The sequence below is a fragment of the Vipera berus genome (genome assembly GCF_964194415.1).
Source record: "Vipera berus genome assembly, chromosome: 1".
NCBI classification, from domain to species: Eukaryota; Metazoa; Chordata; class Lepidosauria; order Squamata; family Viperidae; genus Vipera; species Vipera berus.
In genome coordinates this window covers 217,585,613-217,701,083 of record NC_138202.1, presented here as the reverse complement: position 1 = coordinate 217,701,083, position 115,471 = coordinate 217,585,613, and the positions used below count along the sequence as shown (strand labels likewise).

Sequence of the window (115,471 nt, the reverse complement as noted above, 5' to 3'; positions counted from 1 at the left end):
GCTTTAACTGAAGAAATCTTAAGATTTAAGTTTATAGTTTCACATTAACTAATGTGGTGAAGCTTGCCAAGGTGGTTTGAATAGTTCATGTCTATGGATGAATTACATCATTGTGTCTGGTAGAACAAAGTAAAGTTTTAAAATGTCTATGGAAGAGTGCAACTTATGGTCAGTTTCAGAAGCAATGCGTACGTTGTGCAGACAGCAAAGAATAATCCTGTATCTTTATTTTTTATGTTTTATTGTAAGTTCTTTAATTATGATCTGCACGATCCTTGAGAATTGGGTGCCTTTTAAATTTAATAATAATTATATGAACACTTAAGACCTAGGCAGGTGTGAACACGAGCAAAATAGTGTTACAGTTTTCCTATTTTGGAATTGATGGAACACTTCTCTGACAGCAAAATTCATACAGAATTCTCTTCATAATAATAATAATAATAATAATAATAATAATAATAATAATAATAATAATAATAATAATAATAATAATAATAATAATAATAATAATAATAATAATAATAATAATTTTATTTGTATACCGCCCTTCTCCCGAAGGATTCATATCCTGATAAGCTTAAACTAATTATTTTGGATAAAAAAGTAAATCATGATCAGGCTTCTTTCTAAAAGCAAAGCTCTGATCTGCATTTAAAAGCCTGAAAGATACTAAATAAAATTACTTTTTAACTATAGATTTTCCCATAGCCAAGTAAGAGCCAACTGAATCTATACAATGCCAGTTTCAAGTACAGTGCAGTTATTCACGTTATTTTTTTTTAAAAAAATCAACTTGCTAATATTAATATCTTACTCAAATAGTTTATTTAAAAAAAATATATTTCTTCCAATTCAGAACATCCCACAAATAACAATTTATAATATAAAATATGTATGCCATTAGTGAATTGAAACAAGATTTATTGTTTACATTTTTAAACAGTAAATTTTGTATGCAAAATATGCATTTCTTAAAATAATTTGTTGTACACTCACTGTTCAGAGCAAGCACACACAAGACAATATTCTTTCACCATGTCATGAAGTTTAAAAATTAACCAAAATAGAAGTATATTTAAATGTGCAAGCTAGGATATGCACTAATTTATAGGTACATGATTTTCAGTTTGTGTCAGTGGAAACAGCCATGTTATAGGTCCAAGTGAATCTCTTGTGCGTGATCTACGGAAGTGAACTCCTAACAAGTGAGGCTTGAATTAGAGACGATCTCAAGTGTGTGTTGAGCTCAGACGTTAACTGCATATAACTGCACAAATAAATGGGAAATATATAGGAGTTCTACACCAATTCCAATTTTTATGAGGGTGGAAACCAAACAGTTCCTGGTCCTCTCGTTTTAAATACCTAATTTCTGTTACTGAAACAAAAACAAAATCTAGTGAAATGTATCAGTCCCTTTGTTCAAATAACAGATTCTACATTCCACTGTTATTAACATACAACTGTGCATACATATGCATATTTTTTAAAAAAAATCCCAAAGTAGAGTTTCCAATATTTCTTTTTTACTCTCATTGTGTTTAACATAGCATCCTGCAAATTTTATACAAAACATGCATTTGTGGGATAAATTATGGACAGGGCATGAATGAGTTTACAAATTATATTCTGTACAACATAAAAAAAAATAGATTAAGTGCCTCCATGGCCTTTTCCTTCCACAAAGTTCTCAAACACAAACAACTGAGATTATTTTCCTGTTGCTAAAGCTATGTGCTTAGAGAATAGGACTGAAAGGTTTTTAAAATACATCTACAGTATTTTTCAGTTATTGTAAAATTCCTTAAACATTGTGCGATGAAAATGTAAAAATAGTTATATTTTTCCAGAAATAAAACACACAGCTAGGATAGTATGCAAAAAAGTGAAAATCATAGCACTTAGTAATAATACAAAGTCAGTGTGACTAATACTGAGAATTGAACAAAGAACTGATTTCAAAATACCTATGCATGAAAGTTATATATTAGTTCTAATACTACCAGTTCATTGTTTCTGGAAGCAATGTTTATTAGTTGATTCCCCCCCTCCCCTCTCAAATCTATTAGGTACACATTCATATAGACTGACATTGATATAAACTATTACATGTAAACATAGTGCACTATTATTCTGCAACAAAGCAAAATTGCATTTAAGAGCTGGTAAACCTCTGCATTCTTTTCTCTCTTAAATATCAGGAATGAGGATAAACTTTAAGGGAACAAAATTAATTTAAGGCATTCACAACTGATAAAAGACTTGGGACTGCTTGTTAGGTAATAGGTACATACCTGTGACTTTTTGTTATATTTAACTGCTGAGTGCAGACATGCTGAATAAACAAGTATGAATGATATAACTGTCAACATTATGGCTTTATACAAGTGCATAGTTGCAAACTGTATTAATGGAATATGAATAAATGTATAAAAATAAAATGAAAAAATAAAATAAAAAACACTTTTGCAGCATTACAATACAATGTATTTATTTAAACACCAAAATACATACAACACACAGTATAATGGTCACTTTTTAAGATGCAGTCTTCGTCAATCTGACATGACCCTGCCACTCATTGCTTTCTTTTGGCAAAGTTGCTGGTGGCGTTTCTCTGCAAAAACTGAACAAGGATCGATTCTTCACGACTCCTCACCATTTTGATCCCTGTTGAGTCTTTGTGAAAAGAGCTTCAAGAGAATCTCTCCCCACCCCAAAGGTTTAAATATATTTTTATTTCAAGAGGTCTGCGAGTGAGACGTCCCTGCTTGGGAGACATTTTGTTGTTTTGGCTGCAGATGAGGATTGACGTTGACCAGAAGAAGCTGGATTTCACATACAAAGATGGTGATGGGGACATACTGGAGAAAAGAATAAGCCAGGACTTCTAGGTTTTTCATGGAAGCCAGATTTATATCTTTCTCTCATGAGAGAAGCCGACAAAAGGGACAGGTGAAGGTGGGGAGAGAAGGGAGGGGAGGAAACAGGTGAAGAAGAGACAGCAAACATCACAGTAGCTCAGGCACAATATAGCAACAAAAGAGAGTAGATAATAAAACCAAAGCTCTGATTTTTATTAAGCATAGTTGGAAACAAAGACCTGGCAGCTGCTCCTGTTTGGCCAGATGGAATATACTGACCTTGCCAGGCAAGGCCGCTGTCCAAAGCACCCTTGATGTCTTCCTCCTGGGCGTTCTTGAGGTTTTCTTTCTTACCATTCCAGGCCGTCAGGGCGGAAGCTGGCAGGGCACGGTGATCAGAGAAGGTCAAGGCCCATAGCTTGTGCGGAGGGCACTTGTTGAGGGCATTCCAACTGATGGAAGTCTCTTCCTTGCTTTGACCTCCAGAAGGAAGGGGATGCCAGGCACTGCTGGAGGCACAGGGAGGCGCGGCGCAGCACAGCGCGGTAACAGCCGTAAAAGGAATTTCTTCATTATTTGGTGATACAGGAGAATCTTTGTAAATGCAGGTAGTCATCGAGTTATGGCTGCAATTGGGAGGGGGATTGTGAGATGTGGTAAAGCACAACGCCACATGATTGCTCAGTGACAACAATCCAGGCAGTCCTGGTTGTCCTTAGTAGTAGATAACCCAAGACGCAGTCTTACAGGTCACTAAGTGGGAAGCAGAGGGAATCCCAGGTAAGGAGTGCAGAGGTGCTGGGTGGGGTGGGGCGGTGGGGTGGAAGGCCCTGGATAGCCCAGCGCAAGCCACATGTCAGTTGGGGGAAGGAGAGCTCAGTGTGGTACAAGTTCAGAAGGCCAGGGAATGAGGGTTACAAGTTGTATGCAATGACAGGGAAGGAAACAGGGCACAGGTAGCCTGTGTGTATGTATGTGCGGTGCACATGTACAAGCTCAGGGAGGCATGAGAAAATGGGTGCAGGGTGCAGCTTTTCTAGGCCTCCCTGTGATTGCGTGCAGCCTGTGCTTCTTCCAATCACATGTCCTCCACACCCGTTTGCTACCCAACTGACTTCTGTGCCGGGCCTCCCCCTTGCAGCATATCCCCATTCCTTTCCTGGGCCTCCTTCTGCTTCCCATGACTCCCGGGCTGCCTGATGCCAACTGCAGCCGTAACTCAAGGTATGAGGTTTCAGTCTTGTTTCAGTGGGATGAAGATCACCTTGAAAACTGCATTCCCAGAAGGTGGTTAGCTGAAGAAAAAAAAAAGGAAAACACCTCAGTCAGTTTAGATATAGTATAGTAAATTCAAATTCATAATCTGTGGATTCTAAGGAAATAAGAGGCAGGCAGCGAGGAAATGCTGGATCTCTCAGCCAGCCTGTTTCACATTAACAAAGCAAAAGATTTCTTTGTCTTTGTGTATTTATTTAGAACTCGCAATCATAGATACTCTTGGTCACAAAACAGCCCAAGTACTAGTATTACTAGTAGTGCTGCTGCTGCTGCTACTACTACTACTACTACTACTAATATAATAATAATAATAATAATAATAAATAATAATAATAATAATAATAATAATAATAATAATAATAATAATAATAATAATAAAAAAGCTGGAAGCGACCTTGGAGGTCATCTAGTCCAACCCCCTGCTCAGGCAGGAAACCCTATACCATTTCGGACAAATGGCTGTCCAGTCTCTTCTTAAAAACCTTGGAGCATTCACCGCTTCTGGAGGCAGGTTGTTCTGCTAATTAATTGTTCTAACTGTCATGAAATTTCTCCTTAATTCTAGGTTGCTTCTCTCCTCGAACAGTTTCCACAGAACCTGGTGCACCATAGAAAGCCAGAAAATCTCGAGGGTTGTAGTGAAAAAACTTTTTTCTTTCTTTCTTTCTTTTTCTTTTTCTTTTTCTTTCTTTCTTTCTTTCTTTCTTTCTTTTTTTCTTTCTTTCTTTCTTTCTCTTCTTTCCTTTCTTTCTTTCTCTCTTTCTTTCTGTAACATTTATATAGCTGACTATCTTTCTCCCAATGAAAAATGATTCAAAGGAAAGGTTATATTCCCCTCAAAGGTGATTTGGAAATTAGGAAATCCAGCCTAACTTTAAATAACTTGTTGGGGATGGAGACAAGAGGTTTCTATCATTCCTATGCTGATTATCTAGTGTAATATATTTGCAAAGCAAGTTATACCACACTTTAGTACGAAGAAGGCACACCAAAGCATGGAAAATCAAGTTTTTACCTTTTCACCTACATATAAGCTTGCAGCAACGTGACATAACAAAGAATAGATCTGAATGTTTAAAAATGGATTTCCACAAAGGCAGCCATACATGAAAAGTCTACTAGCATGTGTAAATATAAGGGACTTTCACATTATAATTTCAAGGCAATAAAAATCATGCATGGATCAAGTTATTATTATTAGATCTTAAGCCAGCACATATAGCTCTACTGGGAAAAACTGAAAATGCATGCTGTAATAAAACCAACGCATTCTCCTACAGATATTCATCCATTTACCTCTTTAGAATAAACACATTGTTATCATCATCGCTATCATCAAGATCGTCCTCAGCATCATCAATATTAAAATCAACATCAAAATCAATATCATCAAATGACCAATCCCAGTCTCTACATGCCATATCAATCAATCTGGAAAATGAGGTTTTATTATGAGCCAAGTTAAGAACAATTCTGAACATCAAAACTACTGAAACAGTCATTTCTTTTCTTCTGCATGTTATTACCATTTCTGACACTGATTAACATTTAAGAATCATACACACAAGTCTTGGGTGTATTCTTAAAATCGACTCCTGGATGTCAAAGTGTGGCTCGTAAAGTATGGAAATATACACAAGGTTGCTTCCCAGTACAAATGACCCAGGGTTTTCATTTATTGTCAGTGCTCACAAACTGGAATGATGTAGAATTGGCATTCATAAATCTTACAGTCACCTCACCTTATTTCTGAAAGCATTTTGCTAGTGCTTCAGAATTTTTCCAAGGAGAAAGAAATGAGAAAAAAAGCAGCAGTTTCCCTGGAATACAACTTCCTAGCCATAAAACATTAGAGCAGGGGTGTCAAACTCGCAACATCACGTGATGTGACATATCACAACTTTTTTGCCGGCAATGGGGTGGGTGCGGTTTTGCTATGATGCAGCTGTCCTGTGGGCCGGCAGTTTAACACCCCTGTATTAGACAGATATTATCACTTCAAGCAGGGGTAGGCAACCTTGGCTCTTTTATGACTCGTGGACTTCAACTCCCAGAATTCCTGAGCCAGCATGGCTCAGCTTGGAAACCTCTCCCTTTCTCCTCAGCATATCTGGCTCAGGAATTCTGGGAGTTGAAGTCCACGAGTCATAAAAGAGCCAAGGTTGCCTATTCCTGACTTAAAAGCAAAGGTTTGACAGAAAAATATGATTTAACGTGTGCTTTATTTCCATTATAGAATGTACACAAGTTATAAAGCGTATGCAAGTAAGTTTATGTACTTCATACTGAATTATCTTACCCTACAAATGTAGACTTGCTGCAATTTTATGTGTCAAAATACAAAACGAAATCAAGATGCGGAAACAAATGGATGACTTTGTGTGATTAAAGCAACCATGTGAATGTCATGTTAGGCTTGCATATCTGCATATCTCAGATGCAGTGCTAAGTGGTCTAGCTCTAAGTAAATGAATCTAAAGTTCAGTTAGTCCTGTGTGCCCTTCAAATTTTATTTTGACCGTATAAAATTCCTCATAGTGGTTCTTCCTACAGCACAGCTCAGTTGGGTATGTTATCTCTGCCCCTAGTCTCCATTGTGGCATCATGTGGTGACATCTCAATTCATTTGGGGCATCTGAGAGAAGCAGAACAAAATGAATGTCCATACTGCCTGTTTTAAAGCCGAATAAGACCGAAGAAACCTTTGATGAGATGTTGATGAAAAGTTCAACAAAGGGGAATTCAGGTGCACCTCGGTAAATCAGAAGAAGGATCAAGGGCTGTATAAATCTATCAATGAATTCTCCAACAGATATGTCATCCTCTTCAAAACTAAAGCCTACCCTTTTTCTATCTTTTGTAAGGGTATTTCTGGCTTTTGGTTTTGCTTTTTCAAATGCTGATTAGTTAACCAAAACTATTTGATTATGAATCAGAAGATTTTAAAATGTTGTAAATCAGTAGAGCTGTGCTGTCAAAACATATCAGCTGCCTTTGTAAGTTCTACTACTGCAACTATAAACTAAAATACATTTGGCAGTCAAAATGAAGGAACATCTCCATTATACACATATAAAATCAACCTTTTATCCACCTTTTTTTAATAAGTTACATTGCTGTTTATATTAATCTATGAAGGAACAAGCTAAACCCAAAGCCTATTTTCTTAATAAGAAACATATATTCCCCAAACTTTGATATTTAAATTGCAGTTGATATCATTTATATTATGCACACCATGTATCAATTGTGCAATACTACCTACAGTTGCAAGAAAAAGTATGTGAACCCTTTGGGATTATGTGGTTTTTTGCATGAATTGGCCATAAAATGCGCTCTAAATGTCATGTAAGTCACATCAATAGAAAAACACAGTCTGCTTAAAATAATACTACACAAACATTAGCTGCCAAAGGAGGGTCAACCAGTTATTAAGTCCAAAGGTTCACATACTTTTTCCACCCTGCAGTGTGAATGTTTCCATCTTATCTTCAATTAAAACATGACAACAGCTAATGTTTGTGTAGTATTATTTTAAGCAGACTGTGTTTTTCTATTGTTGTGACTTACATGACATTTAGAGCGCATTTTATGGCCAATTCATGCAAAAAACCACATAATCCCAAAGGGTTCACATACTTTTTCTTGCAACTGTACATAGTATTCTATAGTTATGCATATACACATTTGCACACATATTGGAGTGCTATTGCAAATAGGAAAGCCCACCAATTATCCTGTGACCAAGATATGAGCTAAGTTAGATCATCCTGTAAGGGTAGAGGGATAAACTGTGAACAGTGTGCCCTCTGATGCAAAATGTTAGGTGCAACCATTTAAGATGCTGTCAAATAACTGCTTCACTCATGGATTGTAGAATGATATGGTCCAGGAAAAGGTTCAGCATGACCCAGGAGGAAATGGAACTTTCCAGATTTCTCTGGAACTTTCTGTTCCTGGATTGATTTTACGCATCTCTACTTCCTGTCTGAAACTATAATTATGATTACTTGGAGAATACTGATTTTAGCACTAATAGTTTAAGTAAAACTAAAGGTTCGTATTTAAGAATTGTAGCACTTAAAGCCACTTCATAATTTCAAAGGGATTTAAAAGTATAGTTTTCTCTGGATTAAACTAGAACACTTACTGCATTACATTTATGTTTTTTTCCTGACATTAAATGGAATTATCTATGATTCTGCAGTTATAATTTATATGCAATAATTGAAAAAAAACAAGGCAAAGCATGAAATGCACACAAAATGCTTTTCACGCCATTAAACATACTCAAAACTGATTTGTTGTTAAATGACAATATTTTGGTTTTAGATTATAGCTCCTTAATGGACTATGCACCATTATAGATAATAGCAGTTGGGCAATGCAAATTTAATATATTTTAAACTCCTTACTATTTTATATAAACTATTGAGCTAGTTATTATACAAATACTATATATTTCAAAATATTGTCATTTACCCTTTATAGCCAAATTCTCACAGTTAGTTCTCACTTAACATGCATCCGTACTCCAACCATATTTCCCTATTACTTACTCTTGATATATTAATAAAAGAATATAGTACAGAAAAAACACAATTCAGTGAAGAATAATTTGCAGGGCCGGCTCAGTACTAAAAAATAAAATAAAACTGTGGTGAAGTAGAGGAACTCAAAACACATCATGTCTTGATACACTTTTAACAAGTGAAAATGGGCCAATATTTCCCATTGGGTTCAGATCTACAGGTAATTATTTATACCTTTATTAGATGGATGAAATTCCATTGACGACTTATTCTATACTATTACCCTGAATTGAAAAAATGAGCAGGACGGGGTGGCCCATCCAACAGGAATAAAACAAGCCAAAGAAAACTGTAAATCAGTTGGCTGGAGGGTACCTGGCGCATGATTTTAGAGAAAATGCAGCTGTTTTCATTTGTTGCAGGCAGGTGCTAATATTTGCACTCCCAGGCCATTTAGATATTGCACATGGACTGTGCAGCCCTATATCTGTATTCTGCAGGCTCCAAATAAGCAACCTAGTTCTTGCTAATAAAATTGATGCTTGTGTCAATCTTCCCTAGCATTATTATTAACCCAGCATTCCCTTGCTATGGATACATTTTAACACGTCTTCTTGACTGCATCACAAAACTCCCATTTCTATCACAAAAGTAAAAGAAGGCGCCATGTAAAAAATCCTAGATCCTATTTATTTTTATTTCGGAAACGACTAGCACGCATGTGCGGGGGAACCTTTACCTTTACTATTTTAGTACAAATGCTAGGTGAAATGTTAATATATACTGCTACTCCATGTATAATATGCCATATGCTAAATAAATAAAATGCAAATGCAGACTTGAAATATATTGTACACCACATATTTTCCTAAGATTTAAGTTTCCAAATCAAATAACCTTACTATAAAGGAGAGCTGTATAAACCAATAACTTTTCGTTCCCTCAGACACTGGATAAGAAAAGCAAAGGATCCATAGTTCCTAAGATCCTAATCCACAAGTCTTTAAGATTATGCTATAAGAGACTAACTAAAGAGCGGAAGTAGAAGACTTTCACAGGTGGATAGCACGACTCCCTCAAGCGCCCAGGGTAGTGTTCTAAAAAGTTATCACAATTTTGTACATATAACTTTTTACCTTGGGGGAAAGCCTTCTTTTTTATTTGGTGGAAGCTGTTTGCTTGGCCGCCTGAGAGACTGGCTTGGCTGGACCTTCATAGACGTTCTGGGTGAACATCGTGCAAAAGGATCTGGTGCTGGAGGCTTTTTGGGAATTTTTTTTCCTAGACGGCTCACCCATTTTTGCTGCTCTTCTGTAGAATTGGCTAATAGTAATAGATTCTTTGCAGTTGAAATATCATAATTCACTGAAATATATTAAAAACAAGTGGTTTAGAACAGAATCATATTAGTACAATACACTGTTTCAAGAGAAACCGTATCTTATTTTTTTAAAAAATACATGTATTTAATTTTTCTTTTAAAAAACCAACACATTAAATTACAGATTAAACAGTGTTTTTGTCCAGTCAAAACTAGCCAAGTTGAAAGAGGCAGTACTTTAAGCTAAAGTGCAACTTTCCAGCTGAAATTTGCAGGCAGAATTTTAGCAAGATTTTTCACAGCATTTGTTGTTGTTGTTAGTTGCGAAGTCGTGTCTGACCCATCGCAACCCCATGGGCAACGTTCCTCCAGGCCTTCCTGTCCTCTACCATCTTCTGGAGTCCATTTAAGCTCACGCCTACTGCTTCAGTGACTCCATCCAGCCACCTCATTCTCTGTCATCCCCTTCTTCTCTTGCCCTCAATCTTTCCCAGCATTAGTCTCTTCTCCAGTGAGTTCTTCCTTCTCATTAGGTGGCCAAAGTATTTGAGTTTTAGCTTCAGGATCTGGCCTTCTAAAGAGCAGTCAGGGTTGATCTCCTCTAGGACTGACCGGTTTGATCGCCTTGCAGTCCAAGGGACTCGCAGGAGTCTTCTCCAGCACCATAGTTCAAGGCCTCAATTCTTTGGTGCTCAGCCTTTCTTATGGTCCAACTTTCACAGCCATACATTGCAACTGGGAAGACCATAGCCTTGACTATATGCACTTTTGTTGGCAGGGTAATGTCTCTGCTTTTTAGTGTGCTTTCTAAATTTGCCATGGCTTTCCTCCCCAGGAGCAAGCGTATTTTAATTTCTTGGCTGCAGTCCCTGTCTGCGGTGATCTTGGAGCCCAGGAAAATAAAATCTGTCAATACCTCCATTTCTTCCCCATCTATTTGCCAGGAATTGAGAGGGCCGGATGCCATGATCTTGGTTTTCTCACAGCATTAGCCTTTGAATAATTCAGCCAAGTACAATAGCAATAGCAATTAGACTTATATACCGCTTCACAGCCCTCTCTAAGCAGTTTACAGAGTCAGCCTATTGCCTCCAACAATCTGGGTCCTCATTTTACCAATCTCGGAAGGATGGAAGTCTGAGTCAGCCTTGAGCTGGTGAGAATCCAATGCCGAACTGCTGGCAGCCAGCAATCGGCAGAAGTAGCCTGCAGTACTACATTCTACCCACTGCGCCTCCATAGCTAATCAAGATAAGCCATTTAAATTCTATTGCATTCTCTAATGCTGTGAGAAAGTGCATGTTGTCTAAAATCTCTTATTTCTTTCCTGAATGATACAGCCTAATTAAAGGACATCCTTGGCTCTTGTGCATATCTGGGGTAGACTGCTCTTCTGGGTCATTTCTGATTAATCTTAAGACATTTTTAATTTAGCTATGGACTCACAAGTTTTCCAAGGATCAACTTACAATCAACTTGCACTTTATTTATTTTAAACGTATGTTTAAAGGAGGATACAGTATGTGTAGCTCAGAGTTGAACACTCATGACCTTACCTAATTTGGGTAATGAAACATCTGCGAGAAAATCAACCAAGCTCAGAGAACACTAAGGACCCCGCAAGCTTACCTTTGCAAGGTGCTATTATTTCTTCTTTTTTATCCATGTGATCTTTATGGCATTTGATATGGCAACGGCGACATTCAAGAGCAGGAGGAGGTTTGAACATGTTCCACAAAGGCTTCATGCAAGCTTCACAGTTGGTTGGAAAATGATAAAGGGTGGGTATAAACTCATGTCCCTTGTGGCAAATATAATTTGATTTTTCCCCTGATGACTCTGCAGGAAACTCTTGTTCTTTTTTACTTTCTCCTTCATTATCGTAGAGGATCTAGAATTGGGGGGGGGGAGTCAGTAATACTGATAGAGAAAACCTATTTCTAATGATAAAAGATTAATTACGGAAAAGATTCAAATGCTCCTTAAATATTTGTCCTCACAATAATTCTTAGCAAGATTATTTTTCTCTTATTAATATGGGAAACCAATGATTTTCACCACTTAAATTGATAGCATGCATATGATAATTATTATAAAGTGATTATAAAATAACTTATTTCTGCCGAAGAAAAAGAATACTTCTCAATAAAAGATGTGGTGCCTCACAAAAACATCTGGAAAAATTGAGACAGAAAAGGCTTCTTCCACATTTTTCTTGCCAAGATTTTTTTTTGGAGAAAAAAATCTATAGAACAATTGCCTCTCAGTGTGTTTATTTCATGTTTGTCCAATAAACATGGCGCCTCATTTTTGTCTACATCGTATTTAGTTAAAAGTTTTTAAATATTGATACCTGGAAAATCCTGGGAATTTCTTTAGAATCTGCTCTGTACACATCCGTTTGTGTGACAGGTCGAACATGGAAGAGTTTGCTGCAGTAGTAGAAATGCAGATATGAAACAAAAATGTAAGTAAATTAAGCATGAATCACTTACAACATGAAGCCTTAATCTGGCAACATTTCTAGTTTTCCCATTTACTTCATAGATGCCATCTTGGACTTTAAATAAGATTTCAATTGTATTCTTAATCCAAACTTTGATTTTTATTTAATTTATTTATTTAATTTATTTATTTAATTTAATTTATATACTGCCCTTCTCCCGAAGGACTCAGGGCGGTGTACAGGGCAATAAATACCAAAACTACAAAATACAAAAATTAAAAACAAATTAAACAATTGTGCCCGAATACAATAAATTAATTAAAAACAGTAATTAAAACCCCAAACCCATCAGACCAGGCCGGCTTGTTCAAATAAATAAGTTTTTAGATCACGTCGGAAGGAGCAAAGGTCGGGAGCCATCCGGAGCTCAGCCGATAAATGGCTCCAAAGGTCTGGCGCGCCCACAGAGAACGCCCTCCCCCTGGGGGCCATCAGTCGGCATTCTCTGACCGGTGGCACCCTGAGGAGGCCCTCTCTGTGGGAGCGCACTGGGCGGAGGGAAGTTGATGCCGGCCACAGGTGCTCCCTTAGGTACTCCGGACCCATGCCATGTAGGGCTTTATAGGTCATCACCAGCACCTTGAATCTCACCCGGAGGGCAACTGGAAGCCAATGCAGCTCACAGAGCAGAGGTGTAACATGGGAGTATCGGGAGACCCCCAGCACAACTCGCGCGGCTGCATTCTGCACCAGTTGAAGCCTCCAAGTGGTCCTCAAGGGCAGCCCCATGTAGAGAGCATTGCAGTAGTCTAACCTAGAGGTCACGAGCGCATGAGTGACTGTACGCAAGGCATCCCGGTCCAGATAGGGCCGCAACTGGCGCACCAGGCGAACCTGGACGAAGGCCCCCCTAGTCACAATTACTATATGATCTTCTAAGGAAAGCTGTGAATCTAGGAGGACTCCCAAGTTGCAAGCCCTATCTATGGGGGGGGGGGTAATAGCTCACCCCCCCATAGTAAGAGATGGAATAATCTGAATTTCCCGAGATGCCGGCACGCACAGCCACTCTCAGTCTTGTCAGGGTTGAGCCGAAGCCTGTTCCTCCCCATCCAGACCCGGACCGCCTCCAGGCAACGGGACATCACGTCGAGGGCATCACTGGAGTGGTTTGGGGTCAAAATAAAAAGCTGGGTATCATCAGCATACTGATGATAACCAACTCCAAAGCCACGAATGATATCACCCAGAGGCTTCATATAGATGTTGAACAGGAGAGGCGAAAGGACCGACCCCTGAGGAACTCTGCAAACGAGAGGCCTCGAGGTCGACCTCTGCCCCCCTGCCAACACCGACTGCAAGCCTCCCAGGAGGTAGGAGGAGAACCACTGAAGGACCGTGCCTCCCACTCCCAATCTCCTGAGACGCCGCAGCAAGATACCATGGTCGATGGTATCAAAAGCCGCTGAGAGGTCTAATAGGACTAGGACAGAGGAACAACCCCTGTCCTGAGCCCTCCAGAGATCATTCACCAGAGTGACCAATGCCGTCTCCGTGCTGTGCCCGGGCCTGAAACCCGATTGGTACGGGTCCAGATAGTCAGCTTCCTCCAGGAACAAAGGGAGCTGATGCGCCACCACGCTCTCAACAACCTTCGCAAGAAAGCGAAGGTTGGATACCGGACGGAAGTTGTTTAATACAGCTGGGTCCAAGGCAGGCTTCTTGAGGAGAGGTCTCACCACCGCCTCCTTCAAGGCGGCGGGGAAACTACCCTCACTCAAGGAAGCAGTTATCACCGCCTGGAGCCAGCCTCGTGTCCCATCCCGAGCCGCATAAACCAGCCAGGAGGGGCACGGGTCCAATAAACACGTGGTGGAGTTCAGCTTCCCCATGATCCTGTCCACATCATCCAAAGTCACAGGATCGAACTCCTCCCAGATAACATCAACAAGACCGCCCATGTCCTGATCGTCAGACTCTGCCCAGTCGGAGTCCAAACCCTTTCCAGCTTCATGTAAGTCAACAATTCTTGATCGTAGGTCTTCTGAGAGCTCTTTTCTGCGAGGCATGGTTCACATCAGACAGTGCTTCTTGAGACCAGTAAACCCAAAACAGGTGTGTGTTTTTAAAGGGCAGGACAGCTGTCAGCAACACATCCAATATCATCACACTGATTGGAGTCAAGGTTGGCTTATTCCTGGCTCCAATTAGCTCTTGGAGAAGTCATTTTGCTAGGGTTTCACATACTTTTTCCACCCTGCACTGTGAATGTTTACATGTTATGTTCAATTAAAACATGACAACAGCTAATGTTTGTGTAGTATTATTTTAAGCAGACTGTGTTTTTCCATTGTTGTGACTTACATGACGTTTAGAGCGCATTTTATGGCCAATTCATGCAAAACTCCACCTAATCCCAAAGGGGTCACATACTTTTTCTTGCAACTGTAGACTATGTTAACAGTGTTCCAGAATCACAAAAATATCAACCATAGTCAGAATGAAAACAAAACGTATTAAAATACTTACTCTATGTCCAGTACCATATATGGGTTGGATTGTTCTTTATCTTGTTCATTATGATAGAATAGTATCTTCTTGCTACTGACTATTGTATACTGTTAAAGAATACAAATGTAAGTATAAGCTGCAAATTGATTTTATTTATACAATCAAATTTTGTAGTGCAAATTTTACAGAATGAAAGTATGTAAAATGTTATTTTAATAAGGCAATTTAAGGACCAGGTATCTTCCAGATGGACAGTCAAAATATGAGAGTAGCCTCTCTTCCTACAAAACATATTTCATCTTAACTTGAAACTTCAGCATTTTAGTCTCTAGTTATTTATTAAGCATATTTCTATACCACTGCAATAAAAACAACTATCAGCAGCTTACATTTAAAAAAAATGAAACAAAACGAGTACAGGCAGTCCTTGACTTGCAACGATAATTGAGCCCAAAATTTCTGTTGTTAAGTGAGACATTGGTTAACTGAGCTTTGCCCCATTTTATGACCTTTCTTGCCACAGTTGTTAGGTGGATCTCTGCGGTTGATAAGTTAGTAATCTGGCTATTAAGTGAATCTGGCTTCCCCATTGACTTTGCTTGTCAGAGGGTCACAAAAGGAGATCACATGATCTTAGGACATTGCAACTGTCATAAATAGGAACCAGTTGCCAAGCGTCTGAATTTTGATCACATGATCATGGGGATGCTGCTAAGGTTGTGACTATGAAAAATGGTCATGTCACTTTTTCAGTGCCGTTGTAACTTTGAACAGTCACTACATGAACTGTTGTAAGTTGAGAACTACCTGTACAAAAGATAAAAACAGAACAGCGTGTGACACAAAAATGAAAGGGGAAAAAATGGGAGGAGATAAGCAACTTGATACTTGCAGACATTTTGGTCAACAACTGACATATTACTTTACTGCTGATCTCTGATCTGTGACAAACTAAAACTGAACATCTGGATGGAGGGCTGTTGTGCACTCTTTTCTGCAGTACATCTTTTGAAAATTTTCTACACCTAGCACTCCCTGTGAAAAATTTAACCAAGCAGAAGAAAGCCAGCGAATATAGACAAGGAACAACTCTCTGTGACTGTATAAGCTTATCTCATAGCAAAATAGTATGGCATAATAGTTTCTTCACTAATAGCTTCTTATACTATTAGCGAAGCAGTCTTTTGACTGTAATACATAGCCAGGTCCATAATTTCTCAAAAGCAGCACAATAACAGAAACAATGATTTGCTTTGTTGGTTTTTGAATAGTGCCTAGTGATGCATATCATGTCAAAGTAATTTCCTAAAAATTGTATTATTTACCTTTTTTACCCAACCAAATTTCTTTGTGTTGTTTCTAGCAGGCAACGATAGCCATCCTTCAAGTCGTGACTCTGAAAGGGATTAAATTAATATTTTAAAACAATATAAACAGATATTCCATTGTTTTAATGTTATGTCTCATTAAGAAAAATGGCATTTATTATTCACTGTATTAATCTATCTTTTAAGCAATAAAACAGCTGAAATTTACAAGCAAAACAAGCAAAGTTCTCTTACAGTTATACCACATCATGTAACTATATCACATTCTTATTAGTAAATATATTACATCCCAAAGCAGAAATACACAAAGCATTATTATTGCTGCCTTCCACTCATTTTTGCAAAAAATCAAACAGAGCAGATTTTGTATTGGAACATACTCTGCAAGGGGTCTTAGTGCATCATCTGGCTGGCCTTCAGCTGGGGAATTAGAATAGGGCCACCTGATTATTAGTTCAATACAGAAAATTAAAAAAAAACTTTTATCTTTGGAACTGTGAAGTTATATTTCAGGATTGTGAGGAGCACCACAGTTAATATACAGAATGTAGTGTGCTTTCTCCCAAAACCAATTACACCAATTTTTGTTTTGAATTATTATTTAGGATGAAGTGCTTAAATTCAAATAAGCAAGCGTATCTTCTTTAAAGAATTGTTGTTTTTATAGATCTTTCTTAAAGTGCAGCATTGGAAATAAAGTTGGAATATAAAAATTATTGAACGTTAACTGGAGAGATATTAATATGCAAACTGGATAAGAAGTAGTTTGATTTTTACCAATGAAAAAACAGGACTTATGTTTTGCATAATTATGTAGTAATGACTATATGTGATTGCTAAGATGCATAAGTTAATGTTGCAAATAAATATAGAGGATGAATATGTCCAAGACTGTATGACCAAATGGACAAGATATTTTGGTAATAACATAATGCCTGATCAATTGGAGAATATGTGGAGTAAAGGATTGAAATTTGCATTGAATTATAACTTGAAAGAGAATTTTTATAGGATGATGTATCATAAAAATGTATAAGAAAGTGTCAAATATATGTTGGAAATACAATCAATATGAATGCAGTTTTTATCATCTTTGCTGAATATGTAAGAAAGCTAAGAAATATCTAGACCAGATATTTACTTTATATATATATTGATCAGATATGTACTTTAATTCAGAGAATTCTTAAATGTACAATTGAAACCAGAGGTTTTCCTTTTAAGCTTGATGGACAGATTAAAAAAAACCATGGAACTCTTATACATGACAACAGCAAGATTTCACTATATGCAGAGATGGAAAGACTCAAAATACACCTTATATATATATATATATATATATATATATATATATATATATATATATATATATATATATATATATATATATATATATATATATATATATATATATATATATATACATAATCTTGTTTTTTCTTCTGTCTTCCATGTGGTTAATATACTTATTCATTGGCTTAGCAACAGAATATTATTTTGTTTTACAATCAAATATTCATATTTATATAATTTTACTGCTTTCACCAGCATATTCAAAAATATTTTACAAATAAAATGTGGAACTCCACCTAAGTGCTTGTGTAAGAACACATCTACTAAGCAATTAATTTAGTACTGACGTTTTGTTATTTAGTATTCATCTGTACTGATAACAGCCAATGATTGAAACAGCTTCAAAGGTTTTAGAAATATTGCCTACATTTTCTCCTCATGCCAGAAAAGCAAATTAGCTCTCCAACACAGGGTGGGGTGTTTTGGTTTTTTCGGGGGGGGGGGGGCAACCTGTAAATGTTTGATAGTTCATTGCAGAAAATTCATTATAGATCTTTCATATCCTGGAAAAAATCCCATGATTGGCAGTCTAGAATAAATGTATCTATTATTTTTCTCTTTAACAAGTAAAGCATTATTAATTAATTTTATTTAGGTCCTGCCTTTATTATTTTTTATAAGCAACTCTAGGCAGTGACAGTACCTAATACTCCTTCCTCCTCCCATTTTCTCCACAACAGCAACTCTATGAGATGAGTTGGGCTAAGAGAGAATGATTTATGCAAGGGAAAGTCTATCATATATACCACAGAAACAGGAGGACACGGTCCTACTTTATACTCTAGTCTACAGAAAGTTGTCACTTGGACTGGAGAATATCCTCTTACCATGTTTATCTGTTTTTTAAAGATACAGAGACTGATTTCTGAGGAGATAGTGATTCTAGTTCAGGAGGGATTTTTTGTTGTTGTTCAATATATGAATAGCTCTTGCCACAGAACATAATGTGAAAAAAATCCATCACCACAACTCTAAATTTAAACTGACTCACTATTTGGTTTTTAAATAACTACACTGTTTTGTTTTTTTATATTAAATAAATAGCAAGAAAAAATAAATTATTAAAAAGCTTGCAGCCCTAATTTTCCCCCCCAGCAAACCATACGCATCGAGGATCTGCAGATAAAAGGGAAAACATGCATATCTCATGCACCTATATGAATGCAACATCCACATTATTTAAGATTACTATTAGTTGCTGCTCCTTTCTCATGCGGGACATTCCTCCTTGGTCTCTACTGCCCTCAGTGTTAGTAACGGAAAATAGGCAACAGCACTTCGTCACTACACATGTTCTGGAAGGTCACCTGGATCGTCAGGTTCTGAAGGGGCTTGTGCAGAGGACACTGCTTCTTCCTCAGAGTCAGAGTCAGAATTGAGAAACACACAAGAGCTGGAAGGTTTAGTAGCAATACTGACAGAGGTGGAAGAGCGTTGGTAGGTAAAAGACATAGATTCTGAAGTGTGGGACTGAGTGATACGAACTGAGCACCCAACAGAAAGAGGGGGGAGGGGAAAATGCAGAAAAGGATTAATGAAAAATAGATTTTAAAAAAACCCCACACAACTGCTTATTTTGAAATCAAACTGTGCAACAGATCTGGATTTGCACAAGAACCATAACCTACTTTTGACATTCAAAGGTAGCTTGATGCGAATGGATTAAAATTCTAGTGACAGAAGGATGAAGAGATGACATTTTCAATTGGAACTTCCCAAAATAGAGAGTCATCAATTGAAACGCGTCTCTTTCTCTCCCCAAAAGAGAAGGACAAATCTTACCAGGGAAACCATCATCCGTTTCTACTTCACCAGGGCCACATATGCTGCTGTTGTCTAGGCCAATATGTATTGATTGGAGCTGGCACCGAAGCTGTTCTATGTCGCTATCTTTGCTGTCCAGAGCCATTTGTAGTTCAATTCGTATCTGGCTCTCTTCTGCTATTTGCTGTAAAAGGAGATTGATGAAGCATAATCAGAATTAATCTTTAATGCATGATAAAGTCTTGCTTACAGAGATGGTTCTAACAGCAATCTCTTAACTCAAACCACTAAAAGGAAATTAAAGAAAATAAAAACAATAGATTGTACTATTTCAGTACAGTTGGGTGAGGTAGTGAAATTAGGAGATTAGAAAGAGATGAGACAAAGTCTCCTCAGAAGTGTTAACACTTAAATTGTCATCAACCCCTGCCTCGTGACCACCAGTGTCCTGTCACTGGAGGGATACTAAATTGTGGGACGTTCTCTAATGATTTTCAAGAATACAGGAAAAATTAAGCTAAAGAATCACAATGTCAAATAAATTTGTAAATACCTGAAACTTCACGAACATCTTTCAACAACTATGCAATAGTTTCTTACTATCATGTAAGATACTTACAGCTTGCATTTCATTGATTTCTTTCTGATATTTAATCATCATCTGAGTTAATTTTTCCCGTTCGGTTTTCAACTCCATATGCAGTTTCCTGTTCTCCTTTTCTTTTCTTCGGACATCTGTGTCAGCTCCTCGTTGGATGGGAATTTTTCGATTCATAACTTCTGCCAACTTATTCACAGCCTGGAGGAAGGGAGCATAAGAGAAGAATAAATGGGCAGCTACTTCATGTGATTAAAATTAAATACATTCCTTTCTCTCCTCCCTTATGTATAACACTGCAGTGATAACTGCAGTCGCTTTCCCATTACTTCATTTATACGTTACCTGTGTTTTCATTGTTCTCTCATAAGCCAGCTGTTTTTCAAACTGAGTCCTTAGCAATTCAAGATCATTTTCTTCTTCATTCAGATGGGCAAGCCCTGTCAATAAATAACCAAATAGGTAGCATTTGTGAAGCTAACATGAAATCAATCACTTTTACTTTTAAAATAATACTCACTTTCTTGAATTTCCTTCAGCTTGTTATTCAGCTCTTCCTTTTCATTTGCGAGGTTTGCCACATCACTAGTCAAAGTTCTGTTTGCTTCTTCCAGCTAAGACACAGAAATTATAAGAAGCGTAAGTCATAGAACAGAAAAAAGCCAACCAAGCATTTAAGTAGGAGTTGAGATTCCAAGTGAGGATGGGGGAGGAGGCAGAAGCTTCCAGCAAAGGGACTCATGGCAACTGTGTGGGAAGCAGACAAAAATAGAAGCTTAAAAACAGGATTGTAAGGGAAACATACCAAACAGTAGTAGGGTTTAAAGGTAAAACTAAGTAACAGGGTTGAAAAAAATTAGCACAGGTGGAATTTGGAAAGCAGAATCACTTGCATCAGAAACCGTCATCATATCTGTGCTAGAAAAAAATGTTCCAACTAGAATCCCTCTAAACTACTTACAAATAAATACATTGTACTCTCAAAACATTATTATACACTCTGATGAACATGTAACAGAAGTACTGAAATCTATTAAAGGTGCTACTGTAAATTCTGGGACAAAGAAATTAAATTTATGGTATGGAACGTTTCTGATGCCATAATATGTCTAGCCAAATTCAGAGCCAAAGCATTTAGTGACTGCAGTGTAACATTGTACTTGGCATATTTATGTGACACTGTCTAAATAAGTTTGGTCCCAGGAGGTTTTAAGTACTGTTGTCGGTTGCAATTTCTCATGCAGTTTTTTTAAAAAAACAAAACAAAAAAAACAAAAAAACCACCAAACAGGAATGCTTCATGTTCAAGGGACAAATTTGCACAGATCGACAAGGCTACGATCCGAGTCATATTGTCGAATCACTTGGCTGTTTCGAGTGAATCACTTACTGATCCTATCGTGGCATCTTTTTCAGCAAGCTCCTGTTTGTGCCTTGCCATCATTTCTTTGATCTCCAGTTCTTTCATGATCTTCTCTTTTTCCAGGTCAGAATACTGTTCCTCAGCAATGGAGCGAGCCAACTGTTCAGAGTCTGCCTTTGTTAACGTGATCTCCAGTTGTGCTGCCAAGGAATCCCTGCAATAAATTAGTGTAAATTAAAATTGGTATCCTAATAAATTAGCACTATGGCCGATGATGCTATATAGGAGTTCTGTTACTGGCTTCTATTATTTAAGCTACCACCTTCTCACCTCTCTTCTTGTAACTCTTGTATCTTTTGTTGTATTTCTTTACACAGTTTGGCTTTTTCTTCACATTCTTCTTTAAGTTCCCGAACTTGTGTTTTATACAGCGTCTGAAATGTTTTAGAAGAGAAAAGCAATATACACATTATAGCATTGGAGCAACCAGATGAAATGGAAAGGAATTGTGTTAGAAAAACTGCCCGCTTTAAGATAAGGAATCTTCGTAACATTTTCATCAGGTTTAAAATATATGTAAAACAAGGTGTTTTTTTTTCAATATTACTTACAATGACCAGATAATTATCACTTGTAGATATGATAGCTATCAAATATTCTACCTGACTAAATTAATACATATATTCATATTTATTATTATAAAAGTAAAGGTAAAAGTTTCCCTATCCCACAGGTCTGCAACCCGCGGCTCCGGAGCCGCATGCGGCTCTTTCAGCCGTCTCCTGCGGCTCCCAGTCCTCTGCCATGTGCAGTCCAAAAAAAAAAAGTGGGACTAAAAAAGTTCAACCAATCAATTCAAATATGCAGGGTAGGTGCATATCTCGCCTTGGCTCCACTCTTCAGTCAAACCCTGTTCTGCGCATGTACGCGCATGTGCACACATTTTTTGTGGCTCCCAGTTTTTCCTTTTGTGAGGGAACCGGTTCCGAGTGGCTCTTTCACTGTTTCAGGTTGCTGACCCCTGCCCTATCCAGTTGTTTCCACCTCTAGGGGGCGGTGCTCATCTCCATTTCTTAGCCAAGGAAACCAGTGTTGTATGAAGACACTTTCTGTGGTTATATGGCCACCAGGAGTATATGTACATTTATAATAAAATATATTAGGAATATGACAGCCAGTATGATATAGTGATTAATAATTCAGACTAGGAATGGGAAGAACTTCATCCTTCAGTGTATTGATTTGGGCTAAGATGGTAACAATAGGATTGTTACATCTTTCCTGTAAGCAATCATATTATAACCAATCATACCACTTAGCTGACTTTGATTTTCAAAAGTTAATCAGTGTTGGACCTGTCTAATATCTGGAGAGAATATTAGACTGATAAAAGGGCAATGTTTTATTATTGCCAAAGAAACAAACTGGACATTCACTGAATCTTGTGGACATGAACTAAGTCTTGTAACTTGAGGGACACCACAGTAAGCCCATGCTGTTGATGGTGCTTTATGCACTCATATAAAACAGTATGAGATATGCTACTAGGTCAAACTTTTAGAAAAATATAAAGCACAGTGACTAATAAATCCATAAAGCCCAGAATATTTGTAACTGTATGATAAATCCAGAAAATATATAAGGCTTAACACTTAAGAAATAATACTGAATATGTTAATATTCTACATACCGAAAAATATTGTTCTGCTTCAAGTTGGTCTTGAATTTCTTTCATCTGCCCATCTGCATCTTGACGATCTCTGACAGAGAATAAGATAAATGCAATTTTAAAATACTACTACTTCTATGACAAACATTGCTGGAATGCACCATTAGCTTTCTCCTTTATTTTTATCTGCCAATTGAGTGGATTAAGTCCATGAGTAGTATGCCAGCAATTTCTAAATAAAGACTGATATACTTTCAGAAACAATGTACTAGAAAAAAATGGTTAATTTATCTATATTTGGAAGAGAAAACATACTATTCATGGACTTAATCCACTCAATTGGCAGGACTATGAAAGTTAGATAGAGGTGAAATGGGGACATACTGGGAGGAGATATTCCTTCTGCCCTGATTGGAATGACTTTCAGAGTCTTGATTGCCAAGGCTTAGTTAAAAATCTTTTCAAAGTTTTGTCACGTCACATTTCATTCAATGAGGAATTGGAATTCAAAGGAAGACAATGAGACTGTGGACGCTTGTGGAGGGGAAGAGAATATTAGTCATGTCCTTTCCGATTCCTTGCTATATGATACTGGTCAAGATCTGTGGTTGCAGGACTGTTTGACCCAAGCGCACAAATTCTTTCTTTAAGACATAAAGGAAATAAAAAAACCCTGCTTTAATCTTCTCGATATTTTTGCACATTCTAGCTTTTCTTATTTATCTGGACCCACTGAACGTACCGTTTCCTTTAGCAGAAAGGCTAGACAGGGCCTATTATGCTGTTGCTTCACCATTATCCTCAGGGGGGGAAAAACCCTAGAAGTTAGCTCTGGAAAGAAGGTTTTCCCTTTTAACCAGAACTGACTAAAGGTAGTCCTTGCTTTATAACCAGAATTGAGTCTGGAATTCTGATCGTAAAATCATTCTGGTTGTTAATCAGGTCACCATAAGACTGGATCTAATTTTATGACCTCTTTAGCAGCAGTTATTGAGTAAATGCCATGGCTGCTAAGCAAATATTGTAGTTATTAAGGAACGGCTAAAATTTCTGACAAAGTGCATCATAAATTGCAGTCAAGGGAACTGCAAATAGTGTGATGTAGACAATTTGCCAAGTACCAAAAATGTGACCATCTGACTGGGGGGGGGAGGATCAGACAGTCGAAACCAAGTCATAAGTAAGCACTGGGGAGATATGTCATAACTTCAAAGTTTGAACAGGTTGCTAAGTGGCCAATCATAAGTCGAGGACTATTTGTATTTGACCCCAGACTATTCCTTGTTCCTTTTCTTGTACCTCTCTTGCTGTTTTGGCTGAATAGTAGATCTTGAGTCTCCACTTCTCTTCCTACCTAATCCTTATTGGGCTTGAAAGACAAATCCTATCTGTCTACCAAGCACAGTAATTCCTTAGTTTTTCCTGAACAGGATCAAGTGATTTTCTGTCTGTTGCAGCATGAAGAAAAGTGCTCTTTATGAGATGGGGTAAAACAAACAAACAAACACACACACACACACACACACACACACACACACACACACTTTTCCTGTTTCGTTATACTTGGATGGATGTTCCCCAAGCAAGAGCAGACAGGGAGACACGCCTTCTACCTGTTCCCACATAGGGAAACAAATGACCTCAGAAATGTCCTATGCTCTCCACCTCTGACTGTATCTGGCTTACAAGGCTGATGGGGGGAACAAACCCAGATTCTTTTTATTCCCTAAGCAGATGCGCAGCCACAGAACTGCCTGTGTCGATGAGGTTTTAAAGTGTAATTTTTCTGTAGCAATTTATGATACCGGTACATGCAAAAGAGGCATTCAGTTATGTTTTTTGACTTACGGCTGTGAACAAAAGCAAAAGTCAAGAGCTCCCCAGTTTAGGTGAAGAATGTCCCATTGTCCCTGTGAAACACCCTGTCATCAGAGGTGAGAATTGCTCTCACCCTTCTGGTCTTCCAGAAGGGTATTAAAACTTGGTTTTACCAATTGGATTGGGGCCCCGAGGGTGCACCTACCGTTGGCAGTGGCTGATGTGGTAAGAAGACATTACCACCTCTTGGTCCTAGTTTTTTTTAATAGTTTTGTTTTTAATGTGCATAGTTTAAATGTTTTAATTACTTTTATATTTATGTTTTTTATGATCTGTAAGCACCCATTTGCCTGATAGGGGAGATGGACGGCATATAAATTTAAGAAAGAATGATAATAGTGCCAACACTGCTGAAGAATTGATTGAAACCCTACGTGTTGATACACCATAATTTAGCATTGCCCAGCTCAGTTTTGAGTCACAATCAATTGTAATGGAACGGAACATTTATTCCTTAAAGGACTTACTTGCGGAGCTCATTATTTTGCTTTTCTAGGCTTAGTTTAATGTCAATAAGATGGTTATTTTCTTGTTTTAGCTGCTTCTCTGACACCTTCAATGCATTCAGTTGCTGGATTTGCATTTTGAAATCATTCTGGATGAGGCAGCGCTTTTGCGTTTCTTGTTCAATTTTCAGAGTCAGGTTTTCAACCTGCAAAACAGATTGATACTTTGTAGACAGATTTTTACGACCACGTGCATGGGAAATAATGTGTTTCACGCTCATGTAATTTAATTACATGATGTTAATCATGGGCAATCTTTCTCCTCAGATCACAGCTGCTTTGAAATAGAACTTAATGGTCCTATGTAAAGAGTAGTTTTAGTCAAGGAATTTTTTTTCTAGTTTACTGATTTTTGTTCCAGCTGCAGAGTAGGATAAATCATATCTAAACAGAAACTGTAAACAAAAGGTTTATAGCCATAATGAAGCATTTCATTACAAAATTAATGTCCCATTCCTAACTGAAAGCCAGTCCCATTCTCCAGTCAAACTTCAAGTCCTATAAATGTGCCCTTTCAGAACTAGTCTTACGGCCCAATTTAATAGATATTTACACAGAACTAATTGTCAATGTCCAGTGGGATTTATACCCAAGGCTAAGTTTGTCGTTTTTATTATACAAGGCTTGAAGCTAATATAATCAGTAATTAAACACTCTTCCTTGACCTGGAGAATTTTGAAACAAGTAAACGTGTATTCAAAATAACACATTAATATCCAATAAAGCTCTTTAGAGCTACAGGGAATGAAGATGGCAATTTTTAATGTGTAGCCAAATGTTTTGATTAATATTCATGAAATATAAATAGCTTTTGTTTTTCATTTAAAAGCTTCACATTTCAAATTACTTACAGAACGGAGAAATAAGAACCTAAAATATTCCATACCTTTAGCTTATACCCTAGAATTCATATTCCTGATTCTTAAACTTTCCCTGTGCTGCAACCTCTGAGCCCATGCTCAAGTACTGTGATCATCAAAAGGTGCACCAATGGAGCATGATATGCTGCTAGCATTTGACAAAGAAACATAGTAAAGGTAGTCCTCGACTTATAACCATTCATTTAGTGACCACTCGAAGTTACAGACTTATGACCATTTTTCACACTTACAACCATTGCCTCACGTGATCAAAATTCAGGTGCTTGGCAACTGACTCATATTTATGACGGCTGCAGTGACCCGGGGTCACGTGATCGCCTTTTGCCACCTTCTGACAAGCAAAGTCAATGGGGAAGCCAGATTCACTTAACAACTGCAGCGATTCACTTCACAACAGTGGCAAAAAAAGATTGCAAAATGGGGGGAGATGACTTAACAACTGTCTCACTTAGCAATACAAATTTTGGGCTCAATTGTGGTTGTAGGTCGAGGACTAACTGTAGGTGCTCAAAATTACCTATATGATTTTTTTGGATCAATTGATTCTCTCAATCTAGTCCACATTTGGTTTTGATAAAAAAAAGTTAAGCCAATATAAATTATAAAAGCGGAACAAAAACTTAGATCTTGATAGAGAATTACCGTATATACTTGAGTATAAGCCGAATTTTTCAGCCCACTTTTTGGGCTGAAAAATTCCACTTCGGCTTATACTCCAGTCAACAAAAAAACTTACCGAGGACTTGTGCGCGGCCGAGGCTTTGGAGCTTCCGGGATCGCGCTCACCTCTCCCAAGCCACCGCCGTCCGGAGACCTGCCGAAGTTTGGGGAGGTTTGGGGAGGTGCGCGCGCACCTCCCCAAACCTCCCCAAACGAAGCCGGGTCTCCGTTCCTCTGCGCCCTGCCTGCCTGCTTCTTTCCGCTGTGGAAAGAAGCAGGCAGGCAGGGGGCGGAGGAACGGAGACCCGGCGACGTTTGGGGATATTTGGAGAGGCGCCCAAACCTCCCCAAACGTCGCCGGGTCTCTGTTCCTCCGCCCCCTGCCTGCCTGCTTCTTTCCGCTGTGGAAAGAAGCAGGCAGGCAGGGCACAGAGGAACGGAGACCCGGCGACGTTTGGGGATATTTGGAGAGGCGCCCAAACCTCCCCAAACGTCGCCGGGTCTCCGTTCCTCCGCCCCCTGCCTGCCTGCTTCTTTCCGCTGTGGAAAGAAGCAGGCAGGCAGGGCACAGAGGAACGGAGACCCGGCGACGTTTGGGGATATTTGGAGAGGCGCCCAAACCTCCCCAAACGTCGCCGGGTCTCCGTTCCTCCGCCCCCTGCCTGCCTGCTTCTTTCCGCTGTGGAAAGAAGCAGGCAGGCAGGGGGCGGAGGAACGGAGACCCGGCGACGTTTGGGGATATTTGGAGAGGCGCCCAAACCTCCCCAAACGTCGCCGGGTCTCCGTTCCTCCGCCCCCTGCCTGCCTGCTTCTTTCCGCTGTGGAAAGAAGCAGGCAGGCAGGGCACAGAGGAACGGAGACCCGGCGACGTTTGGGGATATTTGGAGAGGCGCCCAAACCTCCCCAAACGTCGCCGGGTCTCCGTTCCTCCGCCCCCTGCCTGCCTGCTTCTTTCCGCTGTGGAAAGAAGCAGGCAGGCAGGGCACAGAGGAACGGAGACCCGGCGACGTTTGGGGATATTTGGAGAGGCGCCCAAACCTCCCCAAACGTCGCCGGGTCTCCGTTCCTCCGCCCCCTGCCTGCCTGCTTCTTTCCGCTGTGGAAAGAAGCAGGCAGGCAGGGCACAGAGGAACGGAGACCCGGCGACGTTTGGGGATATTTGGAGAGGCGCCCAAACCTCCCCAAACGTCGCCGGGTCTCCGTTCCTCCGCCCCCTGCCTGCCTGCTTCTTTCCGCTGTGGAAAGAAGCAGGCAGGCAGGGCACAGAGGAACGGAGACCCGGCGACGTTTGGGGATATTTGGAGAGGCGCCCAAACCTCCCCAAACGTCGCCGGGTCTCCGTTCCTCCGCCCCCTGCCTGCCTGCTTCTTTCCGCTGTGGAAAGAAGCAGGCAGGCAGGGCACAGAGGAACGGAGACCCGGCGACGTTTGGGGATATTTGGAGAGGCGCCCAAACCTCCCCAAACGTCGCCGGGTCTCCGTTCCTCCGCCCCCTGCCTGCCTGCTTCTTTCCGCTGTGGAAAGAAGCAGGCAGGCAGGGCACAGAGGAACGGAGACCCGGCGACGTTTGGGGATATTTGGAGAGGCGCCCAAACCTCCCCAAACGTCGCCGGGTCTCCGTTCCTCCGCCCCCTGCCTGCCTGCTTCTTTCCGCTGTGGAACGAAGCAGCCTGAACGAAGCAGGCTGCTTCTTTCCACTGCGGAACGAAGCAGCCTGCCTGCTTCTTTCCGCTGCGGAACGAAGCAGCCGGCGGCGGAGGCTTGCAGAACGGCGGATCGGCTTATACTCAAGTCACCAACTTTTTCCAGTTTTTGGGGGTGAAATTGGGGGTCTCGGCTTATACTCGAGTCGGCTTATACTCAAGTATATACGGTATTTTATCATAAATGTAACAAACGAGGGGGAAAAGCTGTAAGTAGATGGAGCGTAGCAAATATTAAAATTGATTTTTTTTTAAGTTTATACTTACATCTTCACTTAGTTTATCTTTCTGCTTAAGCAGCTCATTTATTTTCTGCTGGGATTGCTTCAGATCGCAGTCCAACATGGAACACTGCTTTTCAACTTCCAGTAAGCAGTTTTCTACTTTTTGCTTTGTAGCCCTTTCTTCTGAAAGTTTCTTTTCCATTTCTGTGAAAGGAAAAAAAACCAGCTACTTTGTTATAGGGAAATTCACATTGGCATATAGTAAACAATTTTAAACAAACAATTCTTTGTTTAAAATATATACACGTTTTTTGTAGAACTTGAGACCTAAGTAATACATTCAGGCACACAAACAAGGATGGAATATCTTTGAGAGGGAAATGACAGAACTCAAGATAGGATCTGCATATTAATAATAGTCCACAGAATCAGATAAAAAGTTCTGTGAACTGTCCATTTTAATCAAAATAAACTTGAAATGGACAATTATTTTAGTACTTTATTCAGGTCTCCCAACCTTCCAATGCATGGTAAGCTTTTCTTTTTTTCCTCTCTCTAAAGACATTTTGTTCACTGTTTCAAGTATTCTCAATATTGCTTAAAAATATGATTCACGGTTTAACATATAGGATGTACACATATACAACGAGCACTTTCATTAAGCAAGCCCATAATCTTTTTTTGTGCAAACAAGTTAATATATCTATACATTACTTGATCAGGAGATTTCATACACTATCTTTGTTACATAATTTAAGATTTTCATATACGTTTAGAGCAGTATTATACAATTTATGAAATGGTTAGCAGCAGAATTCTCTGTATGACCCATTCGAGAATCAGTTCTACTGCCTGCTTTAGTGTTTACAGAAATGAAGCTCCAGTCAAGTGAGTCATATTTTGCCTAGATCTCTCCAATCCCATCCCCAATGTAGATGCAGACATATGTCTGAAACTAAGTAAACATAGGCTAGAACACTTTTAAGAAGGCTTGGAGAAACTTCTGAAAAAAGTGATGTCAAAGCAAGAACATCCGAAGTTCTTTTGAGGAGTTTCATCTGTCGGAACCATGACAAAGTGATCCACGAAAGAAAGAGTTTGTGAACAAAGGAGCTCCGTTTGAAGGCTTTTATTGTGCTGATCATGTCAAGCTATAAAATGTGCTTAGAATAGGAATCCCAAAGCCTTTCACTATCCTCATGCCAATCCTATATAGAGGTCAGGAAGCCACAGTATATAGAAAACACAAGAAAAAAGAGATGGGCACCAGGATGGAAAATGAGTGAGACAAAAGCGTATACTCTGCTCTATTTATTCAACCTATACGCTGAATATATTAAAGGAAGCTGGTCTGCAAATAGCCAAGAGTGGTTTTAAAACCAGAGAAAGAAGCATCAACAACTTGTTCCGTGCTGATGGTGCTACTCTGATGGCTGAAACGCAAAGGATCTGCAAGTTCTAGTAATAAAAGTTGAAGAACGTAAGTGAAGAAAAAATGGGACTAAAATTAAATATAAAACAGACCAAGCAGGTAAAAGAACCAGCATTAGAATTGACAGTGAAGATACTTGTCTTTTTGGACTGATGATAACTGTAAAGACTCCATCAGTCACGAAATGTGCCACAGATTAGCGCTTGGCAAAGCAGCCATGAAGGCCGTGGAAAAGACGTTCAAATGTCTATACCAGGGGTAGGCAACCTCGGCTCTTTTATGACTCATGGACTTCAACTCCCAGAATTCCTGAGTCAGTATGCTGACTCAGGAATTCTGGGAGTTGAAGTCCATGAGTCATAAAAGAGCCGAGGTTGCCTACCCCTGGTCTATACCTATAAAGATTGTAATAGTGCAAGCAATGGTATTCTTTGTAACCCTTTATGAAAGTGAAAGTTGGACTTTGAAGAAGCAGGATAGGAAAAGTATAGATTTTTTTTTCAACTCTGATGTTGAAAAAGACTCCAGATAACACCTTGGACAGACAAGAAAACAAACCAAGGGAGCACTGAACAAATCAACCCAGAGTTCTCACTTAAGGCACGAATGACCAGACTCATTTGGACACATCACGTGAAAACTTAGGAAACTGAAGCAGGCTCCAATGCTGGGAGAGGTGGCAGGAAAGAGAGGAAGAGAATGGACAGCAACCGACAGCAAGATGGATGGAGTCCATTGCAGTGGCATAGGTAGGCTGTTGGAAGAAGAACTAGATTGGGGCAGATTATCATGGAGAAAAAATATGTGGTCACTAAGAGTCTGACTTAATGGCACATGATCAAACAAACAAACAAACAAAAACTAAGTTTTAAATTAAGATTAGCTTCTGAGTTACAACAGTGAAATATGTGGATTTTTATACATGTAGGTCTTTTCCAATCTTTCTTCTATTCCTGAACTGAAGGAATAAGCTTAATCAAATAATCATTTCTCTGTGGAGTCATCCTGAAGCTAAACTGTCACATTCATTTTTTTTGAATAAGAAGCTGAAGATAAATAAATGCTAAATGAAGTTATGAACATGTGATATTAAATGCCTACCTTTCATAGCTTCAGACTTAGCTTCCTCAATCGATTTATATATTTTGTTTTTGTCTGCTAGTCGGGCTTTTGTTGCTTTATGTTCAACCTCTTCTTGCTCCAGGTTTTGTTGCATGACTTTAAGCTTGTAAGTCATATCTATTTCCGTGTTGCTCTTCTCCTGTTAGGCATAAATCAAAATATCTCATGATTATTATAAACCCCATGTAAAATGCTTTATTGGAACTGTTGGTTGTAGACAAGAAAAAATGTAGGCTTTGACCTAGGTATTCAGTCTGCTACCTTAATTATTACGCAAGCAAGCGGATATTAAAACCATGATGAAAAGCCTAACGTGAGATGATAGGAGCCACTGATCAAGGCAGCATGTTAAATTGAATAGAAACCAAAAGAGACAGTGATGCGTGAAAAGAGAACGAGGATACTATTTTGCCCGGTGCTGGTATTTTCTACTTGCACAAACCAGTTAGGTGAAAGCTATGTAAACCTGTGTGCCCTCATCTCTGTAGCATGGAGAAGACTATGATTCTTTTTTTAAAAAAATCTATAGAAACGAACACATCTAATTACATATAAAATTTTGTTTTCCTAATAGTATTCTGGTGTGGACTATTAAGCAACTCTGCTTAATCTAGTTACAATAAATCTCTCCTAGCTCTCCTTAAAATTTACATGGATGTGCTAATTGTTTTGCCCTCAGAAAAACTGTTAAAAGCATTCTGAACATTTTATTTAAACCTCAATATAAAACTTAAATATTTCAAGTTTCCTGGTTTCTCTAGCAAATAAGGACATGTTGATGTGAAAGTAAAATGTTAACAGGGAAGTTAAGCAGATGGCCAAACAGAACACGACTGTTTACAGCTCTATGTATGCCATTCTGCCTCTTAACTTTTTTTTAATTGTTACAGAAAAATAGAGAGATTCTGTGGGTAGATTGCAGTTAAGCGTTCATATTGGCATGTTGTTATGCTAATTTTACTTTGCAGTTGGAAACTGCAAAGATGTGTATATGCTTTACTATGTTTTACAAGCACACAGTGTTATTGCTATTGAGGTTTCATAAATGCTCAGACTGTCACAGTCTAGGCTTTGTTGAACTGTCTAGTCTTGGGACACAAATGCATTGTGTGCGTGGACCTATGCTTCAAGCCTGTTGCTGTTCTTGAACTTTATTTAAATATACCAAGCAGAAAACTGTTCGAGATTTTTGACGGATCTGCTCTTTCTGCACTCCTTGTGCATTTCATTTTTGCTTTTAGTTTGTTCCAACTTCAAAGGTGTTATTAACCCAATATTCACTGAAAACCACCACCCAGTTCACTATGTGTGGTTAGGACTCAAAATCTGGGCGTTCGTGTAGCATCTGTCAATAACTCTTTACAGAAGCTGCAACTTTTCCAGACTGGTGTAGCATGATTAAAGGAGCTGCTGACTCCGAATCATGCTTCCCCTTCAAATCTGGAGTGCTGCAGAGTTCTATTTGTAAGGCTATGAATAGGACCTTATTTTATTAGCTCAACTGAACAATATAGTTCTTTTTTTTCTTAAGTTTACCTTTTCCAGGTCTGTCAACTTATCCTGTAATTGCCTTTTCTCCGCCTCCATTTTAGCTAATGTATTCTTCCCATTTTTTACTTCTTCTTCCAAATTAAGCACTCGGCCTAGGAATATTCAAAAGATTTCAACAAGGAAAAAAGCATTATCTACATATTAATTAAAGTGTAACAATTTACATGCTTTGATTACAAAACCAAACCATTCATGACATATTCTGAAGGCAGAAGGAACAGGAAAAGAGTTGGCTGATTCCTGTGAATGTGGACATGTTGATAAATTATATGTTTAATACCTCTAAAATCCCCATTAAAATGGATAGTCACAATACCCTGCCCCTATGATATGAAAATCACTTTCCAAGAGACTGGTTTTCATACCCTGGAGGTCATGGATAATTTCTGACCCATGAGTCCGATCTCTTCTTTCAGATTCTAGAGCTGACTGCAGATTCAAAAAATCCTTCTCCAGTCGGAGCTTAGTATTCTCTAAGGCACAGTTTTTATCCTGCAGATCTCTGTTGTTAGCTTCCAGCTGCTGAATTTGCTTTGTACTTTCTGTTTGGTTCTTTCTCAACCTGGCTGCTGTATCAGACTCTGTGCGCAGCAAGGCATTGGCTTCATCCAGCTATTGAGACACAAAAATACATCGCAGCATTACACACAAACTAAAAAAAAGTAAGCTTTTATCATGGATAGTATCATCCATTTACTGTAGCAATGCATAACATATAGCTTTTAATTATGAAGTTACTCGGAAATTAAAAGTCTTAAGTGCCACTGGGAGTCGAACTTAAAACAGAATCATTGATAGATTTTTGTTTTGTTTGCTACAAGAACACTGAATTGCCATTACCCAAGTTAACTTAAAAGAAACAAACAACTTGCCTGCCTTTGTAGCTGAGTGATTTTTTCATTTGATATTTGGGAGTTTTGATTCCTCTTTTTCATATCCTCAAGTTGATCCTTTAAACTGTTCACTGAAAGAAAAAACAAAGCATTAATTCCATCACACAGGTTTCATAACAATATGTCACAAGTTATTCCATGAAGCAAAGGCAAAGAATGGGGATTCATCAATGCTCTCCTCCTCTGACGCCGCAAATAATGTAGTTTTTCTTTATTGTTTTTGGTGAACGTACCGTCATTTTCTAGATTGCGTTTTCGATCTGCTTCGTGTTCTGCTTTTCGCTGATATTCTGCATTCTTGTGCTGAAGAAGAGCCTTTTCCCTTTCCAACTGTCTGAACGAAGATTCTAGCCGTTTCCTTGAAGATGTCTGGGAAAATCATGGAGGAAGAGAAACACGATGGGGACATTTTTTCTAAAATGACAGTTAAGGAGTCCCACAAATTTTCTCAATGCAAAAATCAAAATCATTTCTCATTTGACTGCAGCAAATATACAATACAACACTCAGTAGATGGGATTGTGCCAAATCGCTCCCAAACAGCAGAGCAGTCCCAGAATTCCATGTGTTAGAGCAGGGGTGTCAAACTCAATTTCATTGAGGGCCGCATCAGCATTGCGGTTGCCCCCAAGGGGCCGGGTGGGTGTGGCCAGGGTGGGCATGGCCTACTGGGTGGGCGTGGCTAGAGTGCGAATGGCCTACTGGGTGGGCGTGGCCAGGTCTACATCGTTCGCATCAAGGGTGCCTATGGGGGCCTGGGCAGGAGTGGGACAGTTCTGAGGGTCTCTGGCAGAAGGAGGGTCTCTGGGCCAGGGCCAAGGCAGCAGGGGCCGTTCCCTCACTGTTTCCAGGATGGCTTCGCAGGCTGCATGAAACCACTTCACGGGCCGCATCCGGACCCCGGGCCTTGTGTTTGACATGTCTGTGTTAGAGCATGAGGGTTTGAAAGCATAAAGTAAGCAAAATGGATTTCTAGCTACACAAACAATACAGGGGAGTCCTCACTTAAGAACAATACTTGGAATCAGAATTTCTATTGCTAATTGACATGGTCATAAAGTGCAACTTCGTGCAAAAGCGCTGCTTAGCAACTGCAGTTCTGGCACTTTAAGTGAGTTCTGCAATCACGTGAATGGGAGTGTTGGACCATTGTCAGTACAAGGACCGGTTTTATAAGTCCAGCTATTCAGTAGTGTTGTAAATTTGAATATTTGCTGAATGAGTGATTGCTAAGTAATTGTCAGTTCTCTTAACAATTCTCTCTGTTAACATAACGCTTCATGCCATTCTGAACTATCAGCCTCATTCTTAAGAGGATGCAGGGGACTGATTTCTAGAACGGGTTATCAGGAAAGACCTCAACTTTCTCACATTGGTCTGGTTTGCGCAGTATATGAAAATATAATCCATGATATATAAACTACAAAAACCTGTCTCAGGAAACATACTGAGCCAAAACCAAAGCAATCCACAGCATAACAGAGCATGCTGAATGGACCTTGTGCTGCATTTTAAAAAACTTCAGATGATGGGAGGTTTACTTGTACAAGCTGTCTCCAGCACTAGTAACAAAAATCCTACTCTCCTCGTGCGACCTAGGTTCCTTGACACAATGGCTGATGGTGCCCAAGGTATAAAAGATAGGGAGCAATCAATTTAGTGTACTTGATTTACAGGATTGGCTACATCACTAAAACCAAAAGAGCTATTTGGTGGGATAAAAAATACCTCCTTTAAACTGACCTTGCCTACCGGAGGCTTTATAGGCAGGTTCATGAAACAAGAATGGTAAGAATGCAGAAAAGATCTGCCATTGCCTTATTTTGCTATGTTTTTCGACTTCCTTGTGTAGCCATGGAGAATCCCATCCAAGCACTAGCCAGGGCCAACCCTGCTTAGTTTCTGAGTCCAGATAAGGCCAGCTATTATAGCCACAGAACTGAGAGATTGAACTGCCCCATGGTACATTGCAAAGAGGACCTCTGATTTGTTCTCATTAGTAAGCGAGCGTCCAATACCTAAATATCACATAAAAGATTGGCATTTAGTTGACTTCCTACCAAAAGAAACAACAGATAATCAACATATATCTTTTGTGCCTTTAAAAATATATATTCTGCATACTTTTTCACTGACGCAGTGCCACTGCCTCAAATGTAAAGAAAACATGCCAAAGTAGATATGTAAATGAAATACATAGATAATCAAGGCTGAAATCGGTCCGCCTAAGTTCCAGAGGAGATTGCCCTTCCCAGATACATTTCCTGTGGTATCAGGTGGCTCATTGCCTCACCAGATTGTTATTTGTGCTTTTAAACTTTTTTATTTATTTTGAAAGAAAAGAGTTTAAAGTAATTTGGCATACATCACCAATGTTCAGAAGACAATGCTATGTTTACACACTCTATTAAAAGGACAAATAAAGATAGTGTGACTTAGTCAATAAGTTGTGTGACTTTGGGGTTTTCCAAGTAAAGGTTTTTACCCAAGATGCATCAGTGCCACATAAGAATTAAACTGATCCCCCCCCCAAAAAAAAAACAGGTCCTGCATTAATTCTGAGACACTTACAGCGTCTCAAATTAAAATTCAAAAATTCAAAACAGGGTATTTAATTACACTCAAAATATAAAACAAAATTATTCATTTACCTCCTCATCCAATTCCTTCATTATTTTCTCTAGACGATTATTAATAGCTCTGTAGAACAATTAATGTGAGAGAGGGACAGAATTACAGATGGAAAAAAAGATTTTCTTTAGTATAAAATCTTCTCCACAGTGAAAATGTAACCATTTATAGGTACAAGGTCAAGGTCCTGGGCAGCAGGCTAAATTGCAAGTAATGCTTATCTAAATATGATTCTTACACAATTCTGTTTAGCAAGGTTTATTGAGATAGGTAGAATGAAGTCAGATTTCCCACAATTCTTATAAGAACTGAAAAATGAACTACAGTATTTCCAAGTTATAACCAATATATACCCATATTATATGATTCTAACGGATAATTCTAGCTAATTCTAACAGCCTTTCCATAAAACCAACAAGGAGATAGGTCTCTTCAACAATAATTGGCTAGTTTGCAGGTGGCTCTTTAAATAATGATCTCTTGAATCTCTACTAGTGCAGGAACCAACTCTTATATATGCAGCTGCTAAATTACAGATAGATCTAAACTTTCCAAATTCCCCTCAAAATTCACATTAGATACCCAAATTATGATATGAACAGCTTGCAAAAAACTAAAGGAACAAGCAAAGAGAGCAATGTGATCTACAAAAGAATATTTATTTTGGATGCTTTTCTGTTCTCTATTTACTACTTAATGACAATGCACGTTACCTATAGAATAGCAGATGGAAGAATCTGGAAGAAGAGAAAGCATCACTACTTAATACTTTGCTTTTGTTTGTTAAATTTGGAGATTTGGGTTAGAAGTAGTAGGACCCGCTAATTAAGCCAATCCCTATTAAACCTTATTTAATAAAGGATTATGTCCAGTTTTTAGACATATTTTCTTCAGGCCCCAGTACCCTCTTTGATCACCTCAGTATATTTTCCTGTCATTTTGTGTAAGTGCAAAAATAGGCTTTACAGAATTGAACTCCTCCACAAAAAATCATTCGCAATGCTACTGCCCCCCCAACCCTGGAAAACAAAGTCCAAGATCCAAACAAGTGTCATATCTGTATTCATCGTAATCCCTCAACATCTCCCCCCATTTTATATGTTGTCCCCCAGCAAGCAGGACATTGCTCAGCTTTGCTCTGTGTGAAACTTTCTATCCTCCAACTCAAAAATCACCACATACCAATACACAGCAGCACTGTGAACACTTTTGGATTTTTCAGTATTTCTGCATAAATATGACCTAAAGAGTCATATTCTCTGCAAAAGTCCTAAAACTAGATAAAAGAGAACTCATTTAAACAAATGAATCTAAAACATTATACTTGTTCATTTATTTAGTGAGGAAAATGATGCAAAACAACATCACGTGCAAAAGTATGTGAACCTCTAGGATTAACAGTTCATTTGAAGGAGAAATTAGAGCCAGGTGTTTCAATCAATGGGATGATAATCAGATGTGTGTGTAGGTGATCCTGCCTTGCTTAAAGAATTCTAGGTATTCACTATCACAGTCTGATCATTACAGCCCAGGGATGTAAAAGGATTTCATGACTAGAACAAGAGAGATTTCTTAGGGCTTCTGAAAAGCAGGTTTGATATTCACCAGGACAGAAAAAAGTTACAAAATGATTTGTAAAGATTTAGGACTCTACCAGTCCACTGCCAGGCAGACTATGCACAGATAGAGGCAATTAAACACCATTATTACCCTCAAAGTAGTGGTCAGCTAACCAATTCCATGTCAAAATCAAGGCATGGAACAGTCCAGGTGGCCTCAAAGAACCCCAGGGTAACATCTAAGGAACTAAAGGCCTCTCTTGCACTGGCCAATGTCAATGTTTATAAAGCCGTCACTAGGAGAATACTAAATAACAATGGTGTGCATGGCAGAATGGCAAAGACCTAAAAACCTGGCTCTTTGAGCTATCTGGCCTGGACTGAGGGGTTTTAATGATTTTAAATTGTGATTTTGACTTTTTGGGGCTATACTTAATTTTATTTTATTTTAATTTTATATTGTATTGTTTTTAAATTGCTGGTGATGACCTATAAAGCCCTAAATGGCTTGGGTCTGGGATATCTGAGGAAACACCTGCTGCCGGCATCAAGTTCCCTTCGTCCAGTGCGCTCCCACAGGGAGGGTCTTCTCAGGGTGCCGCCGGTAAGAGATTGCCGGCGGACGACACCCAGGGATAGGGCCTTCTCAGTGGGGGAACCAGCTGCCAGTGGAGCTGAGGACTGCCCCCGACCTCCGTTCATTCCGCCGGGACCTGAAGACCTGGCTCTTCGAGCTCTCTGGCCCAGGCTGAGGATTAATCTTATTTTAACTGGGGTTTTATTTATGCAGGGACAAATATAATTTTTTTAAATTTGTTTTTAACTTTTGTATCTTGGTTTTTTAATCACCCTGTAAACCGCCCTGAGTCCTTCGGGAAAGGGCGGTATATAAATGTAATAAAATAAATAAATAAATAAAATAAATTCTGCCCTGTAAACCACCCCGAGTCCTTTGGGAATAGGGCGGTATATAAACCGAATTAATAAATAAATAATAAAATAAAGAGAAAGCCAATACTTTCCAAAAAGAACCTTGCTATCTACCTCTCTGCAGTTTGTGAAAACCACATGGATAAGCCAGAAAGTTAGTGGAAGAATGTGAAGGGAAGAATTTAAAATAGAACACCCCCTCCTTTTTCTTCTTCTTCGCTTGAATGAAAACGCTATGTTTAGCAAAAAGGGCAAATCCTGCATTCTAGAGCAAAAGCTTTGTGCCATCTGTGCAGCCTAGTACGTATCTTGGCTTCTGCCTGCTTTGCTCCCTCTAGACCAGGCTGATTTGCTATTATCGATAGGATGATGAAATTTTGAATTATACTAGCAAATTCTACAGGAAAATATTAGGGTACCTGTCTAAGAGCTGAAGCTATGAGAAAACAGGTCGTGCAGTAAGACAATGACTTAAAACGCACAATTTGCAAGAGCAAATAGCTAAAGCAGAAGAAAGTTAATGTTTTGGAAAGGCCAAACCAAAACCCTCACCTTAATCCTTCAGAAATGGTGAGGAAGGGCCTGAAGTGAGCGGTTCATGTAATGAAGTTCACCAACATACATGAGGTGAAGCTGTTCTGTAAGAAGGAATGGGCTAAGCTCCCTCCAAGCCAATGCATGTGAATAATCGACAGCTATCAGAATCATTTAGTTGTAGTTATTTCTGTCCAAGGGAGGCACACCAGTTATGAAAGCAAAAACTTTTATATTTTTGCCAGACACAAATATGTTTCTTTGGTTCGTTTTCCTCAAAGAATAAATGAACAATATAATGTTCTTAACTTAGTTGTTCTCTTCAATTTAGTTTTAGAACTTGTATGGAGAACACATTGCATTTTAGGTCAGATTTTTAAATCATACTGCTCTTTCTGACTTCTCAATGGCTTTCAATTCCATCGATCATGGTATCTGTTGGGACCAGTTCTGGAATTAAAGGTGGGCAACAAAGTATTATGTCGGTTCCTCTTTCATCCAGGGCTGGTTCTAATTGGTATTGATGGGCGAGAGAACCCAGTCCAAAGCCCCAAGTGCACAGGGTGTAACTGGGCTGAAGCTTTTTTCCCCTCCTAACATCCACATGAGGCCACTAGGTAAGGTCATCCAATGGTTTGGGGTGACTTTATCACTAATATGCTTATGATACCCAGCTTCATCTCTCTACCCCAGGCTACTGGAGTGACGTCATGGACACCCTGTCCCAATTTCTAGAGGCTGTGAGGGCCTGATGTGGTGCTACAAGCTTTGACCCAGCCTGGCTCTATTGTTCTATGTTCAAGCAAGTTTGAAGAGCACTCAGAAGATTTAACTGGGGCAGAAGGCAGCAGCATGGGCTCCAGTTACTTGGCACACATAACACCACTACTCCATGAGCGCCATTGGTTGCCAGTCTGCTTCTGGGTGCAATTTAGGGTGCTGGTTATCACCTTTCAACCCTTCATGGCTCATTAAGTGAGCCCCCAACTGTGCACAGGGGCCTGCTTCTTGCTTGTGTTAGTGAATTGTTCTTTTTCAACTGCCTCTCTTTTCAATTTTATAATGTTTGTTATTGTTTTTGTTCTGTTTTAATTCTGTCACCCAGAGTCGCTTGTTAAGATGGGCAGCCACAGAAATTGGATGAGCTAACAAAAAAAATATTTATGCAGATATTAAAAATTCAAAAGGGTTCGCAAACTTTCAAACAACACTGTATGTAAAATGTAACAGATACAACTGCTTTTTGATATTACAGCTTTTAATATAGGAAAGATTCTTCATTTATACTACATGTATTTTTAAGGAGTGCGTTTGGTCTATGTCTATACGTTTTAACAAACTAAAATTATATTTTTAAGAGTTTCTAACTTTTATAAAGAAAATAAAGTTATACCTGTATTTTTGCTCGAGGTCATCTTTGGTTTGTATTTCATTACGGAGCTGATCTTCTAATTTGTTTATTTTTTCCTGAAATTGTATAAGCTGACAGAAAAAAAATCCCCTGATTTTTAGGCATTTATAAGTGACAGAATTTATAGAAAGCACATAAAAATATCCCTATTTATATGGCTTACATCAGAAGTTCCTAAACTGGGATGGCATGAAGAATTTGGGTGTGGTGGTGGTGGTGGGAGTATGTGAATTTTTTACCAAAGGTATAATTGGAGAAAGCAATGCAGTAACTTTCAAATGAGGGTCTAATAACCCAGGGACAGGTTAATGAGGTGATGGAAATGCTGAAGGTTGGTGGTTGGATAACATAAACGTAAGTGTTGGGCAAGATGGTGGAAAGATTGAGTTGGAGATCAATGTGTACATTTACTTAGGCAAAATAAAGGACAGATCTAACATTATTCATCTAGAGGCAAGATGTCTCCAAAATACAAAAAGGGCTTAAACATCTGGGAATTCCTGATTTATACTGATTGTTTCTTTACTAGTTATTTGCCAACATGAAAGTAAATTGTTTTTATGATTATGTACAAAACATGCTGAACTTGGTGAAATACACGTTAATGAATATAAATTAACACTTCAATCAAAATCTTACAGATTTGTCATATCATAATTGTTCTTAAATTTCCGCAAGAGATTATGCTGTTACACAGTTAAATTTAAAAGAAGCAAAGTTTACAAAACATGTGAAGCCTCTTCCAGATCTCCTAAATTAAAACCAATCTAAATTTGCTGAAAAACTGCATACAGAAACAAATCCTATGCTATGAAATGTCCATTTACAAAGTTTTTCAAAAAAATTCTTAAACTGAGATATTTCATGGACAGAAAGAGAAAATTTTATGTGTGTTTGTGTGTCGTGTAGCAATATATATTGATAAAAAAATCTTCAGAATAATGTGCTTACCTCTTCACCATCCTGTAAAAAATAAAAATCAGATACATGCTTAAAAACAGGATACTTTTCCATCTTTTTTCCAATAACTTATATTGCCTGATTTAAATTATCCTTAAAAATCTACTTATCTAAATCTTAAATCACATAATGACCAAAACATCTTTTTATTAAACTGGATAATTCACAAGCAGTTTTAGATTTGTGCAAATAGTTAACTATTGATGCACATATTTTCCATACATATGAAACAAATGTTTAGCACATTAAAATACGAGTACTTACCTCATTTTTCCTAAATTCATTTTTCTTTGTCCCATTGTTCTTACAGGATTCAACTTTCTTACCAAGCTCAGGAAAGTCACTTAGCAACCTGTTCAAAACAGAAGTTTTCAAAAACTCTAGACACTGTGCCAATCAACTCATTTTAATCAATTTGCTCTAGTCCTAATCCCACTAGTCTGTGCTCAGAATGAAGGCATTTATTTAGCATTAGCTTTTTTAACAGACCCTGGAGCTTTTTGATTAATGAGGGAGGAGCCTAAGAGCTTCTTAAACCCATTTAAAACAGAAAGCTTCAAAAAAAGGTCTATGCAAGTAGATATAGTCAGATACAAAATGCAGGTCAGCATAACTGGCTCTAAGAGCAATGCCTCTGTTCTGTGTACTGTATTCTCCTTTCCCTGAAAAAGCAGTAATAAATATTTTGGGAATTACAAAAACATAATCCAATGACATACATACATACATACACACACATATACATACATACGTAACACACATGCATGCACACACAAGATCACTGCTAAAAATCAGATTAATTGGTATGTATATTTTTACATGTATGTTACATACAGGTTCTCTCTAAAGTAAGTAAATCCAATGAAAGGCAGTTGGTTTCCAACAAATGCTTTTGGGACTGGAAAGGTTTCGACATCTCCTTTGTCATCTTCAATATCATCAAAATTGCTGCTATCTATGTCACTACTCAGCTCAGGTACAACTGGTGCAGCAGCTAAAAAAAGTAAATACCAGTATTAGAACAAAATTCAATGTTGTGATATTTAAACAGCATTTTTCTTTTGCCATTAAAGTTTTAATTTTGTACCATTTTAATTCAATGTGTAATTAACATTATTTTACTTCAGAACAATCAAACACCAAGGCTGCTTATTTCAAACTGGGACAAAATTTCTATTATTTCAGAACCCCTATTAAACAACTTAATTAATGTTATATATTAAGAATGTTTGACCATACAAAGCTGACACAATAGAGGTGTAATTCCAAAAAGAATAATTGTATGCAAGATAAAGTATGTAAGAGATTTAAGTTTCATTTAGGCTCCTGTAATCTTTCCCTTTCAAAAAGCTTTCAAGTTGAAAGTTGGCTGCTTTATCCCAAAGGTGTTTTTCCAAAAGGCAACTGGACTTTCTTTACTTTTGTCCCAAAGGTGCTTTTCTAGTTGCTTTTTTTGGACTTCACTTCAAGAAAGTTACCTTTTGGAAAAGCACCTTTAAACCATCCATGATATGGGTGATTTGAGAATCTACATAGACATTTGTTGCTTTAAGAATGAGACACATCACAATAGACTATGAAAACGAAAAACTTCATAAAGAACCAAATAGCTGCATCATAGATTGTCTCTCTCCCTGAACCACAGGGATATTAAGATGGTCCGCAATAAATTTGGAAATCTCCTAATTTTTTATTTATGAGTTAGTACATTCCAGGGTCTCCACCTTTATAATCACCCACCACTCCATCCCTAGTCTCTTCTACAATCCAACTCTTCTTTAAGCACAGAGAACATGGGAGTATTTATGGGTCTTCTCCTACCTCATAAAGGGAAGGCCTCTGAATGTAAGGGAAAAGCCTGCCCTTTCAAGTGCATAAGACTGTTAGAAAGGAGATTTCCTTTAAATGAAAATATTTACTCCAAGAAATATGGAAAAAAACAACAAAACACTGAAGCTGACTTTAGGAGCATTTTAGCAACTTTCAATCTAGAAACTTTACTTTGGGATTTAGCTGGGGAGAAAAATGTAAGTAATCGTAAACCTTTTACATTTGCAGAAAAGTATAATTAAAAAAAAACTAATGTTTTTACACAGTAAATATCTTACATTATAAATCCACATTAAACTAGTTTAGACGCACACACATGCACACACAAGGAAAAGGCATTTTTTTAAATTTTAAAAGGTACTTACTGTCTCGAATGTTATTCCAATCCCACTGATCATTCTTAAAGAATAGATGAGATTTAATTTCTTCGACTCCACTCCTCCCTAGCCGCACCTCCCTAAACATGGCAATTAAGTCAAATTTTATTATAAGAGCTACAATTTTCTGTTCTGAAGCAACCTATTCACAGATTTTATTTCAATGCCACAGTTGCCTAAATGCCTAAATTAAGCGATAATTTTTAACTGTTCATTAACATTAACACTGGAACCTGAATCTTCCCAGTGCATTTGCTACTAGATTTCTCAATACTTTCACATATATAGGATGAAATAACTGGAATTCTCAATATGCCACGTGTGGAGTAAGACATAATTCCAACTGCACTCAGTAGAAAAGGAATGCTGGAAAAAGCTCTTTTTTTAAAAAAAAATATCCTACAAGTTTGCCAAACCACAGTGCAAATATTTCAACATAAGTGACAGAAGACCTGGCTTCCTAACACAGAAAGTTATTCAAACTTTACTGAAATAAGTATTTCAAAGATCACATCCTTTAAACTCACCCATACACATATTCATATTTTCCTCAACAATGTATAATGGAATCATTATGTAAGCAGCAAACTCATTTCTTTTTAACATAACATTTCTGTGTTCCTTAACTTCACCTAAGGAAATACTTGTCTATCAAAATTAGTCACATAACTAATAATAAGTATTACCTTGGTGACAAACATACATACACACACGCATACACACAAACGTATAAACATACACAAACAGGCCTACATCATAGCAGAAAGGAATATAAACTCAAGAGTCATTCTCTTTAAAACTTCAAAATATTTTGGCATGTATTTTTTTTACTCTTTGCCCTCACATGGGAACAGAAAGTTAAACAAAATGAAGGTCTTAAACTGCAGGTTTAAGTACAATAATTGGCTTGCAGTAATATGTGTAATTTCCACCAGTTCACATAGCCCTCAAGAGAATCAAGAAAATCAGGGTCATTAAACTGATTTTGAATATTAATAATAGTTAAGACACAAGTTGAAGGAAATCAATTTTGCTTACATTACCAATATTTAAACTTGGTTTGAGTGGTGAGGACAAGTAGGAGACAGCCTCTAGCACTAGGGGTGTCAAACTGCCGGCCCGCGGGCTGGATGTGTCATGGTGAAACCGCACCCACCCCATTGCCGGCAATGGAAAAAAGGTCGTGATACGTTGCGACACATCACATGACGTTGCGAGTTTGACACTCCTGCTCTAGTACAAACAAGTAAGATGTATGTCTGATGGGAGATTATGGCCAATGGGGTTCTTTTTTACCTAAAATCTTTCCAAATTCAGTGACATATTTATAAGCTGGTAAACCTGATTATGATTCTGTATGACTCCTAAGAAAACCTGATAAGTGCTTCGTAGGAGTAAAGGACCTCTCCTAACCATGAGGGCTTGATCTCATGGAATTTCTCTTAATTAAGCTAAGTTGAAATTACTGCCTGAAATAATGACAAATTTTAAAATTTAAGGTAGATTTTGTCTACAAATGGAATCTCAAAGATTGTATTCATAGATTGTATCAGTGAGATCTCCTAAATGCCGGTTCGGACAGAATAGTTTTCAATAACACTAAATCAATAAATCCACCCTAATAAGGAAAAAAATATGTTTGCAAACCTGTCTGTCAAAAAAGCACAGATAAGGTCCTTTGCTTGCTTTGAAATTTCTACATCTTCTGGGAAAAGCAGTGAGTTCTTATGATCCATTATTTTACTGTATGTTCCCACCAACGAATCAGCATAAAACGGAGTATCTCCTAAAAAGTCAAAATGTACAGACATTATTGTTCCAGTTGAATCGTAAAGAGTAACATAGCATTTAAGATGGTAAATTGAGCATCCAACCCTTAAAGATTCAAAACAAAAACTTGCTGGTTTTTCCCCCCAGATTTGAATTGGACCTCTATAATCTTCTTCCTCCCCTGCCTCTGCCAAGAATAAGTGACGTTTCCCTTCTCTTTTAAAAATTAAGTAGAAAAATGTCTGGAAAGCTCATAGTTTATACAGCTCCTATTTCAACAACACCAGAATCAAATTATGGTTTACAATCCTGGTTTGTTCAAAACTATAAGTTGAAATTAAATGTTTTGTTGGTCACATATCACAATGGTAGTTCTCCTTTTTTCCTTCCACCCAAAATACCCGTAATGTCCTTTGGAAAAGCAGATCTTGTAGAGGCATTGGAAAAAAAGAAAAAGAGGGGGGGAAAAGCATTCCATTCTATCAACAGAAACTGGTCCTCTTCAAGCAATGTATCATTAAGGTTCCAAGCTGTATTCCTGAGTCTGGGCATATGGAGAAATCCTGCTTAGTTTTAGATCAGAAATTGTTTTTGAAACTGACTATTTTACTTGTTCAAGAGGAGATGGGGGAAGAAGCTGCAAGCTCTAGCTTCATGAAAACTGTACAGCCTTCCTTAACCCTAAACAAGATTTATCTTTTGCTGAAACTCACATGACAATTGTTTCTAGTATGCATAAATTGCATTTCCCCATGCTTCAAAACAATGACTCTCACTGTATACAACATTCCTTATATTGGTTTATGTATTTCATTACAGTATCACTAACTTTTATACCAATGTTTAAAGAAAATATGTTACATCATAGACAGAGAAGAGAATTTGTCAAGGTTGAATCGCTAAGATGCCTGCTAACTTCTATCGCCACTCAACTTGCCATAGAAATAGGGAGGAGGGGGTAGAAAGCAGCGTGAGGAAGTGGGATTCTAAGAAGCTGAGAATGGAGAACTTGCTATTATGAATCTTCTGTCTCAAGAAGTGCTTAGTGGGACAGATTGTGCAGTTTGTCTATGGGTATCTATAAGAATTCTTAAATTAAGCAACAATTGTTTAAAAATTTTCCCACCATATCAACAAAGGCATTTTCCACATCCAGAAAAATCACTGCTAACTTCAGTTTTTCTGAATATATACTTGGAATTACAATTAACAGTCTCATATTACTAGATACTTCTAAAAACAATGACGTATAATTAAAGGTAATATCATATATAATGCATGAGCCATTCTAAAATCTGAAAGGTATTGGTATAATCAATATATAACACCAATGAATAAGATAACCATCTGGGCCGAAGGTTCTTATTTACACCGATTTAATGGTGTCAAATATTTGTCAGTGAGATAAAGGGGAAACTAAGTCGTGTATAATCTTGAGATATAATATATTAAAAAATTAATTAATTTGATTCAGGATTAAATGTATCATAATATTATACAATCAAGAATTTAAATAGCTTGTTGATTTACTGAGTCATAACCACTATCTATCTTAAACTGGACATCCTACATAGGAAATGTACTTATATTACTGCAATGGTTTGAATCAGTAATTCACCAGCTTTTTTTAATCTCATTGTCAATATCTGTTCAGTGAATATTCTGCTTTGATAAAGTTCCTGTTTATCACTCATAGATGCTTTATATATCCTAGTGCAGGGGTAGGCAACCTTGGCTCTTTTATGACTCATGGACTTCAACTCCCAAAATTCCTAAGCCAGCATATCTGGCTCAGGAATTCTGGGAATTGAAGTCCATGAGTCATAAAAGAGCCAAGGTTGCCTACCCATGTCCTAGTGAAAGCCATCTTTTGTGATGAGCCAGGGTGGTGCAGTACTGCAAGAGTACTTCTGCTGATTGCCGGCTGCCAGCAATTTGGCAGTTCGATTCTCACCGGCTCAAGGTTGACTCAGCCTTCTATCTTTCCAAGGTCGGTAAAACGAGGATCCAGATTGTTGGGGTCGATATGCTGATTCTGTAAACCACTTAGAGAGGGTTGTAAAGTGCTGCGAAGCGGTATATAAGTCTAAGGGCTATTGCTATCTTTCATACAGAATAACAGAGTTGAAAGGGACTTTCGAGGTTTTATAGTCTAGCCCCCTGCAGAAAACCCGCCTATTCTATCTCTAAGCCCTATACATATTAAAAGTTTCTTTACCTTTTCCACCATTCTAATCTTTTGATTTTCCATGAAGCATAAACTATAATACAATATGCATTAAAAATATGCTATTCAGGATGTAGAATGTCTACTTATTTAAAAAAACACCTGTTCAAATTTTTGCAGAAAGTCTGTTTGTAGCATGCCTTCACATTTTTGTTGTACCTTTTAAAGATCATGGGCTCTTTTATAAAGACAATAAAGAAATACTTAAATACCATCAATAAAAAGGGGACAATACTTCCTATAGTAACTGTTAGTTTTACTCAAGCACTGTCTGAGGTTGCTATCAAACCTATATTACATATATATTAATACAATCCTCTAGAATACTAGAAAACAAACTAGCTTAGAATAATTCTAATGTGAAACTTTAAAAAGGTATAATCTTCTTGCAAAGGATTTAAAAGTTGTGATACATCGTGTCAAATAGTTCATAGATATTCTAGAACAGACTGTTCTGAACCAGCCAACTACCGGCCTTGTAATAAGGCAAACCCCTGTTCAAGCAGTAGAGACTGGAGAGCGTCTGAGGTTGCAAAGCGTCTGCCAAGTTTAATTCACAAGCAAAACAACAGAACAAGAAACACAGGAACTTGAATCCTCAAGCGGAAGGGTTGCTTTCAGCAACCAGCCCCTCCCCAAACACTCCTTTTATTTAGAGTTCAGGGCGTGGTCTCCCTGTGCCTCCTCCCGAGGAGTCCCACAGCCTTTCTTTGTTTGTTCCTGCTCGACTGCCTCCTGCGTCGGGCGTCCTTGAACAGGGCCAGCTGTGGGTCATCATCCTCCGCACTATCGGGCTCACGCAGCTGAGAAGAGGGCCCCGGCTGAGGGCTCTGCGAAGCCTCCAAGCCATCATCAGCCGGTTCGTCTTCCACACCCTCCTCCTCCCCCTCATCTGAGTCATCCGATACATCTGAACCGGCTGCCGGACCCACCGGCTGGCCCTGAGTCATAACACAGACATGTCAAACTCGCAACGTCACATGACATTGAGCAACGTATCGAGACAGTTTTTTTTGTTTTTGTTTTTAATCCTATTTATATCCCGCCCTTCTCCAAAGACTCAGGGCGGCTTACAACCTAAAGCACAAATCAATGTGCTTAGCAATAGCCTTCATTCTATGTATATGCCTGCTTATTAGGGCTTTTGCCCCCCCAAGCGGCCATTGCCATTGCCCGCAATGGGGTGGGCATGGCTTCCGGATGATGCGTCTGGCCCACGGGCCAGCAGTTTAACACCCCTGTTCTAGAAGCATCCTTAAAACAGGAGTGTTTTCTGAAATGTGTAAATTAATTTTTTTTTACCATTTTACCAAGAGCCTTGGTGGAGCAGTGGGCTAATGCCTCCTTAAGTAACACCAGCTGCCTGCAATTATTGCAGGTTCGCATCCCACCAGGCTCAAGGTTGACTCAGCCTTCCATCCTTCCGAGGTAGGTAAAATGAGGACCCAGATTGTTGGGGGCAATAAGCTGACTTTGTAATAATGCCGCTTGGGGTGTGTGTGAAAGCCCTAATAAGCAGGCATATACATAGAATGAAGGCTACTGCTAAGCTTGTAAGCCGCCCTGAGTCTTCGGAGAAGGGCGGGATATAAATGGAATTAAAATTAAAAAAAATAAAAAAAAATTTAGGATTCATCCTTTCGTATTTTGCCTGCCCTTCTCTTTCCTTATTCAACATACAAGTTTGAAATATTTAGAAAAAAATAGATTGTAATGAAATCTATTCCAATTTATTTATTTTATTTATTTAATTAAATTTTTATACCGCCCTTCTCCCGAAGGACTCAGGGCAGCTCATTTAATAAAATAACCTAATAAAAAGATACCCAAAACATGTATCTAAATTTCATAAATAAAAACTACATCTGAAAAGTTCCTGGTAGTAGAACCATTATAATGATTATTAAATTATTATTAAAGCACCTCCAGCACTAGTATTTAAAGCAATTTTCTGAAACATTTATTTCTTGCTCTACTATAAATTCTGAACACTTGTTATTCAAAGATACTCCACTCCTAATTTTTGACCAACCACCCCCTAATAATTTTCTTCCTGTTGAGAAAGAATGGGACTTCCTTTTAATTCAAAGGGGCCCACTTGCCATGACAAATGTAGATTATGGAATCACCACTCCCCTTCTATTTTAGGACTAGGTTTTTGGACCAAGTGAAATAGTAATCCTGATAAGTAGCTTCAATTTCAAAATTATGCAATGGCTGTAGAGATCAAAACCTTAGATATACATTTTTCCATCAGATCTGCTATAGGCTGCAAATATAATGTTTAGCTAATATAATACATAGAGAAGAAACAGTGTTTTTCTCTTCCCCCCCCCCGTGTGTGTGTGTGTGTGTGTGTGTGTGTGTGTGTGTGTGTGTGTGTAATTGCTATATAAACCCTGCAGTCAGATAATCTCATCCTGAAGATCTTTGTTTTCAAAACATTTGCCATTTCTATGAAAAGTTGTTATCCGGAATTTTTAAGCTGAGTAATTATTTCATCAGCCTTTTCGGCTCCATTTTTTTAATCTAAAACATCAAATGTCTGACTTAAAAAGCTCTAATTTCTCCTTTCAATTATTTTAACAAGGATTTTATAGGCATAAACCCGTCATTATAAAACTTATATATAATCAGAAAGACCTTTTAAACTGGTGAGAAGCCTATTTTTGTTTTCTTTCCTTTTGGATTTGGGTTGTAGAGTCCAAAAAATAAAACTGCTTTTCCTTAACTAAGAAATAATTAAAGTTGTAAATTCAGAATGTGGCCATGCCAAGTAGAAGCCCCAATTTTCCATGATATTTAGGGAAGGTCATTTTATAACAATCTAAAAAGCACTATTAAAAATCAGATTCATTTTGGGACCAGTATCATTAGCAGCAAGAGCATGTGAGCATACATACAAACATGTGCGCGTGCACACACCCTCACACCTTCACAAATAGAGCAAATCTATATTATATATTTGCAGCAATTACATCACCAGAGCATATTAAGTACTATCAAGACAAACATCTATATAGAAGCAAAGGGGGAGAAACACTACTTACCAACAAGCATTTCAAACAGAAAAACTCCGACAGACCACCAATCACATTCCCGTCCATAGCATCCATCACCACCTTGTGATTTTAATACTTCAGGTGATATATAATCTGGTGTTCCAACAGCTGTATCACAACGCACCATGCCAGTCTATTCAACCACATAAACAATGACAATTAAACAGTTAGATATGATAGTTAACGGTAAGCACAACGGTTTTCCCCCCCACTTTAATCATACTATTTTTTCCAAACTACCAATATGCCTTGTGCTTCTTTTTCATGAAGCTTAAGGCCTCAGTATAAAGAAGTCTTGTTCAATGAAGTGAAGGAGTTAAGCTTAAAGTTAAACAAAGTCAGACAAAGTAAACAAAAGCTGAGAATGTATGCTCTGTCCAGTTAATGGCTCACAGAATCAACTGGTTTGCAGTAAATTTCAAGAGAGTTTTTGGAGCTGCTCCTAAACAACAGAAAACAATATAGTCACACCTCAATTTAGAGTAACTCGGGGACTGAAAACATTCCAGTTATGAAATATAGCCCAGATAAATGTATAAAGCAAGCATATTTTTCTGATAGCGTATCTACTAAATTGTACTACTAATAGTAAGCTGTAGTGCAATAAAAGCTGTGATGCAGAAGTTCCAGGTCCAATTCTTTTATCTATTTGCCTGCTCGTTATCTGTGATATTTAACACTAAAAAAAGTAACCAGTTATTAGCAGTGATCCACCCTGAAAGAAATATATATATTAAAGACTGATAATTACAAGTCATGTGCAACTGTTGCTTTGGACGTTATTAAGACACAAGAATTACATAAAATCAGATTTGTTCGTTGCTTCCACACTAGAACAATTAAAAACCACATTAATTCATAACTCAGAACTGTCCAAATCAACCTCTGTCTGCATCTGTCCTTGAAGAATATTTGGAAGCTTCAGATGGTGCAAAATGTGGTGGCATGGGCAGTTCATTTAGCACATCATACCTCTGCTTTATGAACTGCATTATTACCATTATGCTTCTGGGTACAATTAAAGGAGCGATTGCTTACTTTTACAATTCTTCAAGGCCTGGGGTCAGATTACTTAAAGGGCCATCTCTCCTCAGGTATATACAACAGCAGGAGAGGCATGCTCTGGGTCCCATTTGTGAAAGAGTGCCATCTAACCGTACCTAGAAGAGGGCCTTTTCTGCCATGGTTCCCACCCTTTGGAACACAATCCCTTTTTGAGATCAGAATTGTTCCAATCCTATTGGCTTAAGCAAGGCCTTAAAAACCTTGGCTCTACCATTAAGCCTGGATCTCTAATAGTCTGGGTGCATCCGTTTGTGGTAGTCCTTGATATACAACCACAATGGAGACTGACCATTATTTATTTATTTATTTAATTAAATTTTTATACCGCCCTTCTCCCGAAGGACTCAGGGCGGTGAACAGGGCGTATCTTAAAACTACAAAAGTACAAAAGTTAAAAAAGAATTAAATTATTGCCCACAATAAAAACAATAAAAAATATATAAATATTAAAACCCTAAGTAATTCCCCATCAGGCCAGGCCAGCTTGTTCAAATAAATGGGTCTTTAACCCGCGCCGGAAGGAGCGGAGATCCGGTGCCATCCGGAGCTCAACCGGCAGCTGATTCCACAAAGCCGGAGCGCCCACAGAGAAGGCCCTCCCCCTGGGGGCCACCAGCCGACATTCTCTGACCGGAGGCACCCTGAGGAGGCCCTCTCTGTGGGAACGCACGGGGCGGAGGGGGGTCGACGCCGGCAGCAGGTGGTCCCCGAGGTATTCCGGACCCATGCCATGTAAGGACTTAAAAACCATCACTAAGACCTTGAACCTCACCCGGAAGACAACTGGTAACCAATGCAGCTCGCGGAGCAAAGGTGTAACATGGGAGTACCGGGAAACTCCCAAGACAACTCTCGCGGCCGCATTCTGTACCAGTTGGAGCCTCCGAGTGGTCTTCAAGGGAAGCCCATGTTATGGTCGTATGTCATAACAGTAGTAAACGGGTTGATTATGTGACCCACCCACTATTGTGACCTTTTTTGTGGCAGTCGTTAAGCCAACGAAGTTTTGCTATGGGTGCAGTTTTATGTAAATGTGGCCATGTTGCCAATATCTGAAGTTCGGTCATGTAACTGGAGAGGTGGCATGACTATTGGTTTTTGAATATAGGACAAAACTCCCTCTTTTCAGGTTGATCATAACTCAAGGAATACCTGTACTGATGGTGGAACACTATGAATTTCCTGGTTTATATTTTTTATTATTTCCCCTTCAAATTATGTGATAACCCTTGATGATAGGATAGGATAGGATAGGATAGGATAGGATAGGATAGGATAGGATAGGATAGGATAGGATAGGATAGGATAGGATAGGATAGGATAGGATAGGATAGGATAGGATAACCAAGTTGGAAGGAACCTTGGAGGTCTTCTAGTGTCCAACCTCCTGCTCAGGCAGGAAACCCTGTACCATTTCAGACAAATGGTTGTCCAGTATCTTCTTAAAAACTTCCAGTTGGAGCATCCACAGCTTCTGGAGGCAGGTTGTTCCACTGGTTAATTGTTCTAACTCTCAGGAAATATGTTCTTAGTGTTTAGTTGCTTCTTTCCTTGATTAGTTTCCATCCATTGCTTCACAAATCTTTGCATCACTTTCCTCAATAAATTAATGGTCACATTTTTCCTTATTTGTTTAATTGGGTTCTATTTATAGGTAGTCTTTTGACTTACTTCGTTCAGTGACCTAAGTTACAACGGCACTAAAATAGTGACTAATGACCATTTTTCGCACTTACAACCATTGCAGCATCCCCACAATCATGTGATCAAAACTTCAGATGCTTGGCAACTGGTTCATATTTACGACAGTTGCACCTTTGGTGACTTTCTAACAAGCAAAGTCAATGGGGAAGCCAGATTTTGTTTTTAATCCCATTTATATCCCGCCCTTCTCCAAAGACTCAGGGCGGCTTACAATTTTAAGCACAAACCAATGTGCTTAGCAATAGCCTTCATTCTATGTATATGCCTGCTTATTTAGGGCTTTCGCCCCCCCCCCCCAAGCGGCATTATTACAAAGTCAGCTTATTGCCCCCAACAATCTGGGTCCTCATTTTACCTACCTCGGAAGGATGGAAGGCTGAGTCAACCTTGAGCCTGGTGAGATGCGAACCTGCACTAATTGCAGGCAGCTGGTGTTACTTAAGGAGGCATTAGCCCACTGCTCCACCAAGGCTCTTAACAATCACTTAACAATCGTGTTACTAACTTAACAACTGCAGTGATTCACTTAACAACTGTGGCAAGAAAGGCTGTAAAATGGGGCAAGACTCACTTAAGAACAGTCTTGCTTAACAATAGAAATCTTGGGCTCCCTCCGTTGTGGCCATTACATGGACTACCTGTATCTAGTTTTAGGATTTGTGTGGAGAACAGACCACATTTTAATCTACATTTATGCAGAAATATTGAAAATTCAAAAAGGTTCACAAACCTCTAAGCACCACTGTAAATAAATCATAATTAACAGATTGGAAATTCTGATTGCCTTAACATTACTGGAAGAAGTTATTCAAATAATTTAAGCTCTTTACAACGACTTCATGCAGACAGAAGCCTGAAGGTTAAATGCTACCCTCCCTTTCTTCATATCCAGAAAGGTTAGACATAAGATTCTTTTGTGTCTGATACTAATTAAAAGCCACTTTAAAATATGATTAATTTTAGTATACTTAACTATAAACCTTATTTAAGAAGCTATGCTGTATTTATAATACATAAAATACATAAAATATTTTCTAACCAAAATTCTTAAAACAACAATAACATTTCTCCCCCCCGCCCCCGACTGGGGATACATTTTCATTTTAAAAAGACTTCAAGAGTTCAAAAAGCATGTTATAGCTATATAATTTCACTGGGAGTCAGGCATGTCAATTATTAGTTAGTTTTTTCACCTGTAAGGGTTAAAGTGTGACAAATTCCTTGTGTGGTTAAGCACACTAATTTTACAACCATATAACTGGGCACCGAAACTTGCTTCTATATTTCAACAGCAGAATCTGGAGATGTTCTAAGGCAGAGAGAGAGACTCAAATGGAGTCCACAGATTTGTAAAGCAGGTCTGGGCATCACAAAATGTTAGTTGCCCTCCCCCCCACACACACGTCTTTCAATAGCATCCTCCTCCTCCTCCTCTCCAGAGGAGAAAATGCAGCTAAAGGCTCTGCGTCTCATTATTTCAGAAAGCTAAGACTCAAGAGCCTCTGGTATTTTCTCCTCCAGAGAGCAGAAGTACGCTAACAAAAGAGATGGATTCTGAAAGGCTCTGAGCCTCAGGGGACTTTAGAATAGAATAGAATAGAATAGAATAGAATAGAATAGAATAGAATAGAATAGAATAGAATAGAATAGAATAGAATAGAATAGAATAGAATAGAATAGAATAGAATAGAATAGAATAGAATAGAATAGAATAGAAATCTAGAAGGGACATTGGAGGTCTTCTAGTCCAGCTCCCTGCTCAAGCAGGAAGACCTATACTGTCTCAGACAAGTGTCTAGCCCAGACATGTCAAACACAAGGCCCGGGGGCCAGATCCGGCCCGCCAAGTGGTTTCATGCGGCCCGCGAAGCCATCCTGGAAACAGTGAGGGAACGGCCCCCACTGTCTTGGCCCTGGCCCAGAGACCCTCCTCCTGCCAGAGACCCTCAGATCTGTCCCACTCCTGCCCAGGCCCCCACTAAACAAGTGTCAATTCTGTATGTTTTACTTTTCATCTAGAAAATAAAGAACTGTATCATGGAACAGCCTACATAACAGAGCCAAAGGAAATGATATAATGTATTCTGTTAGAGGCAGAGGGACTGCTTACATTTCTATCAATACATTAACCATAATTTAGTTTAAAAGTTTAAAATAAGCTTGCAGAAAGAGGATCTTCTCAAATTAGGACTGACCAATTAAATGTCCATTGTACAAGTATCCTTGACTATTATTTTCAACCTGCTTTAGCAGTATTTTTTTTAATAAACCAGTAACTGTACTAGTCATGAAGTTTTTATGTCGTGTACTTAGTTCATTTCAAAATCAGTATAAAAATAATTTTTCCTCCTAAATTTTAATGGATGCATACTGCTCTCTGATCTGTGGAATCATAACTTCCTTTTAACAAGGTTGGTGATAAAGAACTATTAAATATATAAAATGTCTGAAGCGTTTATTGGAGATTAAACAACCTATTACTCACTGGGTCATTGTTTCAGAGATCTTTCCTTCCCAGATTCCTCAATGCCTTCAACAATGGCAGAGATTTTTAATGTACATGAAAAGTACTTCAAAAAATTCATGGAAATATTCAGAGGTGCATTTGCCTTGAAAGTAGTCCATGTTGAAATGTATAGTGCAGTCAAACATCAGGAGTTGACCACAGAAAATGTTTTATGATATTTTCCAATGTGACATTTTATATCATGTTTTATAAAATTTTACTGTGTGAAATGTTTTATTCCACAGGGCTGCCCTACAAAGCACAATTTCACCCAGCTGAACATTATACACAGAGAACTATGGGATATTAAAATTTAATGCATTCTCTCCTAGGACAGGAAATGTTTTCACAGTTGATAGACATATTTCTGGCAACCTAGATATACACAAAACCCAAAGGATGGGATTTCTGCTGATTTGAAGGGGGAGGTGTTCATATTTTTAGATCTGTTAAGCCTTTCCAAGTTTATGACTGTTCAATTTCCTCCCCCCCCCCAAAATGGCATGATTAAATATTTTAATAATTTATAAAAGCAAAAAGGGAAAGAAAAATCCATCCATTGTATAAAGTTCCCCGATTGCAATAGAACAATGATAACTACAAATCAAAACTTACATCTTCTACTCTACCATAATAAGAATTTTTTTTTATTCCAAAAAGACCTATTTGGTTAATTTTAAAATAAACCGAAAAGCCACTAGGGGATGCTTCTGAGTAGGAAATACATGACAGATACTGCTTTTATTAATCAACAAGCATTTGTCTATGTATATTTTTCAATACCCTTTCTCAACCTGTTGTTCTTCCACACATACATGTAAGAACCTTGATAAAAAGATCATATCCATTCCACAGGAAGAAATCACGGATTGAAGAGAATTCTGAAAAGCAGAGCAGATAACCACAGGGGAATGAAGAGCTAGCAAACAGACCAGCTCTTCGATAATTCCTCTCTGAGTAAGGAAAGGACCTGAAATCGCCCACAAGTACTTCAGACAGCTGCTCATGGCAACTGCCTATTTAAGATGAATTTAAGAGCTCTGGAGACAAGGGAACAACTTCCTTTTCTAATCAGCTATTAGAAAGCTTTGAACGATCTCTGTTATTATTTTAGTGCTAGTTGTTAAAATATCCATTACATTATTTTCACATAAGGGCTCAATGAGCTGACAAATTTGGGATTCTGGCATAGTAACAAAAAATATTTTCTCTTACTTACAGGTGAGAGTTTGCTCTATGAGAAATGTGTTATTGTTGTTTTAATCATCATGAGCAGCAATAACTGTTTCCCCTTAAGTCAGTGGCCCCCAACCTTTTGGGCACCAAGGACCGGTTCCGTGGAGAAAAGACTTTCCACGGACCGGAGGAGGCGTGGTTTCCCCTGCTGCCTCCATCCTGCACAGATGGGGCTTCGCCTGTTTGCGCATGCTGGTTGCTGGCATGCCATGGCCCAGTACCAGTCCACAGACCAGGGGCTGAGGACCCCTGTCTTCAAGTTATTGCTGCCTGTAAAATACAACTGGGCATGAGCATGGGAAATGATGTGTGTATCAATCCTTTTAAAGTGCCCACAGTACACAAACTATTGATTTAGAGTTAATGCACCCACTCTTTAGTTTGATAAACTCCACCTGATGAGGTTAAGATATTCTTACTAAATAACCAATACTCAGGTGTTTTGAAGGCCGTAGCAAAAATTCTATTTGTAGCTTTAGCTTGTAAGAACCATTTGGACCTTTGTATGCAGTTTTAACTTCATAGGAATTCTCAAATAAATAGAATGCTGGATTTTTTAAATTCTATGACTTAGTATTGGAGGGTAAATAAATATTTTTAAAAACATATTCATAATGATTCAATCAAAATACCATTCTAATTAATTAGTGCTACAAAAAATTTAGTGACCACTAAAGTGGTTTGTATCTTTTTGTGACAGCTAGTACTCTTCCTACATTTTGCAGTCCAAATATGGTAGTCCTAAATTAACTGGTGAGGCTCTCATGTTAAATGTTCCTAAATGTGGAACTAATAAAATTGAACAGAATATAAAAAAAAGGGAATTTCCACTTCAGCTCCATACTGAATGTCATCTTAGCTTTATCATCCTAGCAGCTTCTCTAAACTCACCCTGATTTGTGTTCTTGTAGGAATACATTTAAAAGTCTCACTGCCTGGCCAATTGTATTAATACAACTAAGGAAAGTGGGCAAGAAGGAAAGATGGGGCGGAATGGAAAAAACAAAGAAGAGACTGCTGCTGCCACAAACAATTTAGAAGGCAGAGACTCTACAACTCGCTCAAATGCTGGCAAACTATCCATCTCTGGTTTTTTCCATGAATAGAAATATATACGTAATATGAATATATGTCAAACGCTTGTTAACTATTTTTAGATTACCTTGCTAGGCCCCAAATATGGGACAAATCTTTATTTCCTGTGTCAGCCTAACCCAGACATGTCAAACACAAGGCCCGGGGGCCGGATCCGGCCCGCGAAGTGGTTTCATGCGGCCCATGAAGCCATCCTGGAAACAGTGAGGGAACGGCCCCTGCTGCCTTGGCTCTGGCCCAGAGACCCTCCTTCTGCCAGAGACCCTCAGATCTGTCCCACTCCTGCCCAGGCCCCCATAGGCACCCTTGATGCGAACGATGTAGAGCTGGCCACGCCCACCCAGTAGGCCATACGCACTCTAGCCACGCCCATCCAGTGGGCCACACCCACCCAAGCCACACCCACCCAGCCCCCTGAGGGCAACCGCAATGCTGATGTGGCCCTCAATGAAATTGAGTTTGACACCCCTGGCCTAACCTGAAGGCCATCGACAGGCAGTAGTCACACCGGTGACAGCTCATATATTTGTGTAAATTTAAATTGCTAACAATATGAATATATTTTTCCACATATATGGAGTGGCGGACATAAACCACCATTTCTATTCTACCAGCTGCCAAATAATTCATCCTCACTACACTCTGAGGTACGTTTGTATGGGAGAGAAATGACTGCCTTCAGTTATCCCCTAAATTTATAGGTGAGTAGACATTGCAATCTGCATCACTCTAACACAGGCATGTTAAACTCGTGACATCACGTGACGTCGCGCGACGTATCGGAGCTTTTCCCCCACTGCCAGCAATGGGGTGGGCGTGGTTTCCTGGTGACGCGTCTGGCCCGCGGGCCAGCAGTTTGACATCCCTGCGTCTAACTAACACATCTAGACTAAGATGTTAACTACTATACCACACTGGCTCTGAATATAATTTTTTAACCACTAGGGTTAATCATTTCAAACCATTTCAATGTGTGGGCAGAAAACTTGTTCAGTCAGGAGCATAAACCGTGGTTTCAAGGGCTACATATAATTTTTTTGTGCATTCTCCCCCTCCTCCTGCTTCCATCTCACTATACTGTAGAACTCCTTACATTTGACAGGTTCCTTCTGAAAAATAAGGAAAGCCTGAAAAACAGCTACAGATCAAACAATTCTGAAAGAAACCTAAGTCAGAAGTAGTGCTATGTGCGATCACTGGATCATCACAGAAATACTGCCTCTTCTCAATGTCATTATCCTTTAGGGTATTCTGAAAACTAGTAATAAAGAGAGCAGAGTATTTGATAAACCTTTCCTTACAATCAATACTGACAGCATAACAGTTAGAACTTTACAGCATGGTACACTAGAGCACAGCAACGTCTGCCTTCCTTAGAGAGATTAGGGTTACATGTCTATTACTTTTACTTTTTTACATTTTGTAATCCTGCCTTTATTGTTCTTATAAATAACTTAAGGCAGGGAACACGCCTAATACTTCTTTCTCTTCCTATTCTCCCCACAAAAACAAATCTGGAAGGCAGATTGGCCTGAGAGTGAGTGACTGGCCCAAATTCATCCAGCTAGTTTTTCATGCCTAAGGCAAAAACTATAACTCTCCATCTCCTGGCTTCTTCATCACTAGACCAAACTGGCTCTCTGGTTTTATAAACGTGAACCACAGAACTATGACCTAGCTCATCAACTTTATACATCTGTCCATCTACTTCTCTTTTAGTTTTCAAAATAGATGATTACATTATAATACACTTCAAATTTTCCAATCTCTCGAGAACAGGTGTGAGACTGAATCGATTTACAGTACAGAATGCTATTCCAAACCAGCAGTTCAATCTCAATTTTACAAAACAAACAAACAAATGGAATACTGAGCAAGTACCTTAAACCAACCCCCAAAATACATATTGTGTTAGAGACATACTCAAGAAACAGCAAAGTATAATTTTAATATAGAGAAGTTTAATTTACATACTGCACATAGAAGGCAACAGCTGAGAAACAGTTGCTTGGTTCAAGAAACCCAAGTTAATTCATGACAATAGTAAGCACTGAGTCACAAATCTTCATAGTAAGTATCTCAACCATTACACTATGTTCAATATTAACCATGACATAATTAAAATCCTTTCACTAATATTCATATGCTGCCCTATTACAATGAGGTTCTTTGGATGGTACACACTGTTTTTGAAACAGACACAATGACCCAGATACTTACGTCATCCATTTTCATACAAGTACCAAAATCTGCAAGCTTCAGATGTCCGTATTTATCCAAAAGCATATTATCAGGTTTCACATCTCTGTGTATCAAGCCCATGGAATGAATTGCATCGAGAGCAAGGACCACTTCAGCTGTGTAAAATTTGGCCCACTTCTCAGGCACATCATAATTGCTCATGAGGTTGACAAGATCACCACCTGGCATGTATTCCATTACCATGTATAGGTATCGGTCATCTTGAAAGGCACTAAAAAGCTGTTTCCAAAAGAAAGAACAATTCTAAAGACTGCCAACATGTTAAGCATTCAGCCAAATACACACGCTGAATGTTAAGCTTTTCCCCTTTAAGCTTCTAAAAAAACAGTTTTAATAAGGTATGCCCACTGTTATTAGATTTTAGGAGTTCCAAAATAATTTAGTTTAGTTCAATGAAATAAAGGTTTTACGTGCCATTAAACATTTCAGTATAGCATTATCAACGAGTTTCTTCCCTCTATGTCAAGGGTCAGCAACCTGAAACAGTGAAAGAGCCACTCAGAACCGGTTCCCTCACAAAAGGAAAAACTGGGAGCCGCAAAACAATGTGTGCACATGCGCATACATGCGCGCATGCGCAGAACAGGGTTTGACTGAAGAGTGGAGCCAAGGCGAGATATGCACCTACCCTGCATATTTGAATTGATTGGTTGAACTTTTTAAGTCCCACTTTTTTTGGGGGGGGGGGGGACTGCACATGGCAGAGGACTGGGAGCCGCAGGAGACGGCTGAAAGAGCCGCATGCGGCTCCAGAGCCACGGGTTGCAGACCTGTGCTCTATGTAAAGCAATAACTACATCTATCATTGCATAGGGTGGAAGGTTGACAGCCATTTTGAGAGTTATTATTGCATTTCTCCGAAAATAAGACCTACCTGAAAAATAAGCCCTAGGATTTTTACACGTGCGCCCAATATAAGACCTATCCCCAAAATAAGCCCTAAGACCCCACCCACTCCATTGCACCTGGTTGCATGAGGTGGGGCGAGGCACACGGGTAAAAATCAAGTTAGGGTGAGGATGGGGGGAGCTGCCCCACAAGTCTCACACCCACTTACTGTAGGACAGTTGCAGCTGGCCTCCCGCGCCCTGGCCATCAGAGTCCTTCGGAAAGGCCTCTGCAGCCAAGAAACGAGCTACGGATTGATATGTGCAATGGCCCCTGGCCTTCATTTCACTATCATAGGCCCTTCCTGAAGGCCTCTAATGGCGAAAAAGAGCCCCAGGGCAATGCGTGCGAGCGGCGGTGAGTAGCCGCAGAAGAAGTGGGCCGGCGAGACAAGGCAGATGTCAGGGCATGGGAGGTCTGGCTGCAGCAATCCTAAGGTAAGCGGGTAATACATCCCTCAAAGATAAGACCTGGTGCCTCTTTTGGAGGCAAAAAAAGTATAAGACCAGGTCTTATTTTTGGGGAAACACAGTAGATAAGAATCCATACTATAATTATAGCTTTCAGCATTAAGTTGTAATACAAGATTCTTGTATGTAGCAAAAATGTGAAAATTTCTGCTTGTCCCAAGCCTTATTTTCTACTTTCCTGAGTAAAAATGTCACTTCCCAATTGACTTTACTTGTCAGAAGGTTACAAAAGACTCCAGGACACTGAAACTAATAAATATGAGTCAGTTGCCAAACATCTGGATTTTGATCAGATGACCATGGAGATGCGGCAACAGGCCTAAGTGTGAAAAACAGTCGTAAGTCACTTTTTCAGTGCCACTGTAACTTTGAACGGTCACTATAAATGAACTGTTGTGAGTTGAGGACTACCTGCAATGGAAGGATTGTCTAGTGTACAGCAATGTATGCATTTTAAATCAAGGAATTATATAAACAGCATACTACCTATTCATATCAAATTCTAAAGGTATCAAATGCTGTCTGCAGTAGTATAAATCTTTCTATTCCCCATCATCCAGTCAGAGCTGACAAAGCTTCTTGGGTGAGAAGCGAAACGTCTTCAAAGAAAAACAAGAAAGTCCAGTTGCCTCGTGGAAAAGAATATTTGAGACAACTATGACCTGGATGACTGAGAATCTCCATAGACATCAAGTATCAAAACATAAAAATTGCTATTTCACTTATTTATATACTGCTCAAAAAAATAAAGGGAACACAAGATAAGACATCCTACTATTAAATACAGTACATTGTGTTGTTTAAGTGTTCCCTTTATTTTTTTTTGAGCAGTATATTTTCCCCATTTATTTACACTTCCCTTAAATTACCACCGAAATTTGTACACAAGAAATATTCATACCTGAACTACCCATGGACTGTTGGCAAAGGCCATTATATCTCTCTCTTCCCAGAAGAAAGCTGAATCTGACCTTTTGAGCATCTCAAATTTACTTAGCAGCTTCATGGCGTATGCTTTCTGCGTTATTTTATGGCGAACCTGTTAAAAAAGTAGTAAGTTTTTTAATAGCAGATTTTAAATAATACAGAAAGTTGGATATGGAGAATCAATAACAAATACCAAAGAACGGTTCTCTAAGCTTATCTGGATGCTGAAAGTCAACAGCTTTCAAGAAATAGAATTAAAGAGACCAGAAACCTGAAGGGTAGAACTCTTAGAAAGAAAGGATGATTAAATCATCAGCCAAAGTGACTCCACTTTTACAGGATGGTCAGCCATATACACACACCCTATTTCTTTTAAAAACAAAACAAAACAAAATAAATGTCCATGATGGACAATCAGCGTTGGTAGCATCATCAAGAAGTTGAGGACAGATGTTTTTGTGCCAGTTCCTTCCATCCCTCCCATAAGACGGAGAAAAGATGAGAGACAAAAAGACATTCTAGAAAAAAATCCCATTCTTCAAGCCATTTATTATAGAACCACTGAAATGTTTCACACCCTTCAATATTGCACATATATAACATTTATCATTCCTAAACACCAACAACTGTGTTGGCACCATCTTTAGAACAGAAACACTTCAGATGTTAATAGTCAGAATTTGGCTCTTTTCTATGACCAATTAAATTAAAGCCCCAAAACAGCTTCAATACATATGCATCTTTCGGACCCATTGTCAGAATCCATTTATATCATATTCATAAATGTATGTTTAAAACATTATTCCATGGATTCTGCCATCTCCCGAAGAGAAGAGAATGGATGTGTATTGAACCGGTATTAGGCATTTCAAAGGAAAGGAGAAGCCTTTTGAACTGGGGAAACAAAAGGGAGGGCTAGCATCTGGCTTGTGTCACGGAAGAGAGCAATAAACATGAAAGGTCCTAAGTTCCTTCTTCCCACGAGAGGGATGATACGAGATAAAGGATGGGGGACTGACCAAATGGGGCTAAGGGGGGTTAAACTGGGAACTCTATATAAGGGTTTAGTTCGTGGAATAATATTAAGTCCTGTCTCATTTCCTACAACCAAGCATGTCATAGTAAAGATTCTTTTTGGAATAGATTTGACTCCAAGAATTTTGTCTTCCTAAGACATGGTTTGGGGTGGGTCCTGACACCCATGATTAAAGCATGTGGTTCATTCTGAAGAATCCTAGCAATAACTGTAGTATTTATATCTCAAAAATCTGCTATGTCTAATAATATCACTATGATTTGTCAATCTTCTATATAAAAATATAAAAGAGCCTTGCTGAATTTGACCAGTCTTCTCTTGTCCAATAGTGTTTTTCCATATAGTAGTCAACAAAATGCCAACAGAAACTGCAAAACAAAACAGAATCACACAAACACACCAATACTCTCTCATAACTGGATTCAATAAAGCAATGCTTCCATTACTGGAGATAATATGCAGTCATCATGACAAGAGACCACTAATTCCCTAATCATCCTACAATTTATCTAACATAGCAAGGCTGTTGGCCATTCTTAAATTTTGTAATGGATTCTATGTCAATGCACAGCATGAAGCCATACTTTCTTTTATCTGCCTCTCTAATTATCTAGAAATATGTTTTCTTTCTTTTTTAAAAAATGGCCATTCACTATTCTGTAATCTTCACAAAGCTTTCTGTTAACTCACTGGTAATCCATTACTTAGTTCATACTTATCAGTATAAATTAAATATGCACTTTTGTTCCAATGCACATTATTTATATTTGCCTATGTTTTAATTTACGTTATGTATTCCTAACTTTAATTAAATTATTCTGAGATTACCCACTACCCCAAGGAACCTGCACCAAATTAATGTGAAACAGTGTGGTCATAAAGAAAAACATTATTCTTAAGAAAATTAATGGAAATCCAATAGCTTTATGTTGATATTACGTTCTTACCAGCTGTACTTCACCAAATGCACCTCTTCCAATCACTTTAACAACATCATAATCTTCCACTTTCATTTGAAGATCACGAATTTTTTGTACAATTTTTTCATCTGAAAAAGTTTAAAGAGAAATATTTGTGCTATTAAAATATTCACAAAAGGTAATACACATTAAGCCACTAACAATACAGAAATTTAAGACTAGTAATTACAAATGGCATGGGCCATTTAATCTGCAGTGTCAGGTTGTATTTTCAGTGCAATGCACAAAGAAAACAGATCCTTTTAAAAGGTACAGTGCAAAGTATTACCTTTATAAAAATAAGAAAAAGCAGGTCTTAAATTCAAAAATACGGGTAGCCCTCAACTTATGAACACAACTGACCCCAAGATTTATTTTGTTAAGCAAGATAATTAAGTGAGTCGTACCCCATTTTGCAACCTTTTTTTTGACAGTATTATTAAATGAATAAGGTGCTATAGGGCTTCATAGAACCAGTCAATTTCATCCTCTGCAAGGCGAGCAAACCGGTCAGTCCTAGAGGAGATCGACCCTGACTGCTCTTTAGAAGGCCAGATCCTGAAGCTGAAACTCAAATACTTTGGCCACCTAATGAGAAGGAAGGACTCACTGGAGAAGAGCCTAATGCTGGGAAAGATTGAGGGCAAGAGAAGAAGGGGACGACAGAGAATGAGGTGGCTGGATGGAGTCACTGAAGCAGTAGGCATGAGCTTAAATGGACTTCAGAAGATGGTAGAGGACAGGAAGGCCTGGAGGAACATTGTCCATGGGGTCGCAATGGGTCGGACACGACTTCGCAACTAACAACAAACAATTAAATGAATATGAAGCTGTGAAGTGAATCATAGGTTGTTAAGCGAATCTGGCTTCCCCCATTGACTTTGCTTGTCAGAAGCTCCCTATGAAGGTTGCAAATGGCAACGCCAGAACCTCAGGGCGCTGCAACTATTGTAAATACATGCCAGTTGTTAAACACCCAAAGTCTGATTGTGTGTCTGTGGGAATGCTGCAATAGTCGTAAGTGTGAAAATTGGTCATGTTACGGTTTTCAGTGCCGTTGTAATTCTGAATAGTCATTAAATGAATGGTTGTAAGTCAAATAGCAAAACAAAATAAAACCATATTAATTAAAACAGCATTGGTTAGTAATTTTACCCACTAAAATCAGGGACACCTTAACTATGAAATTTAATTATAAGAAATGCTAAAGTACTGTACCTTTAAAAAAATCATATTTTAACTTTTTTATCATTGACCCTTGAAATCAAATCATAGCCTTTTGGATTCCCATCCCACCCACCCCCCCACCCCCGTCTTCAAGTTAGTCTTGACTACTGGCAACTGCCTGAACAATTCCATGAAGCTTTCTTGGCAAGATTACCTTGCCAAGAAAGTGGTTTGTCACTGCAATATAAAAGAATATATAAAATATTCTTCATCTACATAGGGATATAAATATAATATTTTTCATCTACATAGGGATATTATACGTAAGAAAAACTTACATCTGTTAAGGAAATTATCTATGTTTTTGTTCTTCCTCAGGGCTGGATAATCCAGATCAAGGACTAAGGAGTTTAAACCATCCTAGAAAAAAAAAGAAAAAGGGGAAAATAACCCAAAGGAAGATTATTTCAGAAATGTCACCTTTCCTTAACCCATGAATATTTGAACAAATAAAGAATCATGAGGTGCCAAACACACAAGCTCCCCATTTGCGTATGATGTTTATCCATATTTTATAAACAAATTTTTTAGAATGATATTCATCTTCTTATATTTTACACAGTATTGTTTATTCTACATTTCACTCACTACAGTTCATATTATATATACTTTAGGCTATCAAAAAACAAAATTAGTCAACTTCTGATTGCACAACAAAACATATCTTTCTTATCGTCTTCGCTGCTGCACCTTTTCAATTCTAACCTCTGATGTATTCTGGCACAGATTTTGAAGGGCACTGGATGAGAATTGGGAATCAAATCTGCTGATGGACATCATTTCACTCCCAGATAGACACCATCTGATATATATTGTCATGTTTACTCAGAAGCAATTCCTGTAACATCCAATGGGATTTAATTAGAAAATATACTCCTGCTGTAGATCAGGTTGGCCCTGACCCTGCTGGGTTTTTTGCAAGTCTTTAAAGACCTGATTCTATTAGCTGGGGCTGGTATCCCCAATGTTTGTAGGAACCTGTTTTTTTTTTAAAATCAATGATAATTAAATAATTTAATAATGATAACGTATATTTTCTCTGATGCTATGTATTTTAATTTTTGTATTATTGTATAGTTCTTACTTTATTTTTTAACTTTTTTCACTATCCAGAGTCACTTGTGGACATGGGGAGTTGGGTCAGAGAAACTGAATGAATAAATCCATAAATTTATTGCTGTGTTTTCAGTGCGACCCATTTCCAGTTATTGAGATTGTTTCAGATTATGAAAATTTCAAATTCCACCCCATTTATTTCAGACGCACAGCTGAAGCCTGTCTACGTATTTTTGAATCTTCTCACTTTCACCTAAACTATCAGCCACTTTTCAAGGTTTGTTCATCTGTACATTCTATAAGGCTCCCCAACAACTCCAACATTTGCATCACTGATTAAAAAAAAAATGAAAAGCACAGAGCCTTCTGGCATTCCATGATGTCTGGATCATTCTAAGATTGCTGGCACCCAAACATCTATCATAAACTCATTTTGTAGAAGACCACCATTCCTCATTACATTCTAGACTCCCCTTCACAAAAGGAAAATAAAGTTCCAGATTCTTTTTGACAATACCATTATCACTAAGCACTTCTCAGACAACAGGAAGCAGACCCTAGTTCTTTGAAATCTGGATGTGAAATCACGCTATTCATTACAAAGTTCACATTTTTTCTTCCAAGTATCTAGCAGATTCGCATAAGGGAAAAGTAGAAAAAAAATAGTAAAGACAATATAAATTGATTAAAGTATTTTTAGTTATGACATTTGTCGTATTCATCATGAACAAATATTCTTCTAATCTCAGGTAAGTAAGTTAACTACACTGATGTAACACAAAGAATTAAGTATCACCCAACTCAATCATTCTAAACTCTGTGCAGAGGTTTGGAAATTTTTTAAGATTTTCCAGAAACAGGAGGATATCCATATTATTCTTTCAAAGCATAAGTAAAAAAAAACAACAAAAAAGAAAGGGATTTTAAATGCTATCAATTAATTTTCTTATGAATTTTCACTATAACCGAATTAATACCTGGGAACCTTATAAACCTCTTCCCTACAAGACTGTGCATTCTTCTAATACTTGCATTTCTTTCCCGCAAATGAGCCATAACGTGAAAGAAAATCTCAAATTCTTAGCCACACCACCTCCACAGAGAGCAAGAGATTCCAAGTTTTGTTAATAAACTATGTTGAAAGAGAACAGAATATTGTCCATTTTATGAGTCTTTATAATTGATTAATATCATTAGAAAAAGGCAAAGGAAGTCCAGATTCTAATAGCATACAACTGAAATGCTCATGTAATGCAGCTTCCATTCATTTTGGTAATATTTTGGAGCGGTTGTTGTAAAGAAAGCAATTCATTCTAATCAATCTTACAAAATGAACTGTTTGGAGTGCTATATCAAGAATCAGTTTGTTAGTAATTTGCAATTAAATCATGAAGAAATAGAAGAACTATTACAAAATGATTACCAATGTGAGATCAAAACTTGCATATCTGATAACTATCCTAAAGCCTATTTCAGTGGCCTAAACAATTTACAGAAAAATAACTATTTTAGTTCTGATGCTGTTGAAATTTGGGAGAAAATGAGTACATCCCCAAAAAGAAAAACAACACAAATTATACTACAAACACTACAAAATAAATTCAGCAAACCCTGTCTCCAGCTTTTTTTTTTTTGCCAACCTTCTCAGTTAAATGATCAATATCACGGCAAATCATTACCTGCTAAAGAACAGGGGTTAGCTTTAAACGGGCCTATCAACAATCATCCTTCAAATAATGTCAAATATTTTATCTATCTTTTTTTTCCACTGATGTATTGCCGTATCAGTCACAGACTCAGGGTAGTTTACAGAAACAATCAACAACAACAAAAAAGGCACTATATGTAAATAATAGAGGTAGTCCTTGACTTTCAAGCATAATGAAGCCCAAAATTTCTGTTCATAAGCAAGACAGTTGTTAAGTGAGTTTTGCCCCATTTTATGACCTTTATTGCCACCGTTGTTAAGTGAACCACTGCAGTTGTTAAAGTTAGTAACATGGCTGTTAAGTGAATCTGGCTTCCCCATTGACTTTGCTTGTCAGGTCGCAAAAGGGGATCACATGACCTTAGGACACCGCAACCTTCATAAATACATGCCAGTTGCCAAGCATCCAAATTTTGATCACATGACCACAGGGATGCTGCAAAGGTCATAAGTGAAAAATGGTTTGTAAGTCGCTTTTTTTCAATGCTGTTGTAACTTCGAACGTCTACTAATCAATGGTTGTAGGTTGAGACCTATATGCAGATCATAATAAAAGTGTAGGACAATGGCATTGTAAAGGGAATAAATGTAACAATTAAACTTTAATTTTAAGAGGAAACTATTCCGCAGAATTGGGGCTACAATGGAAAATCAGCACTTTGTGGCTTTAGTTCCTCTCAGTTTGTAGAAATGGTATACAAAAGTCAACCTTCTGGGATGAATGTAATGAACAGGGTGTTCTGGTAGGAGAAGCAGGTCTTGTAAGTATCCAAGTGTTAAGCCAAATATGCCTTTATAAGTGAAAACCATCACTATGAATTATATCCAGAAACCAAGTGGTGACTAATGTAGGGCACTGAAATTACAGGTGTAACATGCTCTTGGCAAGTTATGCCTGCCAGGTATCAGGCTCTTGTGTTTCATACCAGTTGCAGTTTTTAGAAACATTCTTCAAATTTCAGAGCCATGGGGAAAAATTTAAACCTTTAAAGAAAATTATAGTAGAAAATGCCCAAACTTTAACAGCAATACCTTGGTATAAAAAGAGTATTTTTATTTGCAGTAACTAAATTCATATGATATTAAGGATTTGGGAACGGAAAAAACAGGTAAGCCTGTCTTTGCTTTTCAGCTATGAAAAAAATGATGAAGATTGAACTGACCAGCCAGGGGTTGTTTTTTTTTTGTAGACTGAAATTGCCTATCTCTAATTTAAAAAGTTTAAAACTCAGTTAATGGAAAATGCATGCACTTGTTTTTTGTAAAGACACTACTTTTTACTTTGTTGAAGAGAACTACTGTAACAAAAAAGAAATATTAATGACATTTAAAAATAAGTCATTGTTCTAACCTGGCAAAAAAATATTCCCCAACCATCCATAACAACTTAAACTAGAGCTGATTTCATAAATGTGCACCTGTTTCCTTATTAAGATCATCATTCTATTTTTGGTTAAATTAACTTGGGAAAAAAATCTTAACAAATGGCTTTACATGTTAAATATTTTTCAAAAATGAACTTTCTCCTTCTCTTGGAGGACCACAGAATATGTATTCAGGTATAATAAACAAGTATGCATTTAGAAATTATGATAGAAGCTTCTTCACTAGTGTATAAATCACTATTTAAATAATAAATTAAAATCTGATTTAAATAGCTAAATTTTGAAGGCCAGAAAATCTCATATATATATATATATATATATATATATATATATATATATATATATATATATATATATATATATATATATATATATATATATATATATATATATATATATATATATATATATATATATATATATATATATATATATATATATATATATATATATATATATATATCCATCCCACTATAAATAGAGAATTATGGTCAAAACAATGATAAAGCAGGGAAATTGGGCCCGGGGGGGGGGAGTGCCCTTATTTGAGTGATTTGGGCATTAGTTTGTTTCCAGAGAACAATACATGGTATCTTCAAAGTTATAAATGGATTGCCGTCTGGGACTGAAGTATCTTGCAGATCATTTTCTTCTCTGTGTCTATCATCATATGATCTATTCATTATTTAAGGCCCTGTTCCAAATTCCTCAGAAGTCAGAGGTTTGATGGGCAGCAACAACTTCAGCTTTTCCATAGGAAACACCCTATGGAATAACATTCGTCATAGCTTGACAAAGACAACATTGTTTCTTTTTCCAACTTTAGTCTATCATTTTTGCTGTTTTTTGTTTTTCGTGTGGGATGAAGTTTTTGGGTTTTCAGGGGATGTTAAGTATTCAAAAGCCTTTTAAATACATAAAGGGATGAATTATGAAACATTCAAAATGATACTAAAATAACTTCCATCAGTAACAAGAAGCAGGAAACCGTTCCACTTAGAATTGTATAACATACAATGTATGTCATTTTATAATTACAGTCAAGATTACAGCCCACTTTTTTGCATGTTAATCATGAACCTTCTGGGTGGTTCATATTATTCAAAAGACACTCTGCAAAGTGCCTTTGTACAAATTGACTGAAATTGCCTACTGCTCCTCCCTGAAACAGACACATCCTTTTCCAGAGGCAATGAGGCTACCTCAAAGGATTTCCCAGATTGTTCACACATGTGTACAGATGCAGACAGTGGTTTCTGCCAGGACAAAATGAAGCAGCCATATGGGAACACGCATACACAGATGAACTCTTGAAGCAACCATACCTAGCAACCTGAAATGTGGCTGCCTCAAAAAAGGGCACTGCACACTCACCAACATACTTTGCAAAATGACTCTGCAAGTACTTCAAAAAGCTCTAAGAGTTTTTATTATTATTATTTGATTTCCAGGTTTGATCTTCTTTCTTTCTATGGGTCATACAATCATACTCAGATTGTACAGCATCCTTAAGAGAAAGAAGCACTCATTCCTTCTGCATGCTTCTTGTTTAAATCCTATTTAAACAGATATTTGGATGAATTTCTGTGGTAAAAATGAATATATTACTTAGAATAATGTTTTTGTTTAAAACTATACCCATGTTTAAAGAAATGATGCACCTTTTAAGCAGTGGTTGAAAAGTTACTTTTTCATCACTGTTGCAAAATGAGTCAGTTAAATGAGACAACTGCTAAATGATGACTACCTGTAATGTTATGTAGATATCTTAACAATAAAAATTAAACAAAATTTGTTCATTATTTACTGCTACTTTGTGACATTCTATTATCAGCAGAGAATGTATAACCAAAAATTTACATTTAAACCTAGTTGTTGCTTAAGAATCTCTAAGATTGCCTAATTCTCTTGACACCCAGGTGGTAAGAGAGGAAGTAAGGTAGAAGAGGCAGACTCCTAACCATAATCATATACATCTTTTTCACATGTTTACATGACAGTCCCATGTATAAAACAGGTGTGCTCAACTCATAGTAGAGAAAGGGCCATACTGTCCCATTAAAAATAATCAAAGACTACAAAGGAATAGCTGACATGCCATCAATCATTCAACAACAGTGTGGCAAAAATGATGTACCGGTAACTACCAGGTTTGGTATGATCTGGAAGCACTGGAAATGCTTGGCAGAGTGTCTTTTGAGGAGAAGCAGCTATGAAAATCTAGCCAGTGGTAGCAGATGCTTTCTAACAGCAGTCATGTTTCATGACAATGGATTATTGAGTTTTCAAAAAAATGCTGCTGAACCACATAATACTGTTTGGTGGGCTACATGCAACCTGCAAACTGTATGTTGTACAGACATGTTATAGTGCAGGGGTAGGCAACCTTGGCTCTTTTATGACTCGTGGACTTCAACTCCCAGAATTCCTGAGCCAGCCATGCTGAGGGGAAAGGGAGAGGTTTCCAAGATGAGCCATGCTGGCTCAAGAATTCTGGGAGTTGAAGTCCATGAGTCATAAAAGAGCCAAGGTTGCCTACCCCTGTTATAGCGTATTTAAAATTATTGCCAAAACTTAGAAACCAATGATTTTAGGATTATGGCTCCTTCTGTACTACAGTTCTGAACTCCTGATGAATGAATTTGGGGGGGGGGGTGAGGTGTCAAGAGAGTATATAGCACAACAGGCCATCAATACTGAAAATAACTAATCCAGGAAATGACATATTCTCTGTCTAGGCCTCATAGATAGAAAACACTTCACGTAGAAAATATGTTATTAAAGTGATTTCACTGTTGACTTCCTCTTATCCCTTTTTGCAGTAGTTTGAAGTCTGCCAAAACTAAAAATAGCTTTATCTAACAAAACACATCCACAGGGTCAGCACAATTATATGCACAAGAATGTCCTTAGACCTCTCAGCCAAGGTGTCTTTTTTTGTGTCCCCACAATATCTGAACTAGACTGTTCTGTTTATTTATGCTGCTGGAATCCCCTGTATTTGGGAGAGAAACCTTAGGAGGTTTAGCCACAGTGAAAATATTTGCTGCAGTTTAACAGCCCCAGGGGAGGGCCAACCCTAAATATTAAGTGTTTTCAGAAAAATCCTCAGTTCATTAGAAAATTTCACTAGGAACAAAAACTTGCACCCACCCTTCTTCCCAGCTCAATGTAAATTTTTGAGACGGCTAAACTAGTAATAAACTAACTGAAAGTTTATGTGGAAAGACTATCAAGCATTTCAACTTCAGATTACAAAATAAGAGTTAAGCTACTTGCCATCTTAGTGTATTTAGAGCCATCTATAATTTTGAATGTAGCCTAATTAACCTTATGTTATACTGAGATAGACAGACATATGTACCGACCCAAGCACACACTCTAGCATGTAACATATCTGTTTCAACTTGTAATATATAAAAAGTATTAAATAAAGGTATGAATTTGCTGGGAGCTGCAGCCAAAAACTGGAGACTATTTCACATTAGAATGGCTACTACAAATCATTAATATTTAAATGTATGTCCAATATATACTTATTTAGTCCCCCATCTCTGTGAGTCTGGGTCATGCACCATAAATAAAAATATTAAAAACTCTAAAACATTCAAACATAAATAAAACAGAAAAAGAAACATAAAAAACCCAAATAGCAAGAGAACAACCATCACATAACCACTTTGCCAGCTCTCCACAGGATTCCCAGAGTTGATGGAAAAACACATTTTAAGGGCTTTCCAGAAGGCAAGCAGGAATGGGGCCACCCTCATCTCAGAGATGAATATATTAGAAAATATTCAAATCATATTGCAAGAATGTAATCCATAGTTGGCTGGCAAAACTTCAACCTGTTGCAGAATTTAAATAAAAGTAGAATTTTAACATACTTCTATTTTTGTAGGCAACTGGAATAACTCAACCTATAGTCCAGACATGTCAAACTCGCGATGTCACGTGACATTGCACAACGTATCGGGATGGTTTTGCCATTGCCGGCAATGGGGTGGGCGCAGCTTCCAGATGACACGTCCAGCCTGCGGGCCAGCTGTTTGATACCCCTGCTATAGTGTGTTCAACCATGAATTCCATAAATCTCTTTACCAACAACTGTGGTTGGTTGGGCTGATGGAAATTGTTTAGAACTATATTGTTTCTCAAATTGCTAATCAGGACATTGTAATCTTCAAAGCAGTAAGAAGTCAATCACATTCCATTTATAATTTTCTTTCAGAAACTAATTCAATCAATCAATATTTATTCGGTCAGTGACCAGAAAAGTTTAAAAGAACAAAAATAGAGCAAATGAATAATATATGAACAAGTAGAAAAGTAAATCATATTATAACTCTTTGACATTCTATTACTATGTTAATACAGTTCCACGAGTGGATATAAATCTAAAACATTGATAGGTATAAAATAGAAACCATATATGTCGTGACAATTTATGTAGTAAACCAAGAATAATATTTAAAGGAAGGGTACTGATGTAATAAAATCAATTATAAAAGATACAATGATTATTTAAGTTTCTGGCGAATCCCCAATGCTGCTGCACAGAATCTGGCCACCTGTGCTGTGATCTCTGCCTGCTCATCCTTAAGCAGCCACTGGAGATAACTATTTTCTGAACGACCAGGATGCCTATCAATAATGGGGAGGACATAGTTTTTCCAAATGGCTCTGTTGAAGGAGCATCGAAGGAGTATATGACCAATGATCTCCACCTCTCCAGAGCCACAGGGGCAGAGTCTTTCAGACAGTGGTGTCTTGTTGTACTTGCCATACAGGACGGCCGAAGGAAACACATGGCACCATGCAAGTGAGAATGCTTTCCGGTGGTTTACTGACTCCAACTGACTAAGATACCGTCCACTTGCCTCTTGATGTCCTCTACCCTTTAACACAAGGTTTGTTTTGCTTGGTCGTAGTCCAATTTGAGAATTGAGGTGGGTCAAAAGCCTAGTTTGGCAAGATTTATTTATTTTTATTTTATTTTAATTCCATTTATATCCCGCCCTTCTCCGAAGACTAAGCTTAGCAGTAGCCTTCATTCTGTGTATATGCCTGCTTGTTAGGGCTTTCACACACACCCCAAGCGGCATTATTACAAAGTCAGCTTAATTGCCCCCAACAATCTGGGTCCTCATTTTACCTACCTCGGAAGGATGGAAGGCTGAGTCAACCTTGAGCCTGGTGGGATGCGAACCTGCACTAATTGCAGGCAGCTGGTGTTACTTAAGGAGGCATTAGCCCACTGCTCCACCAAGGCTCTAATTGGACTCAACTGTCTTGATCCATGAAGAGGAAAATTTATATTGTAGAATCAGTGGAGCAAGGCCTTGCAGAAAGCAATTAAGCCTTAGCCAGGTGTTTAAGGAAGCTATACAGATTCTTGCTTCAACTTTTATCAATCCTGTCTCCAGGCGCAGAACTGCATTTGGGACACAGCGCGGCATTTGGAGAATTGTTCTAATAAATTTGGATTGAACTCTTTCCAGTGGTATAAAACATGAAGCTGAGGGTATGAGCAAGGTCCCGTAGAGAAGCTGTGCTAGCGACTTGGCCAAAAATAGCTTAATTGCAGCTGGAACATAGTGTCCTCCCTTTGCGCGAAAAACTAATTGCAAAGGCTAGAAAACATTTTAACTAATGTATCCATTTTTTGCTTCTGAGATCCTGCTATCATTAAGTTAAAAATTTGAGATTTCAGAAGCATGCAGGCTTTCAAAGCAAAAGTGACACAACGAAGCAAATGCATTTATATTTAGGCATTATGTGCATGGATTTGTTTCGGTCAATTTCATTATCCCATGTACATTGAAATTAATTAGGCTTCTGATAAAAGCACAGAATGTTTTCTGTGTGCTGAGAAGTACTGGACAACAAACCTATTAACTCTATAAAAAATACCAATGATAATTGTGATGTAACTATATATGTAAGTAGAAATAACTCTTGAGATTTTATTTCTCTTCATTTCTCACATCCCACAGTCCATCTGCTGTCTTTCTTCTTTTCACAGTCAAGAAGCATATGACACATTTTCTGTCTATGCTGCAGAAGTCACAAAGACTTAATTAGCTAATGTAATTTGTTCCAAGAAGTAACTATTTACAAATTCTCTAACTGTTTTTGATAATTGAAACAGTTTATTGTAAAATAAGAAATAATTTCAAAAGAATTACCCTAATTACCTGAAGTTTGAGATCTTGCCCTTACAAAATAGATTGAGAAGAACTTACATTTATGGAGAATTATATTTTTGTTTTGAAAGGTGAAATATTTTTCTCCCATTTACTACATTTCTCACGAAGCCACATCTTACTCTGTAAGGATGGCCTTGCAGATCTGTATTCACTCTTCTTCAGTAAAATATGGGAGATAACATGGCTAAAAAGTAGTTACATTCATCAAAGGTAAAACATGCTATAATTGTCTGATTACTGAGCCAAACTTCAGAATTCTCTCCTTAGGAATATAAACAAAATCTGCCACAGATTTCTTAAAAAGGCTTATTTGTTAGTTCTAACTGTCATTGCACTGAAAGTTGTAAAACGTGCAGTCCATGGCATCTCTTGTTCTTTTTTCCAAGCTTCTATTCCAAATAGCATATTTTGGGAAAATTCTAAATACACTAAGAAGTATGCAAGCAAGAGCAATCCTCAATATGTCCTATACAAACATACTATCTTGCTCTTTTCCAAAACAGAACTGCAAAAAGACGCCAACAATAATCTGCTGATATATCTCTGGATTCCTCTAATGGAAAATCAAGATGTCAACAACTGAAGTTATAGACATGTATGGGGCGCAAATCTGACTCCAGTTATCATGAATCTCATGAAACCAGACTGAGTCTTCTATGGTTCTGACAGGAGAGTCAGTAGGAATCAAGATGATAAGGCAAATAGCATATCCTGGCAGTCAATGAACCCAAAGCCTGGAACCTTTTAAAAAAATGAAGGAAAGTGAGAGAAAGCAAAGCAGTCAAGACCCTCTTCTCCTCTGAAACTAGCAAGGATAAACAACTAAGTAAGAGATAAGTGTGACAAGGGAGTTATGTGGGACAGCAGACAGACGAGTATGTGCTGGTTAGAACTGGTGGCTAAGGTGAGAAAGTGCAGATGGATGGGGCATAAAGGAAGAAGCAGCCACGAGCAAGAATGAAAAACTCTTCCTCTCCAAGGTGAAAATGCCTTGCACAAGAACAATTCTAAGAGCAAGAATGAAAAACTCTTCCTCTCCAAGGTGAAAATGCCTTGCACAAGCACAATTCTAAGAGCAAGAATGAAAAACTCTTCCTCTCCAAGGTGAAAATGCCTTGCACAAGCACAATTCTATTTACAGCTGCAACTTATCAAACAGAGGCTGCTCGCACATGCCTCCAAAATACCTTTCTTGACCTTTGGCTGGGCAGGACAAGTCTGGCTAAGGATAGGTCCTCCCTGCCCAACCTATGGGAATATTTTCAGCGATGCCTCCAAAATTCAGCAAGAAATGTGATGGTTTTAGAAGCAATACCCAAGCAGCCTTGGGAGGATTGCACGTGACTTATAGTCCATCTCTGCTCCCTGTTATAAAAAACATTGTTTTCTGAGAAATTAACCCATGTTCCTCCTTTTTCTGGAAACACCATTAGTTGTACTTAAGTTTTATTCTGCCATCAAAGTTTTTAAAATCAACTGAAGGATATTCCTATTTCCATAATAGCAGGAGGACATCAGGAAAGAACAGAATTTTAGCTCATTGATTTGCACCCAGTGTTTATTTTAGCTTAGAAGAAATGCTGTTTCATATTTGTGAACTTTCATTACTATAATTTTTAAACATAAATATATAAACTTTTATGTTTAAAAATAATAGTAATGAAAGTTCACAAATATGAAACAGCATTTCTTCTAAGCTAAAATAAACACTATATAGAGACAATGTTACAGAGTATACACTTTAGTTATATCAAACATTTGAAAAGGAAGAATGTATTTGATTGTTTTGTTCATATATTAACAAAATTGCATGTATTTTGTTCCTAATTTCTCAGATCCAGCTAGAAATGAGACATCTAAACCAGGGCTTTTCGACTGGTGGTACACGTACCACCAGTGGTACTTTAGCACCTGGCTGGTGGTACGGGAGCCCTAGCTAATTGTTGTGGGGGAGGGAACCAGTTAAAGCGGAGCCGCACAGACCTGGATTAGATCAGCTGGAGCTGCAGAGCTTGGCAGAATCCCCAGGATTTGCCATGTGGCAACATGGTAATTGGAGCTTCCGGTGCAACCGGAACAGAAAAGGTGGAGGAGGCTGGAGAGAAGAGAAGGTATAAAAGGGGCAGACCAAGAAGAGAAGAGGCTTTTCTTACCGAAGCAGTGAGGAGACAGAGCAAGTGGTCTGTTTTCAGAGGAACAGCGAGCTTCGGAGGAAGGGTGAGTGAGCAAGCGGCATGTTTTTTGGGGAAGAGCAAGCAAATGGCGTGTTTAGCAAGCACGTGTTTTCAGGCAAAGGCTGAGTTAGCGAGCAACCAAGCTGGGCAGGAGCCCAGGAGCACAGCTACAGCTGGTCCGCGCTTCTGCTGAGCCGCCCAGAAGCGCGGATCAGCTGTAGCCCGGTGCTGATCCTGGGGCTTCTGATAAGTTAGCAAGCAGCATGTTTTCCAAAGAAGCACGATCAAGCGAGCTGGGCAGGAGCCCAGGATTGGCCGAGGGCAGCTACAACCGATCAGCTGTAAAACCACATTTCTGGAATTCAGGTTAGTTTGGGGTAAATATTAGGGCAGCCAGTTTATTTTCCAAATCTGGATAAAGGAAGTTTAGAAAGCTTCAAATGGAGGGCTTCCTTGTTCCCAGATATCAGGCTGATGAAGGATAGGAAAACCTTTTTTTGTTTGTTTATAAGGGACAGAGGGGCTCCATTGGATGTGGCTTTTGGTGACCTTTTGTGTGTGTGTGTGTGGGGGGGGGAAATGGAGGTTCTAAGGATTAAAATGGGAAAAATAGGCTGCTAATCTCCTGGGAATGCAAACGAAGGTGCTGGAAGTCATCTCTAATTATGGACTGGTCATTTTTGTCTTGAAAAATGGACTTGTAGAAACCCTGGAAAGATATATGGATTCTTCTGTTGCCTTTCCTGTTTTATTAACTATTGCTGAGTTATTGCTAAGGCTCAGAGTTTGCTCATGGGTCCAGAATTTTTTATTTCAACAAAACAGTATGTTTTGTTCTTTTTTTTTTTTGGCCTTAAGATGAATTGGGAATCTCTGCCCAATCATATTTGCTGGGGTGTATTTCCCCTCAATCTACCCAGTATGGTCCTGCCTGTGGCTGTAGTATTGGAGTTCAGCAACAAGAAATCATATTAACCCGAGAGGCTTGCAGCAGGCCTGTCTGTAAGAATTGATCCTCTCTAGGAACTTCTTCTCTCTGACAAAAGCAGGGAGGACTATGGAACCCTGAATGATCTCTATGTAAATCAGGCGGTTTTGAAGAAGGATATCCATTGCTTTCTGAAAAGTACTTAGAAAGATGCTCTCAACTTGAATAAAATATGTAAAATTCTTCAGTGCAGTTTTGTGGGTGGGAGCAGATGCTCCTATGTAGCTAGGCAGCCACGTCAGTAAAAGGTCTGAAGCAGCAGTGCTTTAACGGAAAAATCAGCCCTGACTGGTAGGCAGCTCACTGAACACCTTGCGTGTAGAAGTTGGTTGCACAACAGCTAAATTATTAGACATACGAATATCTCTGTGATAAGGTAATCATTACTAGAAAAGGGATGAAGTATAAATTACTGATAAAAGTAGTCATCATTTAGTGACTAACTCATTTAGCAACTGTTCAGAGTTAACAACTGATGGAAAAAATAACTGGGCAACCTATCCTTGCATTTAGAATCTTTGCAGGTCTGTAAAGCTGAACAGAGTTCACAATCACAGCAGGGGCATCTCTTAGCTACTGTCTTACTTAGTGACCAAGTAACCAGTTCCAAATGGGGATGGTAATTTGTATTGTCAAAACCCAAAGTGCAGATATTTTCAGAATGAGTGACCAGGTACAGTAAATCTATCTGAAAAGCTTCTCAAATGTGGAGCATCTGGGTGGGGTGTACTTTATCACTTTTTTCCTTTTTGTTGTTCTTGTTCTTAAGTTGTTTACACCTTGCTAAGCCACTGGTGGTACTCAAATATTGTCATGTCCTAAAGGTGGTAGTCTGTGAAAAGGTTGAAAAGCCCTGATCTAAACTAAGCAGAACACATTTTTCAGTGCTTAAGCTTCAGTATAAAAATATGGATAACATGCCGTAGAGAACGTTACATATACAGTATAGACTCACACAAACGATTAGCTCACTTGCAAACTTTATATATAACACACCAATATAAATATGCCAATGTGTAACTTTTCTCTCTTTTGTTTTATTATGCTTCATAATATTAGGAATAGCCTCTCCCTTTGCTTGAGTCAATTCTAATTACAATGCTGGTGATAAAAGAAATGATGGATACTATCTGAAACAAACCAGGATCCTGGATTATTTTAAATCTTTCCCAAAATCACTGTTTTCTCATTTCATAGAAATTCACAAATGCCCTTGATAAACAGAGTTATAAAGATTCACGTGCTTATCGAAGGAACAGGTATAGTGTCACAATCTGACCTAGAGGCCACAGATGGCCAAAAGATTTGGGATTCCCCACCCTTGATCCAGATTCCACCACACTCTGCATCCTTACACAGAGGGGAAAGTCTGCCAAGTGTACAGGTAGCTAGTCCTCAATTTACAACCACAACTGAGCCCAAAATTTTTCCTGCTAAGTGAGACGTTTGTTAAGTGAATTTTGACCCATTTTATGATTTTCTTGGCACAGTTATTAAGTGAATCATTGCAGTTGTTAAGCTAGTGACACGGTTGTTAGGTGAATCTGGCTTTCCCACTGATTTTATTAGAAGGTCGCAAAAGGTGATCACGTGACCCCAGGACATTGCAACTGTCATAAATATGAGTCAGTTGCCAAGCGTCTGAATTTTTGATCACGTGACCACGGTGCAATGGTTACAAGTGTGAAAAATGGTCATCAGTCACTTTTTTCAGTGCTGTTGTAACTTTGAACGATCACTAAATAAGGTGCTGTAAGTTGAGGATTACCTGTATTTACTATTGCTTTACGATTTAAACTGGCAGTAGCAGTACTTAGAAAATAAAATAAAAATCCCCCTGCTAATGATTCTTATCTACCTGTTTCCTACAATCTTTCCCTGTCCTACTTTTAAAGAAAGTGACAAATTGAGAAACAATTGTTTAGAATTGAAAATCAGAATCTTACAGCAGTTCATTTAAAACCTGTGGCAATATCACCTTCACATACATTCAACCATCCTGGACTGGAAAGATGGTTTTAGCAACTGGCAGTCAGGAAGGAATACGTCTATCCTTGCAGATTTAAAGCTGAGTTTACTACTATATATAAAATTGGCATACTCATCGTTTGCTAAAAATATAAGCACGAGTATTGTACAACATATCTTAGTGATTAAAAAGTCACATCTTATTTTGGCAATGTATACTTAATCCAAAGTACATTTGTAATCAACTATTTTAGGTCATATAACCCTAGTAGAAATCCTTCTCCTGGATCCTTAAATAGGATTTCTAGAAATAAGTAATTAAACTGACTCATAATCTGAACCCTTCTTTGAAAGCAGATATTCATATCAATCACAGACTCATGATGCAAGGATTTGATTTTTATCATCCAAAACCCCAGAACATTTTGTTTCAAAAACATTTGCTTCACCTATCTTCAGTCATCAAACTATGTAAGATAACTGTAGTATCAATTGACCATAGGGGTTGCTTTGCTGAATTTAAGCAACTTGTTTTAACTCATACGGGTTATTTGTGAGCTTGTGCACTGAAAACCTTCTACTGTCTAGGGCCAAATCTTTCAAGAGGAGCCTTGGGAGTTTCATGCCTTCGGAAGAAGCTCTTTTGACCCCAGTCTTCTGTATCACTGCAGAAAACACACTACTTTATATGGTTACAATCCAGCACTTTGCTTATGCTCTCAACCTTTCCAAAGCACCCTTTGGAGCCTGAATTTGAAGCCATGCACAGTCCTAGTAAGTGATCCAGTTTTCTTTCCTCTGAGGAAAGAATAGACTATTGTCCAGAGAGATGGAAGCTAATGGCTGCCTAAGATGCCTGCCTGCCTATCTACCTACCTACCTATCTATCCATCCATCCATCCAATATATGAACACCCTAACAAAATCTGCAGCCCTCCTTGTACCTTCAGAACAGAATTATTCACTAACACAGAAAGGAATAAATTATTCTGGTTTCATAAATATTCCTACTACAAAGGGATAATATATTTTATTAGCATTTTTATGTGCTACTTATGATTGCGTTACTGCTTTTATAGTTTGGCTGGTTTTCCTATTTTTTTAAAACTAAGAACAAAAATAATTATTAAAAGCTGAACAAGGATCTATATTTACATAAATCAATAAATTGAAGTCATCATTCATTAATTTTGATAAACTCCTACTAGATGATTTGAGTTAGTGAGTAGGCTAAAAAGGGAAAGTTGCCTTTTGAGTTGTGCTTGATTCTTGGTGACTTCATGAATACGCCCATGTTTTCTGCTATTCAGTTCAGTCTATAATTGTGGGATTTCCTGCTGGTCTCCTATCCACATTCTAAGCAGGCACAATTCTGTTGCTTAGTCCTGTTAAAGGCCCATTTACCTCAGCACTGTTAAACTTGATCTACTAGCATAGGAAACTTCAGAGAACAGTAGGGAAAAGACTTAGCAAAGCACATCTCCCCCGAATAGATACCCAATCTGTTTTTAAAAGGGGAAATGCAACCCCTAAACTTCTAAAATAACAGGATTCACACAACTAATGTTGCAGTATTTCTTCACACATTTCCAATTGCTTGGATCCTAAGAAGAGAATACCCATTCAATGAATTTTCTTGTGCTCTCTTCACTACAGCTTCCTACTATTCCACAAAAAAATAACCCACTCAACAGTTATTGGATGTTAGAAGTGGCAGTAGAAGACGTTTTTGCAAGTGGCAGAAACACAGCAAACTACAAAACGTAAGAAAAGTCCTGCTAGATCAAAGTCACTGCAGAGGACTCTATTTTCCAGGGACCAAGAATATGTCTCTAAGAAGCCCGCCAACAGCATATGTTGCCTTCTTCTTCTGTTCAGAGGCAATCTGTGACTGGTCTGTGGTTGGTATGCAGTCACAAAGATGACTTTGTGTAAACAGAAGTGCTGTCTACCTCACTGTGAGAAAATCCTGAGGTATAAACCTCTGCTTAGGGATAACTTACAAGAGCAAGACACAGAAGGACTTCTCATACAGCATTCTTCAATATTTTTCAAAAAAAAATGTTTAAATGTCTTTGGATTTGCATTTCAAGTTCAACATATGCAGGATTTCATACGAGGGCACGGCACTGAATACATGGATTTTCTTTGAAAATATAGTCAGTTTGTTTAAAGTGGATTTTTTTGTGCGTGTTTGGAAGAGGTCACTTAAACTTTCATGCAACTAATCTCTGAAAGCATTTCTCAACTGAAGATCTTCTGTGGGAAAAGTCTACGTGGCAGCTATTGTTTTCATTTGTTCATGTTTTATTTGCACAACAAATACTGTAATATTACTTTTATGTGTTCACACCTCACCCGTCTGTACATACCGTATGTCAAACTCAAGACAGAATATAAAATATTATAAGAAAACAAAAATAAAAGTATAACCATAAAGAAAAAGATTGTATAAAATATCTTCTACATAATGGAACAGATCTAGGTAATGTATTACCTACTTGTATCATGATAAAAGAAGTAGCATGATTATTGATAATTAAATGTGGATTCCTACTTTAAAGATTCTGGAAAGTAACAAAAATTCAAACAGTGTTTGATGGTGATATCAAAAGAACTTTAAGACTTTACTTAGTAAGGCATTTGTTCATCTCTTAACACATTCTCCAAATTTCTCAAACAATTAGAACAACAATCCAAAAGAAGAACTTGTTCTGAAGTCTGTATACACTATTCTTGGGATAAAATGAAGCTTTTAACAGTAATCTGATCCCTAATAGAACATTTTAAAAATATCTTGAATCAATTTCCTTCTGTCTAAAGTTTTAAATACCTAAAAACTTTCAGGAATGGAATCTGCCTTTAAACCAAGAGCTAAATACCACTAAATAACCCATGTTTTTCAAACTCATAAAATCGTAGACATTCCTATGCCCACCCCAGCACCCCTTCCCCCATTCTATATAGTGGGAAACATGGTTGAAGTTCTTAGCCTTCGTTAATAGATGTAATGGAAAATATTTTTTGCATTAGTTACCAAAGTTAACTCACAGCCACAATTCCAGAAAGGAAGTTTGTCATTCCAATACTTTTAACAAAAGCTGATCATTTTTTTAGAGCAAACGATTCCTTTCTTCAAAAACAGAAATATTTGTGGCTGGAAAGATCAACTATTTATATCACAGCAAGTCTCCAAAAACCTCTACCTAATTCTAATAACTTTTCTCAAAATTAAGCCTCGTTGTTTTCTCTTATCTCAAGAATGTAGCTTATGAAATTGTGATTACGGTACATTTTTTGATTACACACACAGAGATGCACGTGCACACTGAAAGGTAGTTAGTGCCTTCCAGTCAATGTTGACTTCGGGAGACTGCTTAGACTACTAATGTATTCTAATGTTTTCTTGCCAACATTTTCTGAAGTGGTTTGCCTTTGCTTCCTAGGGCTGAGAGAGAAGACAGGCCCAAGCTCACCCAGATGGCTTCTCACCTAAGGTAGTTTAGTTTAGTTTATTAGACTTATATACCTCCCTTCTCCCGTAGGACTCAGGGCGGTTCACAAGGTTTTTTAAAAGAAACAATACTACAATTACAAAAGTTAAAGCAATTAAAATGATTATATTAAACCTTGAATATAAAAAACCTAGTTAAAAACCAGTTAAAACCCCAATTAATACCCTCAGTCCAGGCCAGAAAGCTCAAAGAGCCAGGTCTTCAGGTCCCGGCGGAATGAACGGAGGTCAGGGGCAGTCCTGAGCTCTACAGGCAGCTGGTTCCAAAGGGCCGGCGCACCCACAGAGAAGGCCCTCCCCCTGGGTATTGTCCGCCGGCAATCTCTTACCAGCGGTACCCTGAGAAGACCCTCCCTGTGGGAGCACACAGGACGAAGGGAGCTTGATGCCGGCAGCAGGTGCTCCCTCAAATATCCCGGACCCAAGCCATTTAGGGCTTTATAGGTCATCACCAGCACCTTGAATCTCACCCAGAGGGCAACTGGGAGCCAATGCAGCTCGCGGAGCAGAGGTGTTATGTGGGAGTATCGGGAAACCCCCATCACAACCCGCACGGCCGCATTCTGCACCAGCTGAAGCCTCCGGGTGGTCCTCAAGGGCAGCCCCATGTAGAGAGCGTTGCAGTAGTCCAATCGGGAGGTCACGAGCGCATGAGTGACTGTGCGTAGGGCATCTCGGTCCAGATAGGGCCGCAACTGGCGCACCAGGTGAACCTGGGCAAAGGCCCCCCTGGTCACGGCTCCTATATGGTCTTCACAACTGAGCCGTGAATCCAGGACACTCACGTTGCGTGCCCTATCGACGGGGGACGACACCTCACCCCCCATCATTAAAGATGGAGTAGGCTGGTTAGTCCGAGATGCCGGTATGCACAGCCACTCAGTCTTGGCAGGATTGAGACGAAGCCTGTTTCTTCCCATCCAGACCCGGACAGCCTCCAGGCAACGGGACATCACAGCGAGGGCATCACTGGGTTGGTTCGGGGTGGAGAAAAAAAAGTTGGGTATCAACAGCGTACTGATGATACCCCAACCCCAAACCACGAATGATCTCGCCCAGTGGCTTCATATAGATGTTGAACAGAAGGGGAGAGAGAACCGACCCCTGAGGAACTCCACAAATGAGAGGACTCAGAGCAGACCTCTGCCCTCCCGTCAACACCAACTGCGAGTGGCCCAGGAGATAGGAGGAGAACCACTGCAAAACAGTGCCCCCCACTCACAACTCCCTGAGACGCCGCAATAGGATACCATGATCGATGGTATCAAAAGCCGCTGAGAGATCTAATAGAACTAGGACAGAGGAGCAACCCCTGTCCCGAGCCCACCAGAGATCATTCACCAGCGCGACCAATGCCGTCTCCGTGCTGTACCCGGGCCTGAAACCCGATTGGTACGGGTCCAGATAATCAGTTTCCTCCAGGAACAGAGGAAGCTGATGCGCTACCACACTCTCAACAACCTTCAACAAAAAGCGAAGGTTGGAGACAGGACGATAGTTGTTTAAGATCGCTGGGTCCAAGGCAGGCTTCTTGAGAAGGGGCCTCACCACCGCCTCCTTCAGGGCCGCGGGGAAGACACCCTCACTCTAAGAGGCAGATATTACTGCCTGGAACCAGCTTCGTGTCCCCTCCCGAGCTGCATAAATCAGCCAGGAGGGGCACGGGTCCAATAAACAGGTGGTGGAGCTCAGCCTCCCCATAATCCTGTCCACATCATCAGGGGAAACAGGATCGAACTCAGTCCAGATAACATGCTCAAGACCGTCCGATTCCTCCACATCAGACTCTACCCAGTCAGAGTCCAAACCGGCCCAGATCTGAGCGATTTTGTCCGTCAGATAATGGCTAAACTCCTCGGCCCGTCCCTGTAAGGGATCCTCCCTCACCCCGATTAAGAAGGGAGCGAGTCACCCTAAACAGGGCAGCCAGGTGATTATCTGCGGATGCGATGAGGGCAGCGAAGTAATTAGCCCTCGCTGTCCTCATCGCCGCAAGATAAGACCTTACAAAGATTCTTAACTGCAATCGGTCAGATTTGGAACGGCTGGACCTCCAACCGCTCTCTAGACCCCGTCTCCGACGCTTCATCTCCCGGAGCTCCGCAGAAAACCATGGAGCCCAACGGGATCTGCGCCGGGTCAGGGGTCGCAAGGGTGCAACACAGTTGAGTGCCTCGGCGGCCACCCTTTCCCAGGCATCCACCAAGGCATCGACTGGGCTGTGAGTGAGGGCGATGGGTATAGACCCAAGCGCCATCTGGAACCGTTCTGGGTCCATTAGGCACCTGGGACAGAACCACCTGGTCGGTTCCGCAGCCCAGCAGCGGGGGGTGGCATAACGGAAGACCAGCCGCAAGAGGTAATGATCGGACCATGACAGGGGAACAATAGTTGGTGAACCCCCTCCCAAATCATCCAACCATTGTCCAGACAGGAAAACCAGGTCAAGAGTGTGACCCCCCCACATGAGTCGGGCCCTGAATTACTTGGGTCAGGTCCATGGAAGCCATCAACTCCCGAGCTAGGTTAGAAGTCATAGTTTCCCAGTTACTAATCTGCTGCCTAAAGTACTACACTACCTTTTTGGCACACAATCACAGGATTTAGCAATCTTTTTGTAGCCATAAGCTGCATCTTTTAAAGAGCTCCAAGAGGAAGGATACTTGAACAGAGTCACCACAAAGGCTGCAGCCACTTTTTTTGTGCTGAGATGGATAAGATTAAAAAGAAGAATGTGACAACTTGCTACAGCCATCTTGTCATGGTCAGTTCGTTGTGGTCAACTCACCACGACCAACTTGCCTCAGGACAACTTGTCATGGCCAACTCACCACAGGACAATTCAACAAATTCAATTTAATTATTTAGAATGACATATTTTATTTTTTGGCATTCACATTTCATTTTGTTCGTTCTCTGCCATCCTTTAATGATTCTATTCCACCATTTCTTCAATATTAGCGTAACTCTTGTCAAGTTTTCCTGAAACAAGTTGGCCAAGGCAAGTTGTACTGCAGCGAGTTGGCAAGTTAACAGATAAAAAGATGCACTGAGGTTGTTTTATTACTTTGACAAACAGTGCCACCTTGACCTCACAGTTTATGGCCCAATTTTAGTGGCACAATACCTTTGGAAATGCTGGGCCCAAAGGGAGGGGCCAAGAATAATAATGTGCAAACTGAGACCTGACTGGGCAGCCATGCTGAAATCTCCCTTCAAGGCTTTCAGAACCGGCTGCAGCTTTAATGCTATGACCGGACAGGTTACTGCCATAGTTAATGAAATATACATGGTAGTAGCAGGGCACCACATGAGATTGGATGAAAGTTCCTGGGCGCGGAAGTGCCACTTGTTGACAAGCTGGAACACCTATTGATGCACTGACCACCTAGCTTAGAGGTCCCCAACCCCCCCCCCCAGTCCTTGAACCGGCACCGATCCGCAGCATGACAGAAACCAGGCCACGCAAGCAAGCAAAGCCCCATCTGCAGGATGCAGGCAGCATGTGAAACAAGGCCCCCATCTGGCCCGTGGAAAAACCTCTCTCTACGGAACTGGTCCCAGCTGCCCAAAAGGTTGGGGACCTCTGACCTAGCTCCCCAGCAGCAATGTTACATGAGCTCTTGGACCTCTACTTGGGGGGTGGAGTTGAGTTTCATTAGCCACCAGCTCCAAATTTTCTTTCTACATTATACTAATCTCAAATATCTAAGTCAATCCAGGTGGTTCAGAGAGCATGGAAGGTACTAAAAAGATTACCTTTGACACTTAAATGCCTACAGGCCCCATTAGAAGCCTCTGCCTCAGTTCTTGTCAATTATTACTCCGAAGAGTATTCATTCTCTGTTGGCTGTGAATTCTAAGTACTGAAGCAACAACACACATAAAAGGCACATGGATGGGGAAAGCTTGCATTCTGCATGCTCCCATGTTATGCAGAAAAGTTGACTGAGGCATGAAAATTTTAAAAATAAAAGATATGGTTTCAAAACTGTTATTCATTAGAAGAGTTATCTGTACAATCTATAATACAAAAATCAGGTGTTTATTAGAACAGTTAGATGCCCTAGATTTTTACAGTTAGCTCTAATATTATTTTACTCCACCAGTGTTTGAGGCTCTGAGATCAGGTTAAGTGGAATCCCCAATGGGTGAACTATAGAAATTTTCAGCACTATTAGCATGTTTTAATGCACTGTGTTATTTTGCACTAATTATTATGATTTTTTTTGTCTTTTGTCACAGTCACATAACTTGAGTTGGACAGCCATATAAATGTGTAAATAAAGAAAATAAATCTCCCAAGCTGAAATAAAATCCCTTATGCCTTTTAAAATTAAATGAGACCATTCACAGATGTGTGGTTCAGTCGCTAAGTTGTGTCCAACACTTTGCGACCCCATGGACCAAAGCATGCTAGGCCTCCTCTGTCCTCCACTGTCTCCTGGACCTTGCCCAAAATGTTCATTGCTTCAATGACACTATCTAACCATCTCATCTTCTCTGATGCTGGGAAAGATAGACTTATTTTCCAATGAGTCCTGTCTTCTCAGTAGATGGCCAAAGCCTCTGAGCTTTAGCTTCAGTATCTGTCCTTTCAAAGAACCGTCAGGGTTGATTTCTTTTAGGATTGACTGATTTGATCTCCTTGCAGTCCAAGGGACTCTCGAGACTCTACTCTAACCCCACAATTCGAAAGCATTAATTCTTTAGCACTCAGCCTTCCTTATGGTCAAACTCTCATAGCCTCTTGACTTCCTACTTTAGCATTCCAGTCTCCTATACGTTGTAGTCAGTTTGCAGATAAGTCTATTGCAACATATTATAGCACTTATTTGCCATTCTCAAATTGAAAAGAGGTAACATAAAATGATAGAAATGATAGAAAATGTCGAAGCCATAGGAACCTTGGGGGGAAGTGATCATGCAATATTGGAATTCAACGTTCTGGAAGCACAAGCAATAGAACACAGCCAAACTAGAGTCTTGGACTTTAAAAGAGCTAATTTCAATAAACTTAGAGAGACCATGGGAAGAATTCCATGGATGAGAATCCTAAAGGGGAAAACAACTCAAGAAGCTTGGGAAATTTTGAAAAGTGAGATAATAAAAGGCCCAGTCTAGTACAATACCAACAAAGAAGAAAAATAACAGCTCTCAAAAGAAACCAGCATGGCTGCATAAAGAACTCTCTGATAAATTGAAAGATAAAAAGGACAAGTATAAGAATTGGAAAGAGGGGCACATAACTAAGTCAGAATATCAGCAAATAGCCCGTGCCTGCAAAGATGAAATGAGGAAAGCTAAGGCTCAAAATGAACTAAGGCTTGCGACCAAAGTCAGAAATAACAAAAAATGCTTCTTTCAACATATAAAATACAAGAAAAAAGTTAAGGAAATGATTGGTCCATTAGTGGGGGAAAGTGGCAAAAAGGTGACAAGCAATAGGGAGAAAGCAGAACTATTTAACTCGTTTTTTGCATCTGTCTTTACACAAAGGGAAAAAACAGTACAACCTACCAAAACCAGTGCCATAAAAAACAGAATAGAAACGCAAGTTAAGATAGGCAAGAAAATGGTAAGTGAACATCTGTCTAGCCTAGACGAGTTCAAATCACCAGGACCAGATGGATTACACCCCAAGGTTCTCAAGGAACTGGCAGATGTGATCTCAGAACCACTGAACTATATTTTCAAAGATCCTGGAGCACTGGGGAACTACCAGAGGACTGGAAGAGAGCTGATGTAGTTCCCATCTTCAAAAAAGGGGGAAAAATAGATCCAGGAAACTACAGACCTATCAGCCTGACCTCAATACCTGGGAAGATTCTGGAAAAGATAATCAAACAACAAATCAGCGAACACCTTGATGCGAACAAAGTCATCATTAAAAGTCAACATGGGTTTGTCAAAAACAGATCATGCCAGACAAATCTTATTACATTCTTTGACCAAGTGACAAAATTAGTGGACCAGAGGAATGCTGTAGATATAATTTACTTGGACTTCAGTAAGGCATTTGATAAAGTAGATCACAACCTACTACTTGATAAGATAGAAAAATGTGGGTTAGATAGCATCACCATCAGATGGATTCATAGCTGGCTGACAGGCTGTACTCAGCGTGTGGTCCTCAATGGAACTGCATCTACATGGAAGGAAGTGTGTAGTGGGGTGCCCCAGGGCTCTGTTCTGGGCCCAGTGCTCTTCAATATCTTCATTAACAATTTGGATGAGGGGATAGATGGGGAACTCATCAAATTTGCAGACGACACCAAGCTGGCAGGAATAGCCAATACTCCAGAAGATAGGCTTAAAATACAGGAGGATCTGGACAGACCCGAACACTGGACGCTATCTAACAAAATGAAATTCAATGGTGAAAAAAGTAAGGTTCTACATTTAGGCAGGAAAAATCAAATGCACAGGTATAGTATAGGTGGTACCTTGCTCAATAGTAGTAACTGTGAGAGGGATCTCGGAGTCCTAGTAGACAATCACTTCAATATGAGCCAGCAGTGTGCTGCAGCTGCCAAAAAAGCCAACACAGTGCTAGGCTGCATTAACAGAGGGATAGAATCAAGTTCAAGTGAAGTACTAATACCACTTTACAATGCTTTGGTAAGGCTACACCTGGAATACTGCATCCAGTTTTGGTCACCACAATGTAAAAAAGATGTCGAGACTCTAGAAAGGGTACAGAGAAGAGCAACAAAGATGATTGGGGGACTGGAGACTAAAACATATAGGGAACGGTTGCTGGAATTGGGTATGTGTAGTTTAACGAAGAGTGAGGGGTGACATGATAGCAGTGTTCCAATATCTCAGGGGCTGCCACAAAGAAGAGGGAGCCAAGCTATTCTCCAAAGCACCTGAAAGCAGGACAAGAAGCAATGGATGAAAACTAGTCAAGGAGAGAAGCAACCTAGAACTAAGGAGAAACTTCCTGACAGTTAGAACTATTAACCAGTGGAACAACCTGCCTCCAGAAGTGGTAAATGCTCCAACACTGGCAGTTTTTAAGAAGAGACTGGACAGCCATTTGCCTGAAATGGTATAGGGTTTCCTGCCTGAGCAGGGGGTTGGACTAGATGACCTCCAAGGTTCCTTTCTTCTTCTTCTTCTTCTTCTTCTTCTTCTTCTTCTTCTTCTTCTTCTTCTTCTTCTTCTTCTTCTTCTTCTTCTTCTTCTTCTTCTTCTTCTTCTTCTTCTTCTTCTTATTATTATTATTATTATTATTATTATTATTATTATTATTATTATGTCTTGTTTTTCAAATGGTTTGCCTTTCTGTGGTATCCACCCAGCAAAGCTGCACCAGACTCTGGATTTTTGTTGTTGTTGTTGTTATTGTTATCAATAGCAAAGTACTTTTCCAATTCTACAGCCTAAGTCAGGGCTTTTCAACCAGTGGTATGCATACACTGGTGGTACGTCAGCACCTGGCAGGTGGTACGCTTACAATGGGTTGAAAAGCACTGTAAAAAAAAGTGTAAAAATAATGAATAAAAGTGTAGCATGGAGATGAACTGAAGCGGCAGCAATGCAGCACAAGCCTGTGGGAGAGTCAGCTGGAGTTGTGGTGCTGCTGGGGCTCTGCTGAACCCCAGGATCTGTGCCGGGCTCCAGCTGATTGGCGCTTCCGGAAGCTGCGCAGAGCCTGGGGAAAGGAGTCAGTTGCAGCTACACTGAAGACAAAAGGAGGAGGGGATAGACATGCCCCCACGTTGTATACATTTGGCTCGGGGCTGCCCTGGAGACAGCGAGGGGCTACGTTCAATTTGCAACTTGTCAGGGGGACTCAAATGCCACTCAACTTTACTCCGGAATTTTGGCGTTGGAAAGTGGAGGGGCAGCGCTGCGTTTGCAGGCCAGGCGGCACCTGCTGGAAATCCTCCTGCTTCCCCCTCCCCCCAGCTACCTTCCTCGGAGCCTTCCCGATCCCAATAGGCCTGCCAGCATAGGTCAGCTGTGTCCATTGAGTGGCGTTGAGCGGGCCACGCCCCCCCCTGCTAGGCGACTGGTGATACATATCCTAAAAGTGGTACAATCTCTGAAAAAGTTGAAAAGCCCTGGCCTAAGCACTGTATCTTAATTTTACCCTTCCAGTCTGTTTATCCCAACTAAATGCTAATAAGTTTCATTTTGAGAGTACCAAAATTATCGCAATTTCGTAATCTTTTAATGCCCTTTAGATTAGAAGATGTATTTAAGGCGTGTTAGACTCTCCAAAGAATGTATTTGAAAGCATGGACAGCAGATTTTTTTTAAAACTGAAAATATAAAAACTGACCCATATCATATGGTCATGTGATCATTTAGGATAGTACGGGCTAGTATAGTAATGTATATAAGCAGATTTTGGGAAAACCTTTAAATGTTAAAGATGTTAAGGTAATGTTGAATTATATGCCAAAGATTTGGAATTTGGCCGTTTATCAGATATTATGGTTGAAGGGGGTGGGAGGGGGGGAGAAACAGGACAAATACATTTAACTGAAAATCTACTTTCTTAAGCTTCAAATCTAAACTTTAAAAAGTTTTAAGTATTTTGATACTACTTGCTAATTAATTGCATATTTTACAAAGCCCCAAACTGATACCAACTTTGTTTGACCTGCTATAAACTTCCAGTAATCAACTACCAATATTTGGTTTACTTAAATTCTGGGAGAGCTGTTTTCAAGAGGAAAGCAAACTACAAGTACCGGTAGTTTATTTTTGTGTTTTCCTGCCCTAAAACTCAGGAACAAGCAGAAGGGAGAAAACTAAAAAAAAAAAGTCACATCCTGAAGCAGAATGAACAAATAAGGCTTTCTGGTTCTCTCGAGACTTTCTCACATCACAACTGGAAGCAGTCCAGCGGTTTACACATAAATTTACAGTCAATATTCCTCTAATCCAACACTGAATGAAATAAGCATAATATATCATGGTAAGGAATCAATGCCCTGTATTTAACTTAAAAGGGTATTAATTATTTACTTAAAGTTCAAAGGCTATGCCACAGAAGATGCTTGCTGCACATTAAAAAAATATTTGGCAGTGCAAAGTCAAACACACGAATCAATCACAACTAAGACAGCTATGATTTCTGCAATCACAATGCTATTTTTTAAAGCACCCAACCAATGGAAATCGTTGCTAGATGTGTTCACAATCATCTGTGTTCGCAATCACATACCTCGTTACACTGAACACAAAATGTGTGCGTACAGGAAAGCTGAAACCTCAATTAACCAATCCCTGACAGTAAATAATTCAAATAACAAATTGAAATAATAGGTTTGGTGGTTCAATCAAGAACCAGTATAATCAAAACGGCCAAACTAAAATACAGAACATTTCCAAGGGAAAATCAACTTTCATTGAAAAGAGAGGGGGGGAAAAGAGGAGTTTTGTGGTGTGAAAGTGCCTATTAAGACGAAGTGATATTTGTTTTCAATTGGGACATGTATTAATCTTAAACTGACCTCAGAAAGCCATAAATGAAACACTTTTATATCAAGACCTCTTCTTCTTTTCCATAGGATACAGAACGGCGTCTTAACTCAAAATGTATTGGTCTCTTGCAGATTGTCCTAATTCTAGAAAATTAATCCCATTCTCCTGTTTTGAAACACTGAATATTGCTGAAAATTAATATTCACAATGATCCATCAGATTTCCCATAAGACTGTCAACATGAAGTTGATAGGAGTGCAAGTTGTCATTACTTCTGTCATTTTAGAAAGGAAGTCTCAGAATAATTTGCATCTGCCCAATGCACAAACTATAGAAGGATCCAATGTCAGCCATCTATAACTCTTTAAGTCACTCTCAATAAACTTGAGTTTATTTTTGCTTTAAAATAATCTTTCAGCGATTGATTCCAACAGTGCTTCCACAAAGAATGCTTTTAAAAATAAATGCCAAATTAATTTTTTAAATTGCTACTAACGGCACATTCCTAAGAAAGCAAATTAAAATAGGCTTTTTCACCCGTCATGATTTTTTTTAAAGAGGAGGGTTGCCATGTAAATAATTATTAATAAACTTTTGTTTCCATATGACTCAGTGAGTATTTATTTATTTTATGCTTTATTTTATTGAAGAAGACAGGTCAATTAGGAAAGGTCATTATCAAATCATATTCTTGGATCAGCAATATAATTAGATTCTGGTGTGTTGCAAAGTAATTGAATTCCAACTTTCATCTGATTATATCATCGTTATGTTCAAGTGGTAAAACGTTTCCTAATTCTACCACTAAAGTTGAGGGAGATAGAAAAAAAAATATCCTAAAAGTAAAAAGGCAGCAGGCAGGCAGGCAGGCTCTTGCTACCCTTATTCCAAATATGGTACTTTAGACTTTGTTACCTTTAGAGATATTTCACTTCCAGAACAGCTGCATCTGTAAGGTTTGTTTTTTAACCTAAGTGCCTTTAGAGAACACAAAATAAATTGTGTTTAATATTTAAATAGAACTGGGTAACTGGAACACTTCGGGAAAGAGCACTTTTCGTTCTGCTCCCCTGATGTAGACAGGCAGAAAAATAAAACTTTGAAAAGGCATCTTTATTCTTGCTTTATTCTTCCTTGGGATTCAACGTATATAAGTTTTCTGCATGCAACTAATGGCACATCATGCAGGCTTCATGCAGCAACTTTGTCTTTAGCAGAAATTCATAAAGAATACCCATGCAGCACCCCCAGCCCAGCCTCACTCTGGTAGTAACTCCTACTAGCTCTTTAATTCTGGCAGTGTGTCTTGCTGGAAAGAATGGCAAAAGCATTGTGAGGCTTAAGCCAACAACTGTTTCACTCATCACTGCTGCTTGTCCATGCTGCCATGTGGACGCTATGGAATGTGAATAGCACTTTGCTTAATCAGCTGATATAAAGCAAGGTCACTCAGATATCTGGTAGCAAAGAGAATCTGACACGAACCACCTGGAGGAGAGAGAGAAAAATCCAGTGCTGGAGTAATTCATTCTTTTTCCTTGAAAATAACATAAAATATGATAGCATTTTGGATACACCTCCAAAAACCTGGGTAGCTTTGGACCACAAAGTGAATGGGGACAAGATACAGCATTCAGCCCTTTCTATACCTGTCCTCCATACATTCACTAATTTGGAAGTTTGAAAAAAAATCGTGTCCTTGCACTGAAATTCAAACATAGATCTCTGCAAAATCTGAATCACATGGAGCATTATATTCTCGCTAATGTTAACATTATAGCTTACTTTCGGATTTCAGGCTAAATGTATTACAGTCAAGTAGACAGAGGATGAGGGCAGCTCTTCCATATCTCGATCCCTTCACACATTAAACATCTTGAGAAGGATATTCACCATGCGAACATTGGGTTTCTCTTTTCCTCATAGTAAGGACAGGCAGCCAAAAAAAAGAGTATTTTATTTAAGAATGCAAGCCAAAATAAGCAAGAAAAAGGTAAAAGAACGCCTATCCACTCTAGATGAATTCAAATCACCAGACCAGATGGATTATACAACAAGATTCTGAAGGAACTGGCAGACATGATCTCAGAATCACTGATCTACATCTTTTGAAGATCTTGGAGCACCGAGGAACTACCAGATAAGTGGAAAAGGGCTGATGCAGTTGCCATCTTCAAAGAAAGGAGAGAATAAATGGATCCAGGAAACTACAACCTATCAGCCTGACATCAACATCTAGGAAGATTCTGGGGGAAAAATCAAGCAACAAATCTGTGAACACCTAGATGCAAATATTGTCATAACCGGAAACCAACATAGGTTTGTCAAAAACAGGTCATGTCAGACAAATTTTATTGCATTATTTGACAAAGTGACAAAATTAGTGGACCAGAGAAATGCTGTAGATATAATTTACTTGGATTTCAGTATGGCATTTGATAAGGTAGACCATAACCTAATACTTGATAAGATAGAAAACTGTGGGTTAGACAGCATCACCACCAGACAGATTTGTAAGTGTTTGACCAACTACACTCAACGTGTAGTCCTTAACAGAACTGCATCTACACGGAGGGAAGCATGCAGTGGGGTACCTCAAGTTCTGTCTTAGGCCCAGTATTCTTCAATATCTTCATCAATGATTTAGATGAGGGGATAAACTCATCAAATTTGCAGACATCAAGCTGGCAGGAATAGCTAACACTCTAGTAGGCTCAAGACATAGAAGAATCTCGACAGACCTGAACACTGGGCCCTATCTAACAAAATGAAATTAATTTTCTTGCCTACATTTAGGCAAGAAAAAAACAAATGCACAGGCATAGAATAGGTGGTACCTGGCTAAATAGTAGTAAGCGAAAGAGTCTTGGGATCCTAGAGGACAATCACTTAAATATGAGCCAGTCCTAGGCTGCATTAAGAGAGGGATAGAATCCAAATCACGTGAAGCATTAATACCATTTTATAATGCCTTGGTAAGACCACACTTAGAATACTGCATCCAGCTTTGGTCGCCATAATATGCAGTAAAAAAGATGTTGAGACTCTAGAAAGAATGAAGAAAAGAGCAACAAAGATGATTAGGGGACTGGAGATTAAAACATACGAAGAATGGTAGAAGGAATTGGGTATATCTACTGTAGTTTAATGAAAACAAGGACTAGGGATGACATAATGGCAGTCTTCCAATATCTCAGGGGCTGCCACAAAGAAGAGGGGGTTTATCTATTTTTCAAAGCACCTGAAGGCAGGACAAGAAGCAATAGATAGAAACTAATCAAGGAGACAACCAACCTAGAACTAAGGAGAAATTTCCTGACAGTTAGAACAATTAATCAGTAGGATGACTTGCCTCCAGAGGTTATGGGTGCTTCAACACTAGAGGTTGTTAAGAAGAAATTGGACAACCGTTTGTCTGAAATAGGGCAGTGATGGCGAACCTTGTAGAGACCGAGTGCCCAAACTGCAACCCAAAACCCACTTATGAATCGTCGGGTGCTGGGTGGGCGTGGCCCATTGGGTGGGTGTGGCCAATTGGGTGGACACAGCCCATTGGGTGGGTGTGGCTGCGGTGGTAACGGCAGACTGGGTGGGACTAAAAAGTTCAATCAATCAATTCCAACTTTACAAGATCTTTTTTTTTCCGGCGAGAAGTTGAAATTGATTGATTTAATTGAACCTCTTTTTTTTGCACATGGCGGCGGAGGTCTAAAGTGAAAAGGTTTTATAAAACCCAGCTGACCAGAGCGACGGCGCCCATGCCCACAGAGAGGTTTGCCACCACGGGTACAGGGTTTTCTACTTGAGCAGGGGATTGGACTAGAAAACCTCCAAGGTCCCTTCCAACTCTCTTATTCTGTTTATTCTATAAACCCTTCTTTCTCATGGGGCAATGAGACATTCAGCACCTAGAAACAGAGCAAACAGCATGTGGCTAATTCCTATGGCTACGTTCCACTAGTAATGGATACTGACAGCAGGGGACCATATTGCATCCTAAGTTTTTAAAAACTCTTAGCAAGAGAAAATAGAAGCAAGTGGTTTCTGAGGGCATCTTGATTCTGAATTACAGAACAAGTTATATTTTTATTCTAATTTGACTGTATTAACACTACTGATTTATCCATTTTAGCAGACCTTCAATTTTCTAGTAGCCTTAAAAGTTTAACACAGTTAGGCCTGGTTAGTATTCAGATAAGAGAATCAAGGAATGCCAAAGTTGCAGACAAAGGTAGAAAGCTGAAAAGTATTCCAAAACATGGCACTACAAATCCTCTCCCATGCTGGTGATAAGAAGGAAGGAATGGTAGAAGGAATTGGGTATATCTACTGTAGTTTAATGAATACAAGGACTAGGGATGACATAATGGCAGTCTTCCAATATCTCAGGGGCTGCCACAAGGAAATCATCAGAAGTCAAGCACAATTAAAATGAGTTTTTCCCATTAACTCAGCAAGTGGTAGTACCAAGCTAATCTTGGTTGCTCTCAAATGCTAAGCAGGCTCAGTCTGTTAATACCTAGTTGAGAGATTACCAGGAAATCCCAAGGTTCTAGGCTAGACTGGGAAATCAAAATGTAGCCCTGAAGAAAGCAATGTCAAAACATATCTATAAAGTCGCAAAAAACCCTGCATGGGACTGACTATCCAAGAAATAATCAGGAACCAGGCTCAGCTTGAAGTAAATTTTACCTTTGTCATCATGGGAAACATATTCATCAAGTACAATTAAAAGCTAATTCCTATGGTTTTAAAAGCATTAACCACTGTAAAATAAATAAGACACTATTAGCTCTACTTTATATACATCATAAACTATGATTTACTAAGCATAATGATTACATTCAGATCATGGGCTAAGCCAAAACTGAATGTCATATTAGGAAACAGTGTGATGTGTACATCAGGCAACTGTATCTTATTGCCCATGCCTTTATGCATTGGTGACTATAAGACGAGATTAAAACATAGGGCTTTCATTCAGATCTGCCCTCTGGTGAAGCCTTAGCAAATATCAGATTGCAGTTGTTACTCCCTTTTACATTTGTAAACAGTAAATTACTAATAACTATAGTGCACTAAGCCCACTGGGAATATGAAATCTACCACATTCTGCCACTACTTAATACTTTGTGCACTTGGCATGTTCTTTGTCTGAGGTTCCAAAATTAATATGTTTATTTCTCCTCTGTCAGTGATCCAAAGCTTTAATGGAGAAAAAGATGGGATTCTTATCCCCAAGGCAAGTTACCTTTCATTATTTCAAACATAAAGCACTGACCGTAAATGTATCTACATTTCCAAGGGATTTTTTTAAAAAAAATATAGTAGAAAGCCATTGTTTCTTCAAAATCTGCACTGTTTGTTCATTTGAGTTTTTCAAAATTCTCAACAGGATATATATGGAACTTTAAATAAACACAGCTCTATACATATCTCTTACAAACACCTCCTCCTCTCTCAGTTAAATGAACACAGAATTGCAGTCAACGCTTCATCTGAACGAGGAACTAACTAGCTGTCTGATTTTTAAAATGTTTTTTTTACCAAACAGGGTGGAGAAAAAATTAACAGATCAGGTTTTCAAACTTCCTAACCAGGAACTGACCAAGCAGAACGACTGCTTAGAGATGAGGCATTTGCCTTCAGTTTGCTTACCTGTTCACATGGGGACTCCTTGTCAACTATGGCTAGCAGACAAGATGTTAAATAAAGGCTTGCTTTCAAAGTCAAAGCCAAAATAGTAGCTCTGTCGCGTTCAGCTTAGAGTAGTTCCACTCATGCAAATCAAACACTAATTTTAATAGAAAGCAGAATTGCTCTTGACCTTTTACTGCTTAGGACACTAACCACTATGCACTTCAAACCAGAGCTACTCTTAATGTTATGAAAATCGGACCTGGATTCTGAAGGTGCATTGCATAATATATTTGACTAAAGATTTCATGCACGGTATAGTAACTCAAATCCGACTAGAAAACACACTCCTTTTAAGCCTTACTAAAAGAAATATTTATCCTGAAACAACTTTAAATCTAATGCTATGTTTTCATGTAGTAAATCATCTTTTGCACTTGCACAACAGCAGACCAGCACTAATGCATAATTTGAGAAAACTACTAATTTACTAAATCAGTTAAGATTATGGAAAAAATCCCATAGAATCCAGCAAATGTTAAAATAGATATCCCCAACCTGCTGTCCTTCTGATTTCTTAGACTAAATTATTTTATCAATTCTAACCTGTCTGTTCCTGGCCTTTCTGGTTACCCTTGACTGGCAGAGAAGCAGGCTGTAGTTCAACATATCTAGACAACATTAGATAGAGTAAGGTTGTTTCCCCCCCCCCCATCTATGTATCACTACAAAGGTTAGAAAAAATACTGAATAGAAGGCACAGAAGAATGCCTTCTAAAAAGGTGTTTTAACTTTTTAGTAGCCATATCACACTGGTGACTAATATTATTCAGTTTGCAATGACTATTATAACATATTTTTGACAATCTCAAGTATCCCATATTCTACACTGGCACGTTTTGAGTTTTTCCTATGCATTTCTATTGACTTTTAAACAGTTTCCTGAACTTCTCAAAATCATTTTCAATCATTAGCCATCCCACAGTTTTGTGTTACTTGCAAATATGAAAAGCATTATTATTTCTATTCCTTCATGCGTATTGTTAATGAAAATGTTAAAAAGCACTGAACCCAAGAGTGAATGTTGTAGCATTCCATCCCATCCCTCTTTCCTGATTAATAGTGATGAGGAGTCTTTACACTGGCTGTATTTATGTCTCAGTCTAACCCAAAATAGAGCATAACACCTCATGGCTAAGTATGAAACGAACACTTCTAAAAAAAGAAAAGAAATGGAGATATTTTCTTTTTTTTCTTTTGTTGCTATCCTGTTGCTGACAACAAAAACTTTAAATATGGCTGTGGTTGCACAACACACACTTTAGCCTAACATATCAGTCTGTGTGATGAGTTTATGGCTCAACGTATTATGTAAATCTAGAAAACTGTACTAAAGTCACAGTGAAATGAAACAGCTTATAACGCAAAAGTAGTTTAACATATTGAGAAGAACACTGTTCTAATAAAAGAGTAATCAGGTTATACACAGAATAAGACAGGCAACTCATAAATTGTCATTTACTAGAAATAAGTATTATGTATGCGGGTGAAGAAGGAAAGTGCAAAACTTGGGTTGAAACTTAACATTAAGAAAACCAAGATCATGGCATCTGGCCCTCTCAATTCCTGGCAAATAGATGGGGAAGAAATGGAGGTAGTGACAGATTTTATTTTCCTGGGCTCCAAGATCACTGCAGATGGGGACTGTAGCCAAGAAATTAAAAGACGCTTGCTCCTGGGGAGGAAAGCCATGGCAAATCTAGACAGCACACTAAAAAGCAGAGACATCACCCTGTCAACAAAAGTGTGTATGGTCAAGGCTATGGTTTTCCCAGTTGCAATGTATGGCAGTGAAAGTTGGACCATAAGAAAGGCTGAGCGCCAAAGAATTGAGGCCTTTGAACTCTGGTGCTGGAGAAGACTCCTGCGAGTCCCTTGGACTGCAAGGCAATCAAACCGGTCAGTCCTAGAGGAGATCAATCCTGACTGCTCTTTAGAAGGCCAGATCCTAAAGCTAAAACTCAAATACTTTGGCCACCTAATGAGAAGGAAGGACTCACTGGAGAAGAGCCTAATGCTGGGAACGATAGAAGAAGGGGACGACAGAGAATGAGGTGGCTGGATGGAGTCACTGAAGCAGTAGGTGTGAGCTTAAATGGACTCCAGAAGATGGTAGAGGACAGGAAGGCCTGGAGGAATGTTGTCCATAGGGTCGCGATGGGTCGGACACGACTTCGCAGCTAACAACAACATAAGTATTATAGTCCATCAGTATTTGTCAGGCCCACTGTTGTGCAAGGCTGTGGTTGTGGGGATAAAAGTGGAACAAGAAATCCTAAGTGCCTTACTTCAAACTTCTCGAGAAAAGGCAGGATATAAGCCTATTGGCTAAATCAGCAATTTGATAAATACATACTGTATAAGAGAGATGCAGATGCAGATGCTGATGCTGATAGAATTATAATTCCATCCTGCTCTGCCAGAGGTGCCTTTGCTGTATCTTTACCAGAAGACAGAATAAAGGCAACCACTAAGCTGGAACAATCCATAGAGTTTTAAAGTGTTAGACTTGAGCATATCCTTTCATGTGTTTAACCACTCTGACTAATAACCATATATAATACCAATAATGATAAAGGGAAAGGTAAGTCACATACAGGAAAAAAGTGTACAGTCCCTGTAACACTCCTATAACTAATCATTGTGAAGATGGGATGATTTCAATATTTTAAATCATTAAAAATGCACAAAATAATCACCATTAATTTACTCCATTAAGTTAACATTTATTCTTGAAAGCGCAAGCAGAACTAAATGCTGAATATTATTATTTCCAGCACTCTAATGATGTTCAGTAGAAAAATATTCCCATAAGGAGAAATTGGTAAAATTCTTCCCATTAAGGAAACTGATATAGACAGCGCTCATTCATTAATTCCTCAACAAATGTGGATAAATACATAAGTAGGGAAAGTCCTTTTTCTGTTTAAACAAAATCCTATTCACTGCTGTTTAATATTAATAATTAAACTGTATATTTTACAACTATTATTAATATGCCAAGCTATTTATGAATCATGACTGTTATCACTACCTACTTTGTTGTAAAAACTGCTAATCACAATGAAATTTGAAATCTATCAACTTTTACAAACCTTTCACACATTAACTTGTCAAGTAACAAGGGTCTTTTCTTTCTGGGGTCTGAGTAAAAAATACATTTAATTGTACCACAATATCCATATTTAACTAGAAATCCATTTATTTTATATAGACTATGGCAGGGGTGTCAAACTCAATTTCATTGAGGGCCACATCAGCATTGTGGTTGCCCTCGGGGGGCCAGGTAGGTATGGCCAGGGTGGGCGTGGCCTACTGGGTGGGCATGGCCAGCTCTACATCATTGGCATCAAGGGTGCCTATGGGGGCCTGGGCAGGAGTGGTACAGATCTGGGGGTCTCCAGAAGGAGGGTCTCAGGGCCAAGGCAGCGGGGACCGTTCCCTCACTGTTTCCAGGATGGCTTCGGAGGCCACATGAAACCACTTTGCAGGCCGGATCTGGCCCCCGGGCCTTGTGTTTGACATGTCTGGACTATGGGGACCCTCCACTTTAAACAAAGTTGTCTGAAATACTAACACACATCAAGCATGAAATAGTTGTAAAGGACACATTCTCTTATGAACAAAACTGCAATAACAATGAAGCTTATTTAAATTTTCCTTAAAATCAGTGCAGTTTTATATCAAGTAGATGATATTGATCTGTCCTATGTGTATCCAAAGAACTCAGTCACTGAAAAAAATTAACTTATTTTATTTAAACAAGAGTTGTGCAATCATGCCTTCTTCTACAACAGGGCTTTTCAACCAGTGGTACGGGTACCACCTGGCACCTGGCAGGTGGCACACGACCATCCTAGAAAAGTGGTAGCGGGGGAGAGGAATGAGCTGAACTGGTGGTAGTACCGCACAAGCCTGAGCGAGAGATGGCTGGAGCTGTAGGGCTGTCAGGGCTCAGCGGAAGCACCAGGATCAGCGCCAGGCTCCAGCTGGAGCTTGGTGCTCATCCTGGCGCTTCTGCTGAGCCCAGAAGAAGCGCTGATCAGCTGGAATATTGCAGCATCTCCAGGGTCTTGTGATTTACATTCAGATGCTTGGCAACTGATTCATATTTACGATGGTCACAGTGTCCCAGGATCATGTGAAGTGACCAAAACCTGCTGCAACCACCCAGCAGAGGGTGGGGAAATAAAAACCAAACACCTCCCCACCCCATCCCCTCTGCCAATCCTCAACAGAAATGCTCACAATAATGAAAACCTCGGACAGGAGGAAGAGCGCCGCCAGGCGGGCAGGCAGGTGTCTTGCTCGGCGGTGGCTTGGGGGGCACTTTTTCCAGTGCCATTGTAACTTTGAACAGTCACTAAGAGAACTATTGAAAGTCGAGGACTACCTGTACTTCATCACTTTTTTCCTTTTTTGTCATCACGTTTTTGACACCTTGCTAGGCAACTAGTGGTACTCAGATGTTGCCATATCCTAAAAGTGGCACAATGGTTGGAAAAAATTGAAAAGCCCTGTTCTACAAAACCATGTAGTAAACTGAGCAAACAAAGTATATTTTTCACAAAAGCACAAGAAAAATCTGACACACTACCAGCTTTTCTTGGTGAAATTACTTCAAATCAATTGTACAGTATTAATATATAGCACAATTGTGCAGTTCAAAATAAATACTTCAGACTTGCACAAGCATGGCATTTCTGCCAATCATTAAAACAGCTTTTTTTTAAAGTCCCAAATCAGTCTGAAAACAATACCTCTGCTTTAAAGATCCATCTCATTAATACTTCTCTTAAAGCAGCTACAACTTTTTAGAGACTAATGCAGAGGCCTGAATAAAATCAGACTGCTTTAAAGAACAGAAAAGGCTTGTCACGTTAATAAGAAATCATTCAAAACTACAGTTTTTAATACAGAACAACTGAAAAGAAGCATCAGATCAGAATTAAATACTTATTCTTCCTTCAAAGGGCAAAATGTTATACTGCTTGTAATAGGGTTATATTCTTCTGGGTACAAGCACTGAAATGTTTTGAAATATTTCTAACAATTATCCCTAGCAAAATACTTCAGTCTGATGTCTTCTAGGATTACCTAATTAGTTTTTCCAAACAAGATGATAACTGGCTATGGTGTAAGGAAGGATAAACCAAATCTAAGAAGAAGCCAGCATGATTCTCTTGTACTGTCTGGGAAATTGTGTAATTCAAGATAATGTCCTTCAAGTAATGGAAAGCCCATCCTAATGAAGAAAAAAGATGCCAAATTCTGGGAGAAAAGCATGATAATAGGGGAAGAGAAGCATTACTACCATTATTAGAGGAGGAGTATATCTCCAAAACAGATTAAAGAGAAATGATAAAATCCTAAATTAAAACAAATTGGATAATTAAATATGAAAGGACAGAAAGAGCTGCTGAAGGAGAATATGAAGATAACAAAAAACTGGATCAATTATTTGTCTCTATAATACAGGCATGTCAATCTCGTGACATCATGTGACATCGCGCGACATATCGGAACTTTTTCTCCATTGCCGACAATCAGGTGGGCGCGGTTTCAGTGTGATGCATCTGGCCCATGGCCCGGCAGTTTGAAATGCCTGCTATAACAGAAAGATATCCCAGTCACTTTGTATTAACTTTCTCAAGAGAAATTTGTATCAACTGAGAAAATTTGAGTAACAATCAACAATACCTTAAGTGATGACACAATAACAAATCATCAGATCATGATCACATCCATCTGGGAGTTCTTAAATACTCAAAGATGAAATTGCTGACAGTCTGGCAAAAGTATGTGACTTGTCCCTCAATCAGACTTAGTGCGAAATTGTATCCAATATGAAGCACAACTTTTAAAAAGATGATCCAAGGGAGATTTGGGAAATTATAGACCCCACTTAAGATCTGTTTTGTTCAAATGGACAGAAGTGATAAATAAAAACACAAAATACGTATATGGAAAAATATGCTGTTCTGAAAGAAAATTAGCCTGGATTCTGCATAGAAAAATTCTGCCTTACCATCCTTATAAAGATTTTTCAGAATATCAACATGTAAAAAAATGTTGAGGTGACTTTACTAAAATTGTCAAAGTCTTTTTGAAAATCAAATATGGGCCCTCAACAGACTGCTAATTGCAAATATAATTGCTAATATGTCCTGTAAGTGAATCTATAAAATAATTGGTTAACAAAATAGAAATTTAGAGTAAGAATGCATAATTTTTTCAATGAAGGAAAATAAGGAGTCCTTTAAGTACCTTGTCTGTAATGATGCTTTCTAACTTCATATTATTCACATGTAATCTTGACATAAAAGTAATCAGCTGTCAAATTTCCAGATAGGTGGTAAAATTCAAAAGTGATTGTAAAAAGTTCCAAAAAGAGCTCTTTCACCTAGAAGAATGGTGAACCAAACAGTAAATGCAGTTCAATTAAATTAAGTGTAATGTGATGCATTCTTTTGCATATACCTGTATTCACCTGGTTTGAACTGTCTGTAACTATCCAGGAAAAGGATGCTAAGGTCACAGACAATAATTCAATGAAATGTTGTTGACTCATTTCATGGTAACTGTGAAAAAGGCAAACTCCATGCTAGGGATTATTAGGAAAGCAACTGAAAATAAAATTGCCCACGCTGCAATGTCTTTCTACAAATTTATGTTATACTTGCATCTATAATATTGTACGCAGTTCTCATTGCTGATTTTAAAAAAAATAAGTAACATTTTTTAAAAATGCAAAATAAATAGAAGGTTTTATAACAGTTTCCTTTTGAAATAAAAACATAGTATCTAGAGCTGTTTGGTTTGGGAAAAAGAGTGACTGAGCAGGATCAAAGTACATAAAGTGAAATTTGACATGGATAAAGTGGAAGATTTTTCTCCTCTCTTAAAATTCTAGGACCAGGTGTTATCCAGTAAAGGTGAACAAAAGAATATTAAAAGAGGCAAGAAAATGTTTTTTTATACAGCACATTAATTAACCTGTGCAAATCAGTACCACAAGACACAGTGAAGGCTTTATGTTTAGATGATTTTAAGGGGGAAAGGGATAAATTCTTAAATCAATCAAGACTTAGATCTTGAAGAGCCAATTTCAACTCTATGTTGGGAAAATATGATTCTAAATGCCAGATGCAAGAAAAACAAGGGGAGAAGAAAAGTCTCCATTCTCCTGTTTCTAAGCACCGCAAAGGCACCTGAGTGGCCATTATGGAAAAGAAAACACTGGACTATGTGGGTTTTACCCTGATCCACAATCATTAGTATATTGTTGCTGAATACTGCACACCTGTATGGGGAATACATTGTCATACTAACAAGACTGCTGTTTACCTTAATGACACAACAAGAATAATATCTGGAACTCTTAAATCCACACCCCTCTCATGGCTAAATGTTCTAATATTGCCCCTCCTGATCTCAGGTGACAATCCAATAGTGGAATAAGATAAAATATTAGACAATCTACCTCTCACCAGGCTTAAGTCTAGGAAACCAATCTTACGATCTAGATGATTAAGATGGGAGAGTTTTAATAACCATAACCAAACAAATCATGCAGATCCAACAAAACCACTTCCAGGAATGCAGCTGCCCCCCCCCAAAAAATATGAACCATCTGAATAGAATCAAGACAGGCCATGCCAGAACAAAGGCAAAGCTCTTTAAGTGGGGAATGGCCGAGAGCCCATAATGTCAATGTGATGCTCTGGAACAAACTATAACACATATAGTTTAAGAATGTCTCCTCAGGAAATTTCAAGGCACCTGGGATGATCTCATCACAACTACACCACAGTTAGATCCTTAGATATCAAATTATGACATCTATCCCACTGCAATTCTATGGCCCCATATTATGCTGCTTTTATTATGGTTTTATCTTAATTTAATATTTTAACTCCTATGGTGTATTGTCTTTATTTAAACAAAATTAGTATGTCAGTGATTGTATGACCTTTGTAGATCTAATATGCTAAATAAATAAACTCTAATCCAGCAGAGCTATTCTTAAACTGAGGCAGAGTAAGAATTCTAAAACTTATAGTGCTAACATTACAGAAAAGAAACAGATTGATAAATTCTATCCTGGAGGGTCTGAGGTAAGCATATATTGCTGTAGCACAGAGATACCCATATTGTTTAGTCAATTCCTGTATTTTGGCCAAATAGAACTGAGTCATTTTTTGCAGATGGCTCCAGCTGCTCCCCCCACCAAAAAAATGCCTGCAAGAAAAAAAATTCTTGGGGGGAAAAAAACATTCTTTTTCTGCAACCTTGGTGTGAGGTCACTGCTATCGCAAAATATAGGCAGCAAACTGACTGGAAGAATTTCAAATGGTATTCCTTAATAAGCTTTCTAGCAGAAATGAAGTGTTCCTTGTATACAAACATCTCTAACTAAAGTTTCTTTTCATTTTTTTGTGCAGCTAGTAAATTTAATCATTCCTACTGAATCTACCTTCTCAAGGTAACACTGGTTCATGAAGTATGACCATAATTTCTAAAGTGCCTTCATAGAGCATTCAACAAGTCCACATTAATTTCCCATTAACAGAAATCAAGTTCACTACAGCATCACTGAAAAACAAAGATGACACTGAAAAGTTAGTGGCAAAGACTGACCTCCCAATACAAGCAACTTAAAAATGCACAATGCCTAAATAATTGAACAAAAACTTCCATGACCAAACTAAATTTTAAGAACTCTTATGTTGAGTTTTGACTCCCAAATAGCAAAATTCTGGGAAGAGGTAAGGGGCAACCCTACACAGTGCAAATAATTATTCTTTCACCACACATAACGTTTTGTTCCAGAAATCTTATCTATACTCTCACTGGGAATTTATTTTGGGGATGGGAGGGGCAGAATCCTTCAGTAAGACCACCCCCTTCCCCTTTTCACCATGTCAACACACTTCCGTGAGAAAAAAAAGTGTTCTTAATCCACTCAACCCAGATTCTCAAATATAAAAAAAATCCTTCAGTGTTGAGCGTTTCCGAGCGCAGGGAGCGGGCAGAGCACAGGATGGCCATTGTATTTTAGACACAAGCGTCCGCGAAATAGTTAAAGTCTGTCCGGCCCTCCAGTCAGAAGTATTCAAACTCTCCATATTGAGAAACTGTACTGGTGTGCAGTACAACATCTTCCTCTCCCCGCCTAGCGCTTCCAACGCAAAAGTGGGAGCAGGCTCTGGTCTTCCCACCCAGGTCCTGAGCTATTTTCTCCTCTTTTCCCCAATCACGGAAAACGCGGGAGCTGCATTCTTTCTAAGTCAGGGGTCTTCAAACTTGGCCCTTTTATGACTTGTGGACTTCAACTCCCAGAATTCCTCAGCCAGCAAAGCTGGCTGAGGAATTCTGGGAGTTGAAGTCCACAAGTCATAAAAGGGTCAAGTTTGAAGACCCCTGAAGTAATGTAGCTTAAAACACCCCAAAGGAGATGATACAGCTCTGCCCTCATCCTTGCTTGCCCTCAATCTTAGTTTAGTGGTTTTTTTTTTAGTTTTTCTTTTTTTTTTGCAGTTTCTCTCTAATCACACACTCACACCGCCGCCATCAGCTGAACTCACCAACAAACTTTCCACATTGACCGGAGATCTGGGGTCCCGGATCATGGATTCCAACTTCCTCTGCCGGCTCGTCAAATGCCCTTCCCCGGATACCGGCGGCGGGGAGGCAGACATTTTCGTTGCCTCTTGCGGCTGCTGGTGGTTCATTTTCACGTCCGCGACGGATCTTTCACCGCCTTTTTGTCTCTCTGGGTTTTCGGGCGCCAGATCAGATCCGGAGACCGTCGCCCGATTGGAAACGGAGCAGGAGCAGGAGCAGGAGGAGGAGGAGGAGGAGGCGGCGGCAGGCGGAGACTCTCTGCAGTCTCCAGTACCGCCGATTGCTCTCCACTTCGGGGTCTGCCGAGTTTGGGGTGAAGGAAGCAGCAAATCCGCCGGGCGGAGAAAAGCGGGGCTCAGTCCCGGCCTCACCCGGCCAGGCCTCTCTCCGGAGGAGAAGCCAAAGAGGGGCAAGCGGACGACCTCCTCCTCCTCCTCCTCCTCGCCTCCCAATTGGGGCGGGCACTGCTGCCGCTGCTCCACCCGCCCGCTTCCCAGGCATGAACAACCCAGAAAGGGGAAGGTGGGCGCCTGGAAGGAGAAGGGAAAGGGGAAGCCCCGCCGCGGCCTTCCTGTTTCTCCTTGGGTCTCTTCGGCAGCGACAAGGCGGGAAGGCAAGTTACGACCGGGCCCCCCACGCTGCCTCGGCCATTTTGCACCAGGTCACTCACTACCCGTCGGGGAGAAGACGAGGGAGGGAGGGAGGGAGGGAAAGCAGCAGCGGCGGCGGCGGCGGCAGCCGACTTCCTCCCTCCTCCTCTTCCTCTGTGGCTAGAAGGATGGGAGGGAGTGCGGCTGGGCCCGCCTCGCTGGGTCTCTCTCCGGAGGCGTTGCTCTCCAGGGAGCGGGCTGCCCCGCACTGACCTCTGCGAGTTGCCGCTACTTCGGCCGAACGAGGGACTGAAGCTGCTGCTGCTGCTGCTGCTGCCGCCGCCTCCTCCTCCTCCTCCTGCCCCCCCGCACCCTTTCTTTGCAATTACAAGCTTAATTAATCCGGCGGCGGCGGCTGCACGATTACTACTACCGCGATGGCTTCTTCCTCCTCGTTACCCACAAGCCTTCGCTGGCAGAAGGATCCCCCCCACCGAGAGGTGGGCGAGGAGCAGCGGGAAGGAAAAGACAGCACGGGGGAAGTCTTCTGCCTCGCGTATCTCTGCCAGCTCTCCTCGGGGCTCACTGTAGCCCAGGGGGGGTCTTCAACCTCGGCCTTTTTAATGACTCGTGGACTTCAACTCCCAGAATTCCTCAGCCAGCCATGCTGGCTGAGGAATTCTGGGAGTTGAAGTCCACGAGTCGTAAAAGGGCCGAGTTTGAAGACCTCTGCCAGTGTAGCCCCTGAACTCGAGCGGGAAAGGCTGGCCTCGGTGCGGCCGGGTTGGTGCGATTCGCTTTCGTTGCTCTCCCTCCCTCTCTCCCTCTCTCCCTCCCCCAAGGGACTTGTTGACTGAGCTCCAGGAATGGCACGCGCGACAATCAGCCCAGACGGATCTAGGTGCGTGCCTTTCTCTAGATATAAGCTGCCCTCGGGCCATCCAAAATAAGCGGGTGACTCCCTTGTGTTTGCTTGCTCTTGCTCAGCCACCCTTCGCCTCCAACCGGCTGATAGCCAAGGCGGGGGAGGGAAAACAACGCGATAGCAACCGAGGTGGACCCGCCGGTGATGCTGGCGGGATGGCACGCAGACCATATAAAGCGCTGAGAGCGACTGAAGGAAAGGGCGCGGGGCGGGGGGGGGGCTTAAAACTCCCGTCAGCATCCCTTGAATCAGCCGGGTTTTTGTTTTTTTTGGCCACGCAAGGGGAAAAAAAGGAAAGAAAAGCCGGCTTGGGTTCGTCATGGCAACAGTTAAGGTGCGTGTGTGGCAGCCCCACGAAGCAAAGTGCTTAGCCAGGTGAAGCCGCCCTTAGCTGAAGTGACGCCATCAACTTATATCCTGATCGGAAAGGCGGTGTTTATGACCTTTGTTATTGTAGATAAACGCTTATGAAGAAGCAGCCGAAACTTGTTCTGCCTTGATTATCCAAATCATTAGGATCGCAGGACTGTACCTACAGGACTGTGATCTAGACAATCTTCGTTCCCTTTCTCTTCTGGCTGGGCTGGGATTTGTTTTGTTGTTGTTTTTCCCCTTACAGTATTTGCAGAACTGTAGCACAACATTCGCAATTCATGTCTGTTACATTGATTGCAAACTGGCCCGTCCATTCCCTCCCCCCCCCCACAAGGTAATAATATACTGTGTTTGGATTTCGAACGTCTTCCTTACTATTAATAGCTAAGGGTGGTTGTGAGCATGCATAAAATGTTCTATTCACCTGCAGATGTGTCCCCTCCCAAAAACCTACCCCCTAATTAGAATTAATGGCATTTTGAAATACTTTAAATGGTACATATGGTGTTTTGGATAATGAAAGATTACCTGTTAGCTTTACAGCAGGGGTGTCAAACTGCCAGCCCATGGGCGGGATGCATCAAGCCGAAACCGTGCCCACCCCATTGCCAGCAATGAAAAAAAAGTCACAATACGTCACAACACATCCTGTGACGTTGCGAGTTTGACACCCCTGCAGTGCAGCAAGAAGCAAGCTCAGATCCAATGAGCCTTCAGTTTTATATCAACGTACTGGTATCGTCCCAGTTATCATTCATTCTCCCATGGAGCTGCCCAGCACATCCAAGCACATATCACTCCAAAAGCACTCCAAAATGATAACCACATATCACTCCACCATTGCCCTCATTCTTCCTTTATCAGCTTGATTTCTCCAGGGAGCGAGAGTTGGGCTGCTGGAACAATCAAGAGGAAGGATGGTGGCAAGATGCCACAGCATGTTGACTATAGGAGGGGGGAATGCCAAAGGTTAGGAGGCAAAAGACAGGAGTTTCCATCAATGAGTTCTGTAGTTCCAAAGCTGTCACCGCTGTCATCATTTCTTCTGGAGGAGGAGATGAGCTGATAGTTAATCAAATCAACTTCCAAGCCTTGCAGTGCTGCATCTATCACAGCACTGCATTAGTTGCATGTGAAAAGATGTTATAGCATTTTAGAGGACTGGTGTGTTTTGGAGGCAATCCATTATTGAATTCTGATTGTAAACTCAACTGTGGCTGTAAGGTAACATGAATCACTTTACCCAAAGATATCATTGTGTCTCAGAGATATCTCCTTGCCATAGATATGTATGCTTTATGATGGCTTAGAGCAATGAAAGTTCATTCTACAGTACTAGGTCCTGCTTAAGCCTAGACATCTGAGATGAAAAAAAGAATGGCTGATTCCTTAATGCCACTGCAATTAAATTTCTCATAATTAAAAAAAAAACCTTATATGGCACTGCATTTTAGGCCTTACTGGGAGAAAGTGGTGGGCCCAGAAACTCCATGCTGATGTTGGCCCGATCTAAAATCTCATATATTTATTTATAGCTTGTTATCAATGTGCATATTTTCCCCATCATCTTAAAGGGAGTTCAGATCCTTTATATCTCCCAAAGACTGCAATTCTTAAGTGGTCTGGGGTTTTCTTAAGAGGCTCTGCTCCATTTCCTTTCCTCCAAAATTTCAAGGCTTTTTAAAGAACAGGAAGGTCAAGTGTGGTATAGAGGAAGGATTGCTCTTCTATCCCCACTCTTGCCCCAAATTCTCACACAAAGAAGATGGTTGGTTACTCACTATTCTCTTTTAATTTCTTGAGACAGATCTGGCAAAAGAAGACATTTTGAACACCTGGGGGAAACCAATTAAATGAGAGTACACTAACATTACAAATTGCAGTGTAGGTACAAACCATACTGTCTCAAAACTCATTTAGGATTTCAAAATAATATCTGAAGAACATTTACTTTCCAGATTCACAGGGCATAATTTGAAATACCAAAATGCCTTTGTGTCTTCCTGACGTTTCCCAGTGTTGAATAGATCTTTATAAAGCTCTTTATATAGCTTTCTAATAACTCTGAAGTTTACTCCCCAAAAGAGCCGTTAGATATAACTTATACAGATGAAATAATAGTGTAAAGCAGAATTGTATGTATTACCTCATAGGTGAATTTTCTAATAAAATAGAATATGAATCCTACAAGCATCACAATAATATAGCAATCTCTTTTATCAAAACTGAAACAAGTAATTCTAAAACTGCTGATTTTTGGGGGGGAAAGAGAAAAACATTTGCCAAGTTGTCAGGCAGTTGTCAAATCCAGTAACAGAAAGATTAAAGTAAGTTCATCTATCTTCCAAAACTATTCAGCAAGCATGATGTCACACAATATTTACAAAGAGTAAGTCAATTTGTGGAGTGCTTGAAGTCTCAGTACACTATAAACTTTGTAACCAAAGTATCTGCTTTGTGGAAGCAGCAGACATGGGGATGTTCAACAGTAAGGGACCAGATAAACAACCTGGTAAGCTTTTGTTCCTTTAAAAGAAAATTGATCTGCAGAAATCAACCCATTTGTTCTTGTATGAATTAACCCACTCTTAAACTATAGATCAAATTCATTAAAGACAAAGCTACAAGACAACAGTTTCAGACATCAGCTTTGATCCCTGTAAAATATTTGTAGTGATGAGCATAATATGAAAGCACGAACACAGGTCAAACTTAACTATCTAATGCTCTTCATGAGCCAAAATCACCAGTTTATGATGTACCACCCTGCCTGCCTATCTACCAAAAGGATTTATATTTATCTAGTTAAAATTCTCTCAATACAAGTTCCTCAATGAAAGATGCAAGCCTTCTTCAAGAATTCCATCAAAGGAAAACTCACCACCTTCTGAGATTCCACTTTTATGCTATTTTTATCATTAGAAAGTTTTTCCTAAGTTTTGCAAAATCAGCAGCTTTGCAGTCCCACACATTTACTATAATCCAACCGTCTGGAACCTACTCCTTTTTCTGCTAATATCCTTCTGCATATTTGAAAACATCTGTCAAGTTTTCTCTTAATCTTCTGCAAGCTACATATATGCAATTTTAACATTTTTTCATAGAAGTTTGATAGAGGCAGATAATGATGGAAAGAGCTTTATTCTTGGGTGGTATCATACCATTGCAATATGGTTTGGCTGCATTTTACCCATTTGCTGTAAAGTATTTCACAGTACAAGTAGTCCTTGACTTACAACAGTTCATTTAGTGACTGTTCAAAGTTA

The 115,471-nt window shown here is 39.1% G+C and overlaps 1 protein-coding gene across 2 annotated transcripts; it reads right to left on the bottom strand.

Moving 5' to 3' along the window:
• Positions 1 to 809: 809 nt before the first annotated feature.
• On the bottom strand, positions 810 to 111,466 carry ROCK2 (Rho associated coiled-coil containing protein kinase 2). 2 transcript variants are annotated; one of them, XM_081342753.1, is made up of 34 exons: positions 110,276 to 111,466; positions 66,824 to 66,905; positions 65,307 to 65,407; positions 63,298 to 63,435; positions 60,997 to 61,257; positions 51,159 to 51,303; positions 45,759 to 45,897; positions 44,100 to 44,191; positions 42,739 to 42,898; positions 42,169 to 42,256; positions 40,927 to 41,015; positions 36,531 to 36,579; positions 34,113 to 34,248; positions 33,859 to 33,950; positions 33,352 to 33,598; positions 32,972 to 33,078; positions 31,415 to 31,574; positions 28,925 to 29,085; positions 25,376 to 25,560; positions 23,052 to 23,121; positions 21,692 to 21,795; positions 21,389 to 21,575; positions 20,519 to 20,612; positions 20,344 to 20,438; positions 20,020 to 20,199; positions 19,419 to 19,584; positions 18,944 to 19,120; positions 16,281 to 16,351; positions 14,974 to 15,062; positions 12,352 to 12,430; positions 11,628 to 11,889; positions 9,814 to 10,042; positions 5,442 to 5,576; positions 810 to 4,162 (listed from the first exon to the last, which is right to left on the bottom strand). In XM_081342753.1, exons 1-34 carry the CDS (start codon positions 110,420 to 110,422, stop codon positions 4,159 to 4,161), a joined length of 4,521 nt encoding a protein of 1,506 aa, XP_081198879.1. In that variant the 5' UTR covers positions 110,423 to 111,466; the 3' UTR covers positions 810 to 4,158. The 2 variants fall into 2 exon arrangements, with proteins under 2 accessions (XP_081198879.1, XP_081198880.1); XM_081342754.1 differs by lacking the exons at positions 810 to 4,162; positions 18,944 to 19,120 and having other exon boundaries at positions 4,201 to 5,576.
• Positions 111,467 to 115,471: the final 4,005 nt, after the last annotated feature.

Coding starts and splice junctions, on each gene's coding strand:
- ROCK2 (XM_081342753.1), bottom strand. CDS start 110,422: ATGAACCACCAGCAGCCGCAAGAGGCAACGAAAATGTCTGCCTCCCCG. Junction 42,899..44,099: donor TTGGAATAACATTCGAGACA/GTAAGTACCTTT, acceptor TACTTTTTTTAG/CTGCTGCACCAGTTGTACCT. Junction 31,575..32,971: donor AGTTGACAGACCTGGAAAAG/GTAAACTTAAGA, acceptor TATGCCTAACAG/GAGAAGAGCAACACGGAAAT.